At 31.8% G+C, this 144,179-nt stretch overlaps 1 protein-coding gene across 1 annotated transcript; it reads left to right on the top strand.

Moving 5' to 3' along the window:
* Positions 1-20,087: 20,087 nt before the first annotated feature.
* LOC132752802 (tyrosine-protein phosphatase 10D-like) lies at positions 20,088-110,370 on the top strand. Its single transcript, XM_060743188.1, has 44 exons — positions 20,088-20,337; positions 32,411-32,479; positions 34,200-34,362; positions 42,238-42,351; positions 44,092-44,205; positions 45,946-46,059; positions 47,799-47,912; positions 49,773-49,886; positions 58,485-58,598; positions 63,680-63,793; positions 65,836-65,949; positions 66,933-67,046; positions 67,604-67,717; positions 68,701-68,973; positions 73,463-73,747; positions 74,890-75,165; positions 76,216-76,488; positions 79,087-79,356; positions 79,693-80,010; positions 81,124-81,311; positions 83,695-83,878; positions 84,611-84,928; positions 85,288-85,602; positions 88,011-88,184; positions 89,962-90,090; positions 90,581-90,726; positions 90,952-91,038; positions 91,308-91,374; positions 91,765-91,944; positions 92,586-92,726; positions 92,965-93,103; positions 93,264-93,331; positions 93,693-93,710; positions 100,247-100,349; positions 100,583-100,678; positions 102,826-102,913; positions 103,243-103,333; positions 103,842-103,918; positions 104,089-104,223; positions 104,479-104,601; positions 105,748-105,911; positions 106,974-107,109; positions 107,812-107,893; positions 108,799-110,370. Exons 2-44 carry the CDS (start codon positions 32,438-32,440, stop codon positions 108,855-108,857), a joined length of 6,348 nt encoding a protein of 2,115 aa, XP_060599171.1. The 5' UTR covers positions 20,088-20,337; positions 32,411-32,437; the 3' UTR covers positions 108,858-110,370.
* The last annotated feature ends 33,809 nt before the right edge of the window (positions 110,371-144,179 follow it).

A 144,179-nucleotide genomic window follows, 5' to 3' on the forward strand; every position in this document is an offset into this window, starting at 1 on the left:
TAGTAAAAAATGCATAGTAAAACATCTACAGATATCATATTTGTAGTATCAAATAAACATGCTGTTAAACATTGATGAAAAGATACTGCAGCCTGATGTTTAATTAATCTTCAGTAATTATGTTAAGTAATTATTACAACATTTATATGCATTTCTATAATGCTTGCAGTCAAATGAAATTAACTTTACCATAAACATATCTGACATCGTAATTTAACAAGTTGTGTTTAATTTTACAGAACACTTTGAATGCCCTTAACCAAATTTTATGGCACAATGTAAGAAAAAAGATTGGTTTTGAGTATTTGACCTTTAAGGTCAAGGTTGTACTTCAATATTGTAAAAATCATGAGGCTTTCACCCACCAGAGGTAGAAATTAGGATGTATATCAGATTTATGTATGAAAGTTCCAGCTTATAGAATTAAGTTGTATTGCTGCACTCATCAAATTGAAAAAAAACACACAATTTTAAAAATCAACTTTTAGAAACATAGAGAAATGGAGTGTTTAAGGAAAATACAAATGAATATTTACAATCTATATTAATACTTTATTATATGCACTATGCAGACTATGGCTGAAAAAAAACTATGTATATGAATATGAACTATTTCTATGAACTATTGCTATGAACTATTGCTATCATTATATTTCTTTCCCTTTATTAACAATGTAACAGCTAATCTTACATATTTTTTCACATTTCAGGTTAAAAGAGTGGTTTGTAACTTAAGTTACTGAATTTGTTAACTTGAAAATATTCTTAATATTCAAAACACTTTGTAAGTCAAGTAAACATCAGCATGACTTTGAAGTGGTGATCCTTATATGTTAAACACTTGCAGAGAGGCAAGAACAAAACAAGAAACAATTTGCTCACTGATCAACCAAGGCACAAGATATTGAATATGTGATTTAACTTTTAAGTTATTTTTTTAATATAACATTAATATCTTATTTTCATAACAGCACTATCTCTTCATCCTGTTCTGAGCTCACTTCTGTGTCCTCACTTCCCAGGATCGTTGACATTGTAGTATTCAACCTAAACTCACATCCTGGTTTAATTGGCGTACTCTGCAGATATTTTAAAGTCATCTTATCTATCCTACGAACTGCAAGGGGATTACTTGCAAGGCTTTCTCTACGTGGATTTACAGAAATACTTGGCGATTTCGTTTTCTCTGGACACACTCTATTGTCAGTATGCTCGTTTTCTTTGTTATGATGGTTAAGTTTATTTTTAGGAACATTCATTGGAGCAATTGGAATTTTGAATGCATCAAAAGGTATTCCACTAGGTAATTCCAATTTGTTTCTATTGTCACAGGTAGGGGCGAATAAACTTTTCTTTGATTTTTGTTCCCCTGGAATAGTTTTCAATCTCTGCCCACTTCTGTTTAAATTATGCTCCTCTCTGTTCAAAGGATGATTACACTCACTTTGAGATATGTCTTGGTTTTGTTTGTTTTCATTGATCACTTCACAATATTTATGATAAACATTTGAATTTGAACTCCTTTCAGCCATGGAGTTATCTTGTACATTTTCAAATTGTTCAGTTGTATCATCTGTTTGATCACAAATGTACTGGTTACTAGTCTCCCTATTTCTAAATAGTTTTTGTCCGCCCCTTATTTCCTCATTACAATGTCTTGCCTCTAGCTGTTGAATTCTTAACTGCAATGGCATACCCTGAATCTGATCCAAGCTAACAAACCTTCGAGTCGACTGAACCTCGGGACCACTTCTAAGAGACGTTTCTGAAAAGTCTTCATTTGCCCTCTCTGAATCTTGGTCAAACCTTTCATCAACAGTTTCATTTGTACTTTTTCTAAAAGAATTTTCATCATGACTAACATGCAAATCATATTGTAGGGTTCGTTCAAGGTGTACTTTTTGGTTAAAGTCATTATCTCTACTTTGACCTCTTCTGTGTTGTTTGCTCCTGTGATTTGACTTTGACTCAGGCGTGTTTAATCTCATCTTTGCTAAAGAAGTGCTTGGTGAAAATACATCCTCTTTGATATTGCTGGCTCTAGCTCTCTGTATTGATGGAGATCTAAATTCACCATGATTATCTTGTGAGTTCTGTCGAGAAGATGGTGACATGATGACCATATTGTTATCATTATAACCACTTGTAATAGAATTTGTTCCAATTCCAAAAGCATAATTATGCCTCTGTTGGTGGGGTGACCTATTTCCAGTACTGGTATTTGTTACAGACTTTAATCTTTGTCCTCCAGCCCTCCTAAAGTAATGTTCACCATGATTTCCTTTCCCCCGAGATCTTGCAGACATAGAATTATTTCTCAAACTTTCCTCATCGTCAAGACATTGTCTCTCTTGCCTATGAAGCTCTTTGTCACTTTCATAACTAAACATTCCTTGTTCAAAGAAGTTATCATTATCCACATTATTTCTTCCTGAAAGCTTTTCAAATGTTTTTTGGTAGTTATGTCCGGATTTTACATGAAGATCAAACTTGGAATTTTCAACATATTTCCTTCTACTATTCCTGACTGCTGAAGAATTTTCTACACAGGCATTTCCTTGTCGGTGATATGTTTCATCATCTCTTTCTAGTTCATGATAATGCCCATGGCCAGCTGACCTTTCACTTCTTAAGTAATTTGGTTTATTAACTGTGCTTGCACTTAGGCATTCTTCTTCACTTACATCATTTTCTGGTCTGTACCTTTCCAATCTCCTACTAACAGTTTCTCTCTCATTTAAAACATATTCATTTTCCCCAAATGATTTACTATTTTCAAATTTAGCTTGTATTAAAGAATGTTTGTTTCTTCCCCGAGGGGATGGTTTTAACACATCTCTATAATGGTTTTCATTCCTTTCATAAACTCTATCTGTATCATCATTATTAACAAAATACTGATCATCAACATTGTCTTCAGATTCTTCAAGTTCATTTCTACAATTCAGTTTTCTGATATAAGATTGATTTACTCTATATTGTTGAGATGGGGACATACAAACATTTTGAATCCTTAACTGTCTTTCATTTCCTTTCCTTTGTCTCTTTTCTGGACTTCTATGCCATTCTGCACCTAAGTTCATTTGTATTCTTGTATCAGGGCTTCCTTGATTTCTAGTTTCAGGACTTCCAGAATTTCTTTGAATTCTTGTTTCAGGGCTTCTTTGTTTTCTTGTTTCAGGGCTTCTTTCAGAATCAAATCCTGTCTCAGAACTTCTCTGTATTCTTGTTTCAGTGCTTCTGTTCAACCATGATTCTGAAATTTCTTGTATTCTTGTTCCAAGGCTTCTTTGAGACCCTGTTTCAGAGTTTCTTTGTATTCCCAGGTCAAGGCTTCCTTGCATCCTTTTGTCAGTAATTCCTTGCCACAATGCCCATATATTTCGTTGTGTTTCAGGACTTCTATGCCACCCTACTTCATGATTTTCTTGTAATCTTGTTTTGGGGCTTCTTTGCCTCCCAGTTTCAGATTTTCTTTGTACTTGTGTTTCTGGGCTTCTCTGCCATTTTGCTTCATGACTTCCTTGTACTCTTGCTTGAGGGCTAATATGCCTCCCAGTTTCAGATTTTCTCTGTACTTGTGATTCTTGGCCTGTGAGCCATCTCTCAGGGCTTTTTTGCCAGCTTGCATTAAAATGTCTTTGCAGTTGTTCATCAGGACTTCTTTGTAATCCTCTATTTACAGGAGATTTTTTCTTACCTTGTTTCCTGTCAGAGGTTTGTGTTCCTTGTTCATTTGTATTTACTTTGCCATAGTTTATTTTGTGATATTTGTTATGCTGATAATGAATCATATTTCTTTCACTACTAAACAAGTTGACTGGAACATTATTACCACTGGGAAGCTCATTTCTTGATTTTTCGATATGGTCAAATTCAAGTTTCTTATTTGGCGGTTTCTTAGATAAATCCCTATGAAGCATATAAGCCAACATTTCTGGCTTATTGTTGTCATGGAATCTATTTTTATTACCTTGATCAATGTATCTATCTACAATCTTTCTTTCTCCACCAGAAAATCCCTGTTTGTCACCATTAACATGATCATAGCTTCTTGTCCTACCATGACTGTTTCTCAATAGATTGTTGTGATTGTCATTTAATTTTCTGCTTTTGGGTGGGGTTGGTAGAACATCAGTAATATCTTCCATTTCAGCTGTGCCATCTGACTGATCAATAAAGCGTTTACCAGTGAAATCAGAATATCTCCGCCTATTGGTTTCAGTATTTTTATCACAATTTTTCATCATTTCAGCAACTTGTTCATCCTTTAATCTTTGGAAAATCTCTAGAGTTGAATTTCTATGCACTTTAAGAATATGTCTATCAACTTTAGGATCCTTTTGCTTCTTTTGAGCATTGAAATCCTTTTCTCTACCATTCCACTGATCAGATCTATGTGTTTTCTTTGATAACTGAGAAGACATACTCATTTTAGAAGGTAAACACTTAACATTTTCTCTTGAATTTTCAGCACTAGAATTTCTTTGTTTAATGTTTTTGGACTGTGCTTTCTCACTTTTTTTTCCAAATTCAAAAAGATTATTAGAATTTTGATCTTTTACGTTTTTGCACACCTCTTGACTCAACCTATCCACTTCCCTATCAAGAGATGTTTCACAAACATTTTCCATCTCTATAGACACATTCTTTAACCACTTCTCTACAAAACCTGCAGATTCTTTGGTTTTGTCAGCTGGACAGTTCACAGATACATTCAAAAAGGCTGACTGGTCTGCTAATGATTTATTGAAAGTGTCTAAATTCTGAAGAGAAAGAACTTCTGGTAACTCTTCATTAACTGGTGTATCATTTGTCAAACTGTCTTCATTAAGTGTACCAAAGCCTGAATCTTTCCTGGAACTTCTGTTATCATCATGAAACGAATCTAGCTCCGTTTCATTACAAGTATTATTATCTTTTAGTTCAGCTGCAGAAGACTGCCACTTGGACACAAGCATTCCTCTTGCTTGTCTATGATGTAGTGGTGTATTCAACTTCTTAACATTACTTTTATCCTTATGCATGTAACTTTTTTCAGTCCTTGATGTTCCATTTAGAGCACTGTCAGGTTGTAATTGACTATTTACCATTCGCACATCAGAATTAGCATTATACATATAATTATCTTCAGTTCGTGATTTCAGATCTGGAGTTTTGCCCCTAAACTTCTCTAGTTGTGGGGAACCTTTTACTCTAAAGGAAAGTGACAAATCACTATAGGAAGACCTGACATGTTCTGAACTAGGTTTTGGGATAAGATTCCTATCTGTTTGCTTTGTACTGTCCTTTGTTGAGTCTATATAAGAGTCATATATTTGTTCTTGAGTATCATAATCGTTACTGGAGAGTTTTATAACATTACGTTCTTCTTTTTTCTGATTAACTATTCCTTCTAACCACCATCTGTCCTTCGGTGCCAGGCTATTTTCAGTTTTTAACCCTTCATTTTTATTTTCTACCTTATTTTTATTGTTAAACACTAGATTCGTGTTACTATTATTTCTATTATCTCCTTTAAGTTCTGAAAAAGGTAAGAATATGGTAGACACCCTTTTTACATTCGTCTTTTCTGGGCCACTCTTTACATTATCACTATCAACTTTTGTTCTGTGTATCACAGGGCGACTGCCACCATGATAACTCTGTAGCTCAGTGTTATTTAGCTCAGGTTTATACTCCTTATGCCATGTTTTACCATGATATTCTGTTGCTTGCTGGGTCTCTTTTAGATCTGTATCTTGAACAACCAAGTAAGTTTCATCTATTCTGCCGAAAGGGTCCTGCAACATATACATTTTTGATAAAGTTTTATTTCAAATGTTGTAGAAAGGCAATTTGATAATATGATAAAAACATTCATATATTGATATGTATTGCACAAAGCACATCATGCCTCAGATATGAATAGATTTTTACCTCTTTAGCATTATTGACGGTATATGGTTTATAATGGTTTAAGCTTGTTACCTGAAGAAATTAGTACTAAATGAGAAATAATTTGTCATTAAGAAGAAAAACATAAACAAAGTAGTATTTTGTCACACAAAATACTCACTAAAACTATACTCATTTCCAAAAAGAAACATATAAGAACAAAGAATGTCCAGGTAATTGACTAATGAGTAACTTTTTTGAAATTATAAAGTATACCAGAAATAAAAGTTTTTTAAGAAATAAACTTAAAAGCCTTCTGGGGCATAATGGGCCTTTAAAATGACTAAAATATATTTTCTGAAAAGTCATCCTTTTAAGAGAGAAAGTTGCTATAGTAAAGACGTATTTCTGAATCTCAGCATACACAAAGAGTTGCAAAGTAAACTGTACAAAAATTGTTAAAGTCTTTTTGCTATCAGTGACACTATTAATAGCTATGGTGAACTTTACTTTGAAATCAGAAAAAAAAGTAAAGAAGCATTTACAACAAATATTTTTAAACATCTATCAACATGGCTAAAAGTAAAAAAATATAAATATTTTTAGCTTTCTGAAACTTGGGGCCTAGCTTCTTTTTACTTTGAGCAATGAGATATTAAGCAGCTAATAGAGGTCCACTAGATCAAGTTGCACACAGGATATATATTATATTTCCAAGGTCTTGTGATTTCTCACAAGAAATGCATTTTCCTATGTTTGTCTATATAAAGAACTATAGCTGCCAGGTACACAGCATGCTAGACAATTCTCAGTACTTAACAACAACAGCTGTCAAAAGGAGAGCCTGCTCAACTATTCTCAGTGCTTCATAGTAAAACAAGATTCTGGATAATGTAGACTTTTTCAAAAAGGGCTATAATTCTGTCAAAATCCATGTTAGAGTTATGGGCCTTGGTCAGTGACCGCCTATTTTGCTCTACAATTAGTGTACGAAGTTTAATCCCATACCCATCAGTAGTTGAAGATACCAACTTGCACGCAAAAACTTAACCAAAGTGTGAAAGCGACGATGCATCCGATTAAGAACAATACCTCTCTCTATTTTACCATTAGTCAAGCTATTAATGTGGTTTCTACAATTTTAACAATAATTTTCTTTAATCTGACTTATGAATCTAGTTTTTGACCCTTAATGACCCAGGAAACATCAAATCATCTTCAGAACAGAACTGGTACAAAAAGTTAATAAATAAAGCATTTGTGATGTTCTGTTTTTTCAGCCGAATTAGACTTCCTTGACTTACAAATGCAACATTGATCTTTCAGACAACCTTTGTAGATAACCACATATATAGGGATGATTCCAATGAAATTCCATCAAAATCTTTCTAGTGGTCTGCAATATTTTATTAAAATAAACATAAGTTCATCACTTGAGGTAAATTCTTGGCACTTTTGCTAAGGTGAGTGAATAAAAACAATCAAATCAGAATTTGTCAGACATTGAGACTATCTTACCCTGTTTCTGTCATCATAAGCCAGTTTTCTGTGAATGTCAGGCGAGTTATCATTATCTGTTATTGTCTGTCTAGTATCCTCAGCCATTGTTCCAGGAATGTCACCATCTACCTCATCATAATGGGGGTTATCTAAATACATGAATAATTCAAAGGCTATTTGATTTTTAAGATTTTGGCAATGAATTGCTTTACAGTGTGAATTGAAGTAGGTCGAGTATTTACTGAAGGGATTTCAGAAATGATAATCCTTAAATTGTGCATCTTAAAGTACAGATTGATCCACATACAAACAGGGCATGTTGATATAAAAGCAATATTTATAACTGGCATTCTGCCATATTATTGCATACTGACTCCAAATATTTACCAAACATTTGATTTTTTGTTGTTGTTTTACTGGGTTTTAAATAACACTGACACTATAAAGGCGATACATAAAATCTTTATAGTTTTACAAGTGAAGAAAGACATCAAGTCCTCAATGTTGCATCATCAGGTGCACACTATCTCTGAGTACAACAACAAACCGTCTCCATCAGCAAACTGAAAAAGGTTCCTAACATTTAAGAGGTTTTTTTTAACATGACAAGAATGGATATTTTTTTTTCAAAATCTGTGTTCCATTTGTTGAAGGTGTGCACAGACAACTTGTGTGCAAATTTTTAGATCCTTCCCTCAATCCATTTTTCCACAATTATCATTTCAATTGTGCAAAATGACTCAAAATGAAAACCTTTAAGACACTTTTAATTCAAATCAGGCTTTGAATTGTACAAAAAAGTCATTGCTTATTCAATTATGAGTATACTACATGAACTTTGTCATCTTTGCATATTTCAATGTTTAAATTTCCCAAGTTCATCTATGTAAGAATTTCAAATTTACTGTGTTTAGGTTTTTCGACCTCAGTGGACTTTCTTGAAAGAATTCTTAGTTCCAAGCTAGATTTAAATCCTTAACATTAAAAGGCTAGTTATAGTCAGAGACCATAGAGGCTCTACATCTTAAAACTTGTTAAAAATATTTGAAACCAAATATAGGCCCTGTCCACTCTCTACGTTTGTTTACTTGTTTGAATTTTACTTCAAACCAACACAGTATAGGTCATATGGTGACGTTCCAGCTTTACTGGTGGAGGAAGAGCTCACGGCCTTTCCATGCATTATTTCAGGCACAAATGGGCACCTGAGAAGAAACACCGACATTCTGTAAGCAAGATGGATAGCTTCCTCGAACCCACAGCGCTGAGGGGCAAGTGGTTTCAAGTCCAGCACCTTAACCATTTGGTCAAGAATGACCTACCACACTCTGAGTAGCACATTGTTAAGTGAGCTTACCTGCAGGTCTACAATCCTGATCATCGGCACTAAGATCATCTTGAACAGATTCGTCCTCATAGTCACTGTATAATGTCGGGTACGAGCAGCTCGATACTGAACTCAACGTATCACCTTCACTAGGTTCTGGCTCGTCTTCCTCTAGAAACTTTTTAACGTAACCTCTCGTATCTGTACCGGAAATATTGTAAATGCTAAATAAAAATATTAACTCATTCATAACAACCATAAAATACAAAACATTTCCTGCGAACTTTGAAAATTTATGATCAATGTTAACTTAATACACTAACAGTTTAAGCAACATTTTTCATTAGTATTTCTTACATTTAGTAAAGTAATATACTGTTGTATCATAGTTTGGGGACCTTTCTATAGAAAATGTATAACAGACAGAGTTAAATTTTATGTCAGAGTTAAATGGTAAACAATTACATGCACAGTACCTTAACTGGAGTGCAGGTATTAGTTACCTGCACTCAAGTTACCGCATAGTCTGTTGGAAATAAAAATAGAACATGCTCATTGACTGGCTAATTTTTTCTGGGGTTTACTTTTGTTACAACAAAGGGATAATGACAGAAAAGTCAAAGTCAGATGCTTGATCATTGGTTATCTTTTCCTGGGGTTTCATATTGTGACGACGGAAAGTGTTTTTATTTGTCACGGGAAGTGTTTTTATTTTTGCCTATGATACAAGAGAAAGAACATCAAAATACTTGACAGTCTGATTTATACTCACAAGTTATAGTTAAAGTGGGAACTGGGAAACATAACAATTGCCCATTTAGCAAATAGTAATATTCAAATTTCAATAATATCTTCGGATGTATTCATATGGCAGCGATGCAATGTGACAAAATACACGAAAAGCAGATTTTTTTCCTCCAGCTTTCTAACCATGAGATAATGTTTGGAAAATATGTGACATCATAATAAAAGAATGATGTCAGACACCGATACCCTGGAGAGTAGGACAATTTTCTGTAGTGTCAAATAATAGTAAAGTTTAACAAGTTTAACTGTTAACATCCTTGTAACCTTCAATATATAAAGAAGGGCAAGCCCGTTTTACAAGTCGGACAGACATAAACTATAAGTACTATCGGATTACTATTCTAATAACAGTGTTTGAGGACTGATTACGAACATTTTAAAAACTTCGGCCCAACCCTCTTGCTATTTATCATTTTCGCAAACCTGCTTTTTCCTGTATATATTTATAGCGAGTTCAAAGAGCAGGCCTGATAAATTTTGAGTCTGTGTATTTTGTAAAACCTTTAATTTTACAAACACTTTTAACATGCAGTCAATTTCAGATAGCCTACAGTGCACCAAGCATTAGTTTAGTTTTACCTTAACCATACTGATTATACTTATTCTATTTATAGCGCACACTATATAGCAAATGAATACTCATAAACAGATGCATTAACTTTCATAAGATATCTCATCAATAATTGTTTTTACAAAACATTTCTTAGGATTTTGCGCCAAACATTGGTCTAACCACTCAATATATATGAGCAATAAAATATGATTGACCTAACTAGAAAATATATTATAGAGTTTTCAAACAAAGAAGAAAAAGTGTATGTAACCTTCAGCCTCCAGAAAGTCTGTATTTATGGTCCTTTCAGTTGTATTCATCAATACTGAATTATCCTGTGTAAAAGATAATCACACACAATAAAGATAATACATGTAACATACAAATACATAGATGCAACAATTATATCTTTAAAAGTAATATGACTTGTGGAAGTGTAAATTATTGGCATTTACAAAACCATATCTATTTGCAGCTTTACAATGAGGGTTTTACTGCCTAATAATAGTGTAATAAGTTTATCATAAAACACATTTCATTATGATTCTAGCAAAGTAGTAAACAAATTATAAATGTAGAAGTCTTTTTCCTATCATCAATGCATATATTTTGCTATTTATAGTACGACATGTTTGTAAAATCGCTTTTCATTGGATAATCGCATCATTTTAATATATAGTTTTATATACATGGTTGATGTCAATTTATGAAGAAAATCTCATTTTTAACTCTGAAAAATGAAGTATGCTATATTATAAATTTATTATAAATATTCCTGACAGGTTATATGGCAGTATGTAATTTTCAAACAACCTTTTATAAAGGGCCCAATAACTTGTCAAAATTTTTATAACTAAATTATATAATACATGTTTACTTCTTCTTGAAGAAAAAAAATTAAATGAACCTTACATGTACATTAAAGTAAGACATGGAATTGCCATACACACACTTATCTTCAATAAAAAACTCTTTAACTTTGTAACAATTCATCTTGAAGAGAAAATTTCTGTCCGAATTGAAAATGCTATTAACAATATAACTACATGAATTGAAAATGCTATTAACTACATTTGAAAGAAACCTTTTAAAAATATAATACACATGATCAATTTCGTACTCACCTTTTCTTTGTATTTAATCATGGATTGATCTGGAGAGAAAAAAAAAAGACTTTGTCAATGAGAACAATGTATATTAAATATACTCCTATAAATAATAAACATTACATAATAATATATCAGCTTCATAAAATTCCTTTAATTATGTTTTGAAAACTACTTCTATTTCCAGTATTGGAGAAAAATTAATCACCCACTTCTTATCAACATGTAATTTTTGCATGTTTTGCTTTAGTGAGCTAAATACTCGAGTAAAAATATATTAATCATTTTATTGTGAATTTTAACTTGAGCTACATTTTTTCTGAGTGTATCTTCTTTTATGTACAATAATTCAATATCAAGTGTGTTTCAAAAGAACATAATATCATTGATACAGTATACGATTTTATCTACAGTAAACTTCTTGCAAAAATGTTTATAAAAATCATAAACTTACCGTACACTGAATCAAACTCCCGTTCACTAAGTAATAAAGCTGAAATTACATATAAATTCATTAATTTTGTAAAATATACATGTAAGTAAAGTATGAGAAAATATTTTCACAGTCAAGATACGAATAAGTCTCCATCTCTATGAATGACCTTGACCTTATGTATGATTTTCTATAATTAATAATTTAATAGTATAATATACTTATTAACCCTTTCCCCCATGAGCATATTGTGAAAAATAGCCGTTTTCACTGAAAAGCCTCCTGTTACAAGTTCAAACTGCTATGAAACTATGAAAAATGCTTCAATACTAATCAAACTTGGCACAAATGTTGACTGGACCATTGCCTTTGTAACGACATGCTCAATCTTTAAATTCCTGTTACCATGGCAACAAGGGGACATCTCAAAATTGCCAAAAATCACTATTTTGCCTCGATTTTTTCCATCAAAATTTATTTCAAAGTGCTGCAACTTCTCAAGGGATTGAGATAGAGTCAAAGGCTTTTCAGCGTTGGTTACACATTACATTATGATCGACCTGGGGTCATTTTTAGCCTTTCACAAGTCCAAAATTTTCTTGGCGATGAGGGGGACTACCGCTCCCATTCAAACCCCCCAAACAGAAGGGGGCACATCCCCCTTCTGGCAACCCCCTGATGTAATATTTGGATAGGGGACGGCGCCGAAAAAATGGTCACTTTTTAGCAACATTTCTCAAACGAAAACATGTGTTTGAGGCCTAAAACAAGGGGGGGGGGGTCGAAAGTGCGTTGTTTCGTATATATACATATGAGGTAAAGGGTTAACAAAAAATGATGAAAAACTTTGGAATCACCTAAAAACTAGTTTTTCCATGTCAACATTGTGGTCTTTCAGCTAATTTTGGTGAAAAATTGTTGTTTTGTAACATTTATAATTTTTTTAGTTAACCCTTTCCCCCATGAGCATATTGTGAAAAATGGCCGTTTTCACTGAAAAGCCTCCTGTTACAAGTTCAAACTGCTATGAAACTATGAAAAATGCTTCAATACTAATCAAACTTGGCACAAATGTTGACTGGACCATTGCCTTTGTAACGACATACTCATTTTTTTAGCAACATTTCTCAAACGAAAACATGTGTTTAGGACATTTTTTCACTATTTGAGGCCTAAAAAAAGGGGGGGGGGGGTCGAAAGTGCGTTGTTTCGCGTATATATGAGGTAAAGAGTTAAGAGCCTAAGAGGCTGTTTGAATTGTAATGAATGACAAAAAAATATGAGCCGCGTCATGACAAAACCAACATAGTGCGTTTGCGACCAGCATGTATCCAGACCAGCCTGCGCAGCCGCGCAGTCTGATCAGGATCCATGCTGTTCGCTTACAAACCCTATAGGGAAACTGAAAGCGAACAGCATGGATCCTGATCAGACTGTGTGGATGCGCTGGCTGGTCTGGATCCATGCTGGTCGCAAACCAAATATGTTGGTTTTGTCATTACCTGGCTTATATTTGGATGCATGCGAAAATGGCAATTCAAATGCATTACAATTTTTCAAAAGCAAATTAAGCCTTTTAAGGGCTGTTTAAACAAACTTTATCATTTTTATGATTTTACTATGTATTGATCAATTTTATGAATAGTTTTGACATACATGATTTGCCTTTATGTATCTGGTTGGTGGACAAGTCAATAACTGACTGCATTTCATCTTCAATAACATCATGATCTTCATACTGTAAAGATAACGAATTTAAAATTTGCAGGTAAAATACAAACAAATTCCCGGCTCGATTTCTTTGACAAGGTTTTAGCCATTGTCTGCCTATAAAATTATCATAGTAGAACACAATGAAACTACATTTGTATATAAATATGCTATCACTTATAAGGTAGATCTGTATAAGAAATCATTAAAGGGAGACACAGGCAAAATTTTCATTTCTTAGTTTTGAATTTTTCATTCCTAATTCTGTAAATGCCATCAAAATGAATATATTAGACAGTCAAAGGAACAAAACTTTTCTCCATATAAAGAATAAAATGGTGTTTTCCTAACCTGACCCGCGTGGGTCAGGTTAGAGCGCTAGGATTTCACAATAGTTGTCACAGTGAACTCTGGAATCGTTAAAGAACATGTCAAATGAATGATTTTGACTTGTTTCAATCATACAATATCTACAGTATCTTTTAATGTAACTTCAATGATTTGTTAAAGTCACCTGACTTGTTTTAAAACTATTCGGTGATTCTATCGGCGTCTAAATTTTGCTCAACATATATAGATATATTTATGCTTCAATAGCAAAATATATAGAATCTAAACAGAAATTCATGCTGAAACTATTAGAGATGTCATTTTAGTGCGAGTTGAGTACAAAAGATCATTTTAATATTTTTGTCAATATTTCGCCTGAATATCCCTTTAAAACATTTTCAACAGGAATTTATCTGAAAATGCTTTAAGTGCTGTGTGTCTAGTGTGATGTGTTGGCCGTAAAAGGTTGCCCTGTACTTCACTTCAGTTTTTTTATATTTTTCTGGTCCTTCAGGATCATTGAGTGACAGAGTCCAGCACTTTTAAGTGATGAGATTAAGTACCGCTCAAGCCGGTGCTAGGGGGCCAAACCAAAGATTTATCATAGATAAATATACCTCAATTTTGTTATTCTATTGGCAAAGGGTCACCACAATCCTTGACTGCTATACACATTTTTTTTTCTTGCCAAAAATACAAACCATTTTTTTGAAATTGGATTGAATTTTATCCCACTTTATGCTCAAAATAACTTTTCCAGTGTTTTTCAACCAAGACAATTCAACAATTCAAGCAGTGATTCTTATAAAAATTTGGCAACATCCCTACCCCTGAATTTTGTGAATTTTTAGCAAGAAAAGCAAAACTTTACCATGAATTTCTAAGTTGAAAAAGGGGAGAAAATTCAGCCTAAATGCAAGGTAGAATTATGGATCTTGGTCAGTGACCTACAATTATGACCCTAAATGCATATGTAAAGTTTTAAATAAATATCTTTAATAGTTATTGAGATATGTAAAACTTGCAAGTAAACATTAATCAAGAGACTAAGTAGAAAAGGGGAGATGAATCAGCCTAAATGCAAGATAGAGTTATGGAACTTGGTCAGTGACATACAATTATGACCCTCCAACTATGACCCTTAGTATATATGTGTAAAGTTTCAAGTAAAGTTTCAAGTAAATATCTTTGAAGACCTTTAACCTTTAACCAAAATTTCTAACATTCAAAGGGGCAAATAATTCTGCAAATATTGCAGGCAGAGTTATGCAATTTTGCAAACTGATGTACATTGTTACTATAAAAAAGTATTGTAAATTTCAATTGAATATCTCAAGCAATAATTGAAATATTTGACTTTACAAAAAAAACTTTAACCAACGCAGAAGTTAAAAAGGGGCTTAATTCTGTAAATATTGTAGGCAGAGTTATCCAACTTGTCAATCTGATGTACATTGTTACTATAAATAAGTATTGTAAGTTTCAATTGAATATCTCAAGCAATAATTGAGATATTTGACTTTACAAAAAACTTTAACCAACGCAGACGCCGCGAGGGGGCGACTACAATAGCTTTCATATTCTTCGCATAGTCAAGCTAAAAATCACTGTCAAGTTGGCAAATCTGGAAGGGCAGATCATTACATATGCATACAGTTCATTCAAGTGTGATTATTGAAGCAGAAACACAGCAGCTTAACCCAAGTGGTAAAGGTGTCTGCCTCTCAAACTTGGGATCATGGGTGAGCTCAACTTGGGGGGTCACAACTATGTTTCTTAAAATAGTTCTTAAACCAGTACTCATTGGTTTAAAGAAGTATACTTCAGAAAACTTAAAGAAAGCTCTCTTCCCTTGAGATCTTGAGCTAAAATGTATAATTTATAAATAGGTTTTCACTATCTTAAGGTCTTCAGCGTACCCATTTATATACTATGACATGATGTGAATGCTGAAGACAACCCCGTAGGGAAAGTCCACCAATAATAGTGCCAGGAATCTGACATGCTCGTATTCAGTCATCGAACATGCCATGAAGTAAAGTGATGCATTCCTTGATTAAACTATATATAATCTGTTGATAAGCCAAGGATGGACAAATAAAAATCTTCTTACGAACATAAACTACCTAATAGTTTCCGACAGGTAAACATTTCGGCACTTGGCTGCCATATTGCCAAAATGTTTGACCAGGTGATTTTGAGATTGACCTTTACGAACCCATGTGCTTCCAATATTTTTATAAATTACTTTTTTTAAAGATATTGAAAAAGGTGATTTACTGACTTTTGTATTCAATAAAATCATATTTGCATACTAAAAAATTAATGAAAATAAATAAAAACATTATCTTGAATAAAAATATCGACATCATGTCAACAAAGATGTTCTAAATATAGATTATAGTACACGACTCTATTCTAATGATAAATCGGTTCCCGCCAATGACGTCATATGACGTCTCGCGTGGCACCTAAATGTCATGGACAACTGTAGTCAGCGTAATTCATGTTTTACAGTTAAATAGGCAATTTTAAAGACGGTATTAATATTTTGATACTTTAATTGGTATAAACGATATTAAAATAATTGTTTTATCGTAAAATGCACAAGAATTGATTGGGTCAAATGTATTTGCAAGTGAAAAACAAGGTTAAATCAACTTATGTTATTCTGGTCAGGTTTCGTAACGGGTCTAATCCAAAACTTTAATGCCGCAACAAATGAAAAACAAAAATATTAAAAAGCAGCTTATAAAGTTTTCGAAGCCAGAACTAGGTTTTCACAGACTTCCATAAAAATTTGAACCAGAGGCTGTAGCCCAAAATCGCTGAAGAAGACACAAAACGTAATAAGATGGTTGAATGTATGTCTGTTTGGAAATCTTCTATGTAAGCTACAAAATTAAAAAGTATACTTTTAATTGCGCTGCTATGGGTCGAGTTTAATCGAGTCCGAACTTAACAGATATTCAACCGCAATTTTTTAAGATATCAACATTGCGATTGCGCTTAAAATGATTCTATTCTGAGTCTGATTTATATAGGATACCATTCACCTTTTCAAGTAGACAGTCAACGCTTGACAAATAGCGCGCATAACTTTTCCTTTGATCATCAAAAAATTTGATCAAATCACGCGCCATTTTAGGCTCCTCTAAACTTCTGACAAGCGACGTTGTCATCTTTTTGTGTTAATATCTATGTATCTGGATGTATGCACAAATATACATTCAGTATATTTATAGCTCCGTGATGTATTGTAGATTTTTTAGCACATGTACTATTGGTAATTCATCAATTATTTTTAAAATTTTAATTTAATGATGTAAAAACACTCCAAAATCACTTTAAAATGATCAATAGGCCTAGATGAGACTTTTACAACAGGCACGGATTTATATTACAAGTAATATAAATCCGTGCAACAGGTTAGATAGATAGATAAATTTGACAACGCGCACTACCAGAAAAGTGTATAAGATTTAGACCCTGTGGTGCTTCTACTATATATGCAGCATAACCAGTCCCTAGTGTCATTTCACTAATGACTGGTACATTGTAAGTGCAAAAATAAGATAAACTCATATCTAGATACACGTATTAGATGAAAAGTCACATAAAAATATTGAACATTCTCAGCTTATTTATTTTCCCTTTGTCCTATTAACGCGAGTTAATACAAGATAGAACCACGGATTTATATTACAAATCAATTGTATATTATATTTATCAATCCGTGATAGAACTTAAACACGAAGGTTAGTGACATTCAGGGGGAGACAAACAAACAATTTAAGTATGACATGTGAGATACACGAGTACAGTCCAACTTTTATTCATGTTTTTTTTTTAATTATGGTGGTTAATCTAAGTATTTTATGAAATCAGAGAGAGTTGGTTCAGAAAACATGTCGAATTAGTTTATATATCATAAGGGCATTGCTTGATATTCCATAGCTATTATATTGAAACAATAATATTGAACCTTCGTGCAAAAAATTAAGAAGGTTTACCGGCCATATTTAGAAGTATCATGATTTTATGTTGTAAAAAACCTTTTTGCACTCATTTCACGATAACAAAAAAAAGAATGTTCAAATAAGACTGTAAATAAAAATATAACTAGAACTGTGTCCAAAGGACACGATCGAATGCCCCCACTGTGCAGATGTGCTCGTAAACAAAAGCATATGCATATCTGTATGTAAGATTTTTATGTGGATCTTTTTATTAAAATCTGCCATCCGGTTTAAGAGGAGTTGCGTTCACAAAATTTCTATATGGTATATACATAGTGAAAAAATCAACAAAGGGCCATAATTCGGTTAAATTTGGTCGCAGCAAAAATTGCTTCCTTTACTACCATCTACACATTAAGGTTGTTCATCCCTGGAAGTTTAAGCAAAATCTGCCATACGGTTTAAGAGGAGTTGCGTTCACAAAATTTCTATATGGTATATAGTGAAAAAATCAACAAAGGGCCATAATTCTGTTAAATTTGGTCGCAGCGAAAATTCCTTCCTTTACTACCATCCACACATTAAAGTTGTTCATCCCTGGAAGTTTAAACAAAATCTGCCATCCGGTTTAAGAGGAGTTGCGTTCACAAGATTTCGGGACGAACGGGCAGACGTACGGACGGACAGACGTACGGGCGGACGGACGGACAAGTGCATCGCTATATTCTCCCCACTTTGCGGGGGCATAAAAGCCCCCCCCCCCTGTGGGGTTTGAACCGATGCCCCATCGAAAATCTTCTTCCTGACTCAAAATAAAGACGGTTGTACGTACTATTACCCGTTATAAGAAACCACAGATTAACAAAGACCATCAAACACTGCCTCTTTATTAACAGGTTGACCTAAGGACATTATTCTCATTTCCTTACATTGTTCTTTAAAAATAGATTGGGTAAAACATTTTCTCATTTTCTTATATAGTTTTTTATGAACAGGGTTAGGTAAGATCATTTTCTCGTTTCCTTACATTGTTTTTCTGAAAGGGGTTAGGTAAGAATAATTTTCTCATTTCCTTACGTCACGAGGGTAATATACCGACATGTATAATAAATTTATTGTTTGTATGTATGTCTTGTATATTGTATCGTTATATCCCCTGTATACGTTTGTCATTTTGTTATATCATATATGTACATGTCCTATATATTTGTCCTATTCATTTTCCCATATTTTTTCTCATTTTTCATTCATCCTTTTCATTCATTGCAACATGTAACACTTAATGTCATTCTATATAATTCATAACAACTAATTTCTTCTGGACGGGCCTCCTAACATTTACTCCCCCGGATTGGAAGGCACGCTGCGCACACTAAATATACTTCCACGAGGTAGCTGTGTTGCGTTTTATTTCCTCCTTAGTAAATTGTATTATTTGTTTCCGTGCCATTACAGACCGAAACAGTTCCCCTTTATTAGGAAATATGAACCCTACGACACTTACATAGATCTTTATGAACAGGGTTAGGTAAGAACATCTTAAACATTTCTTTAAGCTAGCTGGCCTTTAGGAAAAGGGTAATTCGAGACGATTATTCGCAACAAACATCTTTCACATACCCTTACACTGTCATTATGAACATGGCTAGCTCAGACCACATTTGTTACTTCCTTACATTGACATTTAAAGAGTTACCTAAGAATATCTTTCTTATACCCTTACTCTGACCAACTCGGACCTTGATATGAACACCGAACAGCGTTAGTTTAAACCATCTTTCTCATTTCCAATCACTTGTCTAATGAAATGGATTAACCAGGACTACATGTAGTTTAGTTATTTCTTTACGCTAGCCTTTATACTTTTTATCATATTTTATTTTCAAATGATCCTTTTTTATTTACAATGTTAGTAACAGAAATAATTATTAAAGATCTAGCTGTATGTTGTGATCAAGTGGTAAACCACACTAAGTGAAATTATATATATATAATATATATATATGTGCACATAATGATGCAAATAAAACAATTTTTAAAAATCGAATAATGTGTAAAATATGTATTGCAAATATTTGTGCATATTATATGTAACCATTAAATTATCTGCATTCATTTCCTATTGTAAAATTTGACTTAAACTTTATAGGAAATAAAGTTTTTATTACCTCATTTTATTTACATGAAATGTTAAATTCGGTAATATCTTTATAAACAATGCTTTTTTGAACCTACAATATTGATAAATCTTAATTTGAGCATCATATTTAATTATGACTTAAAACCATAAAAAATTGTGTTACAGGATCTTTAACTAAAGCGTAAGGTCGACAATATATTCAATACAAATACAATTTATAAACTGTGCACTTAGACATCGACAATTTTAATACACATAAGATGGATGATGATAAGAACAGAAAGAGAAAAAATAAAACACGATCACTATATCTTAACTTCCTATTTTATAAACATTCGCCGCCTCTCAAAAATTCTTTGTCCCAAAATGTTTTTAACTAGGAAGTAAAAATAAATCTTTTTATTTGTAGATAACGGTACTTAAAATCATAGTTTCGTTATGACTTTATAGCCAGGGATATTTATTTTACTAAGCCGAGGAAAACAGGGCACCATACTGACAGCGAATTGCATTTGTTCATTTTCACAAGTTTTTGTTTTCTAGTTATCTGGAAAAATACAAAAGAATGCAACATACTTCTTGACAACCTAAATATGTAAGTTTCAAATTATCTTCTTATATTTGTATACATTATAATGCATAAACTTGTTAAGTGCATGCAAAGAAATAACATTTAATTTAAAAGCTTTTAATTTAAAACTGAAAATACACGTGCTACTTAAGGGTGAAATTGAAGTGGTATTTTTATGTTTTTAAGATAATTAACAAAACAATATTGTAAATGATAAAAATGAAGTAAAGTGATACTGAAAAACTGTTTCGCTACAAGATAGAATTAACGAATGAACGAACGAACGAACAAGCAAGCAAACAAATAAAAAACAAATAAATCAATAAATAAAATTTAATAAGATTTGATAAATAAATAAATCAATCAATCAATAAACCAAACAAATAAATAAACAAATAAATAAATTTTTATAAGATTTAATAAATAAATAAATAGAATTAATTAATTAACTAAAAAAGCAAAACACAAATACACTGATTCAAACCTCTAATTCATTTTTTTTTTTTGGGGGGGGGGGGGGGGGGTGATTGAAACATACTTAATTACATGGACGAGGTTATAATAAGACGTGTGCACATTTTTAAAGATACATTCCATAAGTAAATAAAATATAAATAAATTAATTGATTAAATAAAATAAAAGCAAAAAGAAAAATACACTGATTTAATACCTCTTATCACATTTTTGTGATGACTGAAACAGACTTGATTACATGGACGAGGTATTAATAAGATGTGTGCACATTTTTTTTGGATACATTTTATTACTCCAGCCACATGCTCAAGGAAAATATATGAAAACAGAATTATTATTATACCCGGCACATCCTTGTTATATTTGATATTATTATCACGGACGTCGGGGCATAGATATAACCAAATTTGTTGCGGTTTTAACTAGAAATAGGATGCAGATAAAGTATCATAAAGAAAATATATTCCGTATTTGTAATTGTTCAAGCTCTTAAAAATGCTACCAAAATGTTGTGTTATTAATCAAATCTCTATTTGTTTACAAGGAGAGAATAGAGTGATAAAAAACAGATCGGGAGAAAAATAGAAACATTGTGGTATGTAAGGTCTCTCTTCTGTTTACACTGTCACACACCCACACACGCACCAACGCACAAATCACATATCACAACTCATATATGTTACAATAAAAAAGTTCTCCGCTTTTTACCGGCAACAAAGTTCATTTTCCACCCAATTCCTTTAATTTTAATTAAGCTGGATACACAGTTGTACGAAACCTAACATTGTTTTTAGAATACTATTTGAATTGAAATATTAATAAAACCGTTTGACTAAACATTAAGTTTATTGTACAACTGTTTATTTCTTTGTTTTTAAGTTATAAAATAAGCTTTTTAATCATATAGCTGGTTAGGTTATTTCTTTGTTTTAAAATAATAAAACAGGTTATAAGCATAAATCATACGACATACCATGTATGGGTGTGTGCACCAAAACTGCAACTTATCTTTATCACTTTACATTGACCTTGCAGGCATTTTCAACAAGTATGTGTTTATTATAACTATCAAATAATAACCATTCTAGCAGGACATGCATTTCTGTTTCAACGTCATCCATACAGGTGGACTTTTTTTCCCCTAAAAAGGGTTATTGTACCCCTTTTCATAATTACTGGGGGCAGAAACAAGGGGCCGACCAAATGCAAAAATGCTTATTTATTTATGTTTTTTTGAAAACCATACACGAATAAAACGTGCAATCTGACTTATATTTCTTTTATGTAGTTTTGATTACCCCGTACTTGTAATAAAAAGGCTTTTTTTAAGACATGCTTTAAACCGGGGTTTTTTCCCATAGGCAATAAAAAAAAGTATAAAATCCGGTACCCCGGGGAAAGGGTTTTTCCCAAATTTGGGTTGTTTTTTGTTAGAAAAAAAACCCCTTTAAGTAAAATGTACCCAAATTAAAACTGAAAAATTGAGTAAATTTTTTTTTTGGGAAAGGATTTTAGGGGCAATTTTTGGTTTAAAAAAATCGTAAACAATTTTTACTCAGTTTTGGGGTTTTTCCGGGGTTTAACTTAGAAAACTGAAATTCGCTTTAAAAAATTATGAAAGCTCGCCGATGATTGGCTATGTGAAAGATCACCAGAAATAACTTCGTTTTTGGTCACACTTAGATCTAAAAGCGCAGAGTTATTTAGAGCTGATTTTAATCAGATTGTAAAAACGTGTAGCATATATAGTTGTCTGAACACCGTAACGAGATTATGTTGTATGGTTATTTGATATTTCAACGATATGTTTTATTTCATTTCACACAGTCACTTTTAATATCTTTTAATCGCAATAAATCATAAAATTGCACAGTGAACAAGTATACATACATTTAAGTGCTTCCTGATTTTGAATTAAATTGAAAATCATAAATAAATAAATATATATAGAGCGGAGATAAGAACACTACTTATAGCTCATTTAAGCTCATTTATTTCATCCGTTTGCAGAAGTTTTTCATTTTTATCAAGATAACATGGACAGTCAATAGTATATAGTGCATGGCTGTTTATAAACTTCCTATTTCATAACCTCTACCTAGCCCGATGAAATCTACAACATGTTTTGATTTTCCATATAGCTTAAAGTTTAACTGAAAATTCTATTTCAAGTCATGCCAAATAGCATATTGACATAAAAATTATAAATGTTTATCGCCAAAGTATTATGACTGGCGGTTTATATTTAATATAGGTTTATAATATGAAATCATATACAGATTTTTTTAAATAGATACATGTAGAAAACATATACAATACTGTAATTACGGAAAAATATGATGATGGGTTATGACAAAGTTACATATTATTACAAGTAATTTTAACTATTTCATTTATCTAAATGTAAATGAATATAACCAGGTAATTTTATCATTACATTTTTCGATGTACATTTCATTATATCTTAAATTTCATTTTATTTGGCCATGTGTAGTAACATCTTGCTAAAAAAGTGCTCTTAAATTCAGAATAAAATGGGCAAACTAATAAAAAATGATACTCATTTCCAATAACATGCATATTACATATTACACATTACACACAAGACGTAATTTTCCAATCTATATTTTTAAAACGACCTTTTTCTAAAGTTAAATCTAAATCTTGGAATGGATTTTTCTATGTTTATCATAATTAGTTATATTACTAAGATACTTTTCATAACAATATCACTTTAAATATCTTTATAGAGAAGTGCCACACATAAAAACAGTGCGTATGAGAATTACAAAACCATTGGTTTCGCAACTTCCGTCGATACTTCATTATTTCTGTAATAATAATAAGGACGGCACGATGTAAGACTTGGCTAGAATAGTAATATTTATATAAGGCCGTAATGCCAAAACGTAAATAAAATGTAAAGATACATAAGTGACATGGTTTTTTGTCGTTTCGGGATTTTTAAAAATTCTTGAAATGCCAACATTATATATATGTTATAGATTGTCGAAAATCACTACCGCTCTCAAATATTTGTCAACGTTGAAAAATTACGGAAAATAACGGACGCTCTCACGTATTTGTCATTATTATATATGTAACTGTTGAAAATCACGGAATATCACGCACGCTCTCACGATTTGTCAACATTATATATGACTGTTGAAAATTACAGAAAATCAAGGGCGCTCTCACGTATTTGTCAGCATTATATATGACTATTGAAAATCGCGGAAAATCACGGACGCTCTCGCGTATTTGTCAACATTATATATGACTTAAAAAAATCACGGAAAATCACGGGGCGCTCTCACGTATTTGCCAGCATTATATATGACTATTAAAAATCACGGAAAATCACAGACGCTCGCACGTATTTGTCAACATTATATATGACTGCTGAAAATCACGGAAAATGACGGACGCTCTCACGTGTTTGTCAACATTTTATGTGACTGTTGAAAATCACGGAAAAATAACAGACGCTCTCACGTATTTGTCAGCATTATATATGACTGTTGAAAATCACGGATACTGTCACGTATTTGTAATGATTATATATATGACTATTGAAAATCACGAGAAAATGACGAAGGCTATCATTGATTCGTCGTCAGCTATTGAAAATCAACATTATACATGTACAAAACTGTTGAAAATAGCGAACGCTCTCACGGATTCTTCGACAATACATGTATATGTATGAAAATCACGTTCGATCTCAAGTATGTAACAATATCATACATGATTGTTGAAAATCACGAACGCTCTCAAGTATTTGTCAACATTATATAATTATATGAATGCGGGAAATCACGATTATTTTGATATAATCATTGTCATCTCATCTGGGAGGGTTTACTAAAACAGTCACATATTCGTTTATAATCGGAAAAGAAAGGAGGAAAAACATTTGTTACATCCATTTATGTCTAATAAAGTGAATTTTTAATCTTAGTTCAACTAGGAAGTGAAACAGTATGCATTTTATATCATCGAGTTGGTCCCCTATTTATACCTTTAGTATACGAATATAAATGTATGTGTAAATTATTGATAAAAACGTTGAAGTGTGTGTATCTGGATAACTTTGGAATTTCGATAGTTTTTTTTATCTAACCTAAATAGGATGCATTCGGAAATATTAATGTATATAGATCTAGATAAAATATGGACGTGACGCACGTAGTTTTCGATTCGAGCTCTTATCACATCGGTGTAGATAATTTATATAATCTTATCAATCTATGCTTTTGAAATGGATCACGATTTTTAGATACCATCTTTTATTCAATATCTATTCCTGATTTAAAAAAAAAATTAAGTTATTATGCCTTTAACTTTTCACCACGCATTTAATATTATTCTGAATACGAGTATACGGAACATTTTAAGTAAAAGCCAAGGCAATGATGGCGGTTCGGATTACCATTTCACCTTTTACTAGGCATTCAGAATAAAACCAGAGTCTGATTTAAAATATCAAATTTTATTTCCTTTTTTCCTTCTTCCTAACTCGCCCTATTCATGTACGCTATAAAATATGTGATTACTTAAGAAATTTAGAAACATACATATTCTGTTTAAAACATAAAATATTTAAAAAAAAATGTTTTAATATCTACAATCTATTGAAACATTTCGTAATACATGTACTGTATATGCAAAGAAATGTATTAATATTAATAATCTAACATAATAATTATGGAAAAGTTACCATGATTCATGTATATGCAAAGAAGTGTATTAATATACACGTAAAACTTAATTTCCGTAAAATGTTGCATGGTATATACGCAAAGAAATATATAAATATTTGTAATTTATGTAAAACTTTACATGATATATTCAAAATGTAACTGGTACTTAATCAGGCATAATTTAGATGATCAATACGCATGATACGCAATGTATGTACGTAATGCAAGCTTAAGGTAGATCTTACTTAATTATTTCACAAAAAGTAAACTACATGTATATAAAATATTTTCCAAATTGTCATCTTAATAAAGCAGAAATCTGAGGGCGGGCTGCTTCAACAGTGAAATGAACGTATGGATATAAATAAACAGTGTACATGCACTTCAGTTCGAGGTATGAAGATATACTGATATGAACAGTGAAATATAGATCATATCGTCTACAAGTAATCTTGTGAAAAAGATATAAATTTATTACAAACCAAATACAAAAAAAAGAAAATAATATTAAAAATGATGATGATGATGATGATGATGATGAAAATAAAAAAAAAATAAGGAAATAAAAAAAAATAATAAAAAAGGCGCCCTTCATTCGTAAGTAAGTTATAGATAATTATGTTATCTTAACGGTAATATTTAAATAACTGTCAATGAGATATAAATCATGTATTTATTCAATAAAAGCAAACAAACCTTCCTATATTCGTTAATACATATTTGATAATAAAAGTTGAAGTTGTACATTTATTTAAAGCGGCGTGTCTCCTGAATAATGATACTTTTCATGATTGTTTAATGTATTTAAATAATATAAATATTAAAATAAAATAATATCATGAAGTGAACAAAGTTATTAATTTACTCATTGCAACCGGCACTTAAATTCCACGCAAATTGGCAAAATATATACAAAAATAGCCCTTAATAAGTTAGTCACACAGTAGAAATAAGGTGGTAAAAATTTCAAAATCAGTATTTATCGTACATAAGATATAAATTATTACTTGAATTGTATATATTTTTACTTTTCTTAAAATTTTAGTACATTTTTCTCAAGTTTGATCATCTTGAAATACTTTGGCTCATCTGGAGGTGTGCAGATTTAATTCAACATAGCATGCAAATTCGTCGACAATTTTTCTCAAGCTTGATTATCTTTAAGTATTTTGGCTCATCTGGAGGCATGCAGCTTTTAATCACCAAGGTTGCAACAAGTACCAGATTATATAATATACATTGACAAAGATCTGGGAACGTATATTTTGATGTAAAAATTCGGTAGTTTTTTGACATGGCGATTCACACACGACTTATATCATTAATTAGTAGAAAAACGTTTGAGCTGACGATGTAATGCCATGTGAAATTGGTTCCGGAAGTTTTGTTTCAAGTAGTCCAGACTCATTAGTTACAATATACTCTTACACTTCCTCCCCTCAAATAAATACTTCACAGAGTGACAAAAAGTTAAAGACATAAAATGCACCAAATTACATCGAACCGTAAACATTTTCGTAAGGAACGTATGCATATTTTCATAACCTTCTTTTAACAAGGTAATAGATAGTATCTAAAGTGTTGCGTTTCATTTTAAGGAAGTATTAAAAGATGTAAAAAGTCGGAGAAGATTTGTGAGTTTAAATTTTAAAAGTCAATATTTTTACACTGTAACTCGGTTTATCTGATTTTAAAAGTTAAAACAAATATGGAGCATATCAAATTTATGATAACAAGTTTCTTTTATCTATAGATACCGTGAATGTCACGTGTGAACTAAAACAGGAAGTTTGAAACTGAAATGTTTGACGTGATATTTATTAAACAAGCTGAGAAAACAAATACTTTGTTTAAAATCTGGAATTAAATTAATTAGTGTTTTAGACTGAGTTTATTCCCGCGTAAATTTTAAACATTAAGGACAGTATAAAAGTGTAATCGAACGGACATCTGAAGACTTGAATATTGACGAAAAGTAGTCTTTATTATCATCATTCTTACAGTGGCTAAACATGTAGATGTAAGTATACTTCATTTTATTACTTTATGAGATGATTTATACAAATATAATGCTGTAAGAATAAAACGTTAAATGGAAAGATTTAAGTATTTTGTTAACAAAATTAGGATAGGGTGTGATTCTGCAATAGTCTACTTCTCTTTATTACAAACAAGTACGTCGGACTTAGTATATACGTTCTAGAAGGATTTACATACAACTTGGTGCTTTTAAATCAACAAGCAGACATCCAAAAACAGCAAGTGTCATACATGTATTTTATACGACAGGTTATTAACCCTAACCCTGATGGTACTGAAATTTAAGTTACTGAGTATTAGCCTTTACTTCTTGTCAGACCAGACTTTATAGGTTACTTGACTAAATTAAATATCCCTCAGACTAATAATGAAAAGTATAAAAATTGATTGAGGAGTCCATCTAGGAAAATCAGTTTCATCAGCGATACAAATAAACAACCAAAATGTACAACCAAAATCAGTTAGTTATCTCTTATCCCAAACTAAAGCAAACATTCAAACTAAGGAATTTTAAAGAGAGGAAAAACGCTTTAATACCTCTTAACTGCGACATATCGGTTTAGTCGTGTCTTTTATGATTTTGAATAAGACACTTGATTTACTGCGGATGACACGATATTTTTGCAAGTCATCAACAAAATTACGAGCACATACACCAGCTTAACACTTCGGCACCCATTTTAAATTTCTTGCTTTGTAGCTAAACATTTTTATTTACAATTTCGTCAAATGGAAAGATAATGTTTTCTTATATCCGTGTACAAGTTATGGGCTGTACACCTGCCTGATTTCATGCAATGAGAATAATTTACCATAGCGAGCTCGAAGAGCAGGCCGGGCGTGCTCGCAAAACGAGCTTTACGGTAACGCGAGTACCTGCTAAATAGTAATGGTTTTGAACACTTTCGTCCGAAGTACCGAATTGACACATCGCAACTTTTTGAATTTCAAGATAACGATAAAAGCCGAGGAATTCTGATTGAAAACGGTGCGTAGACTGGCGTCCTGTGCACTTTTATAGGAACCATAATAGGACAGGGAACCAGAATAAACGGAAGCAGTGTATAAAATACCGAATGACAGTTTTAAAACGGAAAATGTAAAATAAAAATGAACGATTATTTTATACTATTTCACGGTAAAAGTAAATCGAGCTCGCTTTAAGGCTTTGCCTTTTTCATATTATCGTGGAACAAGGCTTAAATAAGATACAGCGTAAAACACGTTGTTTCCTTCTACATCGGTGTCGTTTTGCATTGGACGAAATTCATCGGTGTGTAAGAGTGTAAGAACTGTTTCATTGTATTGTCATAAAACATCTGATTTTTTTCTATCTATCCATCCGTTTACCTGGAATCTAGAAAACATTTTCATTTATTATAACCACTAGGTTAATCCCGTGCCGACGTTGTCAACCATTTTGCAAAGATGCCTGCTGACTGCTATGCTGAAACTTTAAGGTTGATGTATATGGTCGTATTTAGGGCTTTATTGTTGGTGCTTTGCTTATAAAAAGTTTCTATGTCGTTAAATAGGGGTATTCTTAATAGCGAGCTCGATGAGCAGGCCCTGCTCGAAAAGCGAGCTTTACGGTAACGCAAGTACCTGCTAAAAGTGATGGTAAAAAAACTTTCGTCCGAAGTACTGAATTGACACATCTCGAAGTTTCGAATTACAAGATAACGCTAAAAACCGAGGAATTCTGACTGAAAACGGATGTGTAGACTGGTCACCCGCACACTTCTATGGGAACCATAATGGGACAGGGAACCAGAGTAAACGGAAGCAGTGTATAAAATACCAAATGCCAGTTTTAAAACGGAAAATTTAAAAATAAAATTGAACGATTATTTTATACGATTTCGCGGTAAAAGACAGTCGAGCTCTCTTTGAGGCTTTGCCTTTTTCATATTAAATGTCTTAGGCATCATGACAAACCAATAAGAGTGTGTCAGCACTGTTTTTATATATAAAAAAATTGCTTCGAGCATGCGAGAGGTCTATTTCAAGCAATGGAAGACGTTTTATTTCGAAAAATGTTTAAATATTTTTCGTTTAAGTAAAGTCGTATTTTGAACACCAAATTTTGTAGACTGGTTTTAATGATTTTAGGCTATAAATGAGATTCATGAACTTCAATTTGATACACAAGAATGGTAGACGCCAGCAATCATTCGGGGGCAGGGGATCTAAAACTGAACAATTTTGTATTTCAGTGTGGCCAGAAACACAATTCCTAATATTTCAAAACCTGTTTCACGGACAGATAACAAGTCACACAGCATTATTCAATGATATATGACAAACATTGTCGTCGCTTCCTCTTGCATATACCTAACAACAATGATATACATAATTATATAATAATTTAGTCCTATGATCATAACAAAATGCTTTCAAAAATTTCCACACAGTAATCTGTTTCTTGAAAACATTTTCATTTGCGTTTTAATAAAAATATTACTGACTCTTATACAAGCACTAATCATTTGTTTGGTCAGAATAAGAAGTATCCACTGCAGAAACTTCCTCTGGTCAGTACAAATGCATAGTGTCACACAGTCACGGTGAGTGGCAAAACCAAAAGTTTAGAATTGAGAAGTTTTTCTTTTTAATATATTCACTCGGACATATTTTCCTCCTATGGAAAAGCATGAAGTGAAATCTAAAATGCATATAAATTATAACAATTGCATTCCATAAGTTATTCAAATAAATTGATTCTTTTATAACACTTTAAGTGTGCTTCTTCGTCACAGCATTTTACAATTGTCTGTTCAGTTAATGAAAGTAAAAATCAAAATTATAACAACTGCACAAATAACGATAAGTTTCTATTTTATTGAAAACTTTATTATCATAATTTACTCGACATTATGGCACAGAACGTAGTGTGTACAATGTACAATATATACAAGAAACTATTCTATGTCCTTCACTATCTAGATATTAAAGTCACATAGACTTGTCTCATTTTCTGTTTTCATCAATATTAACACATGTAAAACTTTAAGTATTCCAACACGTCGTATTGTAATGGTGGTAATATATGTACATGTATGTTAACTATGGCCATTTGAATAATATACTTTTGATGTGAATTAATATAATCAAAAATAGCGCTTATAAAACGTTTAGAGAATAAATTGCTTATACGGGGCGCAACTATGCCTCTTTGCTGCATATATATATATATATATATATATATATATATATATATATATATATATATATATATATATATATATATATATATATATATATATATATATATATATATATATATATATATATATATATATATATATTAACTTAGAGGAACAACAGCGCTATTTTCATTTGCACTTACATAATGTAATGACAATGTTATGGTCCTTGACCGAGTCAGTAAAATTCATTTTATTATTTTTGACATTCATTACCCTATATCCTTGGTTGGTTTTCATAACTTATTTTATTCTACGCAATGCAAAGTCATGGTAACTACTGCACCCAAACCAAACCCTAGGAGAGAGTGGCTGATAACGGAACAAAATACTATGTCAGATCTTGTTGAAAGTTTATCACTATCGTATGTGTTTAATTAACTAGTAATTGTTTTTATATATGTGATGAAAATGTGTCTTTTTGCCACATAAGCGAGTCCTGTTTAGATATTGAAAATCACATCGGTCAAGTTTATGCGGCAGCCCTGTTATGTGACGATGCGTAGTTTAACAAAAGTCCACGTGCTTTAATTTGACAATTGAAAGTAGAAATAAGAAAATTCAGGGTTTTTTCTATTTAAAAAGTATTATGAGAGACAAAACGGACTTAAAATAATGCGCGGCTAGTTTCCTGATTTGTGACCACAAGCCTGAAAGATTACTGCCTTGCTTAAACCATGTACTCCTCCACATAATTATATCCGCAGCACCAATACCATGTCACAGTTTTTTTTATCTAATGTACCTTCTGCCTACAAATGTTTTATTTCAAGCAACCCTTTGATGTTATAATTTTGACTTTTGTCGATTTGGCAATATTTTGTACTGGGTGAGTAGTCCGCTGTAACTGACCACCTTTCATATCCCGAACGTTTAAAATAGGGATAAAAGCATAGAATTGCAAATCAAAGTTTATGTCTAACACTGACATTGTTGGACGTTTTTCCATGGTGTAGAAATCTGATTTCGAGACATTTTATAACGTTATTAGTATTATTTTTGAGAATTGCATGGTTCAAGTTTTTGTCCTATTTAGCCGTCATAAGACAACAATGTAATTTAACATAGTTTTTTGACCACATGTTTGTCATGTAATAAGTACATTCATATAACACTTAAAACTCTCATTTTGAGGCGAAGGTCTTATGAAGGTGATGCCAACATGTGCCTGGTGCAAATATATAATATCAGTTATATGATAATGATGAATCCATCTAACTTTTAAACGAGATAAAAAGATGCACAGCGGAAAACTCTACACGGTCCTTGGATTGTTGTATCTTTTGTGAATATCTTTTGTCTTTTTGGCGTCAGATTGCCTCACCATGGATATAGTAATTATTGTTTTAAACAATGACGTTGTTTCAACATATGATCATGTCCTATAATTTAAAAAGACGGCTCTTTTCATTTCTTTCAGTTAATTTCAGTTTTCAATGTAAATTTAGTATAAACCTAAAGTTTTCCAAAATTTATAATCTGCTTATATTAACATGCCTTATTTATATGCCTAAATTACCATGTGTAAATATTGTTGACACGATATTACGTATAAGTTTGTCAGCGTATGTGAACATTGCTTTGTATGTTGGTTTCAATGATACCACCAAATTACCTTAACACTCGCTATTATTGTAAGCGATACATATATTGTTTTCTCTTTTATTTTACAGATTTTGAAAGAGAGGCATAAGAAAAGAATGGCAAGGATGTCAACAATTTTAATATTCCTTTTGGTTTTGGTGAGTGCATATTTAACACATTTTTTTCGACCACAAGTCACGGTTATTAATTATTAGGTTGTACCTGTTAGATCTCCATGTGATTATTAATATCCAAGAGAGTGTACCAAATTTAGCGCATAGCAGTACCAGAATTATTCAGAACTTAGCATAATGGATTTTGCTTGGCAATGTGTGAAATTTCGACAAAAATCATGGATGTATTTTTGGCAGTATTATCCGTTTCAAAATGGGTAATGCTGGATATTGTGGAAAGCAGACAAGGTTCATCTGATAATGTTAAATTTCGTCAAAAGTTGAATAGTATAAAGCATAACGATTTGTTGTTTTTCAATTTAAATCAAACTTGTGATTTTTTTTGTTATCTAAACAAAATGTAAAAAAGTGTAAAAAAGGAGATTTAAGTTAAGTTAATTTCAAAGTTTCAGTCATTACTAAATTTGACGTTTAAGTTTATAGTATAAAAACTTGTTTTGCTCATCGTAGCAGTCGGATGAAATATGCATGTAACTTTGGATAAAACATCCAAAGTTACATGCATGTGAAGAAAAAGCTATTGTGATAGCTTACGTAAGTTCGGTGGTTCTACTGAAATAGCGGTGTATCTGAAGTCTTTCTTGGTCGGCAAGGTTAGGAAGACTCAATACAACATTAACTGTTCAAGTAACTTACAATATTACTTTTGCTTTCCACAAACGACGGGCTGGTTGTCAATTTACTTTTAGAAATTAACAAAAATGGTTAAACAAACTATTTGTCATTATTATCTAACACTAAAAATGTGTTAGAAAAGTACTGTCTCAACTTTTAATTGTGTTTTCACTAAATACACATATTTACGAGAGACCTGGAGGTTCATTTATTACTATAACATTTATCTATTACTTTTAATTTCTTTTCCATTCATAAATATCATACATATATTATATACAATGAAGTAGTTGAACACATTCTATGTAAGATCTACGCAATTATATAATAATATTACGTCACACAAACACGCGTACGCACACACAAAACAAACAAACAGTTGAAATAACATAATATATGAAATATTTGAAATTAGTCAAAATATGTGACTTTTATCCTCTTGTATTTATGACATTGATATCTTATATCAAGTCTTCATATACTGTTTCCAGGAGAGCTAATATGACATTTTGATCTTTTTTCAAACGGATAGTTAATTTAGTTTATCATTTTCCATAAATTGTCAATTTATGTTTCAACCATTTTTTCATTCTGGTATTTTCATGACCTAAGTTTTGGAGAATCTTTATCCTAGTCTGATCCAAAGGTTTACATATTACGTTACCCTTGATTTAGGTCCATTGTTATCAACACATGATTCTATATCATTTATTAATAAGTTACAAATAATAAATATCCCTCCAAGGATTCCCTGCGTATTGGAAAACAAAATGTTACTATGAAGATCTTAGACATAGTTATATATGATATATCTATTTATCTATCTATCTATAATTTATATTGTTCAATGCATATTTATTTGTAAAATATTTTACGTCACAAAATGCTCTCTTACAGCACAATAACAAAAGCTTTCTGAAGGTTCATGTAACCATACACTAGAAAGACATTTAAACAAACTGGTTTGATTTGAAATGTCTCATATATTTCTCAAACCATTGATGTCGAATATAGTTTAAGTTAGTTCTAGAAAAAGTACGTATTATGCTAACTTTTCTTTTTTACAAAGACAACATCCAAATCATCTGCATCAACGAAACCTACGACAACTACTACTAAAACAACAACGACCACACATTCTATGGTTAAGATGATTTCATCTTCTACGACAACAATGACTTCACCTTCTACGACATCGACAGCTTCACCCTCTACGGCAACGACAATTACAGGTTGGTTGAATTTATTCCGTAGAAGTAAAGAGTATAAAGTAAAAAAAGGATACCTCATTATACAAGTGTACTGCGTTGTTTGTTAAAATTCTGCCTTCTTGTTAAAAACAGAATTGAATGCACTGAATTCCAACACAAACGTCTTCTACATAAACTCAACTTTATCACACCTGACTTTAACTTGGAAAGAGTTCTCCAAAAATATTAACCTGACAATAATCATGTATACAATTAATTATGTTATATCTTATTATTTACACTTTTATAATTGTACTGTAATAGTCAAGTTGTGGACCAATAACTAAGTTACAGTCCCCACATATTGTTCAATATTCATTACCAGTGTTTGTTTTATATTATAAGAAAAATCTTCATAAAATTTTGGTTCAATTAGGATCAAAGGGGCTTAAGAGTTTTCTTTTAACACAAATGATCATGTTTTATGTAATGTTATTTCCATTCTTATCAATAATTGTGTTCTTAATTTTGTACTCAATACTACTTCCTAATAAAATAGCGACACATCTATTTTCGCAGTTCCATTTAGTATATTTAGTTTCTTTGCATGTAAAGCAGTAAATAACAGATTTTGATTTGTTTTAGAAAACAAGAAAACAAACAACATAAAAGCGATAAAATGTAAGAAATTATTGATAAACAAATATCCCATGTTTCCTGGAATCCAAAGATAGGAACCATACAATGAGATTTTAAATGCAATATATTTGTTTTTAATAATAAGACAATATATTATGTTATCTTACTTTTGAAATAAATGTGATCATAGATTATTGCTGTTAACTTTGTCTTCATTATAACTTAGTGTAAGAGTTGTTTCAAAAATATTTCATTCAGGTTTATAACGTACAATTTACAGGTATCACTTAATAAACTTGATAAACATTCAACCACTATGCAACTATTTCTTCTTCCGAAGTACAAAAAAAGTAAAAGACGCAAAAGTTACGGAAGACTATAAAGCAATTTTTGCACTTTTGATAAACTTTGCAATACGGACCAAAAGCTTAATGACAGATAAATCAATTATCACCTCCAACAACGAAAACGAAAAAGGTGATTTTCGATGCAGTATATTAAGTTCATGATATACTCAGCAGAATTTCTTAGCTGAAATCATTATGAACATAATCTTTAAACATAAAATTTTATTATATAAATAACACATGGGTTTGTGGGTAACAGAAAAAACTATCATCCCGAGGAAAATACCGCTACTCGAGGCGTAGCCGCGAGTAACAGTATTTTACAAGGGATGATATTTTTACTGTTACTCACAAACCCATGTGTTATTTACTTTATTACCCCGAACAAGAATACTGTGATGATCTGAAATTGTCAACTAAATCTAACTGTAACAAAAATAAACCTAGACTAAAGACTAACAATAACTAAAGTGCCCTTACTCTTTAATTTCTAACTGTACTTTAGGCCTACTTGAGAAGTTTTCTTTTTCTTTTATTCTTTAAGCAAGTGATGATATCAACAAGACATTAGTCATAAACATACGATAAGCTGTTTTTTATTAAAAAAAACAAAAAACAACAACACAATAACCCATTTTTACGGTTATGATCTGTGAAATCTGATCCTTCTGTATCCAGAATATTCTTCGCATGGGTTTTGACAAAATAACCATGATGTTCTATTCCTGTCCACCATATCTGTAACGTTGCACTGAAAAAAAAGTTAAATAATCCTTCGTTGCATGCTTTAATCTCTGCATGTTCCAGTTTGACACATAAATATTCACATTGCAATTACTTCCGTTGAAAACGGATGTTTACTTTTTGACTATTCAACAAAAAGATATTTTATACGCGAAAAGCACTCTAGGGTGCAAAGAACTAAATTTTATGGCGTGTTGATGTCCTATCGTGGTGAACGTCGAAAATGATAATGAATCGAGAAAAAAATGAATCGCGGCCATTTTATTTCATTTTTTTTAGAAAATAGACCACGTGACCAGATTTTATACTGTTAAAAAGTACTGTTACCCATGTAACAGTACAAAATTCTTAGTCACGTGGTACACTTGCATTAACAGTAAGAATAACTCCCAGCAGACCTATGGGAAATTAAAATTACATAAAATTGAGGGGTAATAATAAATTATAACTTATGTACTGATGCGTATTTATGGAAATGAGGAATCATCACGAACAATCTTAAGATATTATTACTATGCATACAATTTATAATGGTAGAATAGATCATTTACATATAAGCTTTTTTTGTGCGATCATAGCAAACGGCATAAAATTCTGCGTGTGCTGCATTCAGCGAGAAAGCAATTTTACTTTAAAACTTCAGCGTTCATAAATGCATTATAATTAAATCTATGCTCATTTGCAATATTTTCCGTTTTTCCGTTTTGGGCGTTCTTTAAGGATTCTGTTTTTCTCTTTTATATATGCAGTGGTGTTAATAAAAATACTTAACTACTACACAGATAGTAGAAGCAACAACAACAAAAACAACATCAACACAAAAAAGCACAATCTATAAGAGAATGGCAGTTCTATTATTAAAATCAAAAAAATAAAAGTGGCTGATTTAGGATACGAACCTACGTGTTCACGTCTTTATTCTTGAAGTCAAAGACGTTGACAGACTGCACTTAGAGGGATTCTGTAATTGATACAGTACAGTTTTTCTTCAAAAGTGTTTTCTTCCAGACGTAAGAAGACAGTCTGCTAGGATAAACAACAAATAGTCCAAGACGAAGGGATAAATTCAAGTCCAAGGGATAAATTATGATTTGTCCTAGCAAACTGTCTTATTCAGGTCTGTAAGAAAAAAGAAGAAGAAAATACGAGTTAGTGTATCTGATTTATATGACGATTAAATTATCTGTTGATTAATAAATAAACACTGTAATAATAAATAAGTCTTATATAAAATCAACGTATGTTCCTGTTGAAAATATAAAACTATAGAAAATATTGACATGACAGGCACATTGTATTCGCACGGAATTTCCGTGCACTTATTTAAATCGGACATGATTTATTTCCATTCATTACAAACATATTAAAAGGCTGCCTTGAAGAGATATATATTTATTAAAATCGATTACGGATCAAACTCGGTCGACATTGAAACCGACTCTGAACATGTATTGCGTCAATGTTACGTATATGGATAACGTTTTGGACCTCAAATTTGGTAAGTTTCCTTATTCGCATGCTAAAGGTAAAAGGCCATATCCGATGTAGCCGGTAATTTGAACTACGGATGAGAAAAGTATGACTGCATGCTAGGAGTTTAGTATATTTTAAACAATTTGAGTTCGAATATGATATTTATGTATCAACATAATTTTAGATGATAGAGAACATAACTTTTTTCTGGAGCTGTTTGAAAACACAAATCATATGTATTCTATTTTAAAATGTATGTTGACTGATCGATAAGGTAACTATCTATTTCATTTTTTGTGATAGTAGGGAGGGTGGGGGCCAGTGAATCTCTTGTAAACGACATATTTTGGCAGGAAGACAGATAGATATACAGTGGCTTTTATCCTGAAAATTGCCTTTCAATACATTATACACCAGTCACATATTCACGAATATCGCCACGATTGAGCTACGGTCTAAACGTTCACGGATTACAACGGAAATGTCAAATTCCGTAGTCTGCTACGGTTCCAGTACAGAATCGCATCGGTATGAGTACGGATCTACCGCCAAATTTTAAGTAAAAACCATGGGAGAGGCACGGTTTCATACGGAGTGACACGAATAAGGACAGGCGCACTGCGGAACCACTACGATGTTAATATAAGTTTAAACTTTATGCATGTCATCAAGCAGCTCGACCACTGCCTATACAGTCTGAGCCGTATCAATACCCAGTTTCACCCAGTAAATGGCAAACATCGTTGATTATGTTCGCAATATGAAAACACAAATATGTCTGTTTTTAACAGGAATGTAGTATTTATAATCTATGAAAAGGTAAATGACATACTAAACAGTGGTGGACCGTACAATTCCGTACTGCATCGTGTTGCAACGTTTTAAACAGTATCCCTGCCTCTCCATTGTACAACGTATTACGGTCATGGCTTTCCGTTTCAATGCCGTATTAAAAGCGTAGCTTATACGTAGGGTAACGGTACAAAACGTAGTTCTCCGTATCAAAACGTGGAAATCCTTGACAAGTTTGGGCCTACGAATCATTACGGACTAGCACCGATTTCGTACGGACCAGTACGTATCAGTACGGTTTAATACGGACTAGTAGGGATACGCTACGGTTGATTTTTCCGTAGCACATTGTTGTGCAAGTTCAAAAATAGTTAAGGATCGCTACGGATATAAAAGGACTTCTACGACAATAAGGTTATGCTTTTACAAGCTTTGGGCATTATAGTTTCTAAGTAAAATATCTTTTGAATACAAGTTACTTCCTTATATAAGAGAAAAAATTAATTAAATAAATAATCCATTTTCACAGAAGTTCACCAGGCAAATTGCTACAGCCAAATATTTGGTTTGGTTGGCCAACACAATAAAGGACATATGGAGACTTTCAAGCTTTACTGGTGCATTATTTCAGGCATAACATATACTCTTCTCTTGATTGTTTTCTATTATTTTTATATTCAATTTATTTGCAAACTAAGTTTATTGTTCTTATTTTCTAACAAGATCAGACGTGGGCAGCATGTTCACAAATATTTTTATTTCAGGAAACAGTTGTCAAATTGTACTATATTACATTTTGCAATCAATATGTTGAAAGTTTGTCAAGATCTAATTATCATAATTATATTTCTTAATAAGTTACGAAGAAAATACACTGACTATAGGTCGCAAATAACTTGATTAACTTGCCTATAAAAGGCGTTAAACCTGTGTAATAATTCTGTACCATATAAGAAAAATATCACATTTTCCGGCGTTACCGCGAAGCACAATTCACGTACATCGGCGTTTCCTCATAAAAACGTCTTGAATCATATTCTTTATCAGTTTATTTTCAATCTTCTGTATTACAAGAAGTTAAGCTTATGTAACTTGCCTACTGAAAATCTAAATTATACGGAATAATATACATTGTTGTACTTATAAGAGCCGACAAAAAGCCAAAATCTCGCTCAAAACGGTGGTCAAGCCATTATTTTCACGAATGATCTTGAAAAGTAAACAATTTCGTGGAAATAATCTTAATGAGGGACGAAGAGCAATGTCTTCGCAGCCGTATGCAGCTATTGATTTTTTTCAGTTCGGTTAAATAAAAAATAAATTGGCCAATTTTCTTACCGCGTTGTAAATCCTGTCAGGTATCTGCCATGTATTGCACAATTCTGCGTTACTTATTGCACGAATCGTGCGTTATTTTCACATTCCGGCGTTACTGGATATACACGGTGGAATAGGGTGATATTCGCTATATTCGCGATTTGTAAGAATTCAAAAACCGCGATTATGGTATTCTATTTGTGTAATTCTGTCCGACTATCAACACAATAGGAAGGGAGTTTTTTTTAAAATAATCTTTTTAAGTTCTACATTTGATTTATTTTAGAATATAAATGTCATAATTTAAATATAAGGTAATGAATCGAATACAAGAACAAAATAAAACATTTAGAAATGAAATGTTTTTATTTTAAAATTCACTCAGCAATCTTTGATATAAACATCAGTTAGGTACGCAAAGTAGAATGCCTGATTTTTAATCCTATTGTGTTAACACTAACACACAACAGTTACGGTTTATCACACATGGTCAGATTTTTTTGGATAAAACTAAGGTTGTGTGGATAGGGAAAATGAAATATTCTCACATTTCACTACCAAACCCTTCTGAAGATGTAATCAGTGTACTAAATAAAATGTTTTATGACTTTGTTTGACAAGGAAATGTAAACATTAAGTCTTCCGTTATTATAAAAAAAACTATGCTGAGGGCGGCTTGCAGATGATAAATATTTCTGCCTTTATAATGGCATTAAAAATAACATGGTTTAAGAGAATTATAATCTCAAATGTTAGTTGGAGAACTATTCTTTACGACAAAATAGATATGCAAATTTTTTTCATTGCGGAAACCATCACTTTGATAAATTTGCAAAAGAAACAAACAATCTTTTTTGGAAGGACACCTTTACAGTCTTATCAAGATATATAATAATAATTCCAATCGAAAATCATTCTTTCGTCAAACATCCTTTATTTTATAACAATAACATATTAATTGGTTAAAAAAGCGTACGTATATTTAAAATCTTTGTTCGATGCTGGTGTTTGTAACATAGAACACCTAATAGCATCTGATAAAAAGTTGTTATCTTATAATGAATTTATTAATAGATACAATGTTCAATCTAAAATCTTAATTTTTAATGGTATGATTTTATCAGTAAAGCAATTTTTAAATAAATATAATATAATCTCTAACATCCCACAGAAAAGCATTGGCCATGACATACCGCTGTACTTAATAAAAATATCATTTCAGACATAAATTGAGCAAAACCTTTCAATAATATATTAAATAAAAACAAATCAAAGCCCAAAAGTATCGAAAAATGGACAAAACACCTTAATATAGCTTTTAGTGAAAATGAATGGAAAATTATATTTGAAATGCCTTTTAGAATTACAAAATGTGCCAAGTTGCAATGGTTCCAAATAAGAGTTTTACACAGGATTATTGAAACCAATCATCTTTTATACAAAATTAAGTATAAATAACGTCCTTTATGTTCTTTTTGTAGTAATGATGTTGAAAGCATCGTGCATCTATTTTGGCCGTGTCCCATTGTCAAAAATTTATAAATGAATTTCTTATAATAAATGAAGAACCTTTTTTATCTTTAGGTATAAAAGAAATTATGTTTGGCTATAATGCAAAAGATGATACGCAAAAAATCTTATCTTTAGTATACTTTAAACAATAATTTCATCAGTGTAAAATGCTTGATCTTTCTTTATCCATGATTGTAGCCAAAAACTTTAAAACACAAAAGCTCAAGACTGATAAAGAGGTAGCAATCATAAATAATAGGTTACCAAGGTTTGATAAAGTTGGGAGTCCTTTTAGAAAATTTATGTCTTAATTTTAAAAAGAAAAATGTCAGCTGAGAAAATCCTATTTCTACAATGAAAATTATTGTTTTAAGCTTATGAAATTAAGAAATAATTCAAGCCAAAATAGCATGCATTAGATTTTATATAATGTTGATGCCTTTGAAACTATTTTTTTAAAATACGATTATGAGTGCGAGAGTATGAATGCATGTGTCGTCCAAGTCTCTTTGTGTTTTTGTTGTTGTTGTCTTTTGTGTATTTTTTCTTTCTTTTTGATTTTTTTTCTGTAATTGTTGTTTTTCTTTTCTTTCACTTCATTAGTTTCACATCAGGTATACCCGTTCCCATGCATGAAAAAAAAATTGTAAAACCACTGTGAGATGTGCTTCGACCCAAAAATGGTTATGTGACGAAGTGAATTATTGGTGTTCGGATTCGGATTAATAATATCAATCATATTTTACGGTTAGGATCGGAATATCCGTCCCAAGGTACCCGCCTAATGTGCGTTAACGAGGGTTGCCGAATTACCACCAATGGGTGGCTACCTGAGGGACGGATGTTTTGATCTGAACTGGAAACATATATCAGAATTTTTTTTCTTGCGATATTCTTTCATATTTAAAATTGTTTACCTAAATAAGAATTTTGTTCTTTGAAATAAATGTAATTTCATCCATAAAAAATGCGCAAATACCAGCCCTTAGCTATAAACTAATTTTCTCTTCCTCAATCACAGCACAAATAAACATATTTTAAGCGAATACCTCTTATTAACCATAATTATATATGCAATATTTGAATGTTTCAGATATTGATGACTGCATAAATGTTACGTGTCAGAATGGTGGTACGTGTGAAGATGGTGTAAACAATCACACGTGTACTTGTACAGCAGGTTATAATGGACCTGATTGTGAACATAGTAAGTTGATGTTTAAAGTTAATGTCTTATATCAAATAAACTAAAAACAATCTAAGCTGGAAAACACTTCTGATGTATATAAGGTACAGTTCCAAGAAGTGTTGGCTTCATAACCTCAGGTCACCTTTCAAAATTCCATTTTATTTAGTTCCGCCCATAGTTTTCTCGTTTAAGGCACACGCATTTTTTACCTGGGGACCATATGCCGCTTTTCATGGAACGGCACTAACGTGTCACATTGAAGGTTCATCATAACCGCCATATGAACACATCTGCGGATGTTTCAAAGTTCTAAATTTTACCAGTTTAGCTAAATGTTGAATTCTGCTTAAGCCGATGATAGGGGACGTGGACGGTTGTTTGCACTTGACAGTACCGTCCATGAACAGGCTCAATCAAACCGAGCCTGCAACATTTTCAATTCATCCGCGTTGGGCTTTCTTTAGGGATTCTTATTTCACTCTATCTTTTGCTTTGTTCTGCATAGAAAGATAGACTTATCCAATTCAGAAATAGGGAATAGTTCAACAATTATATTGACATAAATAATGGCTTGAGTAGCAGTTTTGTCTTTAACAAACTGATATTTTGATTTTAAATTAGAATTATTTTACAGTACATGTATTTGTTTAACAAATTGTACGGTTTCATTTTAATGTGTACAAAACTATATGTATCATACGGGATATTTGGGAAAGAAATGAAAACGAAACACTTCAACCCAACAACAGCATCATCCTTATCATCAACAACAAATACAATAATGCCCAAATCAAATTCGATTATTCTTTTGAGGATTGATGTTTTTGTTGTTTGTAAGTCGTCATATGCAATTTCAAGTACTAGTATTTGTCATTTCATGAGCATTTAAAAAACAACAAACCAAGAGGTGTGGTCGTCATTTGTATCATTAACCTGCTACAAATCATTTAAATTTGCAAATACTAACCTTTTCTCACAAAAGAAAATTTTTGTCTTTCTCACATGCAACTCAAATGGACAAAATCAATATATTTCCTTTAGATAAAAAAGCTTAACACCTAAAATGGTATATTCATAGAGAATGCAGAGCTCATTATCTTTATTTTAAACAATTAATTAAACTAAACTCGCCCAAAGTCATGCTATTTACGGCCAAATACAATACAATACGCTTCTCCTCAAACCAACACCCCTTCGAAACAGAAACTGGGTCAACTGCGGGTTAAGGGGTTAACGACACATAAATGGTTATGTGACGAAGTGAATTATTGGTGTTTCCCCATGTGGGGCATGAAAAATATATATACATGTAAATAATATGAACTATAAGTTTACAGATTTCATGGACTATGCTTACTTTGCTGTGATGTTAAAGGATCAGATTCGGATTAATAATATCAATCATATGTTACAGTTAGGATCGGATTATCCGTCCCAAGATACCCGCCTAATGGGCGGTAACGAGGGTTGCCGAATTACCGCCAATGGGTGGCTACTTGAGGGACGGATGTTTTGATCTGAACTGGAAACATATATCAGAATTTTTTTCTTGCGATATTCTTTCATATTTAAAATTGTTTACCTAAATATGAATTTTGTTCTTTGAAATAAATGTAATTTCATCCATAAAAAATGCGCAAATACCAGCCCTTAGCTATAAACTAATTTTCTCTTCCTCAATCACAGCACAAATAAACATATTTTAAGCCAATACCTCTTATTAACCATAATTATATATGCAATATTTGAATGTTTCAGATATTGATGACTGCATAAATGTTACGTGTCAGAATGGTGGTACGTGTGAAGATGGTGTAAACAATCACACGTGTACTTGTACAGCAGGTTATAATGGACCTGATTGTGAACATAGTAAGTTGATGTTTAAAGTTAATGTCTTATATTAAATAAACTAAAAACAATCTAAGCTGGAAAACACTTCTGATGTATATAAGGTACAGTTCCAAGAAGTGTTGGCTTCATAACCTCAGGTCACCTTTCAAAATTCCATTTTATTTAGTTCCGCCCATAGTTTTCTCGTTTGAGGCACACGCATTTGTTTACCTGGGGACCATATGCCGCTTTTCATGGAACGGCACTAACGTGTCGCATTGAAAGTTCATCATAACCGCCATATGAACACATCTGCGGATGTTTCAAAATTCTAAATTTTAACAGTTCGTGTTCAATGTTGAACTCTGCTTAAGCCGGTGCTAAGGACGTGGAGGGTTGTTTGCACTTAACAGTACCGTCCATGAACAGGCTCAATCAATTCGAGCCTGCAACATTTTCAATTTATTGGCGTTGGGCTTTCTTTAGGGATTCTTATTTCACTCTATCGTTTGCTTTGTTCTGCATAGAAAGATAGACTTATCCAATTCAGAAATAGGGAATAGTTCAAAAATTATATTGACATAAATAATGGCTTGAGTAGCAGTTTTGTCTTTAACAAACTGATATTTTGATTTTAAATTAGAATTATTTTACAGTACATGTATTTGTTTAACAAATTGTACGGTTTCATTTTAATATGTACAAAACTATATGTATCATACGGGATATTTGGGAAAGAAATGAAAACGAAACACTTCAACCCAACAACAGCATCATCCTTATCATCAACAACAAATACAATAATACCCAAATCAAATTCGATTATTCTTTTGAGGATTGATGTTTTTGTTGTTTGTAAGTCGTCATATGCAATTTCAAGTACTAGTATTTGTCATTTCATGAGCATTTAAAAAATAACAAACCAAGAGGTGTTGTCGTCATTTGTATCATTAACCTGCTACAATTTTTTAAATGTGCAAATACTAACATTTTCTCACAAAAGAAAACTTTTGTCTTTCTCACATGCAACTCAAATGGACAAAATCAATATATTTCCTTTAGATAAAAAAGCTTAACACCTAAAATGGTATATTCATAGAGAATGCAGAGCTCATTATCTTTATTTTAAACAATTAATTAAACTAAACTCGCCCAAAGTCATGCTATTTACGGCCAAATACAATACAATTCGCTTCTCCTCAAACCAACACCCATTCGAAACAGAAACTGAGTCAACTGCGGGTTAAGGGGTTAACGACCCATAAATGGTTATGTGACGAAGTGAATTTTTGGTGTTTCCCCATGTGGGGCATGAAAAATATATATACATGTATATAATATGAACTATAAGTTTACAGATTTCATGGACTATGCTTACTTTGCTGTGATGTTAAAAGATCAGATTCGGATTAATAATATCAATCATATGTTACAGTAAGGATCGGATTTTCCGTCCCAAGATACCCGCCTAATGGGCGGTAACGAGGGTTGCCGAATTACCGCCAATGGGTGGCTACTTGAGGGGCGGATGTTTTGATCTGAACTGGAAACATATATCAGAATTTTTTTCTTGCGATATTCTTTCATATTTAAAATTGTTTACCTAAATATGAATTTTGTTCTTTGAAATAAATGTAATTTCATCCATAAAAAATGCGCAAATACCAGCCCTTAGCTATAAACTAATTTTCTCTTCCTCAATTACAGCACAAATAAACATATTTTAAGCCAATACCTCTTATTAACCATAATTATATATGCAACATTTGAATGTTTCAGATATTGATGACTGCATAAATGTTACGTGTCAGAATGGTGGTACGTGTGAAGATGGTGTAAACAATCACACGTGTACTTGTACAGCAGGTTATAATGGACCTGATTGTGAACATAGTAAGTTGATGTTTAAAGTTAATGTCTTATATTAAATAAACTAAAAACAATCTAAGCTGGAAAACACTTCTGATGTATATAAGGTACAGTTCCAAGAAGTGTTGGCTTCATAACCTCAGATTACCTTTCAAAATTCCATTTATTTAGTTCCGCCCATAGTTTTCTCGTTTGAGGCACACGCATTTGTTTACCTGGGGACCATATGCCGCTTTTCATGGAACGGCACTAACGTGTCGCATTGAAAGTTCATCATAACCGCCATATGAACACATCTGCGGATGTTTCAAAATTCTAAATTTTAACAGTTCGTGTTCAATGTTGAACTCTGCTTAAGCCGGTGCTAAGGACGTGGAGGGTTGTTTGCACTTAACAGTACCGTCCATGAACAGGCTCAATCAATTCGAGCCTGCAACATTTTCAATTTATTGGCGTTGGGCTTTCTTTAGGGATTCTTATTTCACTCTATCGTTTGCTTTGTTCTGCATAGAAAGATAGACTTATCCAATTCAGAAATAGGGAATAGTTCAAAAATTATATTGACATAAATAATGGCTTGAGTAGCAGTTTTGTCTTTAACAAACTGATATTTTGATTTTAAATTAGAATTATTTTACAGTACATGTATTTGTTTAACAAATTGTACGGTTTCATTTTAATGTGTACAAAATTATATGTATCATACGGGATATTTGGGAAAGAAATGAAAACGAAACACTTCAACCCAACAACAGCATCATCCTTATCATCAACAACAAATACAATAATACCCAAATCAAATTCGATTATTCTTTTGAGGATTGATGTTTTTGTTGTTTGTAAGTCGTCATATGCAATTTCAAGTATTAGTATTTGTCATTTCATGAGCATTTAAAAAATAACAAACCAAGAGGTGTTGTCGTCATTTGTATCATTAACCTGCTACAATTTTTTAAATGTGCAAATACTAACATTTTCTCACAAAAGAAAACTTTTGTCTTTCTCACATGCAACTCAAATGGACAAAATCAATATATTTCCTTTAGATAAAAAAGCTTAACACCTAAAATGTTATATTCATAGAGAATGCAGAGCTCATTATCTTTATTTTAAACAATTAATTAAACTAAACTCGCCCAAAGTCATGCTATTTACGGCCAAATACAATACAATTCGCTTCTCCTCAAACCAACACCCCTTCGAAACAGAAACTGAGTCAACTGCGAGTTAAGGGGTTAACGACCCATAAATGGTTATGTGACGTGTTGAATTATTGTTGTTTCCCCATGTGGGGCATGAAAAATATATATACATGTATATAATATGAACTATAAGTTTACAGATTTCATGGACTATGCTTACTTTGCTGTGATGTTAAAAGATCAGATTCGGATTAATAATATCAATCATATGTTACAGTTAGGATCGGATTATCCGTCCCAAGATACCCGCCTAATGGGCGGTAACGAGGGTTGCCGAATTACCGCCAATGGGTGGCTACTTGAGGGGCGGATGTTTTGATCTGAACTGGAAACATATATCAGAATTTTTTTCTTGCGATATTCTTTCATATTTAAAATTGTTTACCTAAATATGAATTTTGTTCTTTGAAATAAATGTAATTTCATCCATAAAAAATGCGCAAATACCAGCCCTTAGCTATAAACTAATTTTCTCTTCCTCAATCACAGCACAAATAAACATATTTTAAGCTAATACCTCTTATTAACCATAATTATATATGCAATATTTGAATGTTTCAGATATTGATGACTGCATAAATGTTACGTGTCAGAATGGTGGTACGTGTGAAGATGGTGTAAATAATCACACGTGTACTTGTACAGCAGGTTATAATGGACCTGATTGTGAACATAGTAAGTTGATGTTTAAAGTTAATGTCTTATATTAAATAAACTAAAAACAATCTAAGCTGGAAAACACTTCTGATGTATATAAGGTACAGTTCCAAGAAGTGTTGGCTTCATAACCTCAGATTACCTTTCAAAATTCCATTTATTTAGTTCCGCCCATAGTTTTCTCGTTTGAGGCACACGCATTTGTTTACCTGGGGACCATATGCCGCTTTTCATGGAACGGCACTAACGTGTCGCATTGAAAGTTCATCATAACCGCCATATGAACACATCTGCGGATGTTTCAAAATTCTAAATTTTAACAGTTCGTGTTCAATGTTGAACTCTGCTTAAGCCGGTGCTAAGGACGTGGACTGTTGTTTGCAATTAACAGTACCGTCCATGAACAGGCTCAATCAAATCGAGCCTGCAACATTTTCAATTTATTGGCGTTGGGCTTTCTTTAGGGATTCTTATTTCACTCTATCGTTTGCTTTGTTCTGCATAGAAAGATAGACTTATCCAATTCAGAAATAGGGAATAGTTCAAAAATTATATTGACATAAATAATGGCTTGAGTAGCAGTTTTGTCTTTAACAAACTGATATTTTGATTTTAAATTAGAATTATTTTACAGTACATGTATTTGTTTAACAAATTGTACGGTTTCATTTAAATGTGTACAAAACTATATGTATCATACCGGATATTTGGGAAAGAAATGAAAACCAAACATTTCAACCCAACAACAGCATCATCCTTATCATCAACAACAAATACAATAATACCCAAATCAAATTCGATTATTCTTTTGAGGATTTATGTTTTTGTTGTTTGTAAGTCGTCATATGCAATTTCAAGTACTAGTATTTGTCATTTCATGAGCATTTAAAAAATAACAAACCAAGAGGTGTTGTCGTCATTTGTATCATTAACCTGCTACAATTTTTTAAATGTGCAAATACTAACATTTTCTCACAAAAGAAAACTTTTGTCTTTCTCACATGCAACTCAAATGGACAAAATCAATATATTTCCTTTAGATAAAAAAGCTTAACACCTAAAATGGTATATTCATAGAGAATGCAGAGCTCATTATCTTTATTTTAAACAATTAATTAAACTAAACTCGCCTAAAGTCATGCTATTTACGGCAAAATAGAATACAATTCGCTTCTCCTCAAACCAACACCCCTTCGAAACAGAAACTGAGTCAACTGCGGATTAAGGGGTTAACGACCCATAAATGGTTATGTGACGAAGTGAATTATTGTTGTTTCCCCATGTGGGGCATGAAAAATATATATATATATAATATGAAATATAAGTTTACAGATTTGTTGGGCTATGCTTACTTTGCTGTGATGTTAAAGGATCAGCTTCGGATTAATAATATCAATCATATGTTACGGTTAGGATCGGAATATCCGTCCCAAGGTACCCGCCTAATGGGCGGTAACGAGGGTTAGCTATGCTTACTTTGCTGTGATGTTAAAGGATCAGCTTCGGATTAATAATATCAATCATATGTTACGGTTAGGATCGGAATATCCGTCCCAAGGTACCCGCCTAATGGGCGGTAACGAGGGTTCCCGAGTTACCGCCAATGGGTGGCTACCTGAGGGACGGATGTTTTGATCTGAACTTGAAACATATATCAGAATTTTTTTCTTGCGATATTCTTTCATATTTAAAATTGTTTACCTAAATAAGAATTTTGTTCTTTGAAATAAATGTAATTTCATCCATAAAAAAATGCGCAAATACCAGTCCTTAGCTATAAACTAATTTTCTCTTCCTCAATCACAGCACAAATAAACATATTTTAAGCGAATACCTCTTATTAACCATAATTATATATGCAATATTTGAATGTTTCAGATATTGATGACTGCATAAATGTTACGTGTCAGAATGGTGGTACGTGTGAAGATGGTGTAAACAATCACACGTGTACTTGTACAGCAGGTTATAATGGACCTGATTGTGAACATAGTAAGTTGATGTTGAAAGTTAATGTCTTATATTAAATAAACTAAAAACAATCTAAGCTGGAAAACACTTCTGATGTATATAAGGTACAGTTCCAAGAAGTGTTCATAAGTGCTTCATAACCTCAGATTACCTTCCAAAATTCCATTTTATTTAGTTCCGCCCATAGTTTTCTCGTTTAAGGCACACGCATTTATTTACCTGGGGACCATATGCAAGAAGTTTTGGCTTCATAACCTCAGATTACCTTTCAAAATTCCATTTTATTTAGTTCCGCCCCATAGTTTTCTCGTTTAAGGCACAGGCATTTGTTTACCTGGGGACCATATGCCGCTTTTCATGGAACGGCACTAACGTGTCACATTGAAGTTCATCATAACCGCCATATGAACACATCTGCGGCTGTTTCAAAATTCTTAATTTTACTAGTTCACATTCTGCTTAAGCCGGTGCTAGGGGACATGGACGGTTGTTTGAACTTAACAGTACCGTCTATGAACAGGCTCAATCAAACCGAGCCTGCAACATTTTCAATATATCCGCGTTGGGCTTTATTTAGGGATTCTAAATTCACTATATCTTTTGCTTTGTTCTGCATAGAAAGATAGACTTATCCAATTCAGAAATAGGGAATAGTTCAAAAATTATATTGACATAAATAATGGCTTCAGTAGCAGTTTTGTCTTTAACAAACTGATATTTTGATTTTAAATTAGAATTATTTTACAGTACATGTATTTGTTTAACAAATTGTACGGTTTCATTTTAACGTGTACAAAACTATATGTATCATACGGGATATTTGGGAAAGAAATGAAAACGAAACACTTCAACCCAACAACAGCATCATCCTTATCATCAACAACAAATACAATTATACCCAAATCAAATTCGATTATTCTTTTGAGGATTGATGTTTTTGTTGTTTGTAAGTCGTCATATGCAATTTCAAGTACTAGTATTTGTCATTTCATGAGCATTTAACAAATAACAAACCAAGAGGTGTTGTCGTCATTTGTATCATTAACCTGCTACAATTTTTTAAATGTGCAAATACTAACATTTTCTTACAAAAGAAAACTTTTGTCTTTCTTACATGCAAATTAAATGGACGAAATCAATATATTTCCTTAAGATAAAAAAGCTTAACACCTAAAATGGTATATTCATAGAGAATGCAGAGCTCATTATCTTTATTTTAAACAATTAATTAAACTAAACTCGCCTAAAGTCATGCTATTTACGGCCAAATACAATACAATACGTTTCTTCTCAAACCAACACCCCTTCGAAACAGAAACTGGGTCAACAGCGGGTTAAGGGGCTATCAGTATCGTGACAACTGAACAACACATATCAAGAAGTCTGAATAGGCTTGCACCCTCATATTTTTGCGTCGCGGACATTGTAGTTGGACTACAGCACTGCATGAGGAATAACCTTTATAAATAAAGTTAACAAGAATTCTCGTTTTACAAAATTATGTATATGGACCCGGCAACATTCTGCAGTGTTATAAATATAAAAATGATTAAAAAACAGAAATAAATGTATGTTTATCTTTTAAGGAACTACCCACACTGGCCCTCGCAAAAAACAATACAGTTTTATCAAAATTTAGCAAACGTGGCGTCTAATAAAAAGTAAAACTCGATATCAAATTTACCGATGACAACGACGACATTTCTACATCGTTCTGCTACGACTGCTTCACCCCCTCTGTGATTGACCCACAACTTCTGTAAGAGCTATGGCCAGTGGGATACCTATGGTGGCTGAGTTCTGCCATTTGTGTTTTTGCGCCGCGACCCTGCCAGAATTAACAAGTTAAATTGGCGGGAGCGCCGCGAAGCGAAACACGCTAATTAGCAGGGCACAGGGCGAAAAATCGAGATTTAAATGTAATACAGCGGGGCCATGAAGCAAAATATTTAGTGTTATTGGACGCTAATTAGCGGACTATTCATTTTGTTAATACCCCAGTACTTTTCATTGAGGTCTACGTTCGGACTGTTAATCATGCACATTTTGAAGAACCTAAACTGCCAATAATAAATGACATATACCAGCAAGTATGACGACTGCTCAAAATAAGATCACAATACCATTTTACAACTGACGGTTCCTTATCACTATATTCGAGGACTGTTCATCATAAATACTTTATGTCATTTTAATCGAATGATAATAACAACTGCAAGTTATGCGAAATTTTTATTGAACATAAAAATTATACATATTTACATGTACCATATAATTGAGATCAATAAACATACTGACTTGTGGTGAGATGTTCTTATGTATCTGTAATGAGATAAATAAAGATACCGTCTTAATATTCATGCTCTACGGACAGAAAGTTGTCTTCTCCCGAAGCAAATCTTGAATAAAACCACGTTTCAGAAAGTTATTCCCATTTTTTTACTCGTCGCTGACTTTGACGGCTTCGGATATTTATTAAAGCTAAATATTGCTTGAAAAAATACATATCTGCAAAACTTATTCAAAATTGAATCATTGATCAGGAAGTTATATCTTCTTTTTTACCGCCAACACTCAACCCAACTTATGGTAGTTTATCGATAGTTTTAAACCTCACAAGCTTGAAATATATATGTACTGCGGAAAATCTGTTGTTATTATTACGTAGGGTTATCCCTGTCGACCATTTCCCGCAAATAGATGAGAACATCGAAGCGTCAGTGCGAAAAATCTGTTGTTATTATTACGTAGAGTTATCCCTGTCGACCATTTCCCGCAAATAGATGAGAACATCGAAGCGTCAGTGCTATGAATGCTGTTATAAATAGCGTGTTTTGGAAGTTTTTGTTAAAAACAAAACAAAAAAAAAACAACAACAACACATTTTTTGCGGTAATTTTTCAAGTGTTGTAAAATGAATACGAAATTCCTCTTATGCCGCCGATTATTTTTAGAACACAAGCATATAAGTTTTTTTTTATTTTATTTATTCAAATTAACATTAATCACTTCAGCGCGCGCAAATATCGTTTTCAAATTTAAGTTTCGTAAAATTGATGAATTTGCGATGCTCGACTGTAAGTCATTCGTATATACATGCGTTTTACTTTGTTTGTTTTTAAAAAGCTTCTTATTCTTTAATATTTTTTATGTATCTGTATTGAAAATTTAATTTATTTCACATGGACTGTCCAATTATGATGCGTTGGCCTAGAATCGAATAAACTTTCTAATTACACAATACGGGTCATTCATTTGATTGAAGACTGATATTTGCGTCTTTCTCTGAAATAATTATTCCCATGTTAAAACACATTTGACGACATATTTCTGTCATTTAACTGTTCACTATACTTCCGATTATTGTTGTACCGAAACACATGCTTTTATTTGTGTTTTCTTATCAATTCGAATCTATAATCAGTTTAATGAGATCACCACCGGGTAAACGACTACTAGGTACTTTGGTCATGTTTTTTACCCCAAATTTTTGAATGTTTCTGTTTGGATAAAACTGAGCGTAGTTAACTAAACAACTGGTTGTATAAATCCCTGACCTGTCTAATTCTAATTATGAGATTAGTGGATACATTAAGACTTTCACCACAACATATTCCTAAATAAAAGAGCACATGTTTAAATTTATTCTAATTCAATTAAAAGATTAGAGTAGTGATCATCAATTGCCAGACCTATTTTAAAAGATACTTTTATGTTAAAAGTTTGATTGATGAATTATGTGAGATGAAAATATAAGTATTGTTTTTTTTTATTATTTTGCCAATGTAAAATGTATTCTTGCGGAGGGTCCTTACGGGTTTTGTAGTTAAATAGTGCTTTCTTTGCGATAATGGTTCAAGAATATAATTTTTTCAAACTATATGTTAATCACCATGATGGCATCAGTGAATTCTTAGTTAAATGTATGAAAAATATTTACTAACAGCTATAAATTATGATATATTTATGAGCGTTTTTCGCGTACAGCCTCCTAGGGTGTACTAATAAGTTAGTTTTACTTAGTTATCACGCAAGCATGATCCGTGTCTCTGATGTAAGCGACAGTTTACCATTATTTGTCTTTTTTTTAAAAATGTTTCAGGACTATTAATGGTTTATAACAACAAAAGAACATGCATGATATTGAGACTACTGTGTTGCAACGTTCTAGTTAATGACCCGTCATAAACAGCTGGTCGCTGCGAGTAATTGGAAAATTGTTTTCAGAAATAAAAACAATATTTTGCCAAATAATTCAAACATTTATTCAGTACTTTACAATAATGCGTTTTGTTTTTAATTTTCCCTGTATAGTAGTTAAAGTATAAGGGTTAAACTATCAGAACTATTTATGACTGATGTAAATGACCGATTTACCGCCGCAGTAAAATCACTACTCACATTTTTTAAAATTTAGAAAACGTTTAAACCAAGTGTTTCTCTAAGAATTATGAACTTTACAAATAGCAAGTATGATGGTTAAGAACAAAAACTTGTTTCAACTTGTAAATTACGGTGATAAGTGATGAGTCAGCTTTAAAATATCACGGTGCTATTTTTTTGACCTGATTGCCGCTGCAGCGGTCTTAACATTTGGGGAGGCATAGCCTCCCCAAAAATCACTTTTCGCCCCGTGCCCCGCTTATTAGCGTGATCTCACTCCGCGCTCGCCGTTTTATACATTCCTTTAACCTCGAATCACGCCCCCGGTCATTAGCGTATTTTCACTCTGCGTCATCGTCGTTTTATTTCATTAATCTCGCTCCTTGCACCCGCGGGGCGACGTTTTATTAATTAAACTTCGCCTCGCATCCCTTTTGATTGGCGTGTTTTCGCTCCACGCCCCCGTCGTTTTATTTCTTTCTCCGCGCTTACGCGGGGCCGCCGGGCGACAACACAACATGGCACAAATCAGCCACCATAGATACCTGTTAAAATTATTCCTCTCAGTTGAATTCATTTAAGTTAAAACCAACCCTTAACTAAAAATTATTTCTGTCTTTCTCAATCACAGCAGCGCATATATCAAATGAAAGTCCTACCCTCCTCTTAACAATATAAATGCAAAAGATATTTGTTTGCTTCAGATATAGAAGGTTTTAATGGGTCAGATTGTAGTAATAGTATGTTGACGTTTAAAGCAATGTTTTTATTCAATACATGATTGATATGAAAAATTAAACAACATCAGTTTGAAAAACTGAACTCCAAATAGTGATTTTATTGAGCGATAAAATCACTGTTTTGGATATATTATTTCTTAAGTTGTCTATTGGCAGAACCATGTGGGGCGTTAAACTACAAGTACGAATTGCGCAATGAAGACATATTATGACGTCGAATCTAAATGTCCTTACAAATATGTCAAATATCGATTGACCATTAGATGGTATAGTCGAAAAGTTTTTATAAGATGAACCATTCAAAGTATCAGTTTTATTTGTAGTTTTGCGTCATTATACATGTATTTATTTGATAGGCGGTGTATAATATCGGGTTTCATTCCCGAATATGAATCTGGTTTACCCGACGGTGTCCATTTTCTTTCTACTGTATCTTAGTATCATACCACTTCTCTATTAATGTCGTGAACGGGCAAATAATGTCAGCGCGCATTGAAAGTAGTTTAACTCTTTTTTCATTTGGTTTTTAATGTGTACAGGTAAATGAGAAAACGGCTCAATCACGACGGAATCACTCATGCTCGAGTTGGGATTCTATATATATTGTCTTTGAACCATCAACAGCTACAGCTTGGATATTTAGCATGATGGAATATGTTAAATTGATTCGCGTGTTTTATATTCGCTATATATTCGCGATTTGTAAAAATTCAAAAACGCCATTTATGATCTTCTATTTAATCAGAAGTAATACCAACACTATAGGAAGAAAGGTTTTTAATTAATCTTTTTAAGTTCTACATTTGATTTATTTTAGAATATAAATGTTATAGATATAAGGTAAAGAATCGAAAACAAGAACAAAATAAAAACATATAGAAATAATATGATTTCGTTTTAAAATTCACTCAGCAATCCTTGATATAAACATCAGTTAGGTACACAAAGTAGAAAGTCTGATTTTTAATTCTATTGTTTTAACACTTACACACAACAGTTACGGTTTATCAGGCATGACAGCTAAAGCCGCATTTTTAAAAGATCTGATCTATGTTTAATTGGTTAGTTACATTTAAAGTGAAATAATGTTTGTTTCCAAAATTTTGACTCAGAACGATATTAGCATATGAACATTGATCTACAAATGGCAGGGTGACATACAATTAATAAACATTGTCCAACAGTATTGACTTGGCACTTCATTACTTTTCATGAAGTTCATTGGATAAACAAAAATAAATAAATTGGTTTCTGACATTGATATATTTGTTAAACTCACACGCCCGTTACGCTAATTAGCAGGGCACATGGCGAAAAGTCGAAATTTAAATATAATACAGTGATCCACGAAGCGAAATTTTTTTTGCTATAGGACGCTAATTAGCGTGCTGTTGTTCACCCCCCCCCCCCCCCCGCCAAATTATTCTTAAAAATCACAACTTTTCGCCCCCCTGTCCCGCTTATTGGCGTGATTTCGCTTCGCGCCAGCCGTTTTATACATTCCTTTAACCTTGTTTCGCGTCCCTGCTCATAAGCTTGTTTTGCTCCGTGTTCCCGTCGTTTTATGGCACCTCGTACCTGCGGGTCAAATTTTATTATTTAAACTTTGCCCCGCATCCCTACTAATTAGCCTGTTATCGCTTCACGCCCCTGCCATTTTATTTCTTAAATCCGTGCTCTCTCCACGCTCACGCGGGGCCGCCGGGCGAAAACACGAAATGGCACAAATCAGCCACCATAGATACCTGTTAAAATCGTCTATCTCGAGCTTAAACAAACCCTTATATAACCCCCTGTCACATATTCACGGAATACGCCTACGGAAGAGCCACGGATTAATTCCGGCATCGTCCGTAGCTACATGTACCCATACTTCTCAGTAGCTCTTCCTATTGTAACCGTAATCAATCGTAGTAGTCCTTGTATATCCGTAGCGATCCTTGACAATTTTTGAACATGCACACAAATTTGCTACGGAAAAATCAACCGTAGCGTATCCCTGCTAGTCCGTATTAAACCGTACTGATGTTTACTGGTCCGTACGAAAACCGTACTAGTCCGTATTGATTCGTAGTGCAACAACTTGTCAAGGGTTTCCACGGTGTGGTACTGAGAACTACGTATTTGTACGGTTACCCTACGGTTTTAATACGGATTAATACGGCATTGTCACGGAAAGCCACGACCGAAATACATTGTACTACGGAGAGGCAGGGATTAGCACGGTCTTATACGGTTTATTGCGTTGCAACACGAAACGGTACGGAATGGTACGGTCCACCACTGTTCAGTACGGATGAATTTAGTATCATGTACTTTTTACTAACTTCTTGTTAAAAAACAGACATACTTGCGGGAACATTCAATAAATGATAATTGCCATTTACTGGCTGCAACTTTATATTGATATGGCACAGAATGCGGAGGCAGTGGTCGAGCTGCTTGATGACATGCATAGAGGTAAAATATATTAATATCGTACTACAATTCATAAGTAATAGAATAACATTTAATGTTACATATTTTACAAACATTGGATCATGAAATTGGTATAAATATGTACATAAAACGAAGTGTCTCATAAGCCTCGGGCGCTTGCCCTTGAGTAATAATAAGATTAATTAACAAGCTTTTTACATATTTTCAAAAAATAAACATTCACGATAATTAGTGTAATTGTAAAATAAACAGCAAATTTTAAAATTAAAAGAGAAGCATAATTTATCAACATTTTTCATTAATGATTACTAGTCCAAATCTAATCAGGTAAGAGAAGACAGACGAGATGGTGGACCAGAGATGGGCTTTTACGAAGACCACTTCATGTTTAGTATGAGGCTCTCATGGCCGAACTTGTTGAGAATCCAGCGTCCTTCAAGAAACTCACTTTAATCGGACCTGATGCGTCTCGGGGGTCGGACGCGATTAGACCGAATCCTCTCCGCCAAAATTATTGAACTCTGCAATTCGTTTTCTAGGTGTTCTTTTCTTGTGAGTTATTTTGAAAATGAGCATGCAAGAGGTTGTGGACGGATGTATTAAGTCCGTATAGGTCCGTGGCAATTCGTTCTTCTCCTATTATCAATACGTTCTTCTTCGTATCAGACCGTACTTATTCGTACTAACCCGTGCTTATACCGTAGCAGACCGTAGTGTATCCGTAGTGCGTCCGTCCTGATTCGTGTCGCTCCGTATCAAACCGTGTCGGTCCGTAACAATCCGTGTCTCTCCGGGGGCTTTTGGTGGTAAATCCGTCGGACTCCGTACTCATACCGTTGTGTGTCCGTACTTGAACCGTAGCGGACTACGGAATTTCACATTTCCGTAGTAATCCGTGAACGATTAGACCGTAGCTCTTCCGTGGCATTATCCGTGAATATGTGCCTGGGGCATTAAATACAAATTATTTTTGTCCCAATAACAGCGGCGCATGAATGAAATGAAAGTCCTTCCCTCTTTATTACAATATAAATGCAAAAATATTTGTTTGCTTCAGATATTGATGACTGCATAAATGTTACGTGCCAACATGGTGGTACGTGTGAAGATGGTGTCAATAATTACACGTGCCAATGTGCAGAAGGTTTCAATGGGACAGATTGTAGAAATAGTATGTTGATGCTTAAAGTAATGTTTTTATTCAATACATGATTGATACACATGTATGAATAATTAAACAATATCACTTTAAAAATATTACTTTTGTTTCCTATAAATTTTATGTACAAGAAGTTTTGCTATATTTGGCACGAAACCTAGATTTATTATAATAAGCAAACAGAAATGGAGAATGTTTAACATAATTTTTTATTATTATAATTCTATATTTGTACTTATTTTGCCAAAAGGCAAACTGTAATCAAAATGTTATTTCTATTATTATTGTTTACAAGACGTGGTTCTATTTTTCAACAAAATATGACATATTATTATTTATTATATGATCTAAATATAGCTGCAATCTCATTGGCCCAAACAGTAGTCAAGAAAACTTTTTATAAAATCATATTCACTGGGTTGGAATCATATTCACTGGCTGAAATAGATTTTCCAAGTCTAAAAATAGATTGAAACTCATAGTCAATGACCATACACCGTAGACTGTTAATTATGCGTGTTAATTGAAAAATAATTGTTGCGTTTTGTTCTTTATGGCATATTTCTCGATTAAAAAATTATTACTTTACTATTATACTTAAAGCGCAATGATGAGTATAAACTTGAATTACTTTTGTGTGCGCAGCGTTCAAGAAATCGTTGCCATCGCCTCGGTCAATATGTCACCTGCCGGTGAATATCACATCATATTCAATGGCTCACTTGTCAATAATTGTATAATAACAAATACTTAACCTTTTTTAAAAAGAATAAATTTATTTTGGCAATTCATATTAAGAATATTTTGGTTTTCAGATAAATGACGCACATTATTTTGCCGAACAAATAAATGTATGTTTTATTCAGATTATGCAGATGTACAACGTTAGAATGCATGGAGACTATGTTGTCTTGTGATGATAATCAGCATAATACTTGTATATATGATATAATTAACATTTCACTAACTGATATACTGCTTTGTTATAAGATCTAAAAACAGCTGTAATCTCATGGGTTTATATAGCAGTCATTAGAGCAAATTAAGTATCATATTCACTGGGTTTAGTATCATACTCACTGGCTGAATTGGTTTTTTCCAAATCTAAAAATATATCAGGCTCATATTCAATAACCATACAGCGTGCCCAAATTATGTATCATATTCATTGGCTGAACTGGCTGAATTGAATTTCCATATCTAAATATAATCAGAATCGTTTACTTTGACAATATAGCATAGACTATTGACATTCTTCTAATTTCTTCATTTTGTTCTTAATGGCGTATTTTTCTATTCAAATCTATACAATATAAGTTATACTACAATGAGAGGTACATTGATGACTTGTTTTCAATATTAGGCTTTACTTTTTTAATCTTCGGCTGATCATATACTAAAACAATTATTGACCTACGATCCATTGCATAAGATGTGAGATTTTAACCGACAATTTGAATGTTATGATATTGATAGAGGCGATGGCCGTGGTTAATATGACATTTCACCCGTGAATTCACATCATATTCAATACTTTCCTTGTCAGTAATTTTATGATATACTAGAACTGACTTATGAATTTAACATTTACACTTTATGTCCCTATACAGATATCCAGGCCTCCTTCTTACATCGTCTAACTACATACTACATTCAGCTGTATGTTCGACACAATCCTGATTTATATTACTGTGTCGAACATTCGTACTGTTTGATTTTATTAACCTGTCAATTACATACTGTTTATACGGTCAATGCACAGAATATATTAATGTTCGATAAATGTCAGCTAAATTTCGTGAGGAGTACGCAGTAAGATGTGATTAAATTCATCTTGTTCCTCTGAATTAGTTACCCTGACTGTATAGCGCAATAGGGTAAACTACGGGTATATACATGTAACATCTAATGTCCTACGTGTTGTAAGATCGAGACAACGTATGTCCATAATTATTTTCAACATTTTTGAAGTTCTTGTTGTTTATTTCTGTTTTTAATAATTTTGTTTTGCACTTGTTTTGGTAATATATAACATTGTTTAAGAATTAATATTAAAATTCATTCGGATTAAAATCAATAAGTGTCATTTCAGTGCCATAAAATACAATATAAAACGTGACAATTCAGTGTTTCTTCTTTGTTTCATATCGCATAGACACTTTTGCAAACTCTTGACCATTTTCATTAAAATATACTTAAAAATAAAGAAAGAATAAGTCTAAAAAGAATGTCAAAAGAAGGAATCGAACCTCGGACCTCCCATGCATTAGGGAATCACTTAACCGACAGTGCTATTGCGGATGTTACGAGAACCTACATTAAGCTAGTGGGAGTTTTTCAAACGTTAGTGATATACTATATATTAATTCTCGTAAAATAAACGGAAAAAACCGAAGTGGGATCGAATAATTAAATGAGTGCTATAATGTATTCATAATTGACCGGTCAATAAAATCAGACTATACCTTTAATATAAATACTGTGCCTAAAACATGCATATTTTGTGTGAAAATAAAAACACTAGAATTTTTATGTCAATTGGAAGTTTGTCTTATGTCAATCACAGTGTAACTTACACAATAGTGCATGATTAGTAAATTATTTCATCACTGATTAATTTAGGGTCTTTTAAAAATTTACCAAAATCAAATACAAATGGACAAAATAGAACAAATAACTGTTAACTGAACTGTCAATTTAAAATTATCCCTATATCCTTCTAATGGTTGGTAGTCTATTAGAATGATATATTAAAGTTCATCAGAACAATGAGGACAATAATAATTCTTATTATTTTATGCTTTTTCTAAGGATTATTGATTTATCCGTGAACATTATATTTGATAGTTTCACATTGAAAATTATCAAACTATAATTACACTCTTTTCAATGACGAAACTACTTTCTTAAGATTTTTCCCATGTGGTACCTCAATTTTATTTTTGCTGACAATTCTGACAATGTCAGGCTGTTCAGAGAAAAGCAAAGCTGAAATTGATAAATAACTTAAATATCAAAAGTAATAAAAAGAAGAAAACTTACTTCTATTCATTCAAATTACCAATCACCAAATATCGTCTCTTATTTTTTTCATTTTTACAGTCTGAAATATACATTCCTTCCACATGCAAAACTGCTCTTGATGACATGTGGGCATATTTAAGTATATTACGAGCAATAACTGCTGTATGCTTTATGAAAACTTGAAAAGCAATGACAGCCATCAGCCCGAAGAATAAGTAAACAACCCAGCTTTCGTTAGGCAGCCTTTCAACAATTCCAAGTTTCCCAATTTCCTAGTCGCTTTTTGAATGTTTACACTTCTGTCAACACTTATTTATTGTATGTTACAATCTTCAAATAAGTCTTCTTTCTTTAAAATAGGTGAATGACTAGCAAATCCCAATGATATCCCTCTGAATCAAACACAATTATTTTCCTCCCTTGAAATACACAACTTTTAAAAATGGCGACCACTTACATTTAACAAAGCCAGGTCTAATATATATAAATTCGCAGCAAGTAACAGAAATGGATGGATAGTTGGACTTTTTCTCCTACTAGAATTGTTTGTTTTTATTATTAAAACAAGCGAGCATTCATATTTTTTTTTAAAAATAAAATGAATAATATCACCGCCATTTAACGTTGATTGTAGAACTAATTTTTCAGCCCAAGACTTCTTGTATTTAATGAGAAATTCGACTAAATGAGGCTGTCAATGGGGAAAACAGATTTTAATATTAACGTTAATATTAAGGACATTTCATCTTGCACACAAACAAACAAATATCCTCTATATATTTACAAGTAATAACATATTCGACGAACTGATATGATAACAAACAATAATGTTGACTTATCATTTGACCGATGCAAGCTGAAAAACCTACAGGCCCATGTCCTACGTAAAATATGATATAATAATACATAATAATAGTTCAATCTCCGTTGGCTCGAACTACCGATCTCACATTCCCTCCGAGTTCGATCGAACAAAGTTTGACTGTATAAACACAATACCATGTGTCTTATAAAGAATTTACTAATGTAAAAATGACTTTCAAAGATGGTAAAGCAGAAAATTCTTTAAAAGATGAACCATTCAAAGTATCAGTTTTATTTGTGATGACAAAAATATATCCTGTAACTATGCGTCATTATATTTATTTGATTGGCGATATAAGTATTTATCAGGTTCTCCCCATTTTCTTTCTTCTATGTCATTAACTTTAATTTAAACTATTAATTATATTCAACCTGCCTAAAGTCATGCTATTTACCGCCAAATACCTACAAGACACTTCTCCTTACGCCAAGACCCCTACAATTCAGAAACTGAGTCAACTGCAGGTTAAGGGACTATCAGTATGTTAAGGGGCTATCAGTATGGTGACAACTGAACTACACATATCAAGAAGTCTGGATAGGTTGTCCCCTGTTATTTCTGCGTAGCGAAAATGGTAACTGGACTACAACACTGCATGGAGAATAGTCTTTATAAATGAAGTTGACCACAATCCCCGTTTTACAAAAATATGTATATGGACTCAGCATCATTTTGCAACGTTAATAATAAAAATGACTTAATAACAGAATTAATATCCCATTTAACTTTTTAAGGACCTACCCACACTGGCCCCACGCAAAAACACAATTGTTCCGGTTTTAATTAAATTTGGCAAATGAGGCATCCCCTTGTTTAACTTTACAGAAATGTTAACATAAATGGCAAAACATTGTAGCGTGTAAGTGTTAAGGGTTGAAAAAGCATATATTCGGACTCCAGTCTCACTAGGTGTTTCCAGTACAATGGTATAATAAAAAGTACAACACGGAATTAAATTGACCGATGACATCGGCGACATATAACTACATGGTTCTGCTACGATTGCTCCACCGCTTCTGTCAATATAATGGCCCATCGCTTCTGAAGAACTATGACCAGTGTGATACCTGTTAAAATTATTCATCCCTGTTGAAGTTATTTAAGCTAAAACCAACCCCAACAAATTTCTTTGTCCTTTCTCAATCCCACGCATATAGGAAATGAAGGTCCTACCCTCTTTTTAGGACATGTCTGTTTGCTTCAGATATTGATGACTGCAAGGATGTTACGTGTCAACATGGTGGTACGTGTGTAGATGGTGTCAACAATTACACGTGCAAGTGTACACTAGGCTATGATGGACGGAATTGTGAACATAGTGAGTTTATGTTTAAGTAAAGGTTATATTCATATTTCAAAATAATAAAAACAATCTGAGCTGGAAAACACTTGTATTTTATAATACGTAAAATTTCAAGAAGTTTTGCTAGTTTTGGTGTAGTATGTTAGTGCTTAAAGTAATAGTTTTATTCAAGACATATATAAGTTGCAGACTTTAACAATATCAGTTTAAAAATATTACATTTGTATAACTAAAACGTTTATGTAAATGAAGTTTAATTTTTATTTTTGGCATATAAACCTAGATTTATTACAAACTCAGAAAACAGAAAAGGAAATCATATAAAGTTAATTATCATATTTCTATTTAGGTAACTATTTTGCCCACTGCGTTGTGTAATCAATAGGTTATTTTCATTATTATTGTTTACAAGTTGCATTTCCATTTTACAATGACATTTTATATATGTATAACAAATACGTATATCAATACAGATACTTAAGAAAAAAATCCCAATTCACATTTAAGATATTGGTCTTGTTATTCGATAGCATTCCAAAAGTATTTCCGGTATTTTGTAATATCAAATAACAGAGTCAATGCTGTGTACTGGTCATTTGAATCATACAAGAATGTAAAACCTGGTAAAAACATACATATCTTATTAATTTATTATGCTCCCCGAAAAATTTCCGGGGGAGCATATAGTCGTCGGGTTGTCCGTCCGTCCGTCCGTACGTCCCGAATTCGTGTCCGGCCCATAACTTTGTTATTTGAAGTCGGTTTTTAAAATATTTCACAGAAATGATCACCATATTGAGACGACGTGTCGCGCGCAACATTTGGGTCGCTACCTTGAAGGTCAAGGTTACAGCATGACCTTGCAGCAAAATCGTGTCCGGCCCATTACTTTGTTATTTGAAGTCGGATTTTAAAACTTTTTCACAGAAATGATCACCATATTGAGACGACGTGTCGCACGCAACATTTGGGTCGCTACCTTGAAGGTCAAGGTCACAGCATGACCTTGCAGCAAAATCGTGTCCGGTCCATAACTTTGTTATTTGAAGTCGGATTTTAAAAATATTTCACAGAAATGATCACCATATTGAGACGATGTGTTGCGCGCAACATCTGGGTCGCCTCCTTGAAGTTCAAGGTCACAGCATGACCTTGCAGCAAAATCGTGTCCGGCCCATAACTTCGCTATTTGAAGTTGGATTCAAAAAGTATTTCACAGAAATGATCATCATATTAAGATGACGTGTCACGCACAACATTTGGATCGCTGCCTTGAAGGTCAGAGCATGACCTTGCAGCAAAATCGTGAACGGCCCGTAAATTCCTTATTTGAAGTCAGATTACCTTATTAAAATCGCGTGTCGCGCGCAACATTTGGCTCGCTACCTTGAAGGTCAAGGTCACAGCATGACCTTGCAGCAAAATCGTGTCTGGCACATAACTTTATTATTTGAAGTCGGAATTTACAACTATTTCACAGAAATGATCACCACAATGAGACATTGTGTCGCGCGCAACATTTGGGTCGCTACCTTGAAGGTCAAGGTCACGGCATGACCTTGCAGCAAAATCGTGTCCGGCCCATAACTTTGTTACTGGAAGTCGGATTTAACAACTATTTCACAGAGATGATCACCATATTGAATCGACGTGCCGCATGCAACATTTGGGTCCCTACCTTGAAGGTCAAGGTCACAGCATGACCTTGCAGCAAAATCATGTCCGGCGCATTACTTCGTTATTTGAAGTCGGATTTTACAACTATTTCACAAAAATGATCACCATATTGAGACAATGTGTTGTGCACAATATTTGGGTTGTTTTTACACTTTGAACTTTGTCTGTGGCATAACTCTGACACAACAAGATGTATACCTCCCTGTGTCCAAAACCTATTCGGGGAGCATCATCCGGTTCAACCGGCTCTTGTTTGTACAAATACTAACCATTTAATTTAAACTTTATTTGCGTTTTTCGTATTCATGGCTCAACCGTGCGGAATTCAAGCCCACCTCTGTGAATAAACGTATAAATACAATACACTTTGAATGTTTCAGATATTGATGACTGCATAAATGTTACGTGTCAGAATGGTGGTACGTGTAAAGATGGTGTCAATAATCACACGTGCAAATGTGCAGAAGGTTATGATGGTCTAGATTGTGGAAATAGTAAGTTGATATTTAAAATAAATGTCTTAATCATAAATTAAAGGACAGAGTAGGCAACCTAAGCTGAAACAAATAAAACTTCTGTTACATTATTCATTTATTTAAATTATTGATTGATCACTTTAGAAATTCAAATCATTTATTTTTGTTTTAAAGAAATGCTTTACAAAATGACAAATGAAGAAACGAGTTGACATGTTGCAGACTTGGTTCTTTATTTTTAGAAATTGAAACAGGCAGATAAACATACTTGATTATTACAGATAAGTAAACTCTTGGACAAAGCTGATCAAATGCCATGAAAAATTATAAATGTAGGAAGATAATGTTATATGATTATAACCACCGTGATATGCATTAGTTATTTAAAAAGAATGCTGATGTATGTTCTCATTTTATATGTACCTTGCATAAATGTGTGTTATATTTCAAGTTCTTTTTTGTACATGTTTCGTATGCATTGCCATAGGCAAGGTTTTGCCGATTTGCAAATGAAATTTAATTTTGAAATTACTTATTCATTTCTTAGCAATTTAATGTAGGCATTTCAGTATTTAATTTCGCATCAAACAAAACGGGATAATCCCATCTGTTATATACGGTGTCCTATTTCGTCCACAATATTTCGCCAGTAAACACGCGATAATTATCGTCTCTAAAGTGCAAAATTTAGTACTAAATTTCGCATTATTAAATTTGCTAGTCTCTCAAGCGATAATTAACGCCTTTTCTGTAGACCAGGGACATTTAAACTACTGGGATCCTTCATATTGAACTTTTCCAATTTCGCTTTTACATGTTTCCTGTTCGTTCTCAAAAAGAGCGCTCAAGAGACTAGCGAAATTTTAGACATGCGGAATTCTGAACTAAATTTCGCCCTTTTGTGGCGATAATTATCGCGTGTTACTAGCGAAATTTTGTGGACGAAAAAAGACACCGTAGTTATATGTATAATAAATACAATACACATTTGAATGTTTCAGATATTGATGACTGCATAAATGTTACGTGTCAGAATGGTGGTACGTGTGAAGATGGTGTAAACAGTCACATGTGTTATTGTACAGCAGGTTATGATGGAGAAGATTGTGAACATGGTAAGTTCACATTTATTGTCTATAAAAAAGTACGTCTATAATGAAATGATAATTCTATTCGATTGAACATTCACAAGCAATTTGAGATTTTAATTATTGTTTAGTTTTACTTTGCGTTAATTCAAGATAATCTGAGTATTACTTCCGGTTGATTGTACAGTTAATTAACAATACACGTGCAAGTATACTAAGGGGCTTTAAAGGAAAAAGTCAAATATAGTGACTATGATTTATTTTTACTTGTTATCAATAGAAAACTTTAAAAAAGCTTTCTTTACCATACCTATACGAGTACATGAAGGTTAGCCCCTTGCGAGGACTTGGTTCTTGTTCGAATTTCAAGATGCTAACTGTTTGTTTATTTTTTGTTATCTTGCTAATTACCTTTAGGTCGGCCAGATTCATTTTCGTGGACATGGAATATCACGTTTCTCTTGTTCTATTTAATGTAAGGGAATAAAGTTTAATCAATGTTTTATGTATATATTAAATCTAACCATTGTTAGAGTCGAACCAACGACCAGATACTCTCATATTTCAATATTCAATCATTTCAGATATAGACGAGTGCGAGGATATAACATGTGAACATGGAGGCACTTGTGATGATGGAACTAACGCATATACATGTAATTGCATAAAAGGATATAATGGTGAACACTGTGAAATAGGTAAGCGTATAAATTATCAGAGTATTTATGGGTTTTTTAATGAAAATGTAAAAATTACTTCAGTAAAGTATTTGTTTGGTAATTTTCTGGAAGTCAAAACAATTGTTGGGTTCTTTGTTTTTTAATAAAATCATCAACAATTGGTAACTCCAAAGTTGACTAATAATGAATACCTAGAAATATAATACCAGAGAGTGAATATCCCAATGAAATGTCTTTCATAGTGCAATATATTTACACTGCTTTTTCCTAAATGTCGTTGCAAACTGACAATTATATTCAGCGGGCATAAAAAGTAGCATAACTTATTTTTTATTTAGTTTCGTTTATGTCCAGGTAAATTAAAAACCCATCAAATCAAATTAAGGGTTTAATTTACGATTGAGAAGTCTTAACTCTCGTACAACTAGTTCAATATTGAACTCGCCAAGGCTCGTTTTCGACAGAACCACTTATCATAGGAATGTTATTTATTCTGTTAATTTATCATTTTGTGCTTCACTGAATAAAACTTATTGAAAATAATCTGAAAAATAATTGAAATATTTCATCTGACGGTATGAAAACAAGCATTACGCTTTGTATTTAAGTCAATTGTTTTCAATTATATTTGATATGATTTGGCCAACATGTATGTGTATATAACACTTCAGTTCTGTTGTGTTTTTTTTTTCAAATTGGTTGCGCCAACCAAATGCTGTTCATCGCTGTTTTTGTTGTCCGGAGCACATCTGTAGTTGAAAGCTATTTTAAATTCTGTCGAGCTGAAGTGATAATAGAAAAACTTATGTTTCATATTTTCAATTGGGTTGTAATTTTGTTCAATTTTTAATACTTCATTCATTTTTTTCTCGTGATATAGTGTTAAATTGCAAAATATTTATTTGAAATAGAAGTACAGGGATAAATAGTAGAATATACTAAAACGAATCATGTCAATTTCAGTTCTAAACTTGACGATAGTTTTTTCAATTACTTTACAGCTCCAAGTATTCCAGAAGACCTTACAATAACGATTTACAATGACTCAATATTTGAAACCACAGTTATAGTGAGCTGGTCTATGACTAATAGTTCATCTGTGTATATAACAGTCAAATCGCCTGATGGAAATTATCGGAATTTCAGTATAGAAGATAAAAGACCATTTAAGTTAATTAAGAATTTAAAATCTGGCACACGTTACTACGGATGCTTGTATATCAGAAGATATGATGCTATAAGCGACGACTGTAGAACATTCAATTTCACTACACGTAAGTTATCATTTATTTCATTTTTTAGAATAACGTGTATGTAAGTCTTTGAGATAATTACAATTATTTATTGACTCATAAGATATGAAATCCGTTGTAGTATTATAAAAAAGAAACATTTTATTCGTGCATTAATTCAAATTGTTTTAAGTCTGTTTTAAGTCGTGTGCCTGTCATCATGTTTTAAACAAAATGAAATATCATGCAGTCAAAAGACGCATTAATAAAGAGTTACATTACAAAACATTTGTCATGACATCATTTCTGCTTTGAATGCAACCGACATATGATTCTGCATTGATATAAGATAAATAAAAAACTACCGTAATATTTTCGAACCCTGATTGTTACTGAATTGTACGGTTACATCATCTTTTAAGAATTTTAATTAAATATTATTTTGATAAAACACAAAAAAGATATAAATTTGTACAGATTATTATTTTAAGCTTGTTCATCTAATTAGTTTAAAGGTAACAGTTTCATATATATTTTTGAAAAAGCAGAGAGATTAGGAAATAAGCATTGTAGTTTTAATGCATGATTCTTCTGGAATTGTGTACATATCGAGTCTGTCATCGGAATGGCAATTTAAAATTTCATTTTTTTAAATGTATTTTTTTATGAAATCTGAGACAATTACTTCAAATCTTTTTCTTTTATATTTATACTGTATATATACTTGCAGAAATGCATTTTAATAACTGTGCGAACACTTAAAAAGCTAAAAATCGAAACAAAAAGCATTATCTTATAGATGTTTTTTGTGTTTGATTTTGAGTATTTACAAGTATGAATAAACTTATATTTCATTAAAATATTTCTTAAACATTGAACTCCTTAAGTGTAGTAGAGCTTAAGAAGGGATATATGGAAGTCATTTTTATTATTTTTTGGTTATGTGAAAAATACAACATCAAGATAGTATCAGAAATCTATGGAATAATTGTACACTTATTATGAAAAGCATGTTACCTAGGAACATTTGTTAAATTACATGCGCACGAGAATCAGGTTCTAAAAGTCCGAGATGACCGGAATAAATGGTATTACCACTTTCTGGCCGTCTGTAACGTGAATACACTTTTTGACAGATAAAATAAATATATAAGAAAGAGTTCACTTAACCCTTTCACTGCCATAGGGACGGCTTATGCCGTCCCTGTTATTTCGGCGTATTTACCATATGGACGGCTTTAGCCGTTTCTATAATAATAATAGTAATAATAATAAATTAATAATAATAATAATAATAATAATAATAAAATAAAGAAAAATTATACCATCGACAATAATTATTATTATACTCACAGATTTGGAAACATATATAATTGTTATAATACTAATAATAAATAATAATTATTATATTAATTAATAATATAGTATTTTCTTAGAAAAACCTCTGGCAAATAGGTGATCAATAAAACAATAACCCAAAGGGTTAAATTCTAATAATAAAATCAAGCTATATTTGTTGCTATAAACCCAACTTTTACTTTCCAGTTATAATGTTTTTGTAAGTTCCTTTATATATGGCATACTATCTCCAGGAATTAAGATTTTATAATAAGTAACATAAAATTTAAACTTTGAAATTGTTCATATAATATAGGTTATACTTGATATATGCCTGTAAGGTAAGACTTTTGTCTGACTTGAATGATTTGAGAATATTCAGCAAGTCTTTCATTGACTTCTGGTTTTCTTAAGATATGGACCATTGCCTTTAATCATCTCTTTTATTTTGATTATGAATGACATTTCAATTAACGTATCATTCACTGCTTTTGATGTAATTTAGATTATTAGATTCTTTTTCAAAATAGTTTATCTCGTCAGTCACTGCATCTTTCCTTAAACTGCAAAAAATATAAGAAAACTTAAGATAACATAAGTCAAATTTTACTTACTAACTTCTATAATTTATTATCAACTTGTAATGATGAAACTCGAAAATTATCTACATATATTTATTATCTTATAGAATATATTAGAAGTTAGTAGACAATGTCATAAATACTGCTATTATATTGAAGTTAGTAGACGATGTCATAAATACTGCTATTATATTGAAGTTAATAGGCAATGTCATAAATACTTCTATTTTATTGAAGTAAGTAGACAATGTCATAAATACTGCTATTATATTGAAGTTAGTTGACAATGTCATAATATATGAATCTTACACCGGCTGCCGGTACATCCCGGAATATCTAGCTCGAGGGTAACTGTTTACGGCGGTAACGAGGCTCTGCCGAGTTTCCGCTAAACAGTTTTCCGAGAGCTAAATATTCCCGTCAGTATATACCGACAGCTGGTGTTTGATTCTTTTTCTTGCATATTACATATCAATTATTTTCAGAACAGAAATTACGAAAACTGATATTGTCTTTACGCACTTTTTTCTTATAAAAGCGTATGAACTTTACAACTTCATTCATAACGGTTAAGTGACGTCATCCTAAGAGCGCAATTCATCATAAAAGGCGCGCGGCAATGACGTCAATTAATGCACGCGACTTATCTTACATGAGGGGTGTAAGACAAGGTTTTCTAGCACCGGTGTAAACGGTAAATAATCCTGTCTGACATGCAAGAAAATGTTAATAGACAATTTTATAAGTACTGCTATTATATCGAAGTTAGTAGACAACTTTATAAATACTGCTATTATATTGAAGTTAGTAGACAATGTCATAAATACTGCAATCTTTGCAATATTTATGGCACAACTTGGATCAATGCTTAATTAAATTCAGATGGCATTTTGTTATTTTTCCATAGACCTGAATTATTAGAAATGCTTAAAGTTGAGTTTTTGTGCTAAAGGATAGATTTTTGTAGGAGAATGAAATGAATAAAATGATCATGTTATATATGAGTAGGCGAGATTTTTTTCATATTGCCGTCGAAGAGAATAACTCACATTTTCAATGAAAGTTTCTGCTGATCACAGGAGTGCTCTATACTTTTTAAATAATATTATCCATGTGACAAAATTATTCAACCGACTTTTTTAAATATCACATTTTCATACAATCACCTAATGCCCCATTCAATCTTATGGGGGTTCACTACACTCCTTTCAGCCAATCGCTTGTCATGTTACAAAACGATAATCTGACCTTAAATGAACTAACAACTGTGCCAAGTTTTATGCTTTTTCTAGAGGGGTGCATATTTCGCCCTATATTTTGGACTGATTTCGTGGGTATTTTTCATATTTTGCAACAATCTGTCTGTAACTTGTAAAACAATTATGTTACTTCACTAAATAAATGATTGATAAATATTTAGAACTTCATTGATGGACAGATATGTATCAAGTAATAATAAGGTGTTATATTCGTAAAATCGTCAACGTTCTTATTTTGATGTATGCGTAATGTCATCCTCTATCATGGATTATTCAACTTGGATAAAGCAAATAACTTTTTAAAACTGTTTATCATTTACACGAGAGTTATTTTTGGAAACTAATTGGCCAGACAAAAGGACAGGGGATTAGGGCATGTACTTGTCGCCAAAATGTAACAGTAGTTTTCGTTCTATTGATCATGTTACCAAAAATAAATGTTAACTTGATGCATATTTAAAATGGTCATAAAATAAATTGAAAGAAATTTGATACTGATAATAGAGAAACTTAAAGAATGGACCAGCGTTTTAAGTAACTCGGGGTAACTTGGTTACTGAAATAACTATCAGGAAAGTGTTATCGGTCAGTTGCATAATCGATAACATTATTTTTGTAATAATGTTTTTGAAACATGATAATTTTCTCCCAACAGTTTAAAGGCTAGTGAAGCCTCAGAAATGATTATTTTTCTATTTTCAGAAACGGCCGACATGTGTATAAATATATTTTAAGCATTTCATATGCTATTATCTTAAGAAAAAAAGCTGCACAGTGTGAAATGATATGTGATAAAGATGGAAAAAATTAACAAACAGTAATTTCATTTCCATACAAAGTACTAAATCACTGTAACTGCAGCAAGAGAATCAAAAGATATCTAAGTTGTATCAAAAATGTCAATAAGCTTTGAAAACTGTTACTTGACATCAAAATTAAAAGCTGTTAAAACAGCATTTAAGGCTTAATGGACCTTTATATGAGTGTGCTTAAGAATCAACACAATTCTCAAGAACTTAAACAACGTTAACTTCTTATCCCTTAGGAATCCTTACTACGAATATATAGTTATGTACTTAAAATTCTCATAATGTTATGTTCATCATAAGTTTATGCGGATATTTTCTAACATATTTCACTTCCTATTACTCTTCCATTTTTCTATTGCTCGAAAATTGTTCAATATTGGTCAATCAGTTTTTATCAAATATAAAATGATAACAGGCATATTGAGATTCTCTAAATAAACTATATTAGAAATTGCAGTATTTAGATTAGGTAATTGATTTATATGTTAACAATCAGCATACAACATGACTCTCTAAATTATTTAAAGAATTTCTACATTTCCAGGACCAGCTAATCAAATCGTCCTTCAAATTAACAAATTGGACGAGACAAGCATTGAGGTAGAATGGAGTGTAAAAAACAAGAACGCAACTGAAAACATATCAATCGCCATATCAAAAGCCGGCAAAAATGCCAATGTTACTGAGGATATTATATCAAGAAATGGATTATTAACTGGTTTATATTCTTTTGATGGGTTAGATGCTGGAACTCTATACAATATCTCGGCATATGCTGTAATTGGTTATCTGAAAAGTGAAAAACCAACATTTGTTTTAAATTATACAAGTAAGTATAAAAATTACGAGAACATTATTTGAATTCGTACCTCCCTCCGATATTAATCTTTTGATTCGAGTGTCATATTATTATGTAAAGCGGAATATGAGTGTAAATGAACCTAGTATTCAAATTTTATCAGGTAAGCGCGAAAATAAGTTATTTAAGATATGGACGTCGTTTTGAAATATAATCATATTATGTCGTAAAATAACGACATTTGGATATTATTTAAGAGTACATGTATTTAACTACATGTATTACAATTTAAGAATTCAAGTGTGTGAAACTGTGCATGTGTATTTTGGTGATGTTAATTGTGCGATATATATATACATTTTGAAAAATAAATGTGTAGGAAAAATGGCGAATCTCATAAAAGGGAGTAATAACATGCATTTCTCTTAAATGATACATGAATCTTGACATACATCTGTATTTTACAAAATGTCTACCTGTCCTTATTCCGCAATACACCTGTGCATAATGATGACATTTAACATCCACCATGCCTGCCCTCATCATTATATTTAAGACTAATAATGAGTAAAAACTAAAATACTGGTCTGTATTTTGGCACTAGTGGTTATTCCTCAGATATGAATGGCAATGATTAATAATCACTCAGATTGACTTTAATGACATAACTATTCATTGTAATAAATATTTTTTCATATATATTTATGTATCAAACCTAGAAGAAAGGCTATTGAACATTCATTTAACAATGCATATTTCACACTGCAAAGGGTCATTACTCTCAAATTCTCTAGAAGACTTTATGATACTGTTATATATACAGTGCACTTATAAAATATAACTCGAAATGGTCTTTTTTCTTTAAAAGATGCCCTTTAAAAAAAAAAGTGACGACGGACATCGCCATTTCAATGTCACTAATATTTGTTTTGACGTACGTGTATAACAAAAAACTTCTCGATGCAAACATATTCAAAGTTTCTTTTAGTTGATATTATTACATCGTGAACCAGCATTTGAATATAAGTTATACCAAATATCTAGAATCGTGTACAAAAAAAATCATAAAATATGTGTACATGTCAACTGATAAGAATGCCATCTCACACATCTGGATAGTAAAGAAACATGAACTATTTGATGCTATATAATTACATGTTTATTTTTTTCAGGGCCGCTGGCAACAAGAATTATCGAAGAAACTAAATTTGATAACCGTTTTAAATTTACCCTGGATACCTCCATGTATTTCAATGTAGTAAGAATAAATGTTTCAAGCGCAAATGAAACAAATCGTATCTTAACGCGGCCAGTGAATGAAACTGGTTGCATCGAAATTTATAATTTGACAGCAGGAACTGAATATGAATTGAACATTGTTACAATCATATCGACTTCTACATATGACATTGAGAGCAACAATTTCACAGAAAATATAACATTTACAAGTAAGTCATTTGGCTTTTGCATTACAATGATAATATATACATACGAACATGTACATAAGATCCGAGAAAAAAAAAACATTCTAAAAATAGATAGAAGATTAAGTATATTAGGTAAATAAAAGTATGTAAATCAACATATGTAAGAAACCTAGCTTTTTACATCTTATTCAACCTTTGTGCATTCAACTTTTTACTAAAATGCTAACATTTTTCTTTAACTGTATAGAGAAAATAAGGGCTAGAATGACAATCAATAATACTAAGCGCATTTTGTTAACAACGTTCATCACATTGTATTACTACCACATTGCATCCATTATAATAAAATATTTTCTATATTTAATGTTTGCTTCAACATCATTCTTATACAAATATTCTATCCTGGCACAGACGTAAACAGTCATTTGATTTTTTTTTCTTTTTTCTAAAGGTATTCATTTGAAATAGTTAAGCTTGTCAATGTAGCTTTATATTAAATTAATCATTTGTTTCGCTACAAACGTACTTTGAGGGTTTGAGGGGTTTACTTATTAAAATGATCGAACTCTGCACTTTAATCCGTAAAACAATAAAATAATTAAAAAGTAATGAGAAAAACCTAGATACTGTATTTTGTATTGTTTGTCTGCCTGACGCATATCAGAAAAAGTAACGTGTAAAATTCATTATACTTTAATATATATATGTAATTACAATTATTATCTATACCGTTTCTATCTCGAACTCTATTGAATTCACTAGCACGTTTAAAGGCGCTTAACAAACAATGTGTAGCAATTTTGTCCATTTCATTTTTAATTAATATCAATTAAAACACACATGGGAACGGGTAAGTACATTTTAAATAAATAATAAAACAATTAGATTATCTTTAAGCAGCCTTTCAAAGCAACTAAATTGTATTGCATTTAATTAGTATTTAGTCCGTATAAAATGAAAAATAAATGAATGTTTAATACGTAATAATATCTTTTGAATGTTTCAGTGAAAGATATAATTGTATTTATAATAAATTAACTTGATATGTAAGTTCAACAAAAACTTTTTCAGGGCCTGCTCTACCTGAACACGTCGATTTTCCACTTTATGCGCTGCACGAAAGAAGCTTTACTGCTAAAATCAACCCACCAATGTATGGTAAATATGATGACTTCTGTGTACATCTCATTGAATCAAATTTGGATAACTGTACTCTTGATGATTCATTAGAAGTGTCCTTTGATGATTTAGAACCAGGAAAAAGATACGAAATTTCGATAAATACACGTTGGAAAGGCTTTAACAGTTCCACCGAGAAAAATCTTACTGGATCAATCTATACACGTAAGTTACACAATATAAACATAAAGCTACTACGTTTTAACACTGTAAAATTTGTTTTAAAAATGCTTTTTTCGTTTATGTACAAGGGGTATGTCATAAAGATTTTGTATATAATATATAAAATACAATATTCAAATGTATAAGGTTTTATTTGAAAAGAATGAAGATCAACAAGTCTTAAGTTATTTATAAATAATTATATCACGCTTCGCATATAACATGATTATTATCAGTCCTCTATATATTATCCTTAGAAGACGATAAATTGTTTAAATTTCTTCGGCATGAGTCAAGTAAAAATCTTACACATTTTCTCCCTTTACACCCGCTTGATTTTCTGTTATGACAATTGTGATACACTCTACAGAACAACATTTTGTTCATCTGCACTGTTGAAATAAATATTTAGGGAACAATTGAATATGAAGGATTATGAATTGCCAAATGAAATATTTGGAAAATTATCCACAATGATATTTGATGATGTGTCAATAAATTGTGAAATAGTCAATACAATATTTGATGAATTTTCAGATAATACATTCAAGAAGTATCGATATATATTACACATTATTATATAATCTATAAATAGCTTTAAAATGTCGTTCCCTGATTGGTTAACAAGCACTTCAAAAATAACAGGTCAATATCAGAGTATATTCACTGTTTTTTTCTCTCCAAAAATAGATTTTCAAAGTATATTCATCGGTTTTTCTTCTTAAAATAGATTTTCTGGAATTCCCCGAAAGACGAGAGACTATGACGTGACGTCACGCCAAGTTTGTTGTTATAATTATATTATTCTGGAAAAAAATGTTGCATGACTCTCTAAATAAGAGTCAAATTAGTCTATTTTAGTTACCGGTTCTACATTTTTAAGAACACTAAGTATAAGCTTGCTCATTATAATGCGCTCATTTAAAAGATAAGGCCAATTTATGGAAAAATTAGACTTACTGAAAAATGGCGATTTTCGCCGTAGGCAATGGCAGATTTAATAAGCCATATAAAAGCTATGTATAAATTATATAATAAAACAGATATGTACTTTTTAGCTGGTCTATTGCCTCGGTCAATATTAATTTTTTCAGTACATATCACAACATATTCACCAGCTAAAAAAGTCCATTTTTGTGTAATAGTTTAAATTTAAATAAATTCCATTTTTGATGATATCTAGTGAGATGTCAAATCAAGTATTTAGTTAATTGTCCTATAAGTTATTAAGTGAATGTCTAATAGGATATTCAGTGCAATCAAAACAATACCGGTATTCGGTGAATTGTTCAATTAGATGTTTAGAGAATTGTCCACAAAAAATTAGTGAACTGTCAAATAAATTATTCTGTACATTTTCCAATAAGATATTTAGAGCATTGTCAAATAAGATATATTGTGGGTTGTCCAACAAGATATCAAATGAGCTATTCAATAAGATATTAAGTTAACTGTGAAACAAGGTATTTAGTAAATTGTCAAATCATATACATGAAAGGAACTGCCCAATAAAAGTATTGAATAGATTGTGCAATAATTTGTTTAGTGAAATATAAAATGAAATATTTAGAGAATTGTTCAATAAGGTATTAAGTAAACTAAGAAAAAAACTTAATATGTAAACTATCTAAAATGATTCCAAGTATTCTGTCCAATAAGATATTTTTTTTAATGTACAATGTACTCGTATATATATATATAGAGAGAGAGAGAATTGTCTAATATTTATGGTATACTTTCCATAAAGATACTACAAGAGATTTGGTAATGTGTCCAAACATATTTAGTGAATTGTACAAATGTCTTGAGCATATTCATATTAAGTAAAAGAAATGTTGAGTAAAATACATCCTAGTATGAAATGTTTAATGCCGAACTTATTTACTTGATCAGTAATGATGTTTTATTTAATATAATATGAAATAAGTTAAAGACTTTATTAATCAATGGTTCAAAAAGTAACAAAAGTTATTCTAAAAAATGTAATTTTGACGCATCGTTGTCTAACAAGTGGTGCAAAAAGTACAAGTATTCGCAGTAAAAAAATAAGACTTTCTAAGGTAATTAACATTTTAATAATACCATTTCATTTCTTCAAACCGCACAAAATACATGTATATAATTATGTAGTTAACTGTTAATACAACTTACTTCCAATTTCTTCAGGCTTCCTAAGTGACGTGAGACATATATTCGTAGTTTCGTATAATTATTTATATATTCTGAGTAATAGAGAGCTTCGAAATAGGAGGCTATCCAATTTGTACTAGAGGATTTTTCTATCGTTCTCTCTTTCCATATCGTATCAATAAGTAAACCCCAGACAAAATGAGTCAATCAACGAGAATGTTCTAGGCAGACAGTGAGTGCGGGTAATTAATACCTGCACTCCATGTACTTAATGCACTGTGCATGCATTGGTATATGATTTAACTCTGACACGTTTTTAATAGTAATGTCTCTAAACTATGATACAAGATGATTATAGATATAACTGATATAGTTGATACAATAAATTTTGAATATAAATCTACAACAGTGAATTGAATTGAAAGAAAAATCATTTGCTTCGAAGTATAGATTAGTAAATTTTAATTACAGGACCATTGTCCCCGCAGATGGTTACTTTTGACAAAATTGAAGAAACATACTTCATGTTAGACGTTGATTTGAAAGGAAATGCACCTGACAATTACAGTTTCATTGTCACACCAAATACAATGCAGAATAAGACGAACATCACCGTTGGCGTAAATGAATTACCTGTGAACATATCTGAATTAGAGAGTGGGAAATTATATTCAATAGAAGTGCATTCAATAGTTGAGGGTATTTCAAGTGAACATGTGAAACGAATTTGTTCATATACAAGTAAGTATATGGTTTTGATAAATAAGTTACAAACTATTCTGCCTATTAAATGTAAACTTTTCAAAAACACTCAATTATTCGAAAGCATGCTAAATTTTTTAACATAAAGACATATAATTGGAAGTTTTTTTTCTCTAAATGATTATAAAAAATCGTCTTTTGTGTCTTAAGGCAACTATGGTCTCTTCAGGTTTTTTAATGTAATATTCGTGCCTTACTTCTCTGTTATATATACAAATAATCAATTATAATGTATCATTTAATGTCAATTCACGTTTTCAAGTTGCATCTATCTATTTATTTATTCATTATTGCTAATGGTGATATTTAAAACAGAACCAATGAAGATAGATGAGAAAACAATCGTTGGAGTACCAGAAAACACAACTTCAAATAAACTTTACATAAAGTGGGAACCACCGAAAGGGTACCGGGATAGTTTTTTATATAATGCTACATGTCTGTGTCCAAACAATCATACATACATTTTCCAAAACAACAATACTAATGAAACACATGCAGTGCTGCTTTCACTCTGTCCCGGAACCTTTTGCAACATTACTGTTGTTGTAAAGATTACCAATAAAGAGTGTGGCAACGAGCTGCTTAGCTCTCCAAGTACAGAAAAGATTAGTCAAGAAACAAATGAAACAGGTATACTTTCTCACTAAATCTCACAATCAAAGTTAAAGGGGGTATACTAGAATCAGCTCGTCCCTTGTCATTCTGTCTGCGCTTTTAATCTGGTAAAATAGAATAGATTCCATGATTAGAGGCAATATGTACCTCTATGTGTATATTGTGACAAGAACAGAATGAAAGGCCTTCTAAGAACGGTAAATGCAATGACATTTATTAGCAAAAACTGTCATTACAATAAACATCAAAACGTGCACACATTTTGGTTTTATGCTATCGCTCCTTTTTTAGAAGATGGTGGCGTTGAAAAACCAAATTAAAAAAATAAAATCATTGCTGCTTTTACAGAGGCTACTTCATTTTTTTTGATTAAAGAACCATGGTTGTTATTTCAACAAACGTGTAAGAAAAAATGTATGTAATAAAATATTTTCTTGTTAATATTCAAAACGTAGAATATTTTTGTTACCTGCATGTATTACAGTTCAATTTAGAACTTCAAACTATTAGACTAGTACTGTTGCAAGAAATTAAAATATAAAAATTGATACCTTTGGACTGTATTTAAAATCATATGTGATTAAGCTTAATATGCAGGTTGTTTCTTCTTTACTTAACTGCTCTTTTCCCCGTCATCAGTCATGCTCGAAAACTGAATTGTTTGATGAATAGCAAACAATATAATCATATATCTTTGACAAGTCAAATGTGCTGAGCTAAACCGTAACTCAAAATGAAAACACTATTAACATAGTGGCTAGCGTAAGTGTCGTTGCCAGACCAGTGACATGTTTAGTTTTGGGTGCGACTTTTCGACAATCAATATTTTTCAATAGTATTAATTTGATCATGCCAAGAAAATATTGTAAATTTGATGTTAAATTAACCGAAATTACTAATAAAAAATAATTTTTATTTGCGTTTGTTGAAGTACCTTTTCTTATTTCAGAACTAGTTCATTATTTTTAACAATGTAAACATATGAAATATATAAAAAAGTAAAGTTGTTACTTTCTTATGAATTCCTTTTTTAATCAATTTTAACATACAGTACAATCTAATGAATCAAACTAAAAATGACAAGACAATATTACAAATGAGTTCCTATTATACTGCATCTTGTTATAGGGCCTGAATCTGTGACAAATTTTGGCAAACACAACTTAACCCATGACTCTGTTCTGGTTACATGGGATGCTCCTGTTGTAAAAAATGGGATTATCAGATACTATGATGCATTAGTGCAATTAAATGGACGCTGTATAAAGAAAAAGGAATTCATGAGCAACAAAACCCAACTCAGCGATTCTGAAGAGGTAAATATTGCACTTCATATCAATGACGCATTGTGTCAAATATACTTGCAGTGTACTTAATTGAAAACGTATCTCCATACTGTACCAACTTTATTGTAAAGTTTAAAACATAACTTTGAAACTACTCTATATGTGAGCATAATTGTCTAGATTTGGAGATTTTCCCTTTCCGTAATTTAGTTTTCATAATACAGAAGGTATCGACTTTGATAAATCACACTTAAAACTATAACTGTCTTTTGTGTCATTGTTCTTTTTGTTTTTTTATGCTTAATTATGTAACTGGCATAACCGAAAAAATATAAGTAACTTTTAAGTATCTATTATTTTATATAAATCTCAGAAACACGCAGGATGTTTATAATAAACTTTAATAAACTTTAAATAACTCTTTACTTTTTGCATTTTTTCACATAATTATAATCTTTGTTCGGAGCATAACAGAGTAATTAACTGAAATTTTATGGACAATAATATCACATTAATCAGTTCTGTTTTCAAAATTATGCAATGTTAGAATTATTTCACTTTACAAAATTCATGATTACTGTTTGTCAAAATCGTATCATGAAAATTCATAATGTTAGCTTTATCAAGCGACTCAAAGGGTTTATTATTCTCAATAATGCAAAAAAGAAAACCCGGTTTCTTGCGAATAAGACTGGTGTTTTCGTTAGTTTTACCAATGCCAAAAATCTCATCTGGCATGGGGTGTCAGATGAGTCGCGTGCTCTACAATGGCGTGCTTATGATGACGTTATTGCACCGTTATGAATGAAGTTATTATTGCATAGGCTGTCGTAAGAAATAAGTTACGGGTGTAATGATATAAATTTCCGTGGAAAATTGTTTTACTAAGGTAAAGAATTAAAATATGTTGGAATATGGTAGAATATGCAAGAAAATATATCTGACAGATTGTTGCGGTTCGGATCGGAATATACTGTACGAGGTGAACCGCCCATTGGGCGGTAACGAGGTGCCGATCTGATCCGCAACATATGACGGATATTATAATGGAAGGAATATTTACATATTCAATCCAAAGTGCCCTTATTTTGATAGAAATAGAGTGGTCAGTTCTTTATAAACAATGCCTTTGAAAATAGATAATTTTGTACAAAATGATCTTATTTTAAATCGAAATATCGTATCGCAACGTCTAACATTTAATGGTATGGGTAATGTAAGTGTTAATGGTTAAGTGGGTTAAGATTAGGATTATAACACATGAATTTTGCTGCGGACAGATTCCTAAAGTGCACCAACTCGTATGGTCTAGTGACCAGCATCGTTCAAAGTGTTATTATAAACGCTAGCTCTCACTACTTTTACACAAATAACAGTCTGTCTTCAGGTGAGTGCTTTGGGGCCAATGGCTCCCTTATTTATACATGTGTACATCATATGCGTTTTTTTCTAAAGAAAACTTAACAGCATGGTGTTGGTCTAAGAGAGGTGTTTGCTTTTCAAAGAATCTTATGAAATAATTTGAGATAATGACTTCTACCAAGAGTGTTGTTTGCCGTGGAGGGATATTTATGAAATAATCTAAGGACATTATAAGGACATTATGATAAGCACCATGTATATAATTATTTATTTAAATCATATATGTTTTCATGTAGAAATAGATCATGCTTATATCACAGTTCAGAGCTGTTCAATATTTAGAGGAAAAAATGTGCAGGCAGCCGGATAGCTCAGTCGGTAGAACATTGGTACGGTATTCCTCGAGTCCCGGTCAGGCTGCACATTTTTTTCACCCTATGACATTTGGCGCCCAACGGGGGACCGTGACCGCATATAGCTATGAGTTAAGTTAACATTACTCTGTTAGTCTGTGAACTTCGAGGACGAATTTCCATAAAGCAGGGGAGTATGTCACGGTTCAGAACTATTTACTTTTTAGGGGAGAAAATGTGTAAGCGGCCGGATAGCTCAGTCGGTAGAGCAGCGGTACGGTATTCCGGGGGTCCTGGGTTCGAGTCTCGGTCAGGTTGCACATCTTTCTCACCCTTTGACACTTAATTAAAAGAAAAATATTTAATAAAAATAACTGTAACTGTATTTCAGAGTTTAATACAACTGTGTTATGCAGTAAATACCAAAATTTTTATCAAGTAAGAACACTTTCATTTTGTACCAATTATTATACTTTAGACACATCTGCTGGTTGTCTTTCATTTGAAACGCTGAGATATGACCAGGAGCCTCGAATTCACTAGACAAAATTACGTTATGAGAAAGTTCAACTGAATTAAAACAAAAACAAAATCTTCTGTTCCTAATATTAAGTACTAATGCGGTGATGACAAAGTATTTTTTCACAAATGCAATTCTGTTTCAGTTATGTTTTAAGGCTCAATTTACATATTTGTAGGATTCTAGGAGAAATGAAAATGGTGAATGTGAAGTGGTGACGGAAATTTATGACATACAAAAGTCCAGTTTCTTTTGGGACATTCAAGGGCTACACCCTTACAGAAATTACACCGTTTCCATTGTTGCCTTTACTATTGAAAGAGGGGATGAATATACAGAATCAATCAATACACTGGAATATAGTATGTTTGCTGATGTCTATAATATTTTTCTTCAACTGTTTATGTTTTAGTGAGTGTTTTTCAGTCTCAGTTATGATTCTATTCTTTTGCCACGCTGGAATATCTCTTCAACGATGAACATTTAGAGCTAAGATTTATAACGCTTGAAATTAATGTTGACATTTGTGTTGCTACGGATCAATATCAATACCATTTGGAAAAAAAATGTAGTAAACCGATTTTAAAAACTCGTACTTTCTCTTTTGACTTCAATTAATTTATCTGGATTAAATATGTAACATATGCCGAATATTTGAAAGATATGCAATAATATGCATGCAACTTATGCATAAAATGTTTCTTAGCGAACATCCGACGAACTAAAAATAATTCCTTCTCCAATGAATATCATGAAAATAATAATTACCATACAGAGGATATAAGCAATTTTTTATTGAAGTTTTTAATTTACAAGTAGGAAAATTAGATAATATATAAATGGCTTGTTTTCTTGTTTGTGGTTTATGATGTTATGATGTAAATGTTTTTCTTTGGATTTTGTGATATTGAAGTTCCACACATCTTAACAAAGCAATACTATGAATAATTGAAGAAATATTTTTGCTTTCTTTGCAAAGCTTTTGCAAACACCAAGTTTGGCATTGAAAAAGAAATATTTCATGCTACATGTATTTGTATTCCAAATTATAGAAACTTTTCCTAAACGTTGATAACCCTGATTTATTGTTACAGCACCTGGTATACCTGTCAATGTTTCCATAAAAAATGTAACCAGCAAAACTATAAATTTTATGTGGCAACCACCCATTGAAAGGAACGGTGAAGTAAGAAATTACACGGTTCAATACACATATGCAAGGTACAACTGCTCTAAAAAAGGTGAAGATGTTATGAAGACCAAATACATAACTGAAGAACCGTTGAATGAAATTCAACTTGATGGTGGCGATATTTATCCTTTCTGGACATATAAAGTGTCAGTGAAGGCAACAAATAATGCTGGAACCGGGAACAGCTCAGCAGAAGAAATTGTTACAACATTAAAAAGCAGTAAATTATATTTATTTATAATTATATTTATTTATATGAATGTGTTTTTTCTTTACTTTCTTCTTAAGCTTTTACACTATTCCGCAAATATCTTTCATTATACAAGTTATGTTCACATTTGACGGATAGAATTTTTGATTATTTATATTTTCAAATTGCATATAGATGTCTTTTCATTTTATATTAGTTTAGAGCAAGTCTAAGTTAATTAATCAACTTTTACATATTCTGAAAGTTATAGTCCATACATTTTAGCTGTAGAAGTAAGATGTAAAACCATTTTAAATTAAATATATCACAATAATATGACAATATAATATATAATCCTCATTGAAATGAAAATGATTTGATATTTAAAGGGCCAGGTCAAATAAATAAAGACACTGTAACTGGGGCAAAGGAAGCTACGCTCTTCAATGTCACAATGGCCTGGGATGTACCATGTGATACTAACGGGCAAATACAATTATATAATATTTGCTTATATAATAAGTCCAGAACTGAACATGAAGGTGAGCAATGGAAGTATTGCAAAAACGTAACAAGCAGTGACAACCTTTATCATACATTTGACATATTTCCGTACAGAAATTACACGTTTACGGTGTCTGCAGTGAACTCTGTTGGGGAAGGAGATCCTTCTGAATCTGTCACAATACATGCTCCAATCGGACGTAAGAATATTTTTATTAGGTAGTTTTTTAAGGTAGTTAATTGAATTGTGCTCAGTATACCTTTCAAATACAGTCTAAGTATATATGATACACAAAGTAAACATTATTTTAATTTCTTTATGAAACATTTACGTCCAGCCTTAATAAAGTTATTTTTAGATTCATTAAAATTTGTCGAAAAGCATATCTTGTATTGATTGGTAAGTAGTAAGACGAAAATGATGTGATATTCACCGGTAGAAAAAACGTAAATAAAAGCAACACACGTCCATAAACAGTAAAACATCAGAAAAAAACCCAACAGCTATCGACTGTTTTCATTGAAACGCTCGTTGGACATTCAACCGCTACGTGAACGCTGCCTGCGGAAACAAAATTTAATTCCATTATGTGACACTTGTAACTATTATAATGAAGTAATGACAAATGAAAAGAGAAAAATACACCTGGAAATAAGTAACTATTGTTGATTGTACAAAAAGAATTATTTTGGACTGCCCAAATCCATGTACATAATTTCAAAATTAGCAATTTCAAACTGAATCAAACCGAGTCTTCAATTTCCATGTAATTTTGCTGTTTTTGTTTTTTGTTTGATTGTTTTTTGTTTGTTTGTTTGTTTTTGTTTTTCTTTGATGCTGCAGATGGATCACTTTTATACCAGATATTAATATGAAACTATTCCATACTCTATTGGATGAAAAAAGACTAGATATTGACATTGATATATCATTTGTACACATATATGTCTTTTACTGTATCTGTAAAAGGTTTCATAACATAACAATCAAGGCATAAATGCACCAAAATTTTGCAATAAGTACAGATAAAACTCATTTAATATATCCTTTTCTAAAGTAAATTATTTACTAAAATTTTATGATTATTGATACCATATTAATTTTGACCTTTCGTGAATTTAAAAGTAATATCATGTAAGGTTCAATTTTATCATAATTTCATTCTTTCCTTTTTGTAAAGGATTTTAGCACTGTTCTAAGAAGTGCATGGCATTTATAGCTAGGAAAGAATCTTTTTTATCTGTGTTGATCACTAATAGAGCCTATGGAAAAGGCAAATTGTATTTCTATACTTCATATTTGCTAAGTCTAGTTAAGTGAGTATAATTTAATTACTGGTACAGTGGAACCTGTCTAATCCGAACATAAGAAAGGTTTCCGGATTAAACGTTTTTTTTACATGTTTGGTCATATTACTGTCAGAATAGTTTAAGGAAAGAAAACGGGAATTCATTCGAAAATACAATATAAATATTTTATTTTTGCAATCTCTTATCGTTCATTTTAATACATGTGAATACAAAAATAGATAAATAGAAATAAATAAATAAGCAAAAATGTTATGTCCTCAAGGGGTAAATTAACCTTAAGATGTTAAACAGGAGGCTGAGACATGATTAAATATTCGTACCAGCATTTGTCAATTGTATTATAGTACAGATATGTATTCTAAAAAGTTACTTCTCACTAAAATCTGCATCATCGGTATAATACTTTCCATCTTGATTGGCAAGGTATTCTAAAACAAAATTCCGCCTGTTATCCATCTCTTCAAGTGTATAAAGCTATATATCTTATGAAAAAAATATTGTTTGAATTTTAAAAAGAATGCTTCCAGAATGCTTGTATGAAATAAATATAATTGTAATTTATAGCCTTAAACGCGAATGGCGCATGCACAAAATCATTGCGAAACGGATAAAACCCTCCTTAAAATAACAAAATAATATTTTGTTCCGGAACATTTTATTCTGTTTAAGCACATTATTCAGGTGTATAAAATAACAGAGACATTTTATGTTACAACGTTTTCGGGAATCAACCATGTAATAATGGAACCAACATTATTTTGCTCATGATAACTTTAATTAAATAATTTCATCAGATATAGATTTATACCCTGTCATATGCATGTTGGAATTTCCAACTTCAGGGTCATCCCACAAATGAATGGGACGATAATGATTAGCATATGTTGGCTTTAGGTTCAATAGAGCAACTTTCCAAAATGTATTGATGTTTTTAAAAGTAATTTGCTGTTCAGAAAATGTGTTTCATTACTATTGATTAATTGAAGAATTAAATAAATAAGCATTTCAGTCCACTTCACCTAAAGTTTATGCTATTCATGAGACATTTAAGATTACTCATTTTTAAACCTCAATTCACATAATAATTTCGTATGTTTCCTTTTGTATCATGAATTGCAAATAAACATTATTAATTTAGCATGCAAAGCATGAGTTTAATAAAATATTAAGTAAAAGTTACCTTATAAATACCAATTAATATTCCTTTTGTGAGCTATCAAACGTGGGACATACTCATTTAATGCTATATAACTTCATATTACATAAACTGCAACACTTTTTTTTAAATTTCTTATAGCCCCAGAAATACCTATTCTGCTTGAAGTTAAGGCTGTTACCAACGATACTATATCAGCAGATTGGAAAACACCAACACTGTTTTATGGACCAGTATTTTACTTTGTTGAGGCACAAGATGTCAAAAACAGAAAGAAAGTGTTCAACACCACGACACGCACAGCTTATTGGACAGGTTTGAGAATATACTACTTCTCGTATATGATAATTCCGTTATACCAAAACACAATTATTCTAAGCATCTAACCTGAAAATGTAATGAAACAGATTACCTTTTGCAGAGATATACAGTTAAGAACAATATTTAGCTTTAGATTGCCTTGAATGAAAAACAAAAGATGCAAAGTTTGTCTCAATTAAATAATCGGTTGCATCAATGAAAACGATTTATACTCATAACATTTTCTACCTTATATTGTACCTTCTATGCAAATATTGCATAATATACTAGTATGTATGTTGTTTGTCATTTGAGTATTTTAAAATTGTATCAATGGTCTGTCTCACATATTTATATAAAATGTTATTTTTTAAAGTTTCATAATAATTGAGACTGTCGGGTAAAAACCTTAAAACATTTCTGACCTTTCAATTGCAAAACAGTGTCGTTTTTCTGTAACATTTAAATTGTAACAACATGGTCAAAATTGGTCTTTTTCAAGTTATATCTAATTTAACGTGTGTTCATATTTAAAATCTCATCTTATCTGAAACCAAGTGGTTTGGTGTTAATGTGTTAGTCTTTGTTCAAATCACGACAGCAATGTCCAAATGGTCCGTCTCCAAGTGCTATTTGTTACGGTTAAATATTTTTTCCCATTTAAAGCTTAATATATTGATATATTATATAATGTACATTATAACGGGACTTTACATGCATATTTTTTAATCAAGAATGAAACTTAAATCATAAAGGTCGCCGCCTAGCACGACAAAATTGAACATATTTCAATTTTCTTTTAGTTGAGCGTGTACTTGAACAATTATGATAAATGCAAGCTACCATCCAGGTCCTCTAACATCGGCTTTAGCATACCAAAACATGAATAGATTAAAGACTATGAAATGAGAAACATCATAAAGGCACATTACGAGGATCGATCATATGTTCTTGGCCCGATGTATTTCCGGTAGTCAAAAAACCTAACTAATGGGCTTACCTTTCGCCCTCTACATCAATGCACTCGGCCCACCTGTGCTCCGACTTGTTTAACCCTTCAAAATAGAACTCTCTATTTTGTTCCGCAAAGAAGTCATTGACCGCCTTCATTGCTCCCAAAACGTCTACCACGAAACTTGATTTTTTGGTTCGAAACAGGTCAGAGGGGCCCAAGTCTGGAAAATATGGGGGATGGGGAAGAATTTTAAAGCCGCAGTCAATTGCAGCAGCCATCGCAACTTGGGATGTGTGAGCTGGCGCATTGTCGTGCAGGAGCAGAACGCCTTGAGTCAGTTTCCCCTCTTTTTATGCGCGATTTCTTGACGCAGACGTCTCAATTCGTCTGCATAGTACGTACCGTTTATGGAACGACCTTGCTCAAGATAGTCAATCATGATTATCCCCTGACTATCCCAAAAAATTGAAGCCATCATCTTCCCTGCTGATGGTGCTCTCTTGAATTTCTTCGGAGGGGGTGAGCAAGGGTGCTTCCACTCCATGCTTTGTTTTTTGGATAATTGATCGAATTGATGGACCCATGTTTCATCCCGTGTTACGATCCGGTAAAAAATCAGGTTCAGTGGCTAAAAGTATATCGGGCCGAGAACTTTTTGGTCATACCTCGTACATAGAAGTTTTAACTGGGGCTTGATACATTGTATTATTTCGTGTAAGTCAAAACCAGAAAGGTTGAACATAGGTTGTGCCCTGAGTGTAATAAGAGATGGATCCGAGAAGCTAGGACTTATGTGGCCTTATATATTCAAATAGATTTATAAATTTACATTTTAAGATGAGATCATCAATTCTACAAAAATAAGGGTAGATGAGGCATACTGGGAATACAATATAACAGTGTATGCTTCATCAGGGAATGAAAAGCTTGCATCAGTTTCAAAAACAATCAGAACACAGGAATCCAGTGAGTATAAATCTTGAATATTTCTATATATTGCATGTATGCTCATCATCATTCTCTAAAATTAAAAAGTTTATTTATGTCAGAATCTGTTCCCTCCGTTATTAGTTTTTGCTGACACTGTTACCGTATTGAGTGATGACACATCCATGCAATTGTCTCTAGAATCTTACTGAAATGAAACAGAAAACAAATTGATGTAGATTTAATCTTCTCATACTTTTACTTTTAAATATATATTTGAACCGTGTTTCCTCAGTATAACATTTTGTGTTATAGTTTATTAGATAATAACTTTTAAGAATCATATCTGTTAACAGCAGTGTTAAATTAATAATTAAATACCTTAACGAGAATTTTGTACACCTGAATCTGATTCTCACAAAAATCATATTTCTTTCGAAATTGACTACAAAAATATTTATGATTTAGGTATAAATAACTATCAATTAATATGTTTGAAATGCATATTATGACATGCTTTTTCCCTCAGCTCCTGGAAAAGTTTCTGAAATGAATATAATATCTGAGAAAGAAGTTACTAAACCAAGAACGTTGACAGTATTATGGAAAGCGCCTAAAGAAATAGATCTTAATGGAAAACTTACTGACTACTTTATACAGTATACGAATTTAGATGTAAGTTTTATCTTTATATTTATCTTCAAGAAGACTCTTGTTTTTTATATCTATCTTTAATCAAATATTTAAATGGACAGATTGATTTTGAAAGTTAACAAAGTAACATTTATTCTGATTGTTTCATTTTGTTATAGTTCTATTTATATAATATATATTCATATCATATCTTATAATATAAAAATTGAGCAAAGTCTACTATAATCTACTTCACTGAAATTTTAGAGTGAACACCCAGTTAGCGAAAGAACGGACACTAATTCTTTTTCATACATTATAAAAGATATTCAGCCAGGAAACTACAGAATAGAGGTAAGATAGTTAAGGTAGAGACATCACTAAGACGAATCAGTTCCATGCTTAGTATCATTTAATACAGAGTTACATGTACTTTGAAAAGATATATTTGTTAATATATTAAAACATGAGCCGTTTGGTATTCAATACTATGTCATTCCAAATGAAATTGACATTTATGATGCTAGAATTTTATCTTAAAAGTAATTTTCATAGTGCACACATTTATAATTAATTAAAATCAGTGTTGTTTTACATAACGATGAATTGCAAAAATTTCTTAGGTATTTGCCGCTACCGAAGTGGGTAACGGAAGTCGGGTGATTCAAACGGAAACTGTAAATCCTGGAGGTAAGATATGAATTATTGATTCAACTGATTTAATCTTCAAATATTATCGTTTATTTTTGAAAAAAGCAAAACATATCAAAGAAAAAAAAACTTTTCAATTATCAATTGCAATTAACATAATTTTCATTAATGCTAGAATAATTTGTAACTTCCATTTTCCAATGTATTTCACATAAAATTGAAATTCATTTCAAAATGTGTATTACTGTCCCAGTGTCCCTAATGTTATAATAATTGCTAATTGTATTTTCACATGTTTTTTTTAATATATTCAATTTATTTTTCAGTTGATTTCAAATAAGGTGTTTGTTGAAGCATCTTAAAAATCCTATTACTTATGAAATACATGTAATTACTGTTTGTAAAGAATCACATTCGATATGTTTGTAGCTCCTATCAAATTGAATGAGACAGTAGATGATTTAGTGATAAAGCCTAGCAAAAAACAACCGAAGGACAAAGAAAGACAAATAGCGGTGGACCTATCCCTAAAGAACCTTCTTTGTAATAAACGAAACGGTGATCCTAAACGATGGGGTGTAATTGTTGCCCAGGATGACGAGGCAACAGGTGGGCTTAGTCACCAAAATGCTTCGATAAACTTCATTAGCTCCAGTTTCTATATATCATTTTACCATTTCATTGTTCATTTATAAATGGTATATATTTTTAGGGATTTTAATCTAAAAATTGTAGGGCATTTGAAAAATATATACTACTAAAATATATACTACTCAAAATTCGCCAAGGATCACATTTCTTAACTTTTATGTTCTGCCTTCAAAGAGAGTACATCAACAATAGTTCATTTTTTGGATATATGCTATTGATTTAAAGGAAAAAATGATCAGAAGTGTTCATTGATGCGTTGATATGGTGAACTGATCGCGAGACATTTCTTGCTAACTGTAAGTGCAAGGGTACATTTCACGATTTTTTGTTTGGCAAAATAGTCCAACATTGTTTTTATAATATTTAACGATTTAATGTAAAGGTATCTTTTGTTACGTTGTTTTCACGTAGGGGTATTACAGAATAGGAATAGCACAGAGCAGTTTATTAAAAATGCAAGAAAATGAAGAAAGTTTATAAACTAAATGTATTCAGGAATCATTAGAACTTTTGCGACTAAATTATGCGTTGTACCAGAAAATACTGAGCCACACCGAAATTTCATAGCAACTTGTCTTCCAATCTTTTTATCATTTTAGATACACCCTTTACGGGTAATACTACGGAATTTGAAAACAAAATCTCAACGCATTATAAAAGTTGGTTTGAAGTCAAAGATAAAGATTCCATATCACCTTACATAGCTACACCTACAGACTGGAAAGGTCCATGTGTGAAAGGTATAGGTTATAAAAGCTTTATTTGAATATTTTACATTGTATGATTCAACATAAAAATAAAATGATTACTTTTAATTTCAATGTTTTCTTATTTTCTTTTAATCATAATGTTATTACAAGTAAGTTTTAAGAATAAGATAGAAATATTAGTTCATAGATTCAAAGATAAATAAGTTTTGAATTCATTTTGTGTTTTGTTAATATCTACATATTTATAACAGCGACTTTTTCATTACAGACCAGAGGAAAAAGCGGGCAATAGCAAACTCAAACGAACCAGAACATTACACATTTTATGTTGGAGTAGATGGCGAATGTCAGGACGAAAAAGGAGAGAAATATTGTAACGGCGAATTGCAACCTGGGCGAAGTTACAGGTTGAATTATTTTCAGAAAAACTATTGTCTTTTTGTTAACAATATACATCTCTTATAAGCTGTTTCTTTATTTGTGTTTGATTAGACTTTATATGACAATACCCACGTTTCATTAATTTAAATGAGCACATTTTATATTTCTACTTTTTTTCTGAACTAGGGTGAAATCATTTGTTTGTACAAGCGGTGGATGTACTGAAACAGAATATTCTCAACCGTTAACTACAGGTTAGTAAAATTAAATAATGCTACATTTCGAAAACATTTACAGTAATTTAAATAATGATCAAAGCCGATTTTAATATCACTAGTACTTGATTTTTCATTTTTCTTCTCTATGTGAAGAAAAAAGTCATTTGAAAATGCCTTTTTCATACATAACTTTACAGTTATTGACATTTTTGTTTATAGCAATGTTCAAGTTTAAAGAACAGCTTTTGTGTCGTTTAAGTAGATGAACATATGTTATCTTTAAAACCAATTAGTAAGTAAACACATACGTTACTTCTGCACATCAGTTTTGTCTGATAGTCTACTTGATGTTTGCTTTTTTGGCATAGTTGAGATGATATTTGTACTTCTTTTGCAGCACACCAAAATACAGCAGGTGATTTATATCATACGCGTGCATGTTGCTATGTTCACCTTTTCTTTAAATATCTAATATATATCATATTAATTAAGTTAATATGGCAATAAAATATTTTGCTCTAATTCTAATGAAAGGATTTTACGCTACTACTAATTTGGTGATTGTGTCAGTCACATGAAAAATGACGTTGATATTTCATATAAACGTTGATTTCGCTGAATAAATGTCAGAACCTTTAAACTTTGAAAGATTGCTCATATTTTTCTGTCCTGTATAATTATTTTTAGTTTATTTGTTTTTTTATCACTTAACGTAATTCATGAGATATATTTTTACAGTGATCAGGTCACACATTTTTGATAAACGAAATCGTGTTTCAATATAGTAATGATGAAAAGTTTACGCATAAACGCGCAAAACAAAGCTTTTACCTGTATATATTATTTAAGAAAAGCAGGGAATCGTCCAAGAAATTTATGGAATCATCCAAGGCACTCTCAGTTTTCTACATTGATTGTGTCATTGCAAATTTCGTTAATTTTAGTTGCCTAGGATAATAGGTAATTATATGTGGTTCATCTAAATAATTTCTGATTTTAATTCTAAATATTTTTTTTTTAATCTGATGGTATGGTGTTAGATGGACCATTTAAATCTTAAACTAACATACTAAATCAGATCTCAATTATAATTTGATACTTCTTTTTATTGACATAAGGAATAACGGACATATAATACAAATCACGGTAACAAAATCACACTGCTGTGAACCGAACCGTTTTATAAATATTACTCCAATTAAGTAATGATTTTACTATTACTATTTATTAAGTTTTTATGTGTAAATCATAGCTCAAAAAACCATATAATAATTGAATATTAGTTGTAAACTATAAAAGGTTGTAGATATTTCCAAATTGCATGTTAACCCGTTATCTATATTTTTTATCTACCTATTTATTCATTTCTATTCTTTTATCTCTTAAAATCTTTAAAATTGACATAATTTTGTGTTGACTGAAATATGATATTTTAGCAATTTAACAAAACTGTCAATATAGACCAATTTTTATGGTAGGTCACCTTTAATATAGTGCTTGCGGTGAATACGCCGGCATCGGCGTTGTCGTCGGTATTTGTTAATATTATTGTTAAGGTTCATTTTCTCAGAATCTAGAAAAGGCTTTTTACTAGTATAGAAATTTATTGTCTTACAAGGAAGCCCCATTTAAAGGACATATTCTCCTAAAATTAATGTCCATTTTCAAGTTAGTTTTCATGCCCGCCAAATAGCCGGGTGTATAGTGTTACTCTGTTCCGTCATTCTGCCATTCCGTAGTCATCAGTTTCCGTTTTTATCTTAGAAATAATTGCACACATTCAAATCAAATTTGACATATGGATATATCATAGAAAAATCCAGGCCAAGTTCGAATTTGATTATGGTTTGATGAGATTTGACAGAAATATGCCCCTTGAAGAAATTTTCAGTTTCCGTTCATTATCTCTCCAACAGTTGAACACATTCATTTCAAATAAAATATATCATTATCTCGGCATCAAATATGCAAAATGTAATTTCCAAAAGGTTAACACTGAATAGTTTCAGGGCCTTGAACTTTGTATAAAAAATGGTTTGTGTCAACATTGAATAGTTTAAGGTCTTTGAACTTGAAATGAAAAGATGGTTTGTGCAAAAATAATATTATAACATTTTATATCTTGGCTGCATTCGGGGGCATTCGTGACGTTTCAACACATTTCTAGATTTGTCAGGTTAATATTTTATTTAGGTCCATTTTCTCCAACACAACTAAAGTTATTCAATAAGAATTTATGTTCAATAACAAAATATAGCACCAGTATCTCAAAAGAACAGATAATCATAGGACGAGTTTTACAAAATTATGCTTTTATTTTAGTTTTTTAACTTTACCGTACATTTTCAAACACTCAAATTTAATCGCTTTAACCTTAGAAAATTTGATAAATTCTAAACATGGATTGTTTTCTAAAGGACAGGTAAATTTATAATTGCTTTTTTGCCCCATTATATACGCCTGACATTTCGGCGTTTAATGTTATGCACCTAATCATTAGCAAGTTTCGTGTCCATTCTGTATCTTTTGAACCAGTGGAAGGAAATTGAAACTTCTAGTTAGAAATGTTAATCATAATTAGACGATATGCGGAGCGCAGATTTGACTTTCTTCAGGTAAACAATTAAGGTCACATTTAGTCATTTTGTATCAATTTTAAATTTTCGTGTTTGCTCTGTATCTTGGGAACTGATAATTAGACGATGTATAGAATAAAGGTTTGGGCTTCCTGAGTTCAAAATGGGCCCTTCCCATGTAGATACCTTGATTTATATAGACTTACATTGTTTCATTGTGTGAAACATTAATGTTTAGAGCTCAGATATTTAGAATATGAAATTGAAATTGTCTTATTAACCTTTACAAAATTATTATTAATCATGCCTATTGGTTTAACATTAGCCCCGCCCCAAAAGTCACTTGATTTACATAATTTGTATAAGGAAAACATATCTGAGACTTATTGTGTGAAACTACAATGTCCAGAGCTTAGATATTTGGCATGTTACATCACTTTCTGGACTGCAAACTAACTTGTACTAATAATGTCCCTTGGGTCAATGTTGGCCCTGCCCCGCCGATCACTTATTTTATAAAGTTTTGTATAGGAAACACATTTCAGTCTTATTTGTAAAACTACCTTACTAAGAGCTAAGATATACTAAGTCTGTACAAAACCGGCGTTAATCATGCTCCTCGGGTTAATATTGTTCCCGCCCCTTTGGCCACTTAGTATGAGAAAACACATGTAAGTCTTTTTTTGTGAAACTTCAATGTTAAGAGCTAAGATATTATCATGTAGTATTACCTTGTAAAGACCTGCAGAACTGATATAAATAATGTATCTTGGGTCATTATTGACCTGTCCCGGGTCGCTTTATTTATATAAACTTGTAAAAGAAAACGCATTTAAGTCTTAAAGTATAAAACTACAAAGCCCAGCTCTTGGATTTTTGGCATGTATTATCAATTTGTATATTTTTACAACAGAAATATTATTAATGACCCACAGGTCAAAATTGGTCTGCCCCAGAATTCACTTGCCTTTTGTAGACTAAGGTTTAGGAAAACACACCTTATCTTTTGATGGATAAAATACTTTGCTTTTATTTGTGGCATTTAGCATTCCCTGTGCTTTTATTTGCGGCATTTAGCATTCCCTGGTAGACCTCTAACAGTGCTAAGAATTTTTTTTTTTTTTTTCGGTTGACATTTTGTTCCGGTTAATTTCTCAAACAATATCAAATATATTCACTGAAAACATGGTGTATTTGTTGACTATCAAAGTTGAAATGGATTTCTAAGAGGCAGATAATCCTGACATACTTTTTTGCTTGATAATACCTTTTTAATGCGGATATTTGCATTTTTCTCAAAAGCCATGACAATTTTTCACGTTGAATATTTGTTGACTATAATATGGCACCCTTATCTATGTTGTTTTTAAGCTCAGATTAGCTGACTCAGGGTTTCCATCCATGAACAGACTCAGTCAAACCTAGCCTGTAATAAAATTAATTTTGTCGTTTTTGGTTCTTTAGGGTGTTCCGTTTTCACTTTTTTAATCTTTTCCAATGAAAGACTAGGTCACAGGAGCCAAAAATTGAAATTCGCGTTAACACTGTAGTGGCTACTGATTCGGATCAACCATCCTGGACATTTGTCAGAAAGATGTTTTAATTACTTCTAGTTTAAGTTCGTATATAAGTCACCTGGAGACAAAAACTTGGTCACACAAATATGAAAAAAAAACTTTAACGGCTTCTATTTCGGAACAAATGTACTGAAAATCGGTCGGAAAGGTTCAATTTTTAATATACACGCCCGTTTAACTCACAACGAGTGTAAAATGTCCATCGGTAAAAGGTAAAGGTCATTCACGGGTCAAGGTCAAAAGAATATAGGTCAGTTGGAAGGCCTTGTCCAAAAAGGTGTTGTGCCTAAATATGAATTAAATTGATTTACTAATAAGGACATTATGGCCAATCTTAAATTTTTTTGGACAATTTGACCTTCAAGGTAAAGGCCATTCAGGTGTCAAGGTAACAATTTACAGGTCCGTAGGAAGGTCTTGTGCTAAGGGATGTTGTGTTCAAATATGAATCAAATCCGTTTACCAATAAGGAAGTTATGGCCAATGTTAAAGTTTTCGGACGGATTGACGGACTGACGGACGGACAGTTCAAAACTAATTCGGGGTATGCACAACGTCTTGCAAAAAATGCTGCTGTGCAAAAACGTTTTAATTCCTTTGGTAGATTGAAAATTGTATTCTCGCCATTTGAATTACATATTAAAACCAGACACGCACTGCGCTTGTCTTGCTCACAACGAGGTTATGGTGCTCACAACGAGAATTAAAGCAAAAAAGGGTATATCTTCGTTTCTATGAAGACTTTCAGATAATAATTTACGCTGAAGACTTGTGGGCATCTGTTTTAAGTTAGAATGCACAAAACTTCACCAGAATCGACGTTTTCAATGTTAAGTTTGGTCCGGAGAGAAGTTCTCTCCAGTTTTTCAGCTACCCCGAGTGACTGCGTCGCACGGTATTTCCATCAAATTGTCCACCAATAGACAATATCTTTACATGTGCATACTCGGAAAACACATCGCTAGCTAACTGCATTCCGATATTTTTACATAAATGTCTGTAATCTTCAAAAATTATGAAAAACTCACCTTGTTTATCGTGTCACTCGTCATAGATGGGTGCTCACAACGAGGAACGGAAGTTGCTCACAACATTTTTACCGATGGACATTTTACACTCGTTGTGAGTTAAACGGGCGTGATATAGGTCATCTTGGATAAAACCTAGGTAGCATAGCCTAAATATTGAAAAAAAACTCTTAACACTCTAGATGTAACTTATCCTGAAATTTTATCAGAAAGGTTGTTTTAATGATTTCTTGCTTAAGTTTGAACATGAGTCTTCTGGGGTCAAAAGTAGGTAACACATTTCAAATATGGAAAAACCTTTCTTTTTTACACTCCAAAATTAACATTGTTAGCACAATTATCATGGAGGGGGTTTTCAATAAGGATATTTAATGATTTCTTAAGATAGTCTATAGTTTAGCTTGGGTTGATGCGATTATTTCAATGTAAATTCGAATATGGGTTTTCTTGCGTTAAAAACTAGGTCACACATCCCAAATTATGGAGAACTATTTAACACACCAGATGTAATTTTTTCAGCCCAATTATTCTAGAAATTATCAGAAAAAATTATTTACCACTATAAAGTGAAATCTTTTCAGCCAAATTATCCTAGAAATTATCAGAAAACTTTATTTACCACCATAAAGTGAAATCTTTTCAGCCCAATTATCATAGAAATTATCAGAAAAATTTATTTACCACTATAAGTGAAATCTTTTCAGCCCAAATATCCTAGAAACGTGTCAGATGAATTATTTTGATAATTCCTATCTCAAGTGGAACATGGCTTATCTGTGGTCCAAAACTAGGTCACATAGCACAGATAAAGAAAACCCGTTTTAACACTCCAGAGATTTTCATTTTCAGTCAAAATATTCTGGACATTTGCCGACAATGTTGTTTATAATTATTATTTCTAGCTCAAGTTGGAAAATGGGTTATCTGGTCTGGGGTCAAAACCTAGGTGTTACAGCCCAAATATGAAACAACATTGTTTACATTTACAATTAATTATTCAGATACAAACGTTGTGATATCAGTTTAAGTTTAAGACATTATAATTATCCTTTTCATTCCTAGTTAACAGTATTAATTGATCCTTGTCATTAAGAGCCTTGATGATCAGGCCCTCCTGTTGAACTATCCAGAGCATTGTGACAAGTAGAGCACGCAAGTCTGCGGATATGTATTCTAATAATTTATTTCTGAGCAACCAAGGGATAGTTATTGAAATTTGATAGATGACACAAATTAGACAAATGTCCTTGTTCTGTAAGTAGTTGGGGAAAAAACATGTTTCATTTAATAGTTTTATCATACTTGTAATACTTTTTTACATACTAGAAAAGAATCATTATTTCAATGATTTTCTTAGACAATGCAGATGTTTAGAAAATTTTAGGCACCAATTAATATTTTTTGTCTGTTTTTTGTTGTTGTTTTTTATGTCTTTGTGAAAATTTAGTAGTGTGTGTAACAACAGGAAACGTCTTTAAAGCAATTATTTAAAGATCCGCAAGATATAATATTCTTAAATGTGTCAACAAAAGTTCTTTCATTACTTTCTGTACCAGTATATATTGATGTACGTCTGCATGGTTGTTAGTCTTTTTATTATATATTCAGTCGTAGAATATTTCATAAATAGAAAGGAAATCGAAACTGTGATTCAAACATTTTATGTTGAATGAAACGATATAAGTTTAACTGACTTTACTATTTTTGATAAGAAATTATATCGGTATATGATATTTTCTTAATTCTAATTAATTCCTTTTTAAAAATTAGATCCAGACCTTACAATTCCTATAGTAGCTGGAGTATCATCGGCATTACTAGTGATAGCTATTGTTTTTGTTGTCGTTTTCGTCTTAAGAAGAAAACAGATGATGTAAGCATAATTAAGTTACATTTGATAATATTAGGGCTATTATATAATAGATAAAGAATAATAATTTAAACATGACATTGAAGCAGTGTTTAAAGATCATTCAGTTATATAATATTGAATTTAATTAATCGTTTTATGAAATTGCACAAAACATCTTCATTTAAAATTTGAATATACATGTAAGTATCAATAAAATATTTAATGAAACGACATGCATTTACATTTGGTTAAAGGTGCTTCGCAAAAGACGACGAAAGTCTTCATACACATATGCCAGGTGAAGGAATACATCTCGACAAAATAGAACATACTAAGAAGAACCATTTTAGGTAACTCTTAATTGATATTGTACGTTAGAATTTGATAAATAAATATGGGAAATGGCAAACTTAAAATGAAACTTTCAGTTTGATTCTTGTTTACTTTAAAAAGAAATTTTTTAAGTATATGGCATATGGCAAATTGTCGGATTTACTGGTGGAAGAAGACCTCAGGTTCCTTTCCTTGCATTATTTCATACACGAACGTGCACCTGAGTAAGCAACAACGTTCCGTAAGCTAGCTGGTTAGTTTCCTCATATAAAAGAATATAAAACCCTTGGCGGGACTCTAACCAACATCGGTGAGTGACAAGTGGTTTTAAGTCTTTATTTTCTAAATCCTTCGTACGCCATAACAGTTCTATACTTCAATGCGCTACTAAATCCATTTCTCTTTAAATTGATTGTATTTTAGATATACTGGCTAATTTAAAATTATAAAAAGAATGAATAAATATTCTAGGTGAAGCACATTGGCAGCCCAAAGGCATGAATATAATACAAGCACATGTCAATTTTTATCTTTTTTGTAATGTATTCTTTGCTGTGGATAATAAAATTTGTTTTCTGTGTTGCCTCCTTAAATAAATATAAAAATACTGAAATGTTCTTATTTATTGCGATGTGTTTCTTTGTCTTTACCATGCTATAGCATTGCAATATTGGAATTTATTCACGGCTATAATATTTCTAAAATATGGTATCGATATGAACTTAAGATATTATAGCATTTGTTTTTACCCTCATGGTTAAAAAACTTTAAAGCCGAAATATTTAACAGGACCGTTAGAGCTATTGAAAGAGACTAAACAGAGCAAATACTGAATATGTAGATTATACAGACCATGTGGTGCATGAGAATGTGGTTTCCTTTCTTTTTCTTTGGTTTCATTGATTGTATGCAGTAATTGCTGATTTTCCCTTGAATATATGTCACTTTTGTCTTTATATTTCAAAAGACTGAATGCAATATTATTTCATGCTAAAAAAAACAACAAAAACATTTGTATTGGTTGAAATTGATTATAATCGTTAAATTATAGAAACGTTTATAGTCATTGTTTAATATAAAAGTTGTAGTAGATTATGCATTATGTCCTTTGCATTTTGTAGTCAGTATTTGTTTGGAAGCCTATACATTCTGCATACACATAATTTTTATTGCAAAAGGATTATCGAAGAAATATTGTTTGAAATGTTTTATTTTTTATTTATTTCTTATGATTATTAATTCTTTTATTGACTTTTTCAGTCACCCAGGGTACGTACACATATAAAAACACTTTTAAAGTTTGGTGCACGTACCTTCAAAATGCAGCACTTCCTTAATTCTAAATGAAAAAACAAGCTTTTTGAAATACAAAACCCAACAATAGTTTGCTCCAGTTACAATATCAATCTATACCTGTTTTCATTTTTGTTTGGAAATAAAGTGTAATAAATTCCTGACAGGTCATTGGTTATAGTTTATACGGTGTGAAATAATGTACAATATCTTCAAATTGATCCTGTGAAAACAATAAAAAGAAGATAGTTTTGTTATATCTCAATGACTACTTTAATGTATAACTCCAAAATACCTTAAATGAGTTTTGATTAAAGAGAAGATAATTCCTATATCAACATGATGCTCAATTCCACCGTTATAGAGAATATTTCCCGGAAGATATTTCTAATTTCACTCTAAACTTTTCAGCTTAATAAACAAATTAAAACATAGATATATTCAACCCGAGACCTGATATATTATGTCAATATAATATATAGCTCAGCTGGCTTTTACCTAAGTACACTTTACTGTAAAATGCACGTGTGAATAACAGACAAGATCTTATGTTTTTCCCATTCTGATTCTTTTCCATCTGAAACGTAGCATTGAACATTTTTTCCTGTTTTATTTTAGATTAATCAACTCTTCTAATAGTTTTGATATTTTCAGTTAGAAACATTATCATTTTTTTTGTATATACAATAAAAGTTTAGTAAATACGACATGTTATGTTTTCCAAAGGTGTTACTGTCCGAATAATTTCCTAGTATTAGTTTAACTATATATAGTTTCTTTGATTAATGTGTAAAAGTTTTATTTAGGATCTTTCTGAGTTTTTTTATCTTAAAAGTATTATGTATCTTCCATGACTTCTTCAACTTTTTAGGCAAGGACCAATCAAGCTCACCGACTTTCCTGATGCCGTTGAAAAATTCCATAAAGATTCCGATTTAATTTTTGCAGACGCTTACAAGGTAAATTTGAATAACACCCTCAGGAATATCGCACTTAAACGACAATTGTTTATAAACATGGATTCATGATCGCATCTATTTGGATTGCAAAAGCATGTATACTTTAACTTCTTGTTTTTTATACGTTCATCATTGGCCCTTCACGATTCGTAGCATACTTTATTTACATATACAGTACCAGAAGATATTATAATATGTAGGAAACACATATTTATGATTTTACGAATGTTTGTATTTTTTCGCAGATTGACTTTTTTACACTGTCTTTAAGATGTCATCAATTTTCTGTGAGTTATATACTAAAGGATGAATTGTACTATTTTTTGTAGCTGATTAAAGATAAGAGCCCAAATAATCCGATGACGGCAGCAGAACAACAGTGTTGTCGACCAAAAAACAGATATACAAATATTCTGCCATGTACGTATTATTTCGAAAATTGATTGAGTTTAAGGAAATATTACTTCAATAATGAAGGAAAATTGTTTTAAATTCTTTCGTTTCAAAACATATAATATCACAACTAAAGAACCGTATATAAAGTAATTTTCTAATATCATATGTTGTTCATAATTTTGGGATTTTATTGAGTATATACTTGAATGATTGTTCTGTGTATTTCTCCTGGCTTTACCAGAAATATATGTGTAAGTGGTTTTCCATCCGTTCTTTATACACCAAGGCTATCGTCTATCTTTAAAATGGCTTGTATTACTATACATTTCTTTTGTAATCATTCATTTTAAGATGGGTAAGGACTTCCACTATTGCGTGGACTTAAATGTAGTCGGAAGTTAAGTTGCAACAAGAAACAAATTTCTTTTCGGAATTGTATTAAATTAATTTTAGCTAAGGTTAAATCAGCTGTGTTGCATCAAATGAGTTTCAGGGAAAATCCCGATGTACACAATGTCAATTTTAATTTCAGTTGATCACTCTCGAGTTAAACTCCGGCCATCCGATGATATTGAAGGGTCGGACTACATCAATGCCAACTATATCCCTGTATGTATTTCACAAACAAGATAACAAATATTTTATTTGAATCTATGTAAGAACCTTGAATCTCATTTTCTTTTTAATAAACAAAAAAATTATTTCAAGCAATATGATTGTACTATAAGCTTATCATTTAACGTTTACGTTTTATTTCATATTTCTATATTTGTTTTTAGGGATATACCTCTCGCAGAGAATATATAGCTACTCAGGGTCCTATGCAAGCTACTTTCGATGACTTCTGGAGAATGGTTTGGGAGCAAAACGTTGATACTATCGTCATGTTGACAAAACTAATGGAAAAAGGACGGGTATATTTTCTTTTACATATGAAATTGATGTGATGTCCCAAATTCATATAATCTTCTTTATATACCTTAGGAACTTGTGAAAACATTTCAAACATTTGATCATGTAGATGATATGATATTAATGATATTTTGATAATTTTTAACCTTAGGAACTTGTGAAAACATTTCAAACATTTGATCATGTAGATGATATGATATTAATGATCTTTTGGTAATTTTTAAGTGTATTTCAAATATAAACAATAATGATTTCAGCATAAATGTGATAAGTATTGGCCGGATCTTGGGGAACCTGTTTTCTACGGAGATTTGGTTGTTTCACTTCAATCAGAATCGAACCTGTCTGACTATACTATAAAGATATTTGAAATAAAGATGGTAAGTAGATTATGCTTATACACTTTTAATTAAAGGTTTCGTTCTATTTTCATATATACCAAAACTTTTTCACATTTAATTTCAAAGCCTAGATTAAACAATGCTTGATTGATAAGCAACGATCAGGTCAATATGAAGAGCGGTTATTATTTTATTATTTCTTTACTTTCAAACTTTTAATTTCATTACTTTTTTGCGTATCTTTCTCATTGTAATCGTGGATATGATAAGTGTCAACACATAATGTAATTCCATATTGCATATCAAGACATCAAGATATAACCAAGGAATGTTCACATATCAATGCATTTTAGCAACATTCAATGTATCCTTGGCAGATTGCATTGATAAATGTATTTGATTATTCACACTCAACAGAAGTTTCAGTCATCTGTTCCAACCCTTGAAGCGTATTCATACGTGTTTAATACATAAACAGTTTTGAAATAAAACTCAAACACATTACAAGATAGGAACAGACAACATTCTATTATTATATTAATCTTAATTTCGCGACTTTAAGCAGGATGTCGTTCTTGATTTGAACAACCTTCGTATATTATTTTAAACTTTTTTGGATAGAAGATATTCTTAATGTAGCTCATTTTATTGCCTTTAAACGTGGTAATGAGCCATTTTACTTTTAAAAGCATAAAGCAAATGTGTAAAAGTTAATATACGCGGTGTCTTTTTTAAATAGGGAATAAAGCAGAAAAAAATAAAACATTTCCATTTTCTTCAATGGCCTGATTTCGGTTGCCCGGATAAACATTGGCCACTTATCAACTTCATATCAATGGTTCGGCAATACAGGCCCCCATTTCCAAAAGGACCATTATTGGTTCACTGCAGGTACACTGCATGCTGTAATGTAGAGCCAGACTTCTGATGCATGAAAATTGTGATAAAGAGTAGTTTAGCATTATCCAATAGACCGAATAAACATTAACCTCGCAGGCGAACAATTAGCATGGAACCTAAAACCTAGCCTCGTATCCTGTCAAACATTGTCAAAACAAACATATTGATTGCATGTATTGCACTTGGAAAAAAAAGCATTGAATTTTATTAAAACAAAATCACAGTCTTTTTAAACTAATAATCGTATGCATGCAATTTTTTATTCGATCGCATCTTGTTTTTAAGAAAGAGGAACGGAAAATGGTTCGTCACTTTAGTTACTTGAAGTGGCCAGATATGGGTTGTCCTGAAACGCCGGAATTATTGCTAGAGTTCGTAAAAGCTGTTAAACAGTATAGTAATCAGGAAAAAAATAAATCCTCGACTGGACCAACGATTGTCCATTGCAGGTAATTCTTGATATGTAAATATAGCAATGTAAATAAAGCAAAGTCTAGAAACTCGTTTGTATAATTATTTAATATAAGGTGATTATCAAAAAAAGGAGACTGACAAACACATCGAATTAATAAACTAATTGAACTATTTTTTTTTGTAATCAGCATGAATGAAACTTATATTTGAATTTCTTTTAATTCTAATCCAAGTTTTTATCATGTTCTTAAATCTAAATATATAGTAATGTAAGAATATAGTTCGTCGTTTCGTGTTAAACTAACATTTCATTATTTGAATCATGAAGCATAGATTATATATTTAATTGTCCCTTTTTTCAAGCGGTGTTTTCATTAACTGCTTACCTTATGTTATGATGAAGACAATGCATTTTCCCTTATTATTATTATGATTTATGCATTTACCATAGCTATAGTAGTTTGTTCAAAGCATGCGAAAAAAAAACAACAACCAAACGTTTGATAGTATAAAAATAATATTAATTTTAAATCATATTTATTATCGATACTCATTTCATAAAGCATGTGTTTATTATTTGTTTACTGCACGTCATCCACCTATTTTAGTAACACTTCATAAATACGTTATTAAACATGTATGTAAACGTGATATATTATAAAGTGAATAATGTTATAGTTCATGTGAGATGTTCACAAACAACGCAGCATTTAAACGTTGTAGCTTATATACCAACAAACTATTGAATGCACCGCCAGTAAAGAATTAACATATCAAATATGTGTTGGATCATATTTTATTTTGTCTTTTAACACACGAATTCAAGGGTGCTATATATTCACTTAAACACAAAAAAACTCCCTTTTGATAAAGGTACAAAATTAATCTTTGAATCGGTACTCTTAAATTTTTGAAAGGCAACTACAATGTTAGTGGGCCAATATATTTATTTGTTAACATGGCATACTACATATTTTAGAAATCCTTCTTTAATACATTTTTATAACGAAGTAATATGATAGTGAATTCATTACATATCAATTTTATGCATAAACGTCAAGACTTACTTAAATATAAGCCAAACTATAATGTTACAGTGCTGGTGTAGGTCGTACTGGGACATTTATAGCAGTGGACTACTTGTTACAACATATCAGAGATCACGACGAGGTGGATATATTTAATCTTGTCCTTGATATGAGAAATCATAGGTTGAACATGGTGCAGACAGAGGTAATTTAAGTAATCTCTCATTTTACTAATAATTGTAACCGTTGCATGATAAAACTTATGGTTAATAACAGAGTGGTAAAACAACAGCAGATTTTCTTTGACCATAAAAATGGATTGTGTCAGGGGAAGCTCGTAGTCAAGAGGTTACTCTACCATAAGAAAATGTTGGTGTAAAAGGAAGTTCATAGCAAAGTAGTGCCTCAGAAACACCTTTGTTTCTACCTTTTTGTGTTCAGATACCGTTTGTATTTAAATTTCTATGTACGAGGAAACATCACGGTTTAGCGGAGTGTACACCTTAAAAGAATAGTTTTGATTACCAAGAAGTGTAACAAGTCTCGACGTCCCTCCCTTAAAAGAAATACATCTTTAAATAAACCATACAAAATATCATGCATACTGAAGAATGATTTGAATTATAAGACGGAACGCATTAATAGCTTAAGAATGTGTATTTTATGACAAGAATAAACATTATATACACATTTTTTAATGCGAAATACTCGTAAATTTAATTGTAAGTTATAACCCGTCTTGTTGATTTTATATCTGCAGGAAATGTGATTTCATTTATCAGCATATTTACATATGCTTTAGACTATACTTAAGTAAAAATCGATCTTCGTCTTTTTGTCTCTTTTTTAAACCAAACATAACTATCATATTAATTAGTCAAATGTTATTATTTAACTATATTTTAAGGACCAATATATTTACATCCACGAGTGCCTAAAAGCGTTCATAACAACTGATGAGGAAGAAGAAGAAGACGAAGAAGAAGAAGGTAATGTCATAACTTTTATCTTTAAAGGACTTTGTAAAATTTCTTTTGTTCTGCTTCGAGTGCATTTGATATTGCTTGCGTGAGTTCAGATGCTCATTAATACTATCACGTTGGTCATTTATGGTGTCAGTTCACTAAGTTCCCGCCCTCTATATTATGTTAATCAGTATCATTTGAAAGAATAAATTCAAAAATAACTCTGCTACAGTACAATGAGGTCATCATGTTGTTTAACAAAAATTCAATTTGGAGTGTCATCCCTGATTTTATCAAGTTTAAAAGTTCTGCCATATTCATTTCTTCTGCACAGAAACTTGGTCCTCACCAGATATCATATAAAAACTACACAAATGCGGTACATTAAAATGTGACCTATCAACTTCAAATTTTCTAAAGCAGGTTAGCTTTAAGTCCGTATCTGTTTGAGATGAATGATGTTTATATACCCTTGTTTTTACAATAAAAAACAATGTTATGCAGCAACTTGCTTAAAGCATCTAAATGTATTTATGGTAGGTGACTTACGTAAAATACAAAAATGTTAGCTGAAGATATTGTAACAAATTTCACTTGTAAATTTACAAAATCAGCGTTCACATAGGGGCAACTACGTCGTGATATGCTAATAAGCAGGCAGAGTATTTTGAAATCCCGCATGCTCTTAGACATGTAAAATCAATAAAATCCCGCGAGCCTTACTGGAAACAATATGTTTATATCTTCTTCTTGTATAATAATTTTTATGTGTCCCCTTATGTCATAACCGTTAAAAATCTCGGCAAAACTTTCATATCGAACTACGCAAAGGACGAATAAATGAAAGGGGCTCATGAGTAAACGTGGTGTTTAAGAACTACATATTTACCTTTTGATGTGTATTATAATGTATTATATTTCTATTTTAGCTGTTTACGTAAATACAGGATTTGGAGCCGATGAAGAAAACATATACGTTAATGCGTAAATTGAGAAAGATTGACTGGAATAGCTATTGAACAAAATGGAGAATAATTGTTTTGAACAAAGACGATTTATGATATATACATATATGTACATGGATGTTAGAAAATTATAAATAAGAATTATATCGAGATATTTCTCAATGCATGTAATGCAATTTTTAGTTTTTTTTTATTATGTATTTAGTATATGTTTCGTGTAGAATTACCAGGACTGTCCTAAAATAATTAAAGGCTAGATTATATCTAGTATTAAGAATTACATGTCCAGATTTAATCTTAGAAAACTTTAACAATGACTATTTGTAATAGAATTGGATGCATATTTATGTCACTTAACCAAATAATGTAAACTGCGTGTGATATGTGATTTTAATACGTACATAACATTTATATAAACATGCATTCTCTATAGTTAACATTTTGAAATTAAATTTTCATTTATTGAAGAAACCAAAGAGTTTTGTATGTGACAGACACAAACGTAATATCAAATATTACCTTAAATTGTTTTCATTTATTTAGAATAAAGGCTATATTGTAAAACGCAGAATCATATTTTGTTAGAAAAAGGAATCTTATGTCTAAATAATTGGCAAATATGAATTCTTCATGTGAATCTTTTTTTACATTATTAAATCACAAATTGCATACAAATTTATTTATTTTTATTATGATACGCAGAATCTCTTCATAATATATTTATGAGAAAAATAACCTTTTCTGTACGTTCTGTATTATTGACATTTCAAACATTTTTACTATTTATTCCTTTTTAGAATATGATTCTAGTTATATTTAATCTAGGTAATAATTACAATGCTTACTAGGAGATTGAAAAAATATCTAAACTTTGGTCTGAAAGTTGAACCATTTTGCTATCACATGAAAATATAAATTTATTACTTTTGAAATAATAATTGACATTGATGTACCTTTTGCTAAGCCTCTTTGTATTATGCATGTTGTTGACTTTAGGGATGTTATCAGCTCCAATACAATACAGATAAGACAAATTAATCATATCATCACTGTATAACATCTATACCACTATCACTTGATTTTCACTATTCAAGAAATAAATAATCTCACATGCTCTGAAATATTTAAGATTTTTTAACATAATAACCACAATCTCACACAATGGTCCTACTTCACCTATTTTGCGTTATTTGTCCTTCGTGCCCCAAGAACATACGACTATGAGTGTTCATCAGTACTCCAGTTTCAAACGTTTAAGGAAATAACTAAATTTAGATTCCATAAAAGTGTCTGAACATTGTGTTAATTTGACTTACATTTATTTGATAAAGACTTTATGTACATGTCAAATTTAATGCTGATTTCAGTTAAAGCTTATAATTAATTATAGTAGAACGTATCTACTTGATATTTAAATTCTCATTTCAACATGCAATTTTAATATATCAAAATATAAGAGCCGCGTCATGACAAAACCAATATAATGGGTTTGCGACCAGCATGGATCCAGACCAGCCTGCGCATCCGCGCAGTCTGATCAGGATCCGTGCTGTTCGCTATCAGTTTCTCTACTTGTAATAGGGTTGGAAAGCGAACAGCATGGATCCTGTTCAGACTGCGCGGATGCGCAGGCTGGTCTGGATCCATGCTGGTTGCAAACGCACTATGTTGGTTTTGTCGTGACGCGGCTCATAATGATTTTATGTTATTTTATTATGTTCATCAAAATATTATAAGCGGACACTAAAAGAACTACGTCTTCTGATGTTTTTGGTTCTTCTGGTATTACACAACTATTAACAAATACCAAATCTCTTGTAAATTTAAATTATTTATGCTCTTCAATAATGAATATTTATCACTTTATCATTATCTCCTTATCTCCTACCTCAAATTGTATCTGATCTCTCCTTTTATTTCTTTAAAATCTGGCTCCACCTTCCACATTTGAACTAGTAATCTCGTTGGCAATGCTCTTTGTTAAATCTGGTGATATTCATGTAAACTCGGGACCTTCAAATAATTTCAGAAGCCACAACATGCCACCAGCATTCAGATTTTAATTGATCATTGTCCATTATAATATTCGATGCAAAAACAAGAAAACCGAAGCCCTATCCAAAATATGGTTGTCCTTCTATGCACTATTTTTTATTTTCTGTTTAAGCAACGGTTTCGTTCCAACGCAAAGGAAAATTTCTCACGTTCGTCCAGTGTATTTAACGACCATCAAGATGTGTGGTATTGTAAAAGCTTTTTGCAAAGGTATATATATCTTCCTGGTATAGAAATAATCACTTTTATAAAGGTCTTATTTGTTCTGTTCTTTCCAGTAAGTCTTCATCTCCAAAGACTTGAAGATCAGTCAATTGACCTCAATCTATCACTCTTCTTCATACCATAGATAAAGGTCAAGCTGTCTTCTGAGATATATCCAAAGCATTACAGAGAGTCTTGCATTGTAAACTTCTTTATTAACCCCGATTAAGTCGCATTTCATACTCGTTGATAATACAACACTTATAAGTTTTGCTGCTGTTGATCAAGCAAAGGTAAATCCCCTTTAAATTTCTTCTTGAGCCGACCAAGTGTTGCTAGCTTACATTCCATAGTGGATTTAATCTTTTATGATATTTCGCTAAAGAAATAACCAATGTACCCCTTAATTGTCTGTATAACATGCAAACAAAAATGTTGATATCTATAATCATCTAGGTCTAACCTTCTGTAACATGTTCATGGAGTGTCCAAACGATTGGTGTCGAATACAAAGCTTTGCAAACAGTTATTTAATAGGAAAATACCAGTTTGCACATGAGCTTTGATTTATATATATACATTTAATCATTTGTTCTTTTATTCTTTCTTTTTTTAAGTAATACACTAAGCCTTCGAGATATTAACTTGTCATCTGTATAGTGAGCTGACACTTTAATTTTAAGCATACTTTCCAGAAGGTCAAACAAAGGAAAATGTTTGACCCTACTTGTCGTGCATTTTGTTTCAGGAATAAATGCTGTTTTCGAGTGCATCAATTATAAATATTCATAGTGATATTGCATATTTAATTATTTCACCAACATAGCAACTATGCACGAAACTCAGAAGTAAGGTGTAGCTTAGCTACAAATCTTTTCCTCTATTCTAATTCATTGTACATATTTTGATATACATGTCTATATATTCTTTTGAATTCTACATTTATCTGTTAAAATTTGTGTTACTATGTATGCTATGTTGTATGTTATGTTGAAGATTGATTATAAAAAGATTCTTAAATATCCTCAAAGGCTCTACATTTTTATATCTTAAAACTTAAAACTTCCAAATGCATCAGAAAATTTAGAAAATCAGTCCTGGTAAACTGTAATCAATTGTGTTAGTTGTTCTCATTATTAAGCTTGTTTGTCAATTATATGCATTACGATTCCGTCAATGCCAATCGTTGTCATCGTGATATCTCCGTCTTCTTCTAAAAAATGTATTGTGTTTAACATATGTATAATTATTTAATTGTACACAGTAACATGAATCATTCTTTTGTATTTTAGAAGCATTGTACAGTCGCCATATCTACTTTGTCATTTAGAAAACTATGATATAATTATTGTGTTATTCAGGAATCACAAGAAATATTATGTAAAACGTTGTTTTTATCCACAATAAGATTTGATCTTGATTTGAGCCTACTAATATTGTATAGCCATGCTATGATACCAAGCATATATAACTTGAGCACTGAGCTTTTGGATCTGTATGTTCTCGGAAATTGCCAATTTTGTTAATGTTTAAATAATGAAGAATTTACTGGTGACAGTTTATGAACAAAGTGACACTTATTTGTTATGAGCAAACACGTTTTGTCAAAATATCTAAATGTGTTATCATGGATTTGACAGAAATAGGAATGTTAAAACGAATAAAATTCTCGCCAAATAACATACATGTATTTTTATTTATTTGTACAAATAATGTAATATTTTACTTTAAAGCTGCATTTTGTAAATATGAAAAAATATTTTGACTTCGGTCTAAAAACTAAGCAGTTCGGACTTCTACTTAAACTATTAAAGCCACGTTTGTTGATCCATCCATCCATCCATCCATCCATCCATCTATCCATCTATCTATCTATCTATCTATCTATCTATCTATCTATCTATCTATCTATCTATCTATCTATCTATCTATCTATCTATCTATCTATCTATCTATCTATCTATACTGCCAACCCCTCTTACCAATGTTATAGGCAGGAATTAGGTGCAACGTCGGGTTGTTTGTAAAAGGTGAAAAGAAAAACAAAAAAAGAAAGGTCCAAGCATTACAAACATGCTAGAAAGGTGAGACTGAAAATGTATTCTAGTCATGGTTAAAATGTTAATAGTGAAAGAAGATGATTAGAGATAAAATGGTTTAAAAACACTGGAAACAAGACTATTACTGCAAACCCAACACTGCCTGTTTGAACTGATTTCAGTTGGGTAGGATGCCACTGTTGCTAGGGAGTTTATTCCATAGTATAATGCTATGAGGGAAGAAATAGTACTTATGGAAGTCGGAGGATACCTGTATTTGGCGTAGGGATAAGGGGTGAGGGGTGCATAATCTGGTTAATCTATGTGGGGCTTGAACATATCGTGGGAGATTAACTGCAACTAGGTTATGATATATCTTATAAAACATTATCAGTCTACAGTCAAATATGCGATGTTCATGGGATTGCACATGTAAATAGGAAACGTACTCTCGATTTCGCCAAAATGAGGTTGCTGACTTTTCAGCTTATACTGCTCATTTTAGTCGTCTGGATAACAATAAGAACACTAGTAGCTATTAAACACATTTTATTAAACAATTGTAGCTATTTCTGCTTTTATGAAATTTATAAAATGCAACTTTAAGTGTTGTTAATTATATATATCATGTCATTTTTAAGGCGTAAGTAAAATAATGTTTTGAAACTGATTGTTATGTAAAAGCAAACAAACTAAAGGCAATTTTATGTTTATGTTTGGCTTATGTCATTTATAACTGAAACCCAAGGTTTAAATGAAAACGTTTAAGAAAATTTAAGACAGACAGTCCTGCTAATCTTTATTTAACTATGTTTATTATTGTCAACGGTTAATCCGTTTATTTATGTATATATGTATCATGATTTTTTTCTAATGCCAGTGGTTGCCAATCTTTCCAATACAGCATTTCTACCCTCGTCTTCCTCTGCAAAATTTTTTGTTTAACAAATGTAAATCCAAAAAGTTATTAACAGTACTGTAATATGTAATCATTCATTTTGTAAAAATAATTGTATTTTAGAAACCGTTTACAGTTGCTTTTTTTACTTATTTCATTAAAGATACGATATAATTATTGTGTTGTGTTTTTTTCTATTCTGTTCAAACAGTTGCAAAAATAACAGGCCTACTTTGGCTAAAAGGATGAAATACCTAAACTTTTTATGATGTGAAAATAGTCCAGTGTGCTCTCGCGTAATACACTACTTACGCATAATGCTTAAAGTTCTGATGGAAACCGATTTTCATGTTTTGAAATATAACTTATTGATGAATTTAGTTCTAACTCGGAAAAGCGTTTCCCTACCGGGAAAATAGCTCCAAGTAAAATATTCTCGAATCTGCACCTCTATCTAACTAAAGGCAATTTAATTAAAAGAATCGAGTATATAATGTCTACCACACTCCCCTAAACCGTACATACCTGTAATGATCATTGACAAATGTGTTCATAGCAATTTTTTATGGCACAATTTATGTATATAGTACAACTTGAAAATACTTAAAATATGACGGTATGTGTGCAGTGTTATGATATATGCCTATGTAATGTTATACTATACGATTTCAAGAACATTTACTGAATTTTGTCAATCTCATTAACAGCATAAGAATCAGCCATGATGTATAATCAATACCCTTGTAAATATATAACTCATGTACTTAAATTGTGATATTTGAGTAGCACTAAAGCAACAAATCATTTGCTGGTATATTTCATTAAGTATACAAAATAATAATCTTTTTGCTTCTTTTACCACCTTTTCAACTCTAATTGAAATGTTAAAGACAAATGTTTATTCATGCCCACTGTGTTTATTGAAATCCAATGCCATTTAGAGTAATGAACAACTCTTTCTCTTTCCATCTTCCACAACTGGCTCAAAAGGCTTAAGTACAAGATATATCTTCCAGTTGAAGAAAGCAGGAGCATATATTATTCGTTTTTGTTTCCTACTTCCTAATTCAACTGATTCTTAAAGCTGCGCACGTATTGATGAGAAAGTTTTTTAAAGTACATTGTACTTAACTTTTATATAGTAAGCTATACTAATGTTTCTGATTCATTTCATTTACAAGCAAATCACCCATTGTGGAAAAGTTTTGAATTTGTTATAAACCTAATACAAAACGGGTCTTCATTTTTAAGTATGAACTAGATAATTAAGTTATCATAGCGATGATATTTGATAAATATCAGTGAGATATAACATGTAATCACTCAAAACAAATAAACAAATTATCATCTACTTATCAATACATATTTGATAACTGAATTTGATATCTACTTATATATCAAAACTGTTGGTGATAATTTAGCTTAATTTAGCTTAAATTGTACATTGCCGAATACTTGAGAATGTATACTTTTATGAAAGACTTTTATAAAGATTGGTATTTTTTTTACATGACGCGCACATTACATCATGAAGTACAATTAACATTTTTTATTACTTTGAAAATCGTACCGGGTGTTTTGTATCAATCAGTCCAGACTTAAAAGTACATAATAACTGCTGCGCACACTTTTATAAGTTAACAGATAGGAAAACATGCAACGACGGATAAAAATCACGCCTTGTTTCGCCTTTTTTTTAATATGAGTGACAATGACCCAAGTAAAATTGCTGACTGCAATGACGGCAACAAATTACATATACATGTAATATAAATGTCAAATGACAACACGCACGCGTATTTAAAGCAATATGAAACCGGTTGCTTTGTACAAAAAAGCAATGGCTTAATTACCCATTCAGAGTTATACTGCGCGGACTTCCTTCTGCAGAGTGACGTAAATGCAAGGAAAAAAGTGCATTAACTCTCTAACCTTACCCTTTCTCCATTAACATATATATATATATATATATATTATATATATATATATATATATATATATATATATATATATATATATATATATATATATATATATATATATATATATATATATATTATATATATATATATATATATATATATATATACTTTAAAGGTTGACTAATGTTATAAAACAAACATGTGCTTTACAATATTGACCGTTAACTTTTTCCTGATAAGCGTGTACTTAATTTCATAACTGTTGGAAGTAATGATTTAAAAAAGAAGAAATTAATTAAAGTGTAAATTGTTTGGAAAAAGGGTGATCCCTCAGAAGCAATGAGAACAACAAAATTACATGAAGTTGCAATTGATTTTAAAGAAATATTCAGAGATGTATATGTTTGAAAATAATTTGCATATCAAATAATTGATAACAAGTTACACTTATCTTTAGATACAGTGGTTGTCACGTGAATTAAAACGGGAAGTTTAAAACTGAAAGACTGGACGTGACATCTATTTTAAACAACAGAGGACAAATTAACTGAATAAAATTTGGAATTATAATCGACAATATCACAGAAGTGTACAGGGAAAACATGAACTGCAACACAATTGCAATAAAAAATCTGAGATATTCGTAAAGTTTTACAAAGGTAAATGCTTTTTATTTTTATAACTGTAACAATGGATCTCGATTTGAAAAAATGTATTATAAATCATGATGTACGTTATTTTCGATATCAACCGTTGCAATACGTTTTCAGTGTATTGATTTTGATGTATTATAACGAAAAACATGTAAATATATTTATAAATTTTCTATCACGTTACTTATCGTTCTTTTTTGTTGCGTCTTATGTTGATAAAAATACACAACAGTTTATGTATTTGGTGCGTTTTTAAATCCTTTATTTATAAACAGTACATTACTTAATCTTTAAGGCATTGAAGGTGACTTTAAAGAGTTCATGCTAAAAAGCTTAATTAAAGTAAAATACTTATCTTCTGTATTTTTTATCATTTCAAGTAAAAAGGTTTTGATTTTGTTTTTTGTTTTTATTTTTGTTATGTTCGTTTTGCATGAGAACCCTGAAAAGTGTATGAAAAAAGAAGAAAACATTAATTAATAACATATTTTATATTTTGATTTAATACTCAGATTACATTAGAATTATAGTTTTGGAAATTTACAATTGATCTTTGATATGTAACGTTTAATTGAACACCGACACTATATATGTACATGATAAAATGATAGATTATCTTAAATTTATCTTAACTACACAATGTTTAATGATAAAACTTTGCACAAACAAATTAAATAATTTGTCAATGTTTCTTTAAATTGCACAACAAAAATTTAACCCGTTAATGGTATGAATTAATTTTATTTGTCATATACATGTACACTTTTTTACATTAAATGATTGTATTGCATGCACTATCAAACTCTATAAAGATCATTTCGAGTACTGAAGTTGAGCTTGATTTGGTACATTGCACACCATACATTTAAGTGCACTTCAAGGAAAACAGCATGTGCATATTTGCAATGATACACAGCGTTATCAACCTAATTTTTTTTTTTTTCAAAGTCTAAACACTTGTATTATGTTTTGAGATTCAGTAGTAAATAAGTTCATACGCTGTTTCCAGAAGGCTATGTAGACTGTTTATAGACCCATGCATATTCATTATAAGATCATATTAATTCTGTCACCATTTTTATAATCTTATGTATGGCATGTAAATTTGTTACTTTCAACTAAGTCAAAATTTCGCTTGAAGACTTCGTCTGTTTCAATTACAGTGTCCGAATCAATTGATTTTTTATGATTTTAACATAAACTTTATTACAAAGTTAGACATACTAACGCTACTAACGTTTTGGTAAGTCAAATTTATTAGGTTTAGAAATTTTAAAGGTCTATGGCTAAGTCGTTTTCTTTCGTAAACGCGATCGGTATTTTCCGCCGGGGGGGGGGGGTTACGAAATTTTGTATAGTAATGGCGAATTCTGAACCTCGATAAGTTCATTATTTTCATAAATTTAGGTGAGAAACGTTTCCAACATCTAGACTAGACCTAGCCTATCATATGCATGATAATTTTTTTAAATATAAATACCAAGTGCATTGTCCTACGTTTTATCGTTTTCGAGAACATTGTTTGAATCTTGTGAAAATAGCAAATGGTGCTTTAGTTAGTCACACGAAACGGTATAATTTTGTACCATAATGAATGAAAGTAAGCGTTCTTCCATCACACACACAAAAAAAACCCACAAAAAAACACAAAACCAAGCATGATATTGATATCTTTTATCGTTGAGGTTCATAAAAAAATTTGCTGAAAGATCTGTAAACTAAAAATGTTCTTCGATGATGTACGAGTATAGTACGTGGCAAGAAAACAAAATAGTAAGTTTCAGGCATGGTTTCTAATATTTACATACACGTTGAAAGGAAAAAAATCTGTTTTCTTTAGTTTTTTTTTAAACTATTTCAACAGAAATTAAGTTGACCTCTTTAATTGCTAATAGATATATTTCTATAATTTTTCAACAATGTAAATGTCAGTGTCAGGTCCGTGATGAAGGGGGATTCTTAAACAATCGTCTTTTCCATGCCTGTTTGTGGAAGTCTTAGTCACAAAGCTATGAAAATGTATCTTTTATGCTTTTGTTAAAAGCTATTTCATATAATTTTATACTTTTTACCTTATACCAGCTCGGAATTGTCTATGAATTCTATTTATATTTCTATGAAATGCGATGCTGATTTTGCCCTACACAGATTGCACATGTTCGACAAAATACTACTTCCGATCGATTTTTCATAGCAACGGACCGCGTCGTATAAAGGTTTATAGCGTTTGCTGTCTACATCTATAGTCGCCAACATTAAATTAAAAGTGTACCTTGAAGAAACATAAATTTGTTTCGACAAAATAACAGAATAGAATAGACTTGTTTTGTCTTAAAAAATAACAGTAAAATACAACAGATAACTTTAAAATGATTCTTAAACATATTAAAGAGTTCTGTATAAAGTGCGTTATTTATTTTGTGATGTTGCTTGCGTTATAAACACAAGCGTCTTGAACTTGTTAAGTAGACTCGTCGTTGAGGCCGACTTGCCGGTTCACCAAAAAGTACATGGTCCAGTCGCATAAAACATGTGACACCTGTAACTTGAGTATTTGCAGAATGAAACACTACGCGGCTATGCACAGTGAGGAGAAAAACTACAGGTCTATGCCTGAACCTCTTCCCAAAAAGGCAGATGTAGTTCTTCTCCCATTTGTGTATAACCAAGTGATCTTCAAATTGTTTCTTCCGGTGAATGTTCATGTTGCATGTTACACTTGTTGATGCTATCGACCTATGTGAATTCCCGGTGAACCATCAAGTCGGTCTCATTGGTAAATCTGCTTCCGCAATTGCAGACAAACTGCTTTCCGTTCTGAGTTTATTTCACCTGCAACATCACAAAATAGATAAATACTCTATACAGATCAATAAAACTTATTTAAGAAACTATTTTTGTAACAAGCTGTATTTGACTGCTATTACTAAAGGGCAAACAAAATGTACATTTTATTCTGTCATCTTGTCGAAACAATTCTATGCCTCTTAAAGGCCCAGTATGCCTCAGAATTATTATGATATCCCTATCGCCAATACATCAAAATATTTATTGTTTTGTGTTATATATTGTGTTTAACATGTTTTTGTTATAAACGAAAATTCTGTTTAAGAAATTTCAGATTTTCTTTTATATGGATTTTTTTCATTGTGAAATTCAATTATGCAAAACTTAATTGATTTCTGTGAACAGAATTATCTGACATCCTTTTCCTATTGCGTAATATGTTACCTTATTTAAGATCTGTGATGATTTTGTTTTTCACACGGTAAAGTGGTGTCAACATATTTTATGGGGCAATCAGACCTGTCATTCATTTCGTTTGCAATCCAATCAAGTTATTTTCCAAAGATTAATTCCTTTTTACATTACTTTTTGGTAAATTAATACGAAAATAAGAACTGTTTTTACTGCACCCCACCACACTTTATTGCATAATGACTGTCATACAGTCAATGAAGTTTTAGGTAATTATCCAATCAAAATCATAATATTTTACATCTGTCCTAATATGATTCAATAATATTACCAACGGTCTGTTAGTTTGATACAATTTGAGGCCTAATGAGATGTATACCGAGGTTCGAAAACTTAACATACATTTACGTAATTAGGGCTAAAAAAGAGCAAAGCGACACTTCAAACTAGTAATATGTCCACAGGACACGGGTGTCACCACACTGCACTGTTTTGTCAATCTTATGACTCTAGGTCAAATATATTTGGGCTACATGTGCCACAAGTTGAAAACTTAAAATATTTCATTAAGTAAAGGGCAATAACTTTTCAAATACTGAATAAATCCACAAGCGAACCCCAATGTGCATAAGTACACATGCTGACCAACATTCTTGTAATTTTTCAGGCCTACAGGTCAAATACTTTTTGACATGAACATAAACAAGTTGTAAATTGCAAATTTATTTTAAGTCAACGGCAATAACTCTAACAAAACTGAAAAAAAATCCAAGGCAAAATCCCAGGTGTATAGCTTCAGTGATGTTGACCATTACTCCTGCAAAGTTCATTTATTCAAACTCAAGCACTCAAGGAACAAATAACACAACATAATGAAAAGGTTTTAACTAAGTCAATGACAAATACTGGATAAATCTGCAAGCCAAACTCAAGGTGCACAACTGCACATGCTGACCAACATTTTCTGTTAAGTTTCAGGACTCGAGGTTAAAAAAAATTTTGAGCTAAGCACGAAACAATTTAAAAATTGCACATATTTACTAAGTCAAGGGAAATCACTATGACAAAACAGATAAAACCACAAGCCAAACCCAATGTGTACAACTTCACATGCTGATCAACGTTCCTGTAAAGTTTCAAGACCCCATGTCAAATACTTTTTTAGCTACGCGTGACACAATTTGAAAATTGCAAATTTTAATTAGGTCAACGACAATAACCCTACAAATACTAAATAAATCAACAAGCAAATAACCAGGTACACATATTTTTTGAGCTACCTGCAACAAAAGCTGACAATTGTTAATTTTTACTAAGTCAAGGGCAATAACTCTGAAAATCAGAATAAATTCACAAGCGAAACCCCAGGTGCACAACTTCACATGCTGAGCAACATTCCTGTAAAGTTTCATGACTCTAGGTCAAATATTTTTTGAGTAACGTGCGACACAAGTTGAAAATTTAAAAAAAAATTTTAAGTCATGAAACTTTACAGGAATGTTGATCAGCATATGTAGTTGTGCACCTGGGTATTTTCATGTGGATTTTTAGTATAAAGGTAAAGGTCTTGTTTATTATAGTGTCACCCCTACTGAGAGGGCCAGCCATTTCTGACTTATAAGACACCTTTTGCTTGCATACCATGTACCTCCCAACTCCTACCACTATACCAGGCGCCAGGCGGATAGAAATCGGTAACCATTCATTTTAACTACCTCGCGGCTCACGAAGCGGCCATTTCGGAACGAGTCCCACGAGAAACATTCATCCTTGAATTAACGCTTACCGTATGGCTCGAACCTTCGACCTCCCGATCCGAAGGCGGAAGCCTTAACCACTAGGCCAACGGTACCGGTATATTTAGAGTAATTGTCCTTGACTTAGTAAAAATTTGCAATTTTCAATTTGTGTCGCATGTAACTCAAAAGGTGTTTGACCTAGAGTCATGAAACTTTTCAGGAATGTTGATCAGCATGTGTAGTTTTTCGCCTGGGTATTTTCATGTGGATTTATTTTGTATTTTTAGAGTTATTGCCCTTTACTTAGTAAAAAATTTTCAACTTCGCGTAACTCAAAAGTATTTGAACTAGAGTCATAAAACTTTACAGGAATGTTGCTCAGCATGTGAAGTTGTGCACCTGGGTATTTTTGTGTGGATTCTTTTCGTATATGCCGAGTAATTGTCCTTGACTAAGTAAACATTTGCACTTTACAACTTGTGTCACACGTTGCTCAAAAAGTATTTAACCTTAAACTTTACAGAATGTTGATCAGCATGTGTAGTTGTGAACCTGGGTATTTTTGTGTGGATTTGTTTAGTATTTGCAAAGTTTATTGTCCTTGACTTAGTACAAATTTGCAATTTTCAACTTGTGTCACACGTAGCTCAAAATGTATTTGACATAGAGTCATAAAACTTTACATGAATGTTGATCAGCATGTGAAGTTGTGCACATTGTGTTTCGCTTGTGAATATATATATTTTGTCAGAGTTATTGCCCTTGATTTAGTAAAAAAATGTCGTGCGCAGCTCAAAATGTACTTAGCCTAGAATCGAATGTTGGTCATCATATGCAGTTGTGCACATTGGGTTTCGCTTGCGGAATTTTCCAGTATTTGTAGAGTTATTGCCCTTGACTTAGAAAAACTGTTTCACTATGTTGTGTTATTTGTTCCTTGAATGCTTGAGTTAGAATCAACCAACTTTACAGGAATAATGATCAACATCACTGTGAAACTATGCACCTGGAACTTTTGCCTGTGGATTTTTTCAGTTTTGTTAGAGTTATTTCCCTTGACTTACGGTTGTATAAATTTGTAATTTTCAACTTGTTCATGCATAGCCCAAAAAGTATTTGACCCTTAGGCCTGAAAGTTTACAAGAATGTTGGTCAGCCTGTATACTTATGCACCTTGGGGTTCTCTTGTGGATTTATTCAGTATTTGTAAAGTTCTTGCCCTTTACTTAGTAAACGATTTTTAGTTTTCAACTTGTGGCACATGTAGCCCAAAAAATATTTGACTTAGAGTCATAAGATTGACAAAACAGTGGAGGAGTGTGGGGGCATCCGTGTCTTATGGACACAGTTCTAGTTTTGAAAGATATTTTAATGTTTGATTCAGAGATGTAAGTAGTGTTTACCTTTTCGTTAAATGAATTCACCTTATTGCTTGAACACTGCACAAGGGCTAGGATTGTCAAGATCACTATCGTTTCCGGAGGTAAATATGATTTTGTCGGGTTTGTTGTTCAAACAGATAACATTGAACTACAAATCAGCGGTTGTTTCACATGCATGTCCAGTTTATCCTTACATTTCACATTTTAGTTATGAACCAGTAGAATACTAAACGTGAGTCATTTAACCTTTCTTAAGTAAGCAAAAAGCTTCAAAACGATTGCACAAAAGTAACAAAGTACAGAGTCCCAAGTCCAAATTGATAAAAATTCTCTTGAGGGGTCATTCTCGTGTCTGTTTAAATGTTCGTTATTTGTTTGCATGTCATTGAAAGTATAAAATGTAGTTCATGCGAAGTTGTGAATATGTGTATGGTATCTATATTCTATATTTGTCACTGACTTTTAATTCAATATTGTCGAAATTGTAAATATACTGTAACATTTGTACTTGATCCACATAGTGGTCTTACGGAACGTCGGTGTTTCTACTCAGGTGCCCGTTCGTGTCTGAAATAATGCACGGAAGGGCACCTGAGGTCTTCCTCCATCAGTAAAGCTGAAACGTCGCGATATGACCTATACTGTGTCGATGTGACGTAAAATCCAAAACAAACAAACAAACAAAAACATAGTGGTCTTTTTAAAGATTTGCATAGATACTTACTGGACATACTTGAAAAACAAAATCAAATGGTTTTCCTTTTCAAAAAATATTTTGATACTAACTTTACCAAGTAAGAAACTCTTGGATATTTTAGGTAATTTTGATCACTTTCAGTCTTACGTCCTTCTATTCATATTATCATTTTGACAGAATCTTGGACTTATGAAAATTCAAAGTAAGATATTGATAATTTTACGTGATACAATTATTTTCGTAAATTCAGGAACAATAACACTAAACGAAACTATGGATGTATTGTTGTGTATATTCGCCATTCTATAAAATCTGGTGTTAAGATAGTAAAGAGCCATTATGATACGATACTTTAGTTAAAGTTAGATAAACTGCGTTTTTAATGTTATTGATGATGTTTATATTGGCGGTGTTTATATATTGTCGGATGAGTCACTTATATATTTTATTTTATTAATGCATAGTTGAACAATCTATTTAAAAAAATTAGGTACAGTTTGCTTGTAGGTGATTGGAACTGCAGAGTTGGAAATAAAAATAATCAATCTTTAATATGACCGGGATATTTAAGAAATTATGCAAAATTATGACCCCGATAAACCTATAGTTCGGAACTCATCCGATACTGTATGTAACACGGGGTTCTAAGTTGCTCGATTTGTGTAAGTCAACGTGTATGCGATTAGCTAACGGTAGATTAGATTATGGAAAGCCATGGCTAATTCGGTTTCATACACTGACAGTATGGTTTCATATATTGTAACTGTGGATTAATATAATGGATTCCGGTTAAATAAGAAGGTGTTTTCAATTCATATATAGTCGAAGTGAACTCATATATTATCCAAATGGTTACATAAATTGAAAAAGAACAATATCAGACAGCCATGGCTTTCCATATTAGATGATGATCGTATACATATTATTGTCGTCAGACGTGCAGTACATTAGATTATCTCTTGAAACAAGAAAAACACTTATGTATAATACACGATTTTAGATTAAGTGAATCGACCATGTATTACTTTTATTTACGATTAAAGGCGATTCACCATGTATCGATGAAACAATAATAAGTCAACAAGGTGGGATGTCGATTGTAAGGATCAGTTAAGACGTGGAATTATAGGAATTTTACCACGTTTTTACAATATTTTAAATAGCAATGATGCCAATTTTATTGAAATAGAACAAATGGTTCTTGATTTTTCACATGTAGTTTCCATTGTAGCAGATCCATTTTAGCATACTTTTAGTAATATTAATCACCGTTTATATCCAGAGAGCAAATGGTTTGATTTTGAGTGCGCTCAGGCGAAACGTATATACAAAGATGCATTATCTATATTTAATAATAATAATAAATCGACTGAATCTATGTTTTCACTTTGCAATAAAAAGAAATCATATAAAAATTTGATACGCAAAAAGAAACACGCATATAAAATTAAAATGGCAAATGAACTTTCCCATCTGAAAAACATTAAACCAAAAGATTTTTGTAAGCATTTTAAAAACAAGTGAGAGACTACTGAATCACAAATTCCTATTGATGATTTTCGCGATTATTTTAAAGGAAATGTTTTCTAATATTCAAAGCACATTTATCGACTAACTTGAAAATTTCAATTGCAACAGTGATTTCAATATCAATAATGCAACTTTCGAGGAATTAATTACTCCTATTACTTGTAATGAAGTACTGTCAGCAATTAAACGTCTTAAAAAGTAACAAATCATCTTGCCCAAAGGATAATTTGTTCAACGAATATTTTATCTCTACGGCAGATATACTAGTTGGGCAGTTTACTGATTTATTCAATAAGATTTTTGATTCGCTTTCCCGAAATTTGCTCTAAAGGTTTTATAGTACCATCACATAAAAAGGTCCAAAAATATCCCGAATAATTATCGCGGAATAACTCTCATTAGTAACTTTGGAAAACTTGTTACATCTATTCTTACTAGAAGAGTTGAAAAGTGGTTTGAAGATAATAATTTTTATCAGATGTACAGTTTGGCTTTCGTAGGAGTAGTAGTACAGTCGACGAGGTATTTGTTTTACATAAGATAGAACATGTTTAACTTAAAAAAATGTGACTGCCATGCGGTTTTATAGATCTCACGAAAGCATTTCACTCTATTTATAGAAACGCTTAATGGTTCAATGGGTTTTGATGGAAAAAATGAAAATGTTCCAGGCTATGTATACTTTATTAACTGATGAATTAAGTATTGCAACACATTCTCAGACTTTTTTGAAATTTTAGTTGGCCTTAGTCAAGGCCTAAATAATTATCCGGTTATGTTTGCACTTTTTTAGAGGACTTGGAACTATATTTACAAAAAAAGAAATAAATTGTGGTTTGTCAATTTTTGAACTTTGTATCATTGTTTTACTCTTTGCTGATGATATGGTGTTAGTAGGAAATTCTTTAGAAGATTTATAATCCAGTGTTAACTTATTATATGAATATTGTACATACTGGAGTTTACAGGTAAATATTTAAAAAAGAAAGGCGTTATATTTAGAAAAAAGGGCCCCTTGAGACAGAACGAAAAACTTTTTTTATAATAATAAACAATTAGAGATAATTAATGATTCTAACTACATGTATTTAGGTGTGATGATTAGGTGTGTACACAGAGCAGACGTATTTTTTTTCTTAACTGGGATAGTTTTTCGAGTTTAAACACCATTTTCGGTCATAATATAGGCTTATATATACTTTTTGGAATTATTAACTACTAAGAAATACTTTTGTGACTGTATAACTTTGAAATACAAATTCAACAAAGTGATATTTGTATATATTGAAGTGTGAAATTATCGGTTTCATGTATATTCGAATGTAAACATGAGGTAGTAGATACCCGCTTAGCGTGGAATGGATCATAGTATAGTATACATTATAATACCTGGATTTATCTAGTACATTTACAGTAATTGTTGTAGGTGTATGTGTAGTGTCGGCTATTGCAATGGGGGTCGATCTTTTTACTTATAAGGCAAGAATTGGCCTTTTTACGTGTCCAATTTCTCGACAATCAATGTTTGTGAAATATAGAAATCGCTCTTCTCACATTAAACAGTCGGACATCCATTTAAGAACATTTTCTATGTGTTCAATAATTCTTTTAACACTTATAATACTTTACGGCATTGTGGATTATATCTGATGTTTCTTCAGTTCTTAAATGGGGATATCCCTTACTACCATAACGCATAGCAAGACAGATTCAGCACTATCACGTCTCCAGATATACATATTGGGATGTTACACAAATCGTCATGCGTACAACAGACTGAGTTTAATGTAAATTCTTTAGTGCTGTCAATGGCAGGGGATAAAGAAACAAACCCGGGTCATCTGAAACCGAAAAAATATAAGCTGCTATAAAAACTTCTGAAAGTAAAGTGTTAAATGAGATTTGCTCGCTTCGCGAGGAGATAACGCATATTGAAGAAGACATCAGCACTTTATGCTCAGACAATATTGTTCTTAATGAAAAATGTGACCAAAAAAAAACAACAACAACGTGTGACATCTATTGTGAAAAATATGTCTGACATTGAGGATATTACAGAAAATCTCCGCTTGGACATTGACAACATTCACAATGATTTGGTCAAGCGTAACGAAGTCGTTTCCTCTCTTTAGAATGATAAGGAGGATCTGCAGCGCAAAGCAATTTCTAACCATATGCGCATTTTTGGATGGCAGGTAAATCATTTGTCAAGCAATATTGATCTTAAAACTAAACTCATTAAAGATATTTTGAACAGTCCGTCAACGTCATGGGATCCAGACGATATTCAGCGCATCAAGGTTTTCAATGTTACGGACAAAGCAAAGTCACCCATGATAATACAATGTAGTTTTATTCAGCTACGATGACGATAAAATGCGCGTATTAAGTGGTGGAGAGGAGCTGCGCAAATACGGAATACGTGTTAGTAACGATTTAACCAAACTTCAGCGTGCTACTTTACAATCCTTGAGGCAAAACGGAAAAAACGGTTATTATTTTATGGGTCAACTATTCGCCAAGGACCGTAATTAGGAACCTGAATCCAGAAGAACGGTAACAGCTACACGTAAAGACACCACTTCCCACGACGCAATGGACATTGAACACGACGTCATATCACAAATGACGTCATCGTTTTCTCAACTATAGGAATGCAGCTGACGCCCTTCAGACACTTTATTGAACATATGTTGTTGGAAAATTGATGGATTGGAATCTAAAATGGACTTGGTGATTTAAATGCAAGAACTGCAAACAGTCCAGATTATTTAACTGGTACTGCAATTTTTTATTTACCATTTTGTAGTCAATATTCTGATGTTCTTTCTAGCATTCACGTTAACCGTTTCTCCAAAGATGAAGTTCTAAATAACCAGGGTAAACTTTTGTTACATTTTTGTATAACGAAGTCTTTATTAATCGCTAATGGTAGAATTGGCGATGATTACCGCCAGGGTCATTTAACATTTGTAAATGCAAATGGTAGAAGTGTAATTGACTATTGCTTAATTTCTGAGGAATTATTTTATAATGTATTAAATTTCAGTGTTGGAGACAGGACGGAGTCCTATCACTTTCCTATAAAAGTAATTTTCAACAGCCATTTATGTGATAACAATGTCAGTCTTGGTCGTACTAATATTAGTACTAGAAAACATTATGATTTTAGTGCTAAAATGTTATCTATTTTACAAGCTCTTTGAAACATATTTCACTAACAGTTTTCTGTCAAATACTATCGACTTCACTAACGACGGATCAAAAGCTATTAATATGCTGTGGCCTGCTATATAGTGAATAGTTTTCAAAATTATGCGGAGATTTGTCTTAAGCAACCTTCAATTTGAAAATCAAATCGGACACCATTGTGGTTTGACAATGAATGCCACAATTTAAAACATCTCAAAATATCTAAACTACGCTCTTTTAGACTTCGGCCGTCTGATGATAACTTAATTTGATACATTGACGCAAAAACTAAATTTAAAAACTGTTGCAAATTTAAGAAGTTATAATTTTACAGAAAGAAATTAGATAATTTGTCTGGAAGCATTAAAAATGCAAAATCATTTTGGCGTTAGTTAAAAATTATATCCTGTAGGAAGTCGGCTCGAAATTCGATCACGGGGCCAAAAAGGGCAAAGAACATTTTGAGTGTCTTTAATTTTTGCGATGAAAATGACGATTTTAATTTAGTCTTAAATTATCAAGGAAATATTACTGAATTTGAAGATGAAATATTTAATAGTCCTTTAACTGACGAAGAAATTTTGTTGAGCATACGTGCACTACGCGAAAACAAAAAGCGGGTCAAAATGAAATCCCACCAGCCTTTTTCAAATATTCGAGTGACTATTCTCCCGATACTTGTTCACTTGTTTAATAGAAGTTTTAAGTCAGGAATTTTTCCAGAGTCGTGGAGTTCAGCAATAATCGTTCCAATACAATAAAAGGGTGACATAAAGTGTCCTTGTAATTACCGTGGTATTTCATTACTCGACATTTTTGGTAAAATATTTACTAGCATCATTAATTGGAGATTGACTTTTTATGCAAACGCTTTCGCAAAAATAGATGTCAGTCTGGTTTTCGTGACAGTTGCAATACCATTGACAATGCATTTGTACTGCAAACAATTATTTCAAAGGTTTTGTCGCGAAAACGTGGTAAGCTTATGCAGGTTTTATTGACTTTAAGACCGCATTTGACTCCGTAAATCGTAATAAATTATGGCAAGTTCTTAACGATTCAAATATTCAAGGGCATCTTTTTTAATGTATTGAGGTTAATGTATGAGAGGGTTAAAGCTTGCGTTAGATGTAATGATGGAAGTTTGGATTATCTTGATTGTTATATACAACTTTCTTCCAACGATATTGATATCCTCTCACTGATATTTGCCGATGATATAGCCCTACTCTTCGATACAGTTAACGGTCTCCAATTACATTTTAATACATTACATTGGTTTTGTCAAAAACAGGTTTAAGGGTGAACACCCAAAAAACTAAGGTCATGGTCTTTAAGGGAGGGGGCATGTTAGCAGCTTCAGAACATTGTCACTTTGCTGGTAATAAGCTCGAAGTTGTACAGTCGTTTACTTATGTTGGAGTTTCTTTTTTTCCGGCTTTTTCTTTAAATAATATGGCTAATGAAACTGTTTCCAAAGGTAAACGCGTTTTTAATAGCATTTTATCTTCTATGTATTAGTGTGGCCAATTACCAAATTCCGTGTTTTTTTAAATTATTTGATAGCAAGGTGTTGATGGTAGCGAAATTTGGGGTTACAAAGAGTACAGGTACATAGTTTTGCATGTAAAATACTTATGTGTGAATGAATAAACGTCTAATGCCCTTTCACTGAGGGGAATATGGGCGTTATCCTCTCTATCTATATTCTTATGTACGGTGTTTAAAGTATTGGTTAAAAATAATTAGTATGTCCGACACAAAGTATGTAAAAATGCTTTAAATTCTATTGGACACAAACACAGATCTTAATTTTTGCGCCAAAGAGATAAAACATTTGTTGGATATTCATGGTTCTATGTGTGGCACAATTATCAAAATCTAAACCACAATAAGTTTATAAAAAAGAGTTTATTAAAAGGGTTAAGACCCAATATTTTCAAAATTGGTATAGCGTTGTCGAATCATCATCAGAAATATTAGTATATAATGATATAAAATTAAGTTATGAACATGACTATTACCTAGATATTTTATTTGTACGTAAATTTAGACATTGTTCTGCTCAACTTCGATCTGGCTCTCTCCCTGTCGAATTAGAATTAGGCAGACATCAAGGTATTCTGAGAGAACAAAGACTGTGTAAATTATGCAATAGATCTGAAATTGATGACGAGTTACACTTTATGTTTAAATGTCCGGTAATGCAAGATTTACGAAATTTATACAGTCCAAAAAAGTATTTTCTTGTTCCATCTTTAATAGAATTACTTATATTTTTGTGTAGTAGAAATGATATTTAAATAAGAAACACAGCTTCGTACATTTTTTACTCACTAGAAAGTAGAATTCTAATAACACTTTGTTGACTACTAGCTAATATATCAACAGCATTTTACATATATATTTTTGTGTAACAACTTATACAATTAAATTACGTTTACATCATTCATGAATATTATCCTTCATATAATTATGCATATTGTAAATCAGTAGAATTATTACAATAAATATACTTCGTACACTTAAGATAATAAATTATATAGAATAGATAGAATTTAAATAACAACATAGAAAGTCAAACAAGAAATCAGTTCTAAACAATTTTAGCAAACTTATTTAGCCAATATGAAAAGAAATGATTTATTGAATTCATATCCTAGACTTTAAGACTATAACAGTGTTCATTATATTCACTGTTATACAATGTATTATTTAAAAATTGCTGTAATTCAATATCTAATATCATACTTATTGGAGCTTATTCTCCATATTGTCTAAACTGAAACATTTATTTTTTTATTACGTTTGAATACCAACCGTGACAAATTTTTTTATATGTATTACGATATATATGTAAATGTATAAATTAAAAAAAAATTTTCTTCTTCATATTACAGGTTTCAAAGAATGCAAACAAAAATGAACTGCATGTTACATTCAACAATCACAGTAGTGGTTCTGGTGCGTATATTTGTTTTAAAATGAACTTGAAAAACAACTGAGCAGTCAGAGATAAATAAATGAAAGATACTTTAGACAATATGATCGTGACATTGACTTATACATGTGCGTTACTGTTAGAAAAATCAAACTTACCAGTATGATAAGGATGTGTGTGCGCGAGTGTGTGGTGATGGTTGATAAAATATAAATATGTTACTGCTATCCATGTTATACCTCTGTTAATTTTTATGTCTATTTCATTTTTGTGCTGTCGAGTTATAAAAAGGTGAGTGGTTTCAAAATCTTACTCTGGCAATATGCAGCGTATTGTTTCTTTTAATTTTCTGATATTTCTGATAAACATGTATAGTATACAATGGAAAACTGAATAACATGTTTATTTACATAATTCGTAATAATAATCTTGTTTTCACAAACTATGAAAACTTTCACGATCGTTGTCTTCACAATACAAGTATACGACATCCCAAATATAGAATTATTAATACAAAGGCAGCATCAACGATGAAGACGACAACGACGATAACAATGCCAAAACAAACTACATTTATATCCAAAATTACAAGGTTCTTTTCTTTTTAATTAAACATAATTAACTCGACTTGTGACGTTTTTCTCTCGAGAACATCTAGTTTAAGGCAATTAATTATTTTTGTTTTTTACCCCATGTCAGATGATACCAATACGGTGGCACAAAGGTGACATTTGTGTTTTTATTTATCTCGTGTCGTGGCAACAAGTTACTAAGTCGTGGCAAAGAGATAATTTAGTGGTGCGCACGAGATAGTAAACTAAATATTAGGATCATATTAGAAAGTCATCTTCCAAGACCGATAAATTACACATTTATTTTGACTAAGTTATGGCCTTTTGTGGGGTCAATCCTGTGATAGAATTAGTCAAAAAATACGATCAACGGCCTGTTAACTTTGTTTATACGATGGAAACAAATAAGTCCTTGTTTATTTTATTTGGTATGGCCATTGCCTATGGGAAGCAGATTGGCTATAAGGATGTTTGAGGGCAGTGGTCAAGGTAACCATGACACTGCATGTAAAATCCTTGTCTGATGAATAATTTAGAAGGAATAAGCCATGATTTGTATAACCTATATAGATTATTGCAGTAGATGACACCTTATCATTTTGAGGCCAATGGGTCAAAAATCAGGGTCACAATGACGCTAAATGTAAAATCATTGTCCAAATCAATAACTTGTATAAATGGCACATTGACAGGCACGTGAAGTAGGGGGATCCTTGTCCTATAACACACTTCTATTTAACTAGAAAAATTCACTTTAAAGATGTAATCAGATAAATTAATTATCTCGTGCGCACGACTTAATTATCTCGTTCCCACGTCTTAATAACTCGTGGCAACGACATAGTATCTCATGCGCACGACTTAATCATTTCGTGGATACGACCTAGTAACTCGTGGCAAAGGCATAGTATCTCGTGGCCACAACAAAGTATCTCGTGCGCACAAGATCTTTAAAAACACTTACATGTCACCTCTAAGCCACCGTATGTAAAGCATATCGAGAAAAGCTAGTCACGTGTCGTGATGTTTTTGTCGAAAATCACGAAGTATAATTTTTTCAACTAGCTTTTTGTCGAAGTTACAAAAGCATCAAGCGTATTGTAGTTATCATCAAGAAGAGGCGAACGGCTGATGACGTTACTAAAATTTTGATGAAACTCAAACTTAAATACCTTTTAACTTTAACAGAAAAGCAATTTTGAAGGTATGGTTTTGAATATTTAATGACGAAATGTTGACGTGTACGAATCTTATGATAAAAGGATTTATTATTATGAGAAAATATAACTTTTTGTGACTTAAATATAAAAATGTCGCATCTCATTGGATAGTGTGGTTATTTTCAGTAAAAATTCACGTGAAGTAAAGCATGCACAGGGCCAGAAAATTTTAGTATGCTCCTTTGGATGTTGACTATGATCCATAAAATTGATTTACTCGAACACAGTTCGGGTTTGTTAAAAATAGATTAATAATTACCGTCCGTCAATTGTGTTTCGTGCCCCGACATGAATATACTGGTATAGCTGTCGAAGCTTGAACTGTTGTATGCCCATTTGATTGTACAGTGTGAAGTCTTTCAGTGCAAAATTTTGATCAATGCTAGATCTGCACATGCAAGTACGGGAATTTTTTCCCTTCTCTAGCAGGGGCTGTTATAGGGCTGCTTCCTCGAAGAAAATATATTTAAAATCATGTAGTTTTCTAAAAAAAAACGAATTCACATCTTTTCTTCCCCTTTTGCAAATATATACCAAGTAATTTTACCCAAAAATTGAGGGCAGGGCTGCTTCCCCAACCTGTGAAAAACTCTGCTATGTAACAATAAATTCATTAAAGAAATAAAATGTCATAACTCCTGTGTGTGTGTTAACAGAAATACACGTGTGTATTTGTAATCTCTATTTCAAAGCCACAAAAATGTCACAATTACAAAATCAATACAGGATATTGTCTGTTACAGGGGTTTATTTCGTGTAAAGTCATCAATCAACGTATGTGGGCAATACACCGATGACTGTTTTTCATGGGCCTGACATGGCATCATACGTTGTAACATACTATTTTAGGCTTTGACCTCCAAGTGTGACCTTGACCTTTGAGATAGTAATCAAGGTGTAGCGCATGAAGTGTCTGTCGTCTTATTATTGTTAACATTTGTACCAAGTTATTTTAAAATTCCTTGAATGATGAAAAATTATACATCGCACATAAAAAATATATCCTAGAACATACCATGTTAAGTTTTGGCACCCAAGTGTGCCCTTAACATTGAAGGAGTGGTCTGGATGTTCCATATGGCACATGGTCCCATTATTGAGAACATTTGTGTCCAGTAATTTCAAAATCCCTTCAACAATAAAAAATATGGACTGCACACAAAATAAACCCTATAAAAGACCATTTCAAGCTTTGACCTCTAAGTGTGACCTTGGCCTTGAAGAAAAGGGCCCGGGTGTTGTGCATGACACATCGCCTTATTATTGTGAACATTCATGCCAAGTATTTTCAAAAGCCCCTTGATAGATACTGGAAACAAAATATATCCAATAACAGACTAAATTAATTTTGACCCTCAACTGTGACCTTCACCTTGGACTGGTTTTTAAGCATGACACATTGTCTTATAAGCCAAATAATTTTAAAATTCCTTGATCTATGAAAAAGTTATGGGCCGGACACAAACTTTACCTGGAACAGACTATGTTTATCTTTGACATCCAACTGTGACCTTGACTTTTATCTTGAACATTTGTGCCATGTATTTTCAAAATCCCTTCATGGATAAGAAAGATATTGTCCAGATACTACATATTCAATCAAATAGACAGTGTGGACCTTAAATCACCAAATGTGACGTTGGTCTTGTAGGTAAGGGTCCGGTTGTTGCACATGACACATTGTATTATTATAACAAACAATTGTGCCAAGTTATTTCAAATTCCTTTGATAAGTGACATAGTTATTAACCGGACAAAAAATGTGACGGACCGAGCCTATTTTTATAACCCCCTGTATTCTCAATAAACTTCTTGTGCTACCGACTGCTCGAGAAAAAGAAAACATCTGAAAAAGAAATCCCCAAAAATATCAATTATTTTACTTATTTTACATCAATATTTTGTATTTCATAATTATCTTTAACTAATATGTAGTAGTATTTGACTGAAATAGAACCATATTGCATGGGTAAACATTGAATAAACTTCACTTTTTTCGCGTGTACAAAAAAATTTATTGTACTTTTGGCGATCACAACAACAAAAGACATATTTCCATTATTTTTCATTGTCTCAATAAAAAAGCGATAGATTCCATTGTTAATTTAATGACATTACTATGTCCAAAAATCACTTGAATTATAGAATACGCATACTGGTAAGGTTCCTTTTTGTCTAGTCACTTGATTTGCATTATTTGTCAATTTTTGATAAATATGGAAATTTAATGTTAAACAAATATGGGCAGACATGTTGTTCAAAATCTTTTATGTGGTCACTCATTTAAAAATGAATAGTTTCTTAGTCATGCTTCATTTTTTAACTTAAGCCGAATTAAGACACGAAAACAAGGAAAGAATTATCGCTCGTAGATCTATTAAAAAGCATATAGTATCTACTTTTAATTTAGTATTCTAAAGTGCTGCTTTGTAATTTTAATCCTTTTTTATCAACGCGCACTTTTACTCCCCCCCCCCCCCCCTCTTTTAGGACTCAAATAGTGAAAAAAATGTCCTGTTTGGGCCCCCAATACATGTTTTCGTTTGAGAAATGTTGATGAAAAAGTGACCACTTTTTCGGCGCGTCTCCCCATCCAAAATATACTTCAGGGGGTTGCCAGAAGGGGATGTGCCCCCTTCTGTTTAGGGAGTTTGAAGAGTCCCCCTCATCGCCAAGAAAATTTTGGACGTGTGAGAGGCTAAATATGACCTGAGGTCGATTATAAGGTAATGTGTAACCAACGCTGAAAAGTCTTTGACTCCATCTCAATCCCTTGAAAAGTTGCAGCACTTTGAAATACATTTTGATGGAAAAAATTCAAGGCAAAATAGTGATTTTTGGCAATTTTGAGATGTCCCCTCGTTGCCATGGTAACAGGAAATTTAAGACTGAGCATGTCGTTACAAAGGCAATCGTCCAGTCAACATTTGTGCCAAGTTTGATTAGTATTGAACATTTTTTATAGTTTCATAGCAGTTTGAAGTTGTAACAGGAGGCTTTTCAATGAAAACGGCCATTTTTCACAATATGCTCATGAGGGAAAGGGTTAATACTTTGATGTGTTTTTTCCAGGTCTTTTTCATATCAAAGTCAGCAGCAGAAACATCAACAGAAAATTATCAAACCACTGTTTCAACAGCCACAGGTAAGATGTATTTTCCAGGTGTACAAATGAACAAACTTTACAATTTGACCTACTGCGATAGTGTATTAGAAATATAGTATTCTACCAGTATTAGAATCCGTCTTAAAGAAAATACCAAGATACTTGATCATTTTAAATGAAGATAGTATAATTGAATTCAAATAAGATACTGTTTAAAAGAAAGGAAAATGTACAGAAAGTTCAAATTCTAAAATTGTTACAAGAATCAAAAGCACCGCATGTTAACAGGAATGATCTCTGAAAGTAAATACAGTCCTAGAAATATTTATATTGATGGTCATAGCAGCCGTTTGCGCTGATTTATTTTTGGTCCGTTTCCGTACACTGCCATTCGTTTCGGACTCCTTTTGCACGATTCTTGCGTAATTTTCGTATTCCTGCATTACTAGATATACACAGTATGACATATGCCACGAGTTTCCAATTGTTTTCTAACATATAAAGAGGTAACCGCTAGTGCCTTAAATCTACCGGCATTTATCAGTTAAAATATACTATTCTCAAAGAATATATTGATAATTGCTACACAGTCTCAATGTAAATATAGAATAAGTATGTTTTGACTTCACACAAAGTAGATACGAGGGGTATATTTTAAAAAGTGGCAACAACTCAATTTACCCATGATTTGCAAGTGAAAATGTATGGATAATATGCCGCTGTACAGATTATTGGTTTTTCTAACCAAAAGGCTATTTTCACACAATATGCAATAAAACTTTAGCAGGTCATTTGAATACATGTGGTTTTGTATACTGGTTGTAAACACGACGATTTGAGAGAGAAGTAAAGACCTGATTGCAAAATTCGTGGGTTATTGGGTAAATGCACGTCCGAAAACAATCTATATTGAGTTTATGGAAAAAATGCCCTTCCATGTCGTACAATTCCTACGTGGGTATCAATGTTTAAGGAATGTGGTACTAATATTCAGGATGATCCCTGCCCTGGGCGGCCAAATTCCGTAGCATCAGCTCTGCAAAAACCATAGTTGATGAAGATGCAAGATATATTGTGGAGGAGAAAAGTGACATATCGGGCCTTATATGCGTCATATGTGTTTCCCTCTTGTTAAAGAACCATAACACTGGTTTGTCCCGTTTTTGAATTACCTCCCTTTTTATAAAAATCTTGTCCGGTACATAACTCTAAAACTATACGAGATGTCAACATTAAATTTTGTACGTAGATGGATCTCAATGAATAGAAATGCAGCGCAAACGAAACATAACTCTTTTTTGCCCAATTTTTACACTTTAAACTCTGTCTGGGACTTAACTCTTAAATTAAAAGATATCAAAATTAAATTGTGTAGGTAGATAGATCTCATTAAGTAAAAGTGCAGTGCAAAAGAATCTTAACTCTGTTTTGCCTCGTTTTTGAATTATCTTCTTTTTTAGAAAAATCTTGTTCAAGACATTACTGTAAAACAATAAGAGATATCAACATGAAACTTTGTAGGTAGGTAAATCTCAATGGGTAGATGTGCAATGCACAAGAACAATAACTCTGCTTTGCCTAATTTTGGAGTAATTGTCCTTTGTTCATTTTACACTTTGAACTTTGTCCGGAACATAAATCTAAATTTATAAGAGATATCAGTATGAAACTTTGTATTTCATTGAGTAGAAGAACTGTGCAAAAGAACCATAACTCTGTTTTGACCAATTTTTACACTTAAAACTTTGTCTGGAACATAATTCTAAAATTAAAAGAAATATCAACATAAAAGTTTGTAGGTAGATAGATCTCATTGGGTAAAAGTGCAGTGCGAAAAAGTCATAACTCTGTTTTGCCCCGTTTTTTAACTATCTCATATTTAAGAAAAATCGTGTCTGGGACATAACTCTAAAAAAAAGAGATATCAACATAAAACTTTGAAGGTAGATAGATCTTGATGGGGAGATGTGCAATGCACAAGGACAATTACTTTGCCATGCCTAATTTTGGAGTTATTGCTCTTTCTTTATTTTTACAATTTGAACTTTGTCCGTAAAATAAAATTATAAGAGATATCGATATGAAACTTTGTAGGTAGGTAGATGTCATTGGGAAAAAGTGCTGTGCAAAAGTGTCATAACTTTGTTTTGCCCAATTTTGAATTATCTCCCCCTTTAGAAAAATATTTTCCGGGACATAACTCTAAAACTACAGGAGATATCAACATGACACTTTGTAGGTAGGGTATGTAGAACTCAATGGGTAGATGTGCAATGCACCAGAACCGTAACTTTGCCATGCCTAATTTTAGAGTTAATGCCTTTTGTTCATTTTTACACTTTGAACTTTGTCCGGGACATAAGAACCGTAACTTAACCATGCCTAATTTTAGAGTAATTGCCTTTTGTTCATTTTTACACTTAAGACTTTGTCTGGGACATAATTCTAAAATTATTAGAGATATCTACGTAGATAGATCACATTTGGTAGAAGTGCAGTACAAAAGAAAAATAACATTGTTTTGCACTCCCCTTTTACAAAAATCTTGGGTGAGACATAACTCCAAAACTATAAGAGATATCAACATGAAACTTTGTAGGTAGATAGGTCACAATGGGTAGATGTGCAGTGCACAAGAACTGTTACTTTGTTACTTTGCCTTGCTTAATTTTGGAATTATTGCCCTTTGTTCATTTTTACACTTTAAGCTTTTTCCGGGACATGCAGCGGAAACAATAAGATGTCTCACCAAGAAGCCTTTTAGGTAGATAAATCTATTATTTAGAAGTGCAGTGCAAACAAAAACGTAACTCTACCTTGCCTATGTTTTGGAGTTATTGCCTTCTTTCAATTTAACACTGGGAACTTTGTCGGCTCATAACTGTGAAAACATAAGAGATATCAACAAGAAAATAAGTCGGTAGATAGGTTTCTTCATACAACGTGAATAATATAGACGATGGTTATAAAGTATGTAAGCAATAATATTATTCACAATAAAGAACACCCCGCAATTACCAGTCCCAATGGTGGTCTTAATCGAGGGTTTTCACTGTACATAGATCCCTATATAAATTATTGATAGTTCATGCAAGGAGGTCATTCGATGCGCACGCAGCCTCAAAATTCTGATACCGCGAAACACTTTATCAACCATTAATTTGAACAACACCGAATCATTAAAAAAAAACTAGAATACATTTGAATTTAATTTATTTTGCAAAGATGTCCTTACTCCTAGCTTTAATATTCAAAATGACTTGAATGCGATTTGGATTCTGGATACAGTGTACACTCGGCGTTGAAATGTTACAAAAATAAGAAAATGTCGATTTAACTGAAATTTTCAGACGTCTTGAAGTTGAGTCATTGTAGAATTCTTTTCAAAAATCTATTTTCAACTTTTGTTATTTCTCATTTGTACGAAATATATAAAACGCACGGTATACAGAATATATAAATTGTGATACTTCTAACACACTAAAAAAATCTGGATTCTGCGTAAACTATAATAGGATAAGGCTGGTAGCATGGACGAACTGAAAAAAAACTATCAAGTATTGTGTGTCCCTTTGGTTAAACAATGTAAACAGGTACATATATTGGAATTTAATTTTTCCGTGCAATCTGTAAACAATTTATGAAATCGAGAAGAGATTTCTGAGTATCATCATAAAACACGTTAATGAAGCGTCAGTCTTCTCACCACAAGTATTAAAATCGACCAAAACCTCACATAATTTGAAATGCAACATGAATAAAGAAAGAGAAAAATAAAAGAAATTCAAATATATCATTCAGGTATCAAAATGACCTTTACAGACACTCACATATTCATCAAGGAAACTGTAAAGTTATATGGTTTAAGAAATTAATTAAAAAAAACTATCAACCCCATTATATCTCATCATAGTTATATTTCCGTTCCTGACCCATTAAAATGCATTGAATGGTGAATTGAATTGTACAAATTATAAAATTGTTTGTAACTAAAGCCAGATTTTTTTTTAATTAAGTTGTTTCTTCAGTATGTGTTTATGTTCCACGAAATTTTTATTTTGTTTTAAAAGTATTGGCATTTTCAAAATGATCTTTTTACAATTACAGTTAAAACTCACTATAAAGACCACCAACGGGATTGAAACAAAGTGGTCATAATTGCGGTGTGGTCTTTCAATTCTGATTATCATCAAGGCAAATATATTTTATGACCAAAGTCTATTTAGAATGAAAATGTATTTAAACCTCCAAGTACTTCTGTACAAAAAGATGTTTTTAATCTGATGAGAACAGAAAAATAATTCTAAAGAAATTAAATATTAAAGATTCACTTCCCATTGTTATGGTTTCATAATAAATGATTGAATTAACATTTATTTATTCTCCAAATACTCGTAAATGTGCATAAAAAACATTAAACCACTATGATTTTTTTCTCGTTATATTATAGAAGATTCTACTTATAAGAGTTTTAGCAAATAGATTACCTAAGAGTATATAAGCAGATTATAACAACGATTTTTTTTAAATACAAATATTGTCCTGGGATGATAATATGGTCTTAACGGGTGCTTGGGAAAGTCCATTAAAGGGTAAGTCTGCATATAATGTATAAACAACTATATATAGTTGATTCTAATATGATAAGATAAGATAAGAAATTGGTTTATTATAGTCACATTGTACATTTACAAGTTATTTTCAACAATTTATACATACAATTTAGAGGTAACAGGCCCAGAGGGCCTATAAGTGACTTTAACATTAATTCAAAATTTATTAGACATTGGTTAAGATGTGTACAATTTTCAACTTGTGTCGCATGCAGCTAAAAAGTATTTGACCTAGAGTCACGAAACTTTACTGGAATATTGATAAGCATGTGAAATTGTGCACTTGGGTATTTTTGTGTGGATATATTTAGTATTTAGTTATTGCCCTTGACTTAGTAAAAAATCATGATTTTGTCGCACGTAACTCAAAAAGTATTTGATCTAGTGTCATGAACCTTTACAGGAATATTGCTCAGCAAGTCAAGTTGTGGGGTTTCGCTTGTGGATTTATTCTGTTTTTTGTCAGATTAATTGCCCTTGACTTAGTGAAAATTTGCAATTTTCAATTTGTGTCATGCGTAGCTCAAAAAATATTTAATCTAGAGTAATAAAACTTAAAGAGATTGTTGGTCAGCATGTGTAGTTGTGCACCTGAGTTTCGCTTGTGGATTTATCCAGTTATTGTCCTTGACTAAGTAAAAAACCGTTCCATTATGTTGTGTTATTTGTTCCTTGAGTGCTTGAGTTAGAATCAACCAACCTTACAGGAATAATGATCAACAGATAATAAACTGATATATTGTTACTCTGGTTCCATAAATTGATTAAATGGTTTCATATATTGTAAAAATGAATTAATATATTGAAAATTCGGTTTCATATCAGGACATCTGGTTCCATATATGGTAATTGGTTTCATATATTGTAAAATGAATTAATATATTGATAATTCGGTTTCATATAAGGGCATTTGGTTCTATATATGTCTATTTTGGTACCATATATTGAAGATTTGGTATCATATAATGTGATAACCAACTTATATATTGCTACCTCGGTTTCATACACGGACGGTATGGTTTCATATAGTGTAACTGTGTATTAATATAATGGATTCCGGTTAAATAAGTAAGTGTTTTCAATTCATATATAGTCGCAGTGAACATATATATTATCCAAATGGTTAAATAAATTGAAAAAGAATAATATCAGGCAGCCATGGCTTTCCATATGAAAAGGTCTCTTATATATATTACCCTTGTAACTTACTACACTTTCCACAATAATTTATTATCATGTTGCCTTTTGCCCTACATCTTCGTGGTCGGTAAGTTGGTGTTAGAGAAAGTCAAGACACACTGTCCAATCTAAATTTCTATTTTTGGCTCTTACTTTCTTTTTTTCAGGCCCCACATGGGGTAACCCCATTTATTTGCTTCGTCACAAAACCATTTGTGGGTCGAAGCACATCCCACAGTGGTTTTACAATTATATTTTTTCCATGCATATGAACGGGTATACCAGATGTAAAACCAATGAAAGAAAAACAACAATTACAAAAAACAAAAAGAAAAGAAAAAATAACACACACAAAAAATAACAACAAAAAACACAAAGAGACAAGGACGACACATGCATTCACACTCGCACTCATAACCGTATTTTTTTAAGAAATAGTTTCAAAACCATCAACATTATATAAAATCTAATGCATGGTATTTTGGATTGAATTATTTCTTAATTACTTAAACTCAAAACAGTACTTTTCAGTGTAGAAATAAGATTTTCCAAGCTGACATTTTTCTTTTTTAAAAAAAATACATAAATTTTCTAAAAAGACTCCAAACATTATCAAAATTTGGTAATCTTTTATTTATGATTGCTACCTCTTTATCAGTCTTGAGCCTTTGTGTTATAAAGTTTTTGGCTGTAATCATTGATGAAGAAAGATAAAGCATTTTACACTGATAAACATACACTTTAAAGTATACTAAAAATAAGTTTTTGTGCGTTAGATAGATCATCCTTTGCATTATAGCCAACCATCATTTATTTTATACCCATAGATAAAAAGGTGCTTCATTTATTTTAAGAAATTCATTTATAATTTTTTTCACAATTGGACACAGCCAAAATATATGCTCAATGCTTTCAACATCATTTCTACAAAAAAACATAAAAGACTTTCTTTATACTTAATTTTGTATAAGAGATGATTGGTTTCAATATTCCTGTGTAAAATTCTTGTTTGGAACCATTGCAACTTTTTTGTAATTCTAAAAGGCATTTCAAGTATAATTTTCCATTCATTTTCACGAAAAGCTAAATTATGGTTGTTTGTCCGTTTTTCGATACCTGTTGGCTTTGATTTGTTTTTATTTAATATATTATAGAAAGGTCTTGCTCCATTTATGTCTGATATAATATAATATAGCAGTATGTCTGGGCCAATGCTTTTCTGTGGGATGTTATAGATCATATTATATTTATTTAAAAATTGCTTTACTGATAAAATCATACCGTTGAAAATTAGATATTAGATTGGACATTGTATCTATTAATAAATTCACTATAAGATAAAAACTTTCCATCAGGTGCTATAAGGGGTTCTATGTTATACTCTCCAGCACCGAACCACGATTAATATATTTAAATTTATTTAAATATACGCTTTTTGAACCAATATATATGTTATTGTTATAAAATAAAGGATGTTTTCCGAAAGAATGATTTTCGATTGGAATTAATTCTATTTATCGTGATAATGCTGTAAAAGTGGCCATATTATTATGTTTCCATAGACCTTTTCCTTGTATAAAATCATTAAACTTTATCTTCATTATAATAACAATTGAATGATCTGAGTGATAGCTTGTCTCAAAATAAATATTTTCTACATGAGGAAAAATTGTTTCAGTTACCAGGAAAAAATCAAGGCGTGCTTGTTGGAGTGGAGTCGGTTTACGTCAAGTGTATCTGTTCAGATTTGGAAAAAAATCTCTGAATGGATCAACAAGATTTCGCTGATCAATATTTTGTAATATAAAATTTTTAGCTTCATTATTATTTACACATTTATAGTTGTAATAATCTTTTTCAGAATCTAGAAGTTAAAACCTCCACACAAGATATATGAATCGTTTCCTATTCTGTCAATGATATCAAACAGTTCACTGTAAAAAAAATGTATTTGGACCATAAAGATTTATAAGGGTTAACTTTTTTTTTCTCAATTGTTAAGTCTAAAACAATAAAGTTTCCTTTGTTATTAATATGTTTGCTATGAATTTTATATTCAATATTTTTATTAAAAGGAATTTCAACTCCCTGTGAATTGGATGTCCCTTGGCTCAGGAAACATTCACTATTCAATTCACAGTATATATATTCATACATATTTAACGTTAAGTGTGAATCTTGTAAACAGTAAAAACTGCAAATTTT

This window comes from Ruditapes philippinarum, unplaced genomic scaffold (assembly GCF_026571515.1).
Source record: "Ruditapes philippinarum isolate M1 unplaced genomic scaffold, ASM2657151v2 ctg395_1_1_1_1, whole genome shotgun sequence".
Classification (NCBI taxonomy): domain Eukaryota; kingdom Metazoa; phylum Mollusca; class Bivalvia; order Venerida; family Veneridae; genus Ruditapes; species Ruditapes philippinarum.

What these genes read in the sequence shown, in the direction of transcription:
- LOC132752802 (XM_060743188.1), top strand. Translation starts at nt 32,438, where the DNA reads ATGGCAAGGATGTCAACAATTTTAATATTCCTTTTGGTTTTG. An exon ending in ACTAAGAAGAACCATTTTAG is followed by an intron (nt 100,679 to 102,825) that starts GTAACTCTTAAT and finishes TCAACTTTTTAG; the next exon opens with GCAAGGACCAATCAAGCTCA. An exon ending in TTTTTGCAGACGCTTACAAG is followed by an intron (nt 102,914 to 103,242) that starts GTAAATTTGAAT and finishes TATTTTTTGTAG; the next exon opens with CTGATTAAAGATAAGAGCCC.